Raw genomic sequence first — 144,179 nt, 5'->3', positions numbered from 1 at the left:
GGTCATTTAGGCATTTGACTCTTGATTTTGGCTCAGGTCATGATCTCAACAGTTTGTGAGCTTGAGCCCTACCTCAGCCTCTGCTCTGACAGCATGGAGCCTGCTTGGGATTCTTTCTCTACCTCCCCTACTCTCTCTCTCAAAATAAATAAATAAACTTAAAAAAAATAAGTAGAAATAAATAATTGAAATTAATTTTAGTAATATATATTTAAGTCATTATAGCCAAAATATTATTAAATATTAAATATTAACTAACAAAACTATTGAGATATTTTATGTATTTTTGTACATGAGATATTTTACACATTTTTGAAATCCAGTGAGTATTTTACCTTAGAGCACATTTTATTTTGGACTAGATATATTTCACCTACTCAGTAGTGTCATGTGACTAGGCTGCCATCCTGAATAATGCAAACCTAGAAGGATGTGCATCAAAATATTAATAATGGCTATCTATAGATGGTAGAATTATGAATTTATATTTTGCTTACTTGTATTTTCTAGTTTGTACAATAAGCATCTAATACTTTTATAATAAGTTAAAAAATCTATGTTTACTTTAAAGTGTTTCATGAATCATATTAAAAAAAAAAAGTGTTTCATGAAGTGTGGTGAAACTCCCATTTGCTTATACCCCCAAGAAGTCTTCTAGTGGAGGAAGAGGTATTCTGTGTTTTCAAGACAGCAGAAGTTTACAAATGGAGGCTCAGATCAGTACTATTGGTAGTCAGGGGCCTGTGCATGTGTGTGCATATATGTGTGTATGTGTGTGTGTGCATGTGTGTGAACGGAGATGGTTTGTGAAGAGCTTTTTGTGGATACTGGCAATTCCCGCGGTCATGGAAGCATGGTGGCCCTGAGGCATGAGTAATGTAGCCTTATACTGAGGATCATTAACCTGAAGTGATAGTCCTTGGTACCAGTCAATTCCATTTTTCTTCACTGGAGTATCCTTATATTTGTTAGCCCAGGATGACCTACTGTACTAAGCATGAAAGCTGGGCTAGATAGTTCTTGGGTTGAGTTGTCGAGGTTAAACATGAACATTTCAGAGCAGTTGGGGCCAGATTCCCATCAAAAGTAACCCCTTGGGAATTTGGAGTACTCAAGTATTAGCCAAGTTAGGGTCTAGTTCAATATTCTTCTGAAATGACACACTGGAATTATTCTGTCAGAGGGAGCTATGGAATGTACCCTGTCATGTGATCAGAAAGCCCTGAACTGTAAACAATGGAACTGTTAGAATGCCAGATGGAGTCATATGGAGATCACTGACACTTCACATGCTATCATCTTAGTGGCCTCATAACAAACACTGTATTCATTAAAACTGCACTTGGGGTACCTTGACCTATGTCAATGATGGTCTAAAATACTGGACTAAATCACTTCTAATTCATTTGGCTTTTATTATAGTAAAGTTAATCATGAAAAACTCATATGGTATTAATGCCAATGTCATAAGTTCTTTATCAAATTTCTACCCACAATTCATTATTAATTTTTCAGGAGATTGCCATATGTTCCTGGCATGGAGTTACAGCAAACATGAACTGGTTCCCCAAGGTTATGATTAGAGCAGTTTGAGCCAATCTGACAAAGCCTCATGTGCCTTTACGTATAAAGCACCTGCCAAACCACATGTACACCAGACCACTGGAATTCTTTGGCATTGTTTTTCTGAGCAGGAGGTTTGGGTAGTGGGGCACTCACCAAAGCACTCAATATTTCTTTCTTTTTGTTTTAAAAATAGAACATTCATACAAAATAAGCCTCATCTCTGGTTTCCAAACCATAAAATTTTGAAGGAGGGTCTTTCAGGAAACCACTGTATTTCTGAATGAAACTTCATGAAGTCCCATCATCCTTTTCAACTATTGCACTCTTTGCAGAGCACCCTGATGGTCTATTAATAAAACCATTTCACCTAGTGAAGATACTGATGTAGAATCAAGGAGAAAAGATACAACACCTTTATCTGGGTTACAGGAATGAATTGGTATTTTCCAGGAATCCTCCCCTTTTTGACTTAATGGCACAGTAGCTATGACACACAACTGCTCTGTTCCCTGTTTTAGAGAACAGACCAAGTGAGGAAAAATACACTTAATAACATTACATGGAATGGAAAAATTAGTCTCTCCTCTATACAAGTATAGTCTCACAGAAAACTTATAACCTATCGAGCTTATGACTTGCAAAAGATAATTCAGTGTTCCTTGTTTATAAAGATTCTGAAACTACTTCATATCAATTAGGGTAGGTCAGTTGCTTTAACAAATAGACGCCAGGGGCACCTGGGTGGCTCAGTCAGTTAAGCATCCAACTCTTGATTTCAGCTCAGGTCATGATCTCACGGTTTGAGATCATGGCTTTACCTCGGGCTCTGTGCTGATGGCATGGAGCCTGCTTGGGATTCTGTCTCCCTCTCTCTCTGCCCCTCCCCTTCCTACTCTCTTATCTCTTACATTGCTCTCAAAATAAAAAAAAATAAATTTAAAAAATTTTTTAAAAGTTAAAAAAATAAAAACATGTTGGGATGAGCACTGGGTGTTTTATGTAAGCCAATTTGACAATAAATTATATGAAAAAAAAAAAAACAAAATCAAATAGATCCCAAGTATATAATGGCTTGAATACAATACAAGTTCATTTCTTGCTCATACAAGTATCGGACAGGGGAATAGGTTGGCAATATCCCTCGTCTACAAAGTCATTCAGAAATCCAGGATAACGGAGGCCTTGCCAATTTTAGCATTTGGATGCCCCGGGGTACCCCCTAAGGGAAAAGAGCGGAGAGGAAATGCATAGGAGAATTTTATGCACCAGAAGTGGACATGGAATGTAACATTTCCACTCACTTTTCATAGGTTAGGATTCATTTATATGTTCTCACCTAACTGCAAGGGAGACTGGGAAATGTGGTTCCTGGCGGGGAATCAATTTTCAAATAATCTTTACATTATGGATGGGGAGCCATGAATTTTTGGTGGACAGTTAGCTACCACTGTTATATGCTCTGTCCTTTTCTTTTTGAGAAAATTTAGTCAGATGAAAAATTAAAGCCAGTGTTAAAAATGGTAAAAAATAACAAGAGAACAGATCATTTCTCCCAGGAATAGTCTTAATGATGGTACCTTCATTTCTATGTACACTGTCTCCATGAAACTTGTATAGAGGTGATTGAAGAAGAAACGAAATGGGAGCAAAGAAGGAGAGAAACACTGAGGAGGAGAAGGAGGAGAGGAAAAGAGAAGGGGAAAAGATGGAGAAGATAGTAAAAAATATGCTGAGGTGATAAAAATAAAATTGTACTACCCTGGATATGCTTAGGTATTAAAAAAGAGTTTCCAGCTTCTTACCTCTTTCGTTTCCCTCTCATGCCATAAAACAACTTTATGCAAGCTGGGCCCCAGGTCCCCTTCACTGCAGATATGTTCTAACAGTAGTTTAGTTGTTTTTATCATTATGCTATTGAAAAGATAGTGCATATGCAAAGGCTTTGTAAACTACATAGAATTATCTCATTGTAATTATTATAGGTTTTAGCATTAGATCTAATGCACATTTTTTAAAGGTTATATTGGTGGGCTAAATAAAGTAAGAATCACAATTTACTGATTGCAATTTTGTTTTACTAAATAGTATTATATATTGATATATAAAAATACAAATAGGTAAAGACATAAATTCTCAGTGTGCAGCTGGATGGATTTTCACAAAATGAACATCGAGAAACATAACATTACAAGCATCCAGAAAATCCTCTCATGCCTGTTCCTAATCATTATATCCTCCTTCTTCCTCAGAGATAACTTAAACTTTATATAAGTGGAATTATACAGCATGGATTTTTTTCTGTGACACTAATTTATATTGTTGCATGTGGCAGTAACTTGTTCATTTTTATTACAGTATGAGATTGAATTTATGAATATATGACCATATGTATATCTGTTTTACTCTTCAAGAGCATTTTGATTGTTTCCAGTTTTCAGATATTGTGAATAACACTGCCATGAACATTTTTGTACATGTCCTGTTGTTTGCAAATGTACACATTTCTTTTTTTTTTTAATTTTTTAAATGTTTATTTATTTTTGAGAGAGACAGAGACAGAGCTTGAGTGGGGGAGGGGCAGAGAGAGAGGGAGACACAGAATCTGAAGCAGGCTCCAGGCTCTGAGCTGTCAGCACAGAGCCCGACGCGGGGCTCGAACCCATGGACCGTGAGATCATGACCTGAGCCAAAGTTGGACGCCCAACCTACTGAGCCACCCAGGCGCCCCTTAAATGTACACATTTCTATTCAGTATTTACCTAAGAATGAGATTTTTGTGTCAATGAGTAGGCATATTCTCTCTTCCCATAGATACAGCTAAGCAGTTTTTCAGAGTGGCTGTAACGGTTCTCCTTCCCAGGAGCAGTGTGTTCAACTTCTAGTTTCTCCACATCCTAGCCAGCACTTATTACTGTTAGTCTCATTTTTGGTCACTCTGATGAATATAGAGTGATTTCAAATTTTCCTGATGATTAATGAACTTGAGAGCCCTATCATATGTTTATTAGTCATTTGGGTATCCTCCTTTGTGAAGTGCCTGCTCATGTCTTTTGTCAATTAAAAAAGGCTAATAGTCTTTTTCTTATTGCTTTGTAGGGCTATGTCATCTATTCTGGATATGAGACCTTGTATAGATAGTATACTTTTTTCCTAGGACTTTTATTGTGCCACCTTTCATGTGTAAATGTGAAAATATGTAAGTATATTATCCAATTGGAATTGATATTTAATATGGTATGAGGAAGATTTGAGATTAATATATTTTCCGTCAACTGGATAGCCAATTGACCTAGGACTGTATATTGAAAAGACCCTTCTTTTAACACTTGTAGTAGGGCAGTGGTGTCTTGCTCAGATTCCCGTTTACCAAGCCAGTGCACCCATATCCTCAGTTGCTGTGCCAACTATTAACAGTTCATGGCTGCTCCTCAGGCAATTGGGCCTCTTTTAATGGAAACCATCTACCCTTGGCAGTTACATTTCCATTGGGGATGTTCCTCAACCAGTGAATGACTAATGTAGGGGCACAAAAGGCTGGCTTTTTTCTGCCTCAGGAAGGGTTAACCTGTGGTGGGTGTATGCTTCTGAGTGTCCTCCTGTGAATTAAGCCATAGCTAGCTTTCACCCAAGACTGCATCTTTGCCTGGCTTCTTCTCCTTTCCTATTCTGCCTAATTCCCTCTCTGTAGAATTTTTTTCCTAAAGAGCATTCTCTCAATAAGTTACGTATATTACAAACCCTATTTCAGTCTCTGTTTCTAGGGAACTCAACCTAATACATTTGTTTCTAGAAGTGCTCCTAGGAAGTAGACTCTAAGAATGGGATCCCAAGTTGAATCACTTTCTATCAGTATAAAAGAATACCTCATCATTAGTTATGATAACCCATTATATGCAGTAGAATTACAGTTGTTGAGACTCTGATCTGTGGTGATGGGGATGTGTATAGTGGAAGAATTTGCACTGGTTTGTTTAATATCTCTGGCATTTGGAAGGTAGCAGAGAAAGAATACAAGAACTGTGAAGTTGAGTGGCTATTGTTGATTGCTACTGAAAAGAGAAAAGGCTTAGGACAATCTCTAATTTTAAGCAAACTGTGAAGGTTTGGGGACAGCTTAGATAGTCTTCAAATGACATCATTTTCTACTAGTGAAAGACAGAAATGAAGATCAGGCACAGGACCTCATTTTTAAGAGTGGCAGAGCTTTGGAAAAGGCTGAATTCTCAGCCTAGCCAAATCTATGCTAAAGATAAGTCCCTGATAAAGAAAGAGTGAGATGTAAGACTTGATATGAGGTTATCTTGGTAGATGAACTTGAACACACAGATTCTTTTGTGCTCTCTTTGTTTGCAGAAGTAGCACCAGCTCTCCATTGTAGGCAAAGAGTCTCCTTTCTTGAAAATTATGAGGCAGGCATCAATATTATGTTGGTTCACCTCAAGGTCTGCCCTTAATTCACCTTCCAACTATTCAACCAATACTAGGATTAAATTTTATCATGAACTATCTGGGAAAACTATGGAGAGAGTGATTATTATATTATTCAATATTTACTGGAAGTTCTAGTTAATGCAGCAGGACAACAAATAGATGATATATACACAAACAAATGAATAAATGGTTTACAGATTAGAAAGGAAAAAGTAAAACTGCCTTTGTTCACAGATGATATGATAGCCCATGCAGGAAATCCCAAAGGATTGGTAACAAATACTCTGGGAACTAATAAGTAATTAAATCAAAGTCATAGGAAAAAAGTTTATTTATTTCTTTGTTGATTTTTACAGAGTGATTTTTACAGTTTGGAGGGGATGTCAGATGGTCCAACTTTCCTTATTTATTTATTTATTTATTTATTTATTTATGGAAGACAGAAGGCATGAATGAGTGAGAATCCCATGCAGGGGGCTCAAGCTCACCCACAGCAGGGCTAGAGTTCATAGGGTTCACAGAGTTCACTCAATGTGGGGTTCGAACTCACAAACTGTGAGATAGTGACCTGAACTGAGGTGGGATGCTTAACCGATTGAGCTATCCAGGTGTCCCAAGAAACAAGTTTAATATCCAAGAATCAATTGCTTTCCTATATATCAGCAATGAACATTTGAAATTTGAAATTAAAACACAACACTATATTATAACAAAAAATGAATATTTAGGTATCAATCTGACAAAGTATATTCAAGGTTGAGGAAATCTACAAAACTCTGATGAAGTAAACCAAAGAAGTTCTAAATAAATGTAGAGATTTTATGTTCATTGATAGGAAGACACAATATTGTTAAGAAGTCAGTTCTTCTAAATTTGATCTGTAGAGTCAATGCAATTCCAATCAAGATTCCAGCAAATTATTTGTGGATCTTGAAAAACTGGTTACAAAATTTATGTGGAAGGGCAAAAGACCCAGAATAACCAACACAATATTGAAGAAGAACAAAGTCTGAAGACTGACACTACTTGATTTACAACTTACAGTAAAGGCACAGTAATTAAGATATCCACAAAAGAATGGGCAAATAGATCAATGGAACAGAATAGAGAGCCCAGAAAAAGACTCACACAAATACAGTTAACTGGTCTTTGATGAAGGATCAAAGGCAATTCAAAGGAGAAAGGATAGTTTTTTCAATAAATGGTGTTGAAACAACTGGACATTCATATGCGAAATAAGTCTAGGCACAGACCTTACACCTTTTACAAAAATGAACTCAAAATGGATCATAGACCGAAATGTAAAATGCAAAACTATTAAACTTCTAGAGGATAACAGAGAATCTGGGTGACCTTGGATTTGTGTGATGACTTTTTAGATAAATAAGCCAAAGTATGACACATAAAAAAAATTGATAAGTTGGACTACACTAAAACTAAAAACTTCTCTATGAAAGATATGGTTAAGAGAATGAGAAGACAAGCCACAGACAGAGAAAATATTTTCAGAACACATATCCGTAAAAAGACTCGAATCCAACATATACAAAGAACTCTTCAAACTCTACAAGAAGAAAACAACTCAACTTAAAAATGGACCTAATATCTGAAAGACCCCTCACCAAAGAAAATAATACAGACAGCAGTAAGTATATGAAAAGATACTTAACATCATATCATTAGGGAATTGAAAATTAAAACTGCAATGAGATACCACCATACTACTAGATATCTAGTAAAATGGTGAGCTAAACAGTCTTGCCATATGATCCAGCTTTAGACTCTTAGATATTTACCCAAGTGAACTGAAAACTTATGTACATAGAAAAACCTGCACATGAATGTTTATAGCAATTTTATTCATAATTGCCCCAAACTGAAGCCACCAAAATGTCCTTCAGTAGGTGAATAGATGAATAAAACATAGTATAACATTTTATTCAGTGATAAAGAGGAATGAACTATTAAGCTATGAAAAGACATGGATGCCTCTTAAATGCATATGGCTAAGTGAAAGAAGCCAGTCCGAGAAGGCTGCACACTCTATGGTTTGAATTATATGACTTGTGGAAAAGGTAAAACTATATAGGTGATATAGTAGTTTCCCGGAGTTTAGGGGTGAGGTCGAATAGATGAAGTATAAGGGCATTTTGTAGGGTCAATGAACTATTTTCTGTGATGCTCAGATGGTGGAAACATGACATTACATATTTGTCAAAACCCATAGAAGTTTATAGCACAAAGAGCAAAGCTTTAGCTTTGAATTTTTAATTATGAAATTAAAAAAAAATCATTTAAAAAGTGGAAGATCTCAGATGTAATACAGAATGTAACAAACCAATCTAATTGCTTTACAAATGTATGAAACAATTTTACTACAGGTGTGTGTGTGTGTGTAGGGGGGTAACAGTGCTGACCTGAGTAACTTTGGAAATAAGTGGAGTCTGCAAGTACTGAGGCACTTTACTCTAGTTGATAAAATTGTTTCTCATAGGGGTACGGGTTAACAATTCTGGAACTACTACATATGCATACTGGAATTGAACAAATAAGCAAATAGATGGCAGATGGTGGGAGCAAGGTGTATCACTGTTGAAGGTTACAGATAAACAAGAAGAGGCTGGAATGATTTGTAGGGTAATGATCAAGAGTTGGAAACATTACTGTGACCTCATGTTTAGCCTAATATAGACACAGATGGCTACATATAGAAATATTTATAGATACGTGTATCTAAACACAGGTTAGTATACACATGTATATTTTCTTGCTTTCTCAGTTGAGAGGTCCTAGAAGCAATAATGTCTCAGTAGCAACGAGCGCATCTATCACCCAGATGTTGGTTTCTAGTATCATTCTCCAGTAAAAGGAACCAGGGTGCCTTGCAGAAATGGTTGGCTTAGGACTGGAGCAAAGAATGTACAAGATAAATCTGAAGTATCTTGTAGTGCTAGAAAGTAAGGAAGTTCTCAAATATAAGAATCCCCCACAATAATAAGGGTATGTGATGTCAAAAGGACATAAGAACAAACTGAAAGAGCTCTCAGTGACAGAAGCTGGAACAATTTGGGTAAAAAAATGAAGTAGTAATGGATTATAACAAAAAGCATAACATAAATATATATGAGTCCATACTGATATAGACAAATTATTGAATAAATAAATAAATAAATGGGAGAAGAGACAAATCTCTCATGTAGAAAAATTCAAATAATTTATGTATATACTTTACTATCAAGGAGGTAGAAGATAACTTTTCAGTCCTTATGGTGGGCCGTACGTAATGACTTCCTTCCCAAAGTACAATATACAAAAGGGGAAAATAGAGTCTTTAGTTGAGAATACTGGCAAGCACTACCTTAGGCAAGTGATCAGGGTTAACATCAACAGTGAAAGTCATGTTGATAGTGCATACTATCAGTATGATATAATGAGAATGGCACTTTGCCTCTGTGGTTTTTTTCTCCCAAACCTATAATGCCCATCTGATCAGAAGAGAACATCAGACAAATCTCTGTTGACAAACATTCTACAAAATACCTTACCAGTACTCCTCAAAACTGTTAAGGTAACCAAAACCAAAAGTCTCAGAAACCATTACAGCTGAGAGGAGTCTTGGGAGACCTGATGTTTAAATATAATGTGGTATCTTAGAACGGAAAAATGGTATTTCACCATTAGGTGAAAACTAAGGAAATCTGAGTGGTTTGGACTTTAGTTGATACGTTGTTTTGTGTTGGTCTCAGCTTATTGTTAAAAAGAAGACTATAGGCCTAAGGTGGACTCCCTTGCCCCCAGAACTGTAAACCAGGACTGAATTGCAGTTCCAGCTTCTCCAGAAGTGGAATTTTAAGCCAATCAACCTGGATATTTCTGGTCAACAGTAATTAAGTAATCTGGCACACTGGCCCCTCTGTTATCTCCCAAAGGAAGATGGGGTAAAATCTGCATGATAGGACACCCTGCCTTTCCTGTTGAGAGATAATGACCTGGCCTGAAACAGTCCTTTCTTTTCTTTTGCTAATAACGTCTTGCACTACCCTCCTTCCTATAAAAATCTTCCACTTTGTACAACTCTGTTCTACTTGCTAGCTGGGATGCTGCCTGATTAATGAATTGCTTAATAAAGCCAATTAGATCTTCAAATTTACTAGGTTGAATTCTTGTTATTTAACAAAAACCAATGTTGTGGTTGGACCAGCCCTTAATGGTTCTTATTATGATTGCAAGATGCCCTTAAGCAACAATCATCAGGAAACTTTGAAAAAAAAAAAAAAAAAAGAGATTGATTACTTACAAGACCTGGAAATCACATAGCACACCTGGACCACACATTGAGGTTGTAGGTATAAAGAGAGTGCATGGGCTGGGGGTTCTGTTTTTATTGGGGTTGAGGGTGGAAGCCTAGGGTTTCCATAGCAGTCACTCTTGATTGATAAATTTAAAACATAACAGTGGGAATTTAAAGCATGGTGGGAAGAACGGCAAGTGACACAATTGTTCAGTTACTGAAATCTACCAGGGTCTCTCAAATAAAGGAGACTGGGATGGTGGGGGGAGAGGGATAGGTAGTCTGGCTCCTTCCCTAATCCTGTGGCTGGCAGTGTGTTTATTCAAGACAGACTGTTTCAAATGGATGCCTGAGCAATCAAAACTTAGGTCAGGCAATACATTACAAAAAAGAAAAACAACCATCAGGGCTTACACTATGTAATAATATATTAATATGATTCAATAATTATTACAACTGTAGCATGAAGTTGTAGGTGTTAATAATAGGAAACCCTGGGTGTGGCAAATATGAGAGCTTGCTGAACTATCTTCATAATTTTTCTTGAAATCTAAAATTCCTAAAAATAAAAGTTTTTAAAAATAAGAACCTGAAATCCCCTTGGTGAGAATTTCTTTAGTGAGATTTTAATATTGAATAAATCAAAACCTTAGTCTCCAAATGAAAATGTTAACGGACTAAACACTCCAATTAAATGGCGGATTACCAGAATGAGTTTAAAAAGCAAGTTCTATGTTCTAGAGACTCATGCACTTAAATATAAATACTAAGTAAATTGGGAAAGTAAGTGGATACAAAAAGATGTGCCATGCAAACAGTGAAAAGGTTTGAGTGACTATATTATTATCAAACAAAATAAACTGTGAAACAAGGAATATAACTAGCGTAACTGGTATAATTAGCTAATACTTTCAGTATAGTGTTAAATGGGTTTGCAGAAAGAGGACATCCTTAACTTGTTCCTGATTTTAAGAAGAAAACATCCAGTTTCTCACAAATAAGTATAAGCTTTAGTTGTTTTTTGTTTGTTTTTGGTAGGTGTTCATTATCAAATTGAGGCAGTTCCTCCTCTATTTGTGGTTTTCTGAGGGTTTTTAATTTATTTTTAATTAATTTATTTTTATTTGAGAGTGAGAGTGTGTGTGAGAGTGTGTGAGGGGGACAGGCAGAGGGAGAGAAAGAGAAAATCTTTTTTTTTTAATTTTTTAAATTATTTTTTTAAATTTTATTTTTATTTTTTAAAATTTACATCCAAATTAGTTAGCATATAGTGCAACAATGATTTCAGGAGTAGATTCCTTAGTGCCCCTTACCCATTTAGCCCATCCCCCCTCCCACAACCCCTCTAGTAACCTTCAGTTTGTTCTCCATATTTAGGAGTCTCTTGTTTTGTCCCCCTCCCTGTTTTTATATTATTTTTGTTTCCCTTCCCTTATGTTCATCTGTTTTGTCTCTTAAAGCCCTCGTATGAGTGAAGTTATATGATTTTTGTCCTTTCTGACTAATTTCACTTAGCATAATACCCTCCAGTTCCATCCATGTAGTTGCAAATGGCAAGATTTCATTCTTTTTGATTGCCAAGTAATACTCCATTGTGTGTGTGTGTGTGTGTGTGTGTGTGTGTGTGTGTGTGTGTATATATATATATATATATATATATAAACACCACATCTTCTTTATCCATTCATCCATCGATGGACATTTGGGCTCTTTCCATACTTTGGCTATTGTTGATAGTGCTGCTATAAACATGGGGGTGCATGTGTCCCTTCGAAAGAGCACACCTGTATCCCATGGATAAATGCCTAGTAGTACAATTGCTGGGTGGTAGGGTAGTTCTATTTTCAGTTTTTTGAGGAACCTCCATACTGTTTTCCAGAGTGACTGCACCAGCTTGCATTCCCAAGAAAGAGAAAATCTTAAGCAGACTCCAAGCTCAGCCTGAAGCCCGACTTGGGGCTTGATCTCATGACCCTGAGATGATGACCTGAGCTGAAATCAGGAGTCAGACACTCAACCAACTGAGGCATGCATGCACCCCTCTGAGGGTTTTTATTATGAATTTTGTCAAATCCTTTTTTTGTGGCAATTGATAGGATCATTTGTTTTTTAAATTTAGCCTATTGATGTGGCAATACATTTTTTTTTTTGAGTGTTAAATCAGTCTTGCATACTTGAAATAAATTGCACTTGATTGTGTCATATAATTCTTTTTATGTATTGTTAGATTTAATTTGGTAATATGTTTTTAAGGATTTTTATATCTATGTTCATTAAGGATATTGATCTATAGCTTTCCTTTTTTTTAATGTGTTTATTTAGTTTTGATACTAGGATAATACTGGCATTAAAGAATGAGTTAGGGAGCATTCCCTCTGCTTCTGCTTTTTGAAAGTACTTGTGAAGGATGGGTATTTCTTTCTTAAATGTTTGATAGGATTCACCAGTAAAACAATATTAGCCTGGGGTGTTTTGTTTTGTTTTGTTTTTTGAAGTTTCTTAATTATTGATTTCAGTTTAATAGATACAGGAATATTCAAGTTATCTATTTACCCTTGTGTGAGGTTTGGTGGTTTGCATCTTTACAAAATTGGGTAATTTCATCTATGTTATCAAATTTGTGGGCATAAAGTTATTTGTGGTATTCTTTCATTACCCTTTTAATATGCATGGAATTAGTAACGTGACCCTACTGTTATCTGTGTCTTTACGTTTTTGTTAGCCTGGCTGTCGATTTGCCAATTGTATTGATCTTTTCAAAGAATCAGCTTTTGGTTTCACTAATTTTCTCTACTATTTCCTTGTTTTAAATTTCATTGACTTGGGGTGCCTGGGTGGCTCAGTTGGTTAAGCGGCTGACTTCAGCTTAGGTCATGATCTTGTCGTTCGTGAGATTGAGCCCCCAGGTCCAGCTCTGTGCTAACAGTTCGGAGCCTAGAGCCTGCTTTGGATTCTATGTCTCCATCTCACTCTTTGCCCCACCCCTGCTCGTGCTCGCGCTCGCTCTCTCTCAAAAGTAAATAAACATTAAAAAATTAAAAACAAATTTCATTGACTTATGTTCCAATTTTTATAACTTCTTTTCTTTTGCTAGAGTTACGCTTAAATAGTTCTTCTTTTCTAGTTTCTTAAGGTGATGCTTAACTTACTGATTTTAGATCTTTTTCTTTTTATAGCATTTAATGCTCTAGATTTCCCTCTAAACACTGCTGTTATTATAGCCCACAAATTTTGAAAAGTTGTATTTTTGTTTCCATTTAGTTTGATATTTTAAATATTTCTTGAGATTTCTTCTTTAAGCCATGTGTTATTTAGGAGCATGTTGCCCAGTTTCCAAATATTTGGGCATGTTCCAGCCATCTTTCTGTTGTTGATTTTTACTGCATCCATTGTAGTCTGAGAACATACTTTGTATGATTTTTATTCTTTTTAACATGTTAAGGTGTATTTAATAGCTGAGAATATGATCTATCTTGGTAAACGTTGCATGCAAGTTTGAAAATAATGTGTTTGGTTCTTGTTGGATGGAGTAGTCTATAAATGTCAATTAGATCCAGCTGATTGATGATGTTGTTGCATTCAACTATGTCCTTACTGATTTTCTGCATGCTTGGTTGATCAATTACTGACAGGAGTATTAAAGTCTCCAGCTATAATAGTGGATTTGTTGGCTTTTCCTTGTTGCTTTATCAGTTTTTGCTGCATATTTTTTGACACTGTTGTTAGGTGTATACATGTTTAGGATTGTTACGTCTTTGTGTGTGTGTGTGTGTGTGTGTGTGTGTGTGTGTGTGTGTGTAATTGCTGGGTCATATGGCAATTCTATGTTTAACTTTTTGGAGAATCACCAAACTATTGTCCACAGTAGCTGTATGTCTTCTTGGAGAATTGACCCTTGTTATGTAATACCTACCTTTATCCCTAATAATTTTCCTTGTTCTGCATTCAACTTTATTTGAAGCTCTTTTAGCTATTCCAGCTTGCTTTGATTAGTGTTAGTACATATAGTTTTCTCCATCCCTTTATTTTTCACTTATCTGAGTCTATATTTGTTATAGGTTTTGTGTGACAAAATATAGTTGGATCTTGTTTTTTTGTTTAAAAATTTTTTTATGTTTATTTTTGAGAGAGAGAGAGAGAAAGAGCGTGAGCAGGGGAGGGGCAGGGAGAGAAGGAGACACAAATTCGGAAGCAGGCTCCAGGCTCTGAGTGGTCAGCATAGAGCCTGATGTGGGGCCGGAACCCACGAACTGGTGAGATCATGACCTGAGCTGAAGTCCGACGCCCAACCTACTGAGCCACCCCGGCGCCCCTAGAATTTTTTTTAAATGTTTATTTATTTTTGAGAGAGAGAGAGAGAGAGAGAGAGAGAGAGAGACACAGAATCGGAAGCAGTCTCCAGGATCTGAGCTGTCAGCACAGAGCCCTTCGTGACGCTCAAACTAATGAACCATGAGATCATGACCTGAGCCGAAGTCCAACGCTTAACAGATTGAGCCACCCAGGTGTCCCTTGTTTTTTTGTTTTAAATCTACTTTGACAATTGCAATCTTTTGATTGGTGTATTAGTATCTTTTTTTATAAATTTAAAAAAAAACATTTATTCATTTTTGAGACACAGAGACAGAGTGTGAGTGGGGGAGGGACAGAAAGAAAGGGAGGCACAGAATCTGAAGCAGGCTCCAGGCTCTGAGCTTGAATTTATGAAACATGGACCACAAGATCATGACCTGAGCTGAAGTTGGAGTCTTAACCAATTGAGCCACCCAGGCACCCCGGTATATCAGTACTGTTGTGTTTAAAGTGACTATTGATATAGGTGAATTAATATCTATTATGTTGGTGACTGTTTTCTATTTCTTGCAGTTCTTAAATTTAAACCAATTTCTGCTCTGATTTAAATTGGTCATCTTATATGATTTTCTTTTATCTCCTCTTTTAGCAAATCTATTATGCTTCTTTAAAAAAAATTTAGAGAAATTCCAAGGGTTTTAGAATCTCTGTGTCAGAAACAAGGATGAAGACCAACTACGTATGTCTTCTTAAATATTTCAATATCAGGGAGGTGGGGCCAACATGGCAGAGAAGTAGGGGGATCGGAAGTTCCCTCGTCTCTCAAACAAAGCAGTATTGAGGCCAAAGGACTTTGAACTCTAAGCTTCTGGGCAGCAAAGAGACAGAGTTGCTTCCAGGGCTTCCAGGGGCCCACTGAGACAACCTGACAGGCCATAGGTGCATGATTGCGAACTGGGAGAGAGAAAACAATTTAGTTGTTGCCTTAGACTTTGTAATATATATATTTAACCTAAGTCTACCTTCAAAGAACTTGTGTAATGTAACTTATGACTGTGTTGCCAATTCTCTCTAGTTCCTTGTGACATTGTGATCATTCATTTTACTTATCAATATGCTATAATCACCCAATAGATTATTACTATTATTTAGACAGTTACATTTCAGATTAACTAAGAATAAAAGTAACAGATTTATTTTACTTTCACTTATTCCTTCACTGATGCTCTGCTCTTCCTTATGTAATCCAACTTTCTGACCTATAAAATTCTGCCTGAAGAACTGCTTTAACATTTCTTTTAGAGAGGTGTGTTGTCAATGGATTCCCTCAGTTTTTGTTTTTTGGAAAAAGTATTTCTCTTTTACTTTTTGTACATTAAAATTAAATTTTTTTTTTATATTTTAAAGTTTTTATTTTAATTCCAGTTAACATACAGTGTTATATTAGTTTCAGGTATCTCCTTCACTTTTGAGGGATAACTTTGCTGGATATAGAATTCTACATTGGTGGTTATTTTTCTCAACACTTTAACGATTTTCCTCCACTCTCTTGTTAGCATAATTTATAATGAAAGAAAGAGTTCCACTCTTGTAGCTTCAGCTGCAGCTTGCTTTGAATCTGCTATGCACATATATAGTTCAGGGGTTAGCTAAAGACCTGGGCAGAGTTTATACACAAAATTTGGGGTGTCCCTTTTCTCAGTCTCTTCTTTCCAGGATTCAGCCTTCATTTTCCACTGGCTTTGTTTGTTTTGGCTTTATCTCCTAGCTTTTTAGACACGAAAGATAGAGGATTTTCTAAAAAAGTTTTAGCCACCCTGTAATATGCCATGACAATATGCTCTTAGAATAAAGCTACAAAAATAGAAGACTTACCCTGCTATGTTCTCTTCCAAATTTCCACACCCCTCCAGTATTTACCTGGTCTTATTAACTCTGTAGAGCCTTGAGGTAGTTGTTTTTTGTATTTGTCCAGAATTTATATTTGTTATTTTCAGATAGTTTTTTTCTGTTAGGAATGTATTCCACCAAAGTGGAAACAGAACACTCTCAGCTTCTGGCTTCTACTGCCAGAGTCTTTAGCTTGTACCATAGCCCAATGGCTTCTAATGAAAACAAAGCTGAGTTGCTGAAATTCCATTGCTTCACAAATAAAATGGAGGCTTAAATGAATTGAGACATGTAAAATTAGGCAGTAAATGTTGATTTTATTTTTCCTGTATCTCCTTCTGTTCTTTCACGGAGAGGTTCGATCCCTAATCCTGGATTGTCCATGTTCAAAGGCCAGCCTGAAACTGTTATTTCTGGCAGCATTTCTATAGAGTAGAGGTTTTATCTTTTTTGATTTTGCTCTATTTAAATGAGACCTACCCCAACACCCTCAGGTGGTAAGAATAGGAGAGGAGGAAGTTATCTTAATCTTAGTAAAGCCAATAGCTTAATAATGAATAATAAGCATTTTTTTCTTATAAGTGCTTTGGCTGACCCCAGTACTCTGCCAGTATCAGGCAATTTTGATAAGTTGTCCCTTCTACCAGGACTCTTCTGTGTTATGCTCCCTTTCCTTCAATTTTTCTTGAGATAATTCACTAACCTTCCAAAAGCATTATTCATTTCATATGCAGAGGAGTTTAATTATAATCTTGTCTCATTCCCAAATACTCCAAATGCTGTCTCCCTCAACCAAATAAAATGGCCATCAAGTATTGAATTAATTGAATACAGCTCTCCCCCAGTGAAGAATGTTGTGACCAACTCTTAAATGAGGATTTTTGTTGCTGCTGCTGTTGTTTTTAATTTTCATCGCATTCACTTTACTAGGGAATGAAAATGATGCATATAGCTTCTCAAGATCTTTTTACAATTCTGAATCCAAAAAGCTCTGAACACTGGAAATTTTTCTGCAAGTTTGTTGCAGATTTATTTGGCTGCAAAACCTAACTGCAACTAATGTGAAGCTTTTCATAGCCTTTCGTTATCAATTTAGTGTAAGCATTCATATGTGTCACTGCAGAAATATTGATGTCCTTGATTATGGGGTGCTGCTCCAGATTCCAGCATTGGTGTTTCATAATATATGGAATTACAAACTGCATTACCTATTTAAAATGTGAAAAAATCTGAATTCTAAAACACATCTTGTCCTAAAAGTGTTATTTAAAAATTTTTTTGAATATGAAATTTATTGTCAAATTGATTTCCATACAACACCCAGTGCTCACCCCAACAGGTGCCCTCCTGAATACCCATCACCCACCCTCCCCTCCTTCCCACACCCCATCAACCCTCAGTTTGTTCTCAGTTTTTAAGAGTCTCTTACGTTTTGGCTCTCTCCCTCTCTAATCTTTTTTTTTTTTTCTTCCCCTCCCCCATGGTCTTCTATAAAGTTTCTCAGGATCCACATAAGAGTGAAAACATGTATCTGTCTTTCTCTGCCTCACTTATTTCACTTAGCATAATACTCACCAGTTCCATCCATGTTGCTACAAATGGCCAGATTTCATTCTTTCTCATTACCAAGTAGTATTCCATTGTATATACATCTTCTTTATCCATTTGTCAGTTGATGGACATTTAGGCTCTTTCCATAATTTGGCTATTGTTGAGAGTGCTGCTATAAACATTGGGGTACAAGTGCCCCTATGCATCAGCACTCCTGTATCCCTTGGGTAAATTCCTAGCAGTGCTATTGCTGGGTCATAGGGTAGATCTATTTTTAATTTTTTGAGGAATCTCCACACTGTTTTCCAGAGTGGCTGCACCAATTTGCATTCCCACCGACAGTGCAAGAGGGTTCCCATTTCTCCACATCCTCGCCAGCATCTATAGTCTCCTGATTTGTTCATTTTAGCCACTCTGACTGGTGTGAGGTGGTATCTCAGTGTGGTTTTAATTTGTATTTCCCTGATGAGGAGTGACCTTGAGCATCTTTTCATGTGCCTATTGGCCATCTGGATGTCTTCCTTAGAGAAGTGTCTATTCATGTCTTCTGCCCATTTCTTCACTGGATTATTTGTTTTTTGGGTGTGGAGTTTGGTGAGTTCTTTATAGATTTTTGATACTAGCCCTTTGTCCGAGATGTCATTTGCAAATATCTTTTCCCATCCTGTCGGTTGCCTTTTGGTTTTGTTGATTGTTTCCTTTGCTGTGCAGAAGCTTTTTATCTTCATGAGGTCCCAGTAGTTCATTTTTGCTTTTAATTCCCTTGCCTTTGGAGATGTGTCAAGTAAGAAATTGCTGTGGCTGAGGTCAGAGAGGTTTTTTCCTGCTTTCTCCTCTAGGGTTTTGATGGTTTCCTGTCTCACATTCAAGTCCTCTATCCATTTTGAGTTTATTTTTGCGAATGGTGTAAGAAAGTGGTCTAGTTTCATTCTTCTGCATGTTGCTGTCCAGCTCTCCCAGCACCATTTGTTAAAGAGAGTGTCTTTTTTCCATTGGATATTGTTTCCTGCTTTGTCAAAGATTAGTTGGCCATACTTTTGTGGGTCCAATTCTGGAGTCTCTATTATATTCCATTGGTCTATGTGTCTGTTTTTGTGCCAATACCATGCTGTCTTGATGATTACAGCTTTGTAGTGGAGGCTAAAGTCTGAGATTGTGATGCCTCCCACTTTGGTCTTCTTCTTCAATATTACTTTGGTTATTTGGGGTCTTTTGTGGTTCCATACAAATTTTAGGATTGCTTGTTCTAGCTTTGAGAAGAATGCTGGTGCAATTTTTATTGGAATTGCATTGAATGTGTAGACAGCTTTGGGTAGTATTGACATTTTAACAATATTTACTCTTGCAGTCTATGAGCATGCAATGTTTTTCCATTTCTTTATATCTTCTTCAATTTCCTTCATAAGCTTTCTATACTTTTCAGCATACAGATCTTTTACATCTTTGGTTAGGTTTATTCCTAGGTATTTTATGCTTTTTGGTGCAATTGTGAATGGGATCAGTTTCTTTGTTTGTCTTTCTGTTGTTTTATTATTAGTGTATAAGAATGCAACTGATTTCTGTACATTGATTTTGTATCCTGCAACTTTGCTGAATTCATGTATCAGTTCTAGCAGACTTTTGGTGGAGTCTATTGGGTTTTCCATGTATAATATCATGTCATTTGCAAAAAGTGAAAGCTTGACTTCATCTTTGCCAGTTATGATGCCTTTGATTTCCTTTTGTTGTCTGATTGCTGATGCTAGAACTTCCAACGCTATGTTAAACAACAGTGGTGAGAGTGGACATCCCTGTTGTGTTCCTGATCTCAGGGAGAAAGCAGTCAGTTTTTCTCCATTGAGGATGATATTAGCTATGGGCTTTTCATAAATGGCTTTTATGATGTTTAAGTATGTTGCTTCTATCCTGACTTTCTCGAGGGTTTTTATTAAGAAAGGATGCTGAATTTTGTCAAATGCTTTTTCTGCATCGATTGACAGGATCATATGGTTCTTATCTTTTCTTTTATTAATGTGATGTATCACATTGATTGATTTGCGAATGTTGAACCAGCCCTGCATCCCAGGAATGAATCCCACTTGATCATGGTGAATGATCCTTTTTATATGCTGTTGAATTCGATTTGCTAGTATCTTGTTGAGAATTTTTGCATCCATATTCATCAGGGATATTGGCCTCTAGTTCTCTTTTTTTTTTTTTTTTTTTTTTTTTTTTTGCTGGGTCTCTGTCTGGTTTGGGAATCAAAGTAATGCTGGCTTCATAGAATGAATCTGGAAGTTTTCCTTCCCTTTCTATTTTTTGGAAAAGCTTGAGAAGGATAGGTACTGTCTCTGCTTTAAACGTCTGGTAGAATTCCCCAGGGAAGCCATCTGGTCCTGGACTCTTATTTGTTGGGAGATTTTTGATAACTGATTCAGTTTCTTCACTGGTTATGGGTCTGTTCAAGCATTCTATTTCTTTCTGTTTGAGTTTTGGAAGTGTGTGGGTGCTTAGGAATTTGTCCATTTCCTCCAGATTGTCCAGTTTGTTGGCATATAATTTTTCATAGTATTCCCTGATAATTGCTTGTATTTCTGAGGGATTGGTTGTAATAATTCCATTTTCATTCATGACTTTATCTATTTGGGTCATCTCCCTTTTCTTTTTGAGAAGCCTGGCTAGAGGTTTATCAGTTTTGTTTATTTTTTCAAAAAACCAACTCTTGGTTTCATTGATCTGCTCTACAAGTTTTTTTTTAGGTTCTATGTTGTTTATTTCTGCTCTGATCTTTATTATTTCTCTTCTTCTGCTGGGTTTGGGGTGTCTTTGCTGCTCTGATTCTATTTCCTTTAGGTGTGCTGTTAGATTTTGTATTTGGGATTTTTCTTGTTTCTTGAGATAGCCCTGGATTGCAATGTATTTTCCTCTCAGGACTGCCTTCGCTGCATCCCAAAGCGTTTGGATTGTTGTATTTTCATTTTCATTTGTTTCCATATGTTTTTTAATTTCTTCTCTAATTGCCTGGTTGGCCCATTCATTCTTTACTACACTGTTCTTTAACCTCCATGCTTTGGAGGTTTTCCAGACTTTTTCCTGTGGTTGATTTCAAGCTTCATAGCACTGTGGTCTGAAAGTGTGCATGGTATGATCTCAATTCTTTTATACTTATGAAAGGCTGTTTTGTGACCCAGTATGTGATCTATTTTGGAGAATGTTCCATGTGCACTCGAGAAGAAAGTATATTCTGTTGCTTTGGGATGCAGAGTTCTAAATATATCTGTCAAGTCCATCTGATCCAATGTGTCATTCAGGGCCCTTGTTTCTTTATTGATCCTGTGTCTAGATGATCTATCCATTGTTGTAAGTGGAGTGTTAAAGTTCCCTGCAATTACCACATTCTTATCAATGAGGTTGCTTATGTTTGTGATTGTTTTATATAATTGGGGGCTCCCATATTCAGTGCATAGACATTTATAATTGTTAGCTATTCCTGATGGATAGACCCTGTAATTATTATATAATGCCCTTCTTCATCTCTTGTTATAGTCTTTAATTTAAAGTCTAGTTTGTCTGATATAAGTATGGCTACTGCAGATTTATTTTGACTTACAGTAGCATGGTATATAGTTCTCCATCCCCTCACTTTCAATCTGAAGGTGTCCTACGTCTAAAATGAGTCTCTTGTAGACAGCAGATAGATGGGTCTTGTTTTTTTATCCATTCTGATACCCTATGTCTTTTGGTTGGCGCATTTAGTCCATTTACATTCAGTGTTTTTACTGAAAGATATGAGTTTAGAGTCATTGTGATGTCCGTAGGTTTCATGCTTGTAGTGATGTCTCTGGTACTTTGTGGTCCTTGCAACATTTCACTCACAGAATCCCCCTTAGGATCTCTTGTAGGGCTGGTTTAGTGGTGATGAATTCCTTTAGCTTTTGTTTGTTTGGGAACACTCTTATTTCTCCTTCTAGTCTGAATGACAGACTTGTTGGATAAAGGATTCTCGGGTACATATTTTTTCTGTTCATCACATTGAAGATTTCCTTCCATTCCTTTCTGGCCTGCCGAGTTTCAGTAGATAGGTCTTCCACTAGTCTTATGGGTCTCCCTTTATATGTTAGAGTGTGTTTATCCCTAGCTGCTTTCAGAAATTTCTCTTTATCCTTGTATTTTGCCAGTTTCACTATGATATGTCATGCAGAAGATAGTTTCAAATTACGTCTGAAGGGAGTTCTCTGTGCCTCTTGGATTTCAATGCCTTTTTCCTTCCCCAGATCAGGGAAGTTCTCAGCTATGATTTGTTCTAGTACACCTTCAGCCCCTTTCTCTCTCTCTTCCTCTTCTGGAATTCCTATTATACGGACATTGTTCTGTTTGATTGCATCACTTAGTTCTCTAATTCTCCCCTCATACTCCTGGATGTTTTTATCTCTCTTTTTCTCAGCTTGCTCTTTTTCCATAATTTTATCTTCTAGTTCACCTATTCTCTCCTCTGCCTCTCCAATCCGAGCTGTAGTCGCCTTCATTTTATTTTGCACCTCATTTATAGCATTTTTTAGCTCCTCCTATTTCTTAGTCCCTTGATCTCTGTAGCAATAGATTCTCTGCTGTCCTCTATACTTTTTTCAAGCCCAGTGATTAATTTTCTGACTATTATTCTAAATTCTTGTTCCGTTATATTGCTTAAATCGTTTTTGATCAATTCGTTAGCTGTTGCTGCTTCCTGGAGTTTTTTTTGAGGATAATTCTTCCATTTTGTCATTTTGGATAGTCCCTGGGGTGGCGCAGAACTGCAGGGCACTTCCCCTGTGCTGTCTGGAGTAACATGTGTTGGTGGGCAGGGTCTCAGTCAGACCTGCTGTCTGTCCTCAGCCCACCGCTGGGGTCACAGTCAGACTGGTGTGTACCTTATCTTCCCCTCTCCCAGGGGCAGGATCACTGTGGAGTGGTGTGGCCCCTGTCTGGGCTACTTGTACACTTCCAGGCTTGTGGTGCTGCTTTGATGGGATCTGGCGTATTAGCCGGGGTGGATCTGCAAGGTGCACAGGGTTGGGAGGGGCAGGCTTAGCTCGCTTTGCTGTCGGTGGTCCTCTGCAGGAGGTGCCCTGCAGCACCAGGAGGGAGGCAGGCAGACCCTCTTCTGTAGGCCTCTTGTCTATTTTTGGCTTGGGAGAGTCCATTATGCTAGATATTTTTGGCTCCTGAGAGTCCATTATGCTGGATATGCTAGATATCTTTTGGCAGTTTTCTGGGTTAGTTAAGCAGATATGGGTGGAATCTATGTGATCAGCAGGACAAGGTGAGCCCAGTATCATCCTATGCCGCCATCTTCCGAACCAAATCCCTAAAAATTTTAGATGAGGGACTGCAGACTATATTCTGAAAAAAATTCTTTAGAACACATTCATGTCTTATATTTTATATTGGAAAATTATATTCCATAAAAGCAGTTATTTAGAGACATATTTACTGTTGAGTCAACTGAACAACTCACAGCAAATTAAAGTCAACACGAGGAAAGGAAACTAATGTTAATTCATATTTCAATAGAAAGAAAGGCAGCAATTGAAAAACTGCAACCTACTCATCAGTAACCTTTGTTCATTACCCAAACTGCAGGAATTCTTTTGCATATCTGCATGCACAGTACAAAACTTACAACATTTCAAAAAATTGAACAATAGACTTTGTAGAAAAAAGGTCCTCAGAAAGCCATAAGCATGAGCTAATGTTAAGTATGAACATAAAACGTTAATGCTCTTTAATTAGTCATTTTACTAGTTATAATGCAATACCCCTTTTTCTTAAGGTATGTAAAAATGGAAGGCAAAAGAATTTATCTTCTTACTTAAAAACCTCTTTTTAAAATGTTTATTTATGAGAGAGAGAGCATGCGCAAGTGAGTGGGAGAGGGGCAGAGAGAGGGAGACACAGAAATCTGATGCAGGCTCCAGGCCCCAAGCTGTTATCACAGAACCTGAGGTGGGGCTCGAATAATGAACCATGAGATCATGACCTGAGCTGAAGTCGGATGCTTAACCGACTGAGTCACCCAGGAACCCCTGTCTTCTCACTTTCAATTCAGGATTTTTATTTTTAGGGTTAATTCTTGACTCATTAGTATTATCAGATAGGCCAGGAACCATACTATAAAAGTCTTTGATCTAGAATCGTGGTTATCATGTTCAAGGGGTGTGGCATTTGGTGGTGGGATTGAGGAAGGATGGTAAAAATAAATTTTTCAACATAATGCAGTCATTATAAACATCAAAGCAAGTATAATCAATGAAATGTCTATTTCGTGGACCTTCAGGGAATTAAACTTAACAAATGTCAGGGAAATGCTTGATATGGTTCTTGATATGGTTCACAAAACTCACACAACCACCTTAGTTTCCCAGTATTTTGTCACAATTACAGATGGACATTTTATGATGGCATGAGAAGGTAAGGTACATTGTAGCAGCAGAGACAGGTTAGAACTCTTGAGTTGCTTTGGGTAAATAGATCTATGGTTAGAACTTTGTGATCTTATACTATAAAATATGCCTGATAGGCCTTTTATTTTGAGGATTAAGGAGGGGAGAATTTTACCTAAATGAAAATTTCAGTGAAATTTGACCATTACCATTTAAATCATTTGACATTGAAATTGTATTGATACATCTTTGGAGCCCTGACTTAAATCACCATTTCTCTAGGTAGATGTATATATTTTCATTTTTCTTGGTTTTCTTTCTTTCTTTTCTTTCTTTCTTTCTTTCTTTCTTTCTTTCTTTCTTTCTTTCTTTCTTCTCTTTCTGTCTGCCTTTCTGTCTTTTTGTATTATTTTTTTTTCATTTTTATTTATTTATTTTGAGAGAGAGAGAGAGAGAGAGTACAAGCAGGGGAGGGCCAGACAGAGAGGGAGAGCGAGGGAAAATCCCAAGCAGGCTTTGCACTGTCAGCACAGAGCCCGATGAGAGGCTTGAACTTGAAAACTGTGAGATCATGACCTGAGCCGAAACCAAGAGTTGGATGATTAACTGACTGAGCCACTGAGACATCCCTCTTTCTTTCTTTCTTTTTTTTTTTAACTTAAATTTTAGTTAACATACAGTACAATATTGGTTTCAGCTTGCTTTCTTTTTCTTTCTTTCTTTCTTTCTTTCTTTCTTTCTTTCTTTCTTTCTTTCTTTCTTTCTTAATAACTGTATAAGGCTTGGTCTTTCATTATTTTCCTGGTTACTCTGTAGAGTTTCTTTCCTCAGATATTTATGTGGCTGGTTCCTTTTTATTCAGACCTTAATTTAAATATCACCATTACTTTCCTTCTCCTGATTCTGCCCTTGTTTTATTTTCATACCAGGACATTTCTTCATAACACTTATAAATATGTTAAATGTTTATTTCCAGTCTCTCCTCATACCACCCCCCCCCCGATGTGACACCAGTAGCAACCTTGTGTTACTCTCTACTGAACTCTACTACAGAACAGTGCCTAACACAGAACAGGTGCTTAATAAATATTTTTTGAAATGAATTAATATGTGAATGAGCAGAACAGAGTCAAAGTGCAAGAAAATTACAAGTAGTTGCAATGGGAGAAAATACCAGATCTACTGTTAGTTAATTATACCTTGGATTTTTCACATACCTAATATGCATTTATAATGGGAAGTGTTTAGGTTTTAGTTTAAAGACTTTAAAATCAGGGGTGAAATGTACTGTTCCCCAGCAATATCTCAAAAATTGCTATGAATCTTTAAAATGCTGACCTCTAAATAAGACATGCCTAAAAATGGGAGTCAGTGAATTAGCATGGCATTCAGAGACATGAAGCCTAGTTGTTCCCAAGGCTCTCAGTCTTTATTCCTTCCCTCCCTTTTCTGACTCCTTACCACAGAAGGATAAAGTTGAACTGTGTTCCTGGTGAGTCCAGCCAGGGCTGGGCTGATGTCTTGTGGGTTAGGACAAGTCATGCCAAAAGCAAAAAGTAAAATATTTTTGAGTTTAAAGGATAAATTTAAACTTCAAAGAATAAAAATGGTAGTATATTGAGTAAACAATAGAACTGAGAAGGAAATAAAACCAAGTCCAGGAATAGAGTAAGGTGCTCCAAGAAGATTGTTACAAGAGTCTGTAATTTGTTGTTTTTGCCCACTAAATTATATGATGTATGGGGAGATTGACCTGGTATGAAGTATGAAGGAACAGATTTGAATAAGGCATATAGATAGATATGTTGGAGAGAACACTAAACTTGTCTTCTAACTCTTAAGATACACAACCTGAGAAGATGATCTAACTTCTTTGAATATCAGTTATCACATCTATAAATGCAAATATACGCTTCATTGTGTGTGTAAGAGAGAGAGAAAATTAAGTAAGATAATGGACTACATTGTCTGGTATCTAGATTTGTTAAATTTATTGAAATGTCTTCACATGAATGCTAAAGCAGTATTTGAAGTATACTTACCTTTTGAAAAGCCATAAATTTGGGACATAGATGAGGTTATTGAGATAGCAATAATCTTAGGCTTCATCATTGCTTAAACTTGTATTGAACACCAATTTTTATGAAGTACCATACTAAGTGCTCATGATTCAAAGATAAAAGAAATATAATCTAATAGAGAAATTAACATGTATATAATGTTGCTATTAAAAATATGTCTTCCAGCTATAACATTGTAAATAGCTACAATTTAAAGTAGGGAGTTATTAGTATAAGAAGAGACTGTAAAAGTACCATTTATGCGTTAGAAAACAAAGAACATTCATCTGAGGCTGTGTGGAGACACTGGGAAGGCAAAATGAAGAATGGAATGTAGGTGACATTTCCTTTCCAAATCAATTTGGCACAGGTATATTCTAAATGATAGTTTTACGTGCATATTTTTTCTGTTGCTTTATTGTAACATTTCAAAATTTCAATTTTCCTATAGTTATATAATGAATATTAAAAAAACATTTTTTGCCATTTTCACAGTCTATAGTGTACCTATTAAACCTGCAATGACTAGTAAGGAGAACTGGGTGAGCCCAGAATTGTTCTAACAATAGATGAAATTTTGAGTGGCTTCAGTTCTTCTGATAGAAATTGTGAGACTGTCACACTTGAGAACTAGTTTCTCAGCAACATAAACAGTTGGCTTCGGGAACGTCTTGTTCTGAAGCAAATGCTCAAAGTATCTTGATTTAACCGAATTTATTTAGAAAGTGAGTGGGGTTGAATCTTATGCAACTGTTTGATTAAGTTTGACATTCTTGTGAGAGGGATACTTACTAAAAGATAAGGCTGCAAATCACAGAGAAGTTCCAGAGGAGGGATTGAAAAAGATGTATAGAACATGGAAACCATTTGAAAGTAAAAGTTTGTGAACTCATGGAAACTGTTAACCTTTGGAAGACAATTCTGAGCTCTCTATTCAGGAAGGTCATGTACAACTCAACTACCTCTCTGGGATTTGAATCTCAGCTTCTATTAGTTTCTTTAAGCTCCCCACAAATATTGTTTACTATCCAAAAATCTTCTTGGACTGAAAAAATATCAGAGTCCTAGATCTGACTCCCTATGACTACACTCTGTACCCTCATTTACGTGAAAAAATTATATTGTACAAAAATTGCATTACTTAGAGCAGGGGAGGTATGAATTACTGAAAAGTTCAAATGTTAGATTTAAAGAAAAGCATCATTATTTTCAAAGACATGGAATACTTTGAATCACCTGCAAGTAAAGCTTTGGCAAGGCGAGAGAAGGCCTTGTCTGTTTTGGTGACTAGATAAGATGGCACTTGAGATAACATATTAATTGTTTATATACAAATGGATGCTGTTATATAGCACTGGAAAACAGTTTGTTCTCTTAAGTAGGTCAAGCATTCTCCCCTGAAAGCTTGTTTACGTCAGAGAGATTTAACTAACATTGGTTCCTTTCTTTACAAATACTGTAAAGGAAACCCAAGTTAGATATCACAAAGTACAAATTAATGGAATTCAAACTGATGAAAGGGTGTTGACTTTTACTTCTGTATTAAAGTTCATAATATTTTTTTGCTCCTAATCAGTTGATAATCTGAATGCATCTACTGGTTGAAAATAATTTTATTGACTATTTGAGATGCGTTACTGAAAAAACTTCAGATGATATAATGTGGATGCAAGATTCTGGATTACCCCTTACCCCCACATCAACGTTTAGTTTAATTCTCCCATTTTATAAAGGCATGAACACTCAGCTGTGAAAGGTATTGGGCAGAAGTGTTGTAATAATCAAGTCACCACCATGTTCTCTTTTGGACGTCCCTGTACCACCTGTATGTCTGAGCTTATACAAATGACCAAAAATGGGAGAAACAAGCCAACATTGAAATTCCTTTATAAATAGTCTTTTATCCTAACTTCATCTCTGTGAATGACCTTAAAAATGACCCTAGGTAATGGCAGTTATGCTCTTGGCAATCTCTTTCCCTGAGGGCACCTGTCACAAAACAGGTCTGTAGTGCATGCTGTCTCCCTTGGAAATTTTCCCTTGAGTTTTTTTCTATCCTTTTCCCATCCCTCCCTGAATTCTGATGGGACAAATCCTTACTGCCAGCATCAGCAGAAACTGTAATCTCCCTTCTAGTGCAACATATGTAATAACATATTATAGCTTTGGGCCAGAACTTGAACCTTCTTGATTCATTAAAAGAAAAAAAAAGTTGACTTAAAGATGAACTAGAACTTTATTTTCAGACCAAAGAGTAAAATGAAATCAATCTCCTTGGTTTTTCTTTTTGTTACTTCTTTTTTTTTCTTTTTTGGGTGTTTTCATTATTAAATAAAACCACTTTATTAAGTGAAACAAAACCCATATACAAACGACTGAAATAAATGGACCAAGATTTATCTTCTTTCTTCCCATTTTCACCCAATGAATTGTTTTTGAGAAATCTGAAGACTTAAACAGGACTCCCTAAAATAACCAACTAGCAGTTCTGCAAAAAAGGAAACCAAAATAAATACATCTTCTTAGAAGTCAGTTATAATTTCTCCTCTGACTTTTTTTCCTCCTTTGCTTACATGCTCCTTAACCCCTATTCTTCTCTGTCCCCATTCCACCTCTTTTGGGGAAGAGCCAGGATTCAGAAAACAAGGGTTGCATGGTAAGGCTTCTGGCCTCCTCCTTCTGTGGCAGTGAACATTGCCACTTGAAATACTTCTTATGCAGATAACTTAAGGAGACCAGTGAATTAATGTTTTTAGATGACACTGATCCATAAAGATCTCTAAATAATTGCCACTAATAGGTCCAGTTTTGTGGTGGATTAAATATATTCTTAGAAATAAATTGTACCTGAATCAGAAGAGAACAAGGCTAACCTGATTTCCTTTGGTTTCTTTTCAAAGGAATGAGTAGTTGTTTTCCAAGAAAGTTTACATTTTCTTTCCTATGTATATATAACAAAATAATATGTAGAATACATAATATTATATATAATTTATAATAATATATTATATATAATATTATATATATTTTTTTTTGAGAGAGAGAGAGAGAGGAGAGAGAGAGAGAGAGAGAGAGGCAGGGGCAGAGGGAGAGAGAAAATCCTCAGCAGGCTCCACACTTAGCAAAGAGCCAGATTCAAGCTCAACATGGGACTTGATCTCATGACAGTGAGATGACCCAAGACGAAATCAACAGTCGGACACCTAACAGCCACCCAGGTGCCCTGAAAGTTTCCATTTTTCTTACATTAATGTACTTTTAGCTTATACTTGTTATAGCCATGAGGCTGTCTCTTGTGCTATGACCTCATGGCCATGTGGACAGATGAATTATCCTCTAATTGTAAATTTAGAGGGACTGATGTTTTGATAATAGAATGATCTTACTTTCTGATTTCAGATCACAGTGGATTTGGGTCTAGTGAGGCCTTTGCCTGAGACTTACAATCTTGATGAGTTTTCTATTACTCTGCCTATCTATTTCTTTCCTTGTTTCGAGACCAGGGATGTCTGATCAGGTTTCAAGTCTTGCATCTAACACCAACTTCTGACTTCAAATTAATTTTCTGCATAAATTGAATAACACACTATACCTTACTGAAGGTAGAAAAAAATGAGAAGAAATTTGCTTCTGGTCAAACCCATGTTGCTTCTCTTTCAGAGGACCTTTACAAGTAGGCTTATTTATGAGTTCAGATTTTAGATAATTAGCCTCACTAAGAGATCAATCTTTTTGTTTGTTTTTGGATGCAAAAACAAAATTTCAGAATTAAACACTTTATTCTTTCTCCTGAATCTCTTCAGTTTTCCCCTGTAACCTGCTGCTTGAAGTCTGAATCATAGTTGAGGAGGGCATTTTAAAAATAAACTTCTGATTTTAAAATAATTTCATATTTATAGAAGGGTTGCAGAAGTATTACAGAGAGTTCCCCTGTACCTAGCACCCATTTTCCCCTATTGTTAACATTACTGTGATATAATAATTACAGCTAATGAACCAATATTGGGAACATTATTATTAACTGACGTCTATACTTTATCTGGGTTTCTTTATGTTTTTCCTAATGTACATTTTTTTTTGTTCTAAGATCCCATCCAGGGTACCAGATTACACTTATCCTTCACATCTCCTTAGGCTGCTCTAGATTGTGACAGTTTCTCAGACTTTTCCTGTTTTGGATGATCTTGGCAGTTTTGAGGAATATTGGTCAGATACTTTGTAGAGTGCCCCTCAATTTGTGTTTGTCTGATGTTTCTCTTGGCTTGGTTGGAGTTATATTTTGTGTTTTTTTTTGTCATGTTTATTTATTTATTTTGAAACAGATAAAGAGTGAGCAGGGGCGGGCAGAGAGAGAGGGAGACAGAGAATTCCAAGTAGGCTGCATACTGTCAGTTTGGAGCCCGATGTGGGGCTCAAACCCATGAACTGTGGAGATCATGACCTGAGCCAAAACCAAGAGTCAGATGCTTAACCAAACTGGGCTACCCAGGTGCCCCTGGAGTTATGGGTTTTTAAAAGTTTTATTAAGTTTTTCAGTTTAATTCCAGTATAGTTAACATAGAGTGTTATATTAGTTTCAGGTGTACAATATAGTGATTCAACAATCCCATGCATCACCCCGTGCTCATAACATCAGGTGCACTCCTTAATCCCTATTTTACCCATTTTCTCACCCACATCCCCTCTGGTAACCGTCAGTTTGTTCTCTATAGTTAAGAGTCTGTTTATTGGTTTGTCTTTTCTTTCTTTTTCATTTGTTCATTTGTTTTGTTTCTTAAATTCCACATGCATAGAATCATATGGTATTTGTCTTTCTCTGACTGACTTATTTCACTTAGCATAATACCCTGTAGCCCCATCCATGTCATTGCAAATGGCAAGATTTTATTATTTTTTAATGGATGAGTGATATTCCATTATATATATATATATATATATATATATATATATATATATATATATATGCCACATCCCCTTACCCATTCATCCATCAGTGGACACTTAACATTGCTTCCATAATTCGGCTGTTGTAAATAATGATGCTGTAAACATAAGGTTGCATAGATCCTTTTGATTTAGAGTTTTTATATTCTTCAGGTAAATACTCAGTATTATGATTCCTGGATTGTAGGACAGTTCTATTTTTAGTTTTTTTTAGGAACTGGGGTTATGGGTTTTCAGGAGGAAAACCAGAGAGATAAAGTAATATTTTCAATGTATCGTATCAAGGGTACATTCTATTAAGATCACTGATCACTGATGATGTGAACTCCCATTCCCTGACTGAGGTAGTGTTTGTCAAGTTTCTCTACTGTAAAATGACTCTTTATTCCCCCCTTCAATACTGTACTGTTTTGGAGGTCGCTTCATACATCCTATACTTAAGGAGTGGGGAGTTTGCTCTACTTCCTTGAGAGTGGAATACTTATTTGAATTATTTGGAATCTTCTGCAGGGGAGATTTATCTATTCTTATTTATTTAATATTGCTGTGGACTCATGAATATTTCTTTTATACTTTCAATTTTAATCCAATATTATTGTATTTTCTTACTCAAATTGTTCCATTTTTGGACATTAGGTACTCTTTTTTAAATAATTTTTAAGAGAGAGAGAGAGAGAGAGAGAGAGAATCCTAAGCAGGCTCTCTGCTGTTGGCACAGAGCCCCATTAGGGACTCAGTCTCATGAACTGCAAGATCAAGATCGGTAGCTCAACTCGCTAAGCCATCCAGGCACCCCTGGCCATTAGGTCCTTTTTTACTTGGCTCCTATATCTCTCTGACATAGCCCCATCACTATGAGTTTTTGTTTTTGTTTTTGAGTACTTCATTACTTTCTGATGCTACAAGATGCTTCAGGCTTATTTTGTGTATTCCAACCCTATTATTAACCTTTTCTCCAAAGAGCCAATTCTTATTATGAATAATGGTATTAGAAACTATGATCTGGGTGCTAAAGTCTAGGGTGCACTTTTGACATTTTATTTCAGAAGCTGGCCCAGAAGGACTCTGGTGAGGTGGTATTGAACTACACCAGTTATTATAATTTTTATTCCCGAATAATTTGAATCCAATGTCTATTTTGGAATCTTCTGGAATTAAATTTGAAAACTCACTATCTAGGGAGGAAAGCGTCCCCATTCAAAAATTCACAACAGGTGGTGTAGCTTTTGCAAACATATAAATAGGAATTTTCAAAATATTTTAATAAGACATGTCAGTCTAAAAAATAAGCACAGAAAGTAATGAAATGGACTTCAAATCTGTCCCAATCCAGCTTAAGAAATAAGACTTTTTGGATATGATTACCTTCTTGACAAAAGTTGCCATGATTTTGAATGTTTTTGCATGTTTTTATATTTTACTAACTTTGCATGCATTCTTAAACAGTATGTAGTATTGTTTTGCATATTTTTAACTTTATGTAAATGGTCACATATCCTTTTTTCCTACTTAACTATATATTTTTGATATTTTTTTCTATGTTGCATTAGCTTATTCATTTTCATTGCTGTGATTCAATTGTGTAAGAATAGTATAATTTTTTCATTCATTCTCTTGATGGTGTTCATTAATGTTATTTATAATTTTTAAAATTAATACAACAACTGGTGTAGTGAAGACAAATAAGTTATTTTGATTAGTTTGGTTGGACGTTTTTGATTTGTAGGAATAGCTCTGCTCACTTCCTCCTCCCCACCACCTCTGTAGATATAGCTCTGACCTTCATCTACCCATGGTTGTTGTGTTCCCTAGAACAACCTTGGGGAAAAGTTCTTATTTTGAATTAATTAGCATGACAAAATATTTCTTCATTGTTGTTTTCATAAACACATGTGCAATGTTGATGCATTGCTGATTTCATGATCTCTACATTATTCTGATGTTAAGTAGCCTTGTTTAATGAGACCCTCAGTATTGATAATTTTCTTTTCAGTCATTCAGATATAGAGGTGAAATCATGGTCAAATCACAGTGCTGACATTCAAATTGCTTATTTTATTATAGAGTTTTTCTAGAAATGTTTCAAAGCTACTGATCTGTGATAGTTTTGGATGATAGAATTTAAATTTAAGTTTCCTAGGATTAAAGCTTGTGTATATCAGTGAAACTAATATAAAGGTCAACTAATTTGACATGTGTAAATTATTTAACAAAAAATATACATTGCAAACTTATTATTAAATAATAATTAATAAATTATTAAGTCTATCAACAGTCCTCAATTGGGCTAAATTTCTTTAGGATCTTTAGCAACTCAGGCAAGTACATCTTAAAACTTCTAAATTTCTAAGGTGTCAGGGTTACCTCAGGATTTCACTACAGGTCTGTTCTGCTTCAAGTCAAAGGAACATACAATTCTCCTGGGAGGGGAAGCTAGGAAGATTCTTTCCACTTGATTTCTTGTGCATGAGAACAACTCTGGGGAAGACACAATCAAGGAAAAGAGAATGGGAAGATTATATGAGCTCCATAGAGAACAGTCTACTTGATTTTGATAATTGGTAATGCACTAGGAAGGTTGTTAGTGAGTGTTTGGAGCATATCAAATGTTATTCATTTCAACACTTGGAATGACTAAAACTTAAATTATGCAAACATTCTTTGGATCTCATCATCAAATCTCATGTTCCCTTATTATATCCTCTTTAATATCCAAATACTAATTCCATTAAAAGAGGTTTTTTTTTTTGTAAACCACTATAATAGAAGGTCTAATGTCTTTAGATTGCCCTAATAAAGACTGAAAAATAATCTCTAAAACATGGAAACAAGCATGATTTGAAATTTGTATTTGATCAGTTGCATCCTCTTGCATCATCTAGACTTGCTTTATTCATAGTGTGTTCCAGCCCAGCAGTAAAGCAATGCCAAAATATTAACAATGCCAGCTTTTGAAGGCTTGTTTCATTGTATTATATTGTATCATCTTTGGCTTCATCTTTGAAGTTCAGTTTTTATGTTTCTCCTTAGGTAGAAAATTTTTTCCCTGAAGAGATGTCATTCACATTGGCTCACACTGGCCTATTCACTAATAGGTGCTAAGAGGTGCAGTAGACTCTCTCTAAATTATATTAGCCAGTTTTATTTCCCTTTCTGATGGAATTCCTGCACCTAGTGTTCTAGTGTTGATTGGTCCCTAATGGGCTTTGGCTCTTGTCTCCACTGCAATGGAGTAGTTAATCCTTTTTCATGCTGTTTTTACATTAGATTGTAGTCCACACAATCCTTGCAGGCTGGTAAAAACCAACTGAGCTTCTCTTAAAACCAATTTCCTCACTGGAAGTTTCCAAGTGATTTTCATAGACCTACACATGGGTCCCCCAAGTTCTTTGGGGAGGTAAAACTTTCTAAGTCAGTGGCCCTTATTAAAGGTTGTACATTTCAGACAGTTGCCTCTCATTCTAAAGAGAGTAAAGTGGCTAGAGTGAAGAATGATTTTGAAATTCCCATTAACTCTTCCTGTCTGGCTGCCTTGCTTACCAGATGGCTTAAATGTGTTGCTGTGTCACTCTTGAACAGTGACTCAGCTAGACTGTGACCTTAGATTTACCTCAAAACCTTTAAGCCAAAGGAAATAGTTAAGTAGGAGCTAGAGCAAACAAATAGGCCCACATGCCTTATATGTTTACTATAATCACCTGCTCAAATGGAGACACTGTTACTGCAACTAGGAATTCTTTCTGCCTTAATAAAAAAGATATTTCTGGTGGTATCTAATAGTAAAAGTAATTTTGATTAGGAACAGTGGTTGCTTCAGGCAGACAAACTAAGTGGCTAGGGTAAAGGGGAGGGAGGAATAAGGGAGATTTGTATTTCACTGAACACTCTTTTGGATTTTGTACAATATGCATGTATTGTTTATTCCAAAATAGAAAATATAAGAAAAGTAAATGTAAACAAAGACAGAGAAGGGAAAGGACATAAGTAATTTTGCCCAGTTACTTTGATTAAAAAGGAAGTGTAGGCATACTGGTTTTTGGAGAACTTTTTTTGTTGTTATTGTGGTTTGGCTTCTGACGTGTTTGCAGCTTTTCACAACCTAAGGTAAAGCTCTGGGGGAATACTTGGATGAACTTTTCTGCAGATGCAATTTAAGGCAAGAACTCTGCTTTTGCTCACATGCAGTACAAGGCATGTGCCGTTTTGGCTTTTAGGTTTCATTTGGATAGAATCAAAGTAAGAAGAGATGCTAAAGACCATCATTTAGAATTAATATATGTCTTTCTTACCCTTTTTCCAAATGAAAAAGCTGAATTGAGGGGCCACTATAAGAAACATTCAAGGTTACACAAGCCTACAAGAACTGGATATGATGCAAAGTTGGGGGCTCCTCCCCCAGTACAGTCATATCTGGTGACTTACTTAAATAGAGGAAAATCTGCATGATTTAATTGGTGAATGCAGCCATATAGAAAGGCAGAATTTGGTGTCAGTGTCAGGAAAGCCCGGATTCTTTGTGATAACATATTTTAAATAAATATAAAAGTCATAATGGAGATAATTGCATCAAGAGAGGGACAATGTAAAAATACGGTCCAACTTCATTTTCTCACTGGAGTGGAAATTTGTATGGGAAAGGGCAGATTTTAAACATCCTTAAAGTCTTGCACCTCATGTGAGAATGCTAGTTACGCTTTCTTTGTCCATGTGTGTTTGCTTTTGTGCCCCTAGAAAAGTGGGAATAGAAACAGCAAGATCTTTCCAAGAGTGTAGGCTAGATGGTCTGCTCTTCTGAGACCTCCAAGTAGCAGGCTATTAGGGAAATCTTATATTAGAATGGTATTTTAGGTGATTAAAATCCAAACGATCTTGTGAAGATAGCTCAAGAAGCATGTGAGAGAAGGAAATTGTGTTGTTCTGATGTAGATGCCAGTTAAGAAATAGGAATCCTAACAGCAAGGGGAATATGTTATTCTAAGATGGGGGTTCTTACCATTGGGGCCGTATTAGATTGTGCCCAAGCATAGGGCTGTGGTCTGGACCAGAAGTGACTCGACTGGTCAGTTTTTACTTGTATTTTGCAGGAGCCTCTGAAGTAATTTTCCTGACACTGTGCTCATGTCACTGCAACCCATCTGCATGTGGTTGACAGAATATGCTTTAGAAAATGCTCTCTGCTCTGGTTAATAGTAAATACTTTAACAGCTCCTCATTGTCTTTCGTATAAAGTTAAAATTCCTTAATAAGGCTTGAAAAACCCTTCACAAGTCAATGCATATCAACTTCTCAGCCCCATTATCCTCCATTCATCAACAAGCCTGTAAACCCCAGCTTCTGTGAACTGTTTGCAATGCTTTGAGCATTCTATGGTCTATCATATCTCTGAAACCTGGTGACCTGAAGCTGTAAGATGCTTCCCCCTCCTTTTTAAAAATCATTTCCTGGTTATGTTTTGATGTTTCAGTTCAAGCACCATTTCGTTTATTATTTATTCATCAAACATTGTGAATGGGGATTTAAAGATGAGTAAAACGCGGTCCCTGCTCTGGAGGAACTTTCAGTCTATGGGAGATAGATATATGCAAACAGTTAAGTGAGGTATATACACACCCAGGTTTCATTATGGAAGAGGGACAAACATTCTTTGACGTCTCCAGGCTGTCACAGGCTCCAGTCCAGTGCTCTCACGGTCACTGAGCCACTAAATCTGCCACATACACATACCATTTGAATCTTTTTAAAAATTTTTTTAAATGTTTTTTTTTTTTTTTATTTTTCAGAGAGAGAGAGAGAGAGAGAGGGAGAGGGAGAGAGAGAAACAGAGCGTGAGTGGGAGAGGGGCAGAGAGAGGGAGAGAAACAGAATCTGAATCAGGCTCGGTTCTGAGCTGTCAGCACAGAGTCCCAACTCACGAACTGCAAGATCATGACCTGAGCTGAAGTCTGACACTTAACCGACTGAGCCACTCAGGTGCCCCTCATTTGAATCTGTTGTTTTGTTTTTAAAAATTTTTAATGTTTGTTCATTTCTGAGAGGGGAGGGGGAGGGGCAGAGAGCACGGGAGACACAGAATCTGAAGCAGGCTCCAGGCTCTGAGCTGTCAGCACAGAGCCTGACCTGGGGCTCGAACCCATGAGCTGTGAGATCATGACCTGAGCCGCAGTTGGACGCCCAGCTGACTGAGCCACCCAGGCGCCCCATTGAATCTTAATCATTGGCTTTCTTTCTCCCGGAGTCAGAACTACTTCAATAATTTCTAAGTCTTCAACCCCTACTGCTTTACTGGCCTGTGGTAAGTATCCCAAGAATGTTTTCTTTTTAAGTGAATAAATGTAGGAGTGATTACACCCAAGAAGTATTGGAACCTTGTGTAATCCAGCTTATGGCAGGGAGCTAGACCAAAAAGGTCATGAATAATCAGACCCAGAATCTGTGGCCTAGTGGGCCAAACTAGGCCCACAAGCTCCATAAGCTCAAATAATGAAGGACAAAAATTCAAGAGTCCTGCAGTGGAGACGATTTTGCAGAGAGGATAATGGAACAGATGCCAGAAAGAAGTAGAAACAAACCCTAGGGGTGGGAAAGAAGGGGAGAGAGAGAGGTGCTGGTTCAGTCTCTGGTTCAGGAGAGCCAGTCCCATCTAACTCAGCTGAACTGCATCTCTGAGAAAGCTCTGTGCACCTAGCAAGATGTTCTGTTTCCCCTCCCTCACACCTCCACTCTCTTATTTGTTTAATTTTTAGTGGGCTCAGTGAGGTTTTTGTTTCAGGCAACCCCAAGACACCTGACCACATGTTGTTAATGTACTCAGACTTTTAGAACGAGACAGGGGAAACTAATCAGCATAGAACTCATGAATTTGTCAGAATGCTTTTCCCTCTTGACTATATTTTAATCAACTGTCACATGGTTACATTTCAAAATATTTGTGGATAAATTAAATAATTGTGAAGAGTTTATTAGTCTTATTATCTCAAAATGAAAATGACCTGGGCTATTATAGTCCAGAGAAGAGATTAAATGAATCAGTTATTTACATCATTTACCTAGTTGTCATTGTTGGTTGTTTATTTTTTGTTGTTGTTTTTTGTTTTTTGTTTTGGTTTAAATGACCTAAAAGAGTGTTCCAAAGTATTTCCTGGGAAACCTAAGCAGTCCTGAACATACAGGAGTAGGAACATCCAGATCTCTGTAATTATCTAGCCATAGTAGTAAATGGAAACATGACCCAAGAATAGTTGGTAAAGCTTTGTGTGCAAGCTATACACATAAAGCGTCCGATTATAATAACAAAGTCAGATGTATAGGGATATTAATAAAATCAAGAAATTCCCGGTATTCTTGAAAAGGAATGAGTTTTGACTGATTATCTTGGAATTTAGATTTAGAATAGAAAAACATAAATTCATCAATTATGCCAAACTTTTCTAATTATTCAAAGCTAAAAAAAATATTTGGAAGTATAAATTTCTATACATATATATAAGAAAAAGAAATCTTTCTTGGTTTTAGTGAAACACAGACCTGCATCCTATGTTTCACTGCAGAAACTTCCTATCTTATGTTCTAGTACATCCATCTCATTCTGAATTATATTCTTTTGTTCTGATGTTGGTGATTTATTATAGATGTGTCATTTGTCTTAAGCCAAACTTAAATCCTTTTAAGAAGGAATCAGAGGCTTAAATAGGGAATCAGAGAGGACATTTCCCACTCTGTGGCTGCATTGACAAACCTCTTGCAATTTGTATTTGATTGAATCAGAATCAAACTCCCTACCAGAGCCGAATTTCCCTACATATCTGGAAATCTCCATGTATGCTCAGACACTAGGCTGTTCCCAGAAGGCAGCAGACTTTTGTTGTTCCTTCTAGGTCCAAGACCTGACTTGAATTTTCCAAATTATGCGCAACCTAAAATTTTGGGCAACAAAAATGTGTGTGACTTAATTTATTATATGTAGGATATTGCTGATTACAAACATTTGTTAATAATATATGCTTTCATGTTAGTAATCTCAAGGAAGTAGTTTATATATCCCTACTTACAGAGGAGGAAAGCCAAGGCCACAAAAGAATCTTAGAACTGGGTATGTATATGTGTGTGTGTGTGTGTGTGTGTGTGTGTGTGTGTGTGTGTATTAAATATTGCTAAAAATTACATGCTCAATGTAAACATTCAAATAATACAGAGTAGGGAAGGAGAATTTCTTCATATGCTGAAAACCTCAGTCTTTGACTTTAAGGCTTTCAATTGACTGGATGAGGCCTACCCACATTATGGAGGGTTATCAACTTTATTTAAAGTCAACAGATTTCATTGTTAACCACATCTACAAAATATCTTCGCAACAACATCTAGACTGGTGTTTGACCAAACAACTGGACACCATGACTTAGCCAATGGGGAATATAGATCTAGCCATCATACTGTAGATGCAAATGTCCAAAAGAAAGCATTAAGCAATGGAACCTAATTGTTGATCAACAAGAAAGAACCTATTATGATTAAATTGGGTTTATGACAGGAAATGCCAGAATGGCTTCATATCGGAGATGGGCTTTTATTTATTTATTATTATTATTATTATTATTATTAATTTACATCCAAGTTAGTTAACATATAGTGTAATAATGATTTCAGGAATAGAATTTAGTGATTCATCACTTACTTACAACACCCAGTGCTCATCCCAACAAGTGTCTTCCTTAATGCCCCTTGCCCGTTTAGCTCATCCCACCACCCAGAATCCCTCCTGCAACCCTCAGTTCTCTGTACTTAAGAGTCTTTCATGGTTTGTCTGCCTCCCTGTTTTTATATTATTTTTGCTTCCTTTCCTTTTTGTTCATCTGTTTTGTATCTTAAATTCCATACATGAATGAAGTCATATGATATTTGTCTTTCTCTGACTTATTTTGCTTAGCATAATACATTCTAGTTCTATCCACATTATTGCAAATAGCAAGATTTCATTCTTTCTGGTCACTGAGTAATATTCTATTACACACACACACACACACACACACACACACACGGCGCATCTTCTTTATCCATTCATCAGTTTATGAACATTTGGGTTCTTTCCATACTTTGGCTGTTGTCAATAGCGCTGCTATAAACATTGGGGTGCATGTGCCGCTTCACAACAGCACAGCTGTATCCTTTGGATAAATACCTCGTAGTATATTGCTAGGTCATAGGGTAGTTCTATTTTTAATTTTTTTGAGGAACCTCCATACTGTTTTCCAGAGTGGCTGCACCAGTTTGCATTCCCACCAGCAGTGCAAAAGGGTTCTCCTTCATCTGCATCCTCGCCAATATCTGCTGTTGCCTGAGTTGTTAATTTTAGCCATTCTGACATGTGTTAGGTGGTATCTCATTGTGGTTTTGATTTGTATTTCCCTTATGATGAGTGATGTTGAGCAGTTTTTCATGTGTCGGTTGGCCATCTGGATGTTGTCTTTGGAGAAGTGTCTATTGATGTCTTTTACCCATTTCTTCACTGGATTATTTCTTTTTTGAGTGTTGAGTCTGATAAGTTCTTTATAGATTTTGGATACTAACCCTTTATCTGATAAGTCATTTGCAAATATCTTCTCCCATTCTGTCGGTTGCCTTTAAGGTTTGCTGATTGTTTCTTTTGCTGTGCAGAAGCTTTTTATCTTGATGAGGTCCCGGTAGTTCATTTTTGCTTTTGTTTCCTTTGCTTCTGGGGACATGTCAAGTAAGAAGTTGCTGTGGCCAAAGTCAAAGAGGTTGTTTATTTTCTTCTCTAGGATTTTGATGGCTTTTTGTCTTATGTTTAGGTGTTTCATCCATTTTGAGTTTATTTTTGTGTATGGTGTAAGAAGGTAGTCCACGTTCATTCTTCTGCATGTCCCTGTCCAATGTTCCCAACACCATTTGCTGAAGAGACTTTTTTTCATTGGATATTCTTTCCTGCTTTGTCAAAGATTAGTTGGCCATACATTTGTGGGTCCATTTTTGGGTTCTCTATTCTGTTCCATTGATCTATGTGTTTGTTTTTGTGCCAGTACCATACTGTCTTGATGATCACAGCTTTGTAATATGTCTTGAAGTTTGGGATTGAAACCTCCAGCTTTGGCTTTCTTTTTCAGAATTGCTTTGGCTATTTGGGGCCTTTTCTGGTTGTATACAAATTTTAGGATTATGCTAGCTCTGTGAAGAATGCTGGTGTCATTTTGATAGGGATTGCAGAGCTGGGCTTTTAAATGTTATTCTTTGGATTTCAGTTAGCCTATTGATAATCTAATCAATGCTTCCAAACTGATGTGCTTAAAATCAACTTCAAATTATAACACTTTGGTTGAAATTTACTTTGGAAACTGTGGTATGCTTCTGGATGGGATTTGAAGAAGAAAGGTGGCAGTGGTATGGGAGATCTGGGAAGAGAGCATGTGATTGACCAGCACCTCTTCTTTCTTTGGTCCTCCACACACTTTTGGTGACATGTCTGCATTCTCAAACATCTATTGGTTTGGCTTGAAGATTCTGTTTTCTGCAAAGCTCGTTGGATTCTTCTTGGTCGGTTTTAGAAGAAGATGTGCACTGCTTTTGTATGTTTTCTTCCCCCAGAAGAGACCAATACATATAGTTGTGTAAGCCCTCAACCAAGAATTACATCATTTCACATGGAGGGATGCTACCTATTCACACTGAGCTTTCTTCTGTGATCCAGGTCATATTCTGTCCATGCTGATTTACATATAAGTGCTCAAGTTGAGGAAAGAAAAAAGGCTAAAAATGTCCTAGGACTTGTACAAAAATGACTCAAAAAGAGACAATTAGACATTTTGAACATGAGCGGCTATTTGATATTATAGAGTTATTAATTGTTTTAGTCGGTATAATGAGTTTTTGGCAATTTTTAAAGCATAATTATTATATAGAAATATATGCTGAAATATTTGTAGATGAAATAATATGATGTCTGAGGTTTGCTTTGAAATAATGTGGAAGTGGGAGTAGATGGGGATATGGGTCAACTAAGATTGTGAGTTGCTCATTGTTGAAGCTGTGTTCTAGGTATATGGTAGTTCATTATTAATTCTGTCTACTTCTGTTAACACTTAAAACCTTATGAAATAAAAAGCTGAAAAATGAATCAGAGTTTTAAAATGCTCTGTAGATAATATATATTCTTCTCCCTGCTGTCAGGTCAGGTCTTGGACCTAGTAACTGGAGGGTTGAATGGAGAGAGGAACAAGACCAGGGACAAAGCTGATTATTGCAGGGTGTGATTGTGTGTATTTGTGTGGGGTTTTTCAGATTGCTTTAGATTGGTGTATTGAATTAGTGCTTATCCCTTTTATTAGTTGTGTGTAACTATATAATAGCAATTGAGGTGTGGAAAAATCTTTAGTTCTCATATTTATTAACTGTTCCATCAGCAAATTTCCAGGTAAATGTTACTATTTTTGCTTAATCACTGAAAAAAGTTTTGAAGATTGAATCACTTTCCTAACATTCATTGAGTTAGTAGCATAGGCAGAAAGTAAGACCCTATTAGTGATATTTTTAGCTCTCAGTTTACCAATCTTCATGTCATCCTAACATTCCCATGAGTTTTAGCCACAGTTTTTGTTTTTTACTATAACAAAGTCAAATACTTTAAAACTTAGGCATCATGGAACAAGTTCAGATAATGAAGTGCCAGCTGGATTTTGGCACCATTCCTTTCATATTTGTCATCAAGAGTCAAAAGTAATAGGAAAGAAATTAGGCAGATAAAAGCAGTTCGGTTTCGCAGGAACGGAATTGACGTTGTACAGTCAGTGCTGTGGAATTCTGAATTCTGCCACTACAACTACCACTACCATCCTCTCTAATCAGTTTCAGCAGATGTTGGGTTGAATGAAAATCCGGAAATCCTCTACTACAATGAAACTAAGCATTTCTGCCTAAGTCTACAATATTTAGTCATAGCTCATGTTTATTCCTTTTACGTTCTGAAACTATTATACATGGCTTGTCATTGAATTACTTTCAATTAGTATTCCCTTGTTGAGTTTTGCCAGGAAGGCTACCCGATCTTTTGACCGACTAATATGGTATTAGGAGGCATTGGAGAGAGTACTATACTTCTTTTTATGACAATGTTCCCAAAGTCAAAGTTTTAACCAGATTCTCTTTGTCTGCCTTTCTGATTTCAAGGACTTTGGTAGAAGTTGATTCTTGTTTTTTTTTTTTTTTTTTTTTTTTTTTTAATATTTACTTATTTTGAGAGAGAAAGAAAGTGTGAGCAGGGGAGGGGCAGAGAGAGAGAGGGGACAGAGAGAGAATCCTAAGCAGGCAGCACAGAGCCCACTCTGAGGCTTAAACTCATGAACCATGAGATCACAGCCTGAGCCAAAGTCAGACATTTAACCGAGCCACCTGGACACCCCAAAAGTTGATTCTATTTTAAAGTAATCTCTTCGTTATGTCTAACCACCAAGTATACCATTTTTCTTAGATTTTAGTTGGAGTAATTCTCTGTTACCCCAATTTCCTAGACATGATTAAGCAGAGCACATTTTGTAGCTATTTATGTGGACTTGGAAGGAGTTTACCATTTATATTAAGGAAGAGTTGCTACTTTGTCTAGAAAAGATGAAGTGTGTGTATTGCACTTGAGATCTCCATAGGCTAGAATGAAGAGTACCCAAATGGGTGGAAGTGTCAATAGTCATTCTCTTTCCAGGTATAGTTTATTCCTTCTATTTCTGCCTAGTTCACCCTTTCAGTGCCAAGGTGATAGAAGTTTCCATGGGAATAGTTTCTGTACCTTGGTAACCAATGCAGTTGCTCTGGAAGCCAGTTTGCTGGTAACAGCATTGTGAAAGTCATGAACAAATAGCATTTTGCCTTTACCTGAATCCATATAATTGGTTTTAAAATTGGGGAGCTTCTGCCATCTTCAAGAATGAGCCTAAAGAAAAAGGAAAGTATTAAATTAATGGTGTACTATGGTCACGTTGTTCCAATCTAGCCACTGAAGAGTACATTATAATAGTGGGGGTATTAATTCCTTTTGTCACATGGCGAAACAAAGATATAGTAATGAGGAGGATTCTGAATGGAAAATTCCATTTGAGTAAGTAAATTACTCTGCAAGCACTAACCCTTGAAGAAGCACCGAAAGTGTTAAAGCAAGAACAGAGAAAATTTAAAAATGTTTCTATGGTCATGTAGACAATTGCTTCAGAGTTTAATTATCCTCGCATTTGCCCTTTAACAGAGTGGGCCCCTCATTCAGGTGTCAGTTGGAACAACCAAGTAACAATTCCTCTGAAGCGTGGATTCAGATGACAGAGTGACCCATATCCTAGTAGTGATGTTGCTATTATAGGTCAGATCCAACCACAAAAATATACCCCAGTAGGGTATCCACAGGAAAATAAATCTAATAACTGTCCTCTTCTGTTCCAACGTTGTTCTCCTAGAAATAGTTGGATCTTTTTGACTTGGAAGGATCAATATTTTTTAGAAAATGCTCAACTTCCTGTTGAGTAATTAATTTGCTGAATGGTTGGTTCAGAAAAATCTGGGGTTGCCATCTATATAGTTTTCACCTGAATGATGAGGAATAAACCAGAATAATTTTTGCCCTAGGTCCCAAACATGGAAAATAAAAAACAAAACCCAAAGACCACTGTTTGCACAATTCTTGACCAAGCATTGGAAAGTATGATATGAAATACTTATTAAACACCTTACAGATGCTTATTAACATTCTAATTAAAATTAACCTGATCTTCGTTCAATAAACTTGTGCCACCAAGAAATATGACATCTGTGGAATGTTTAAGCTCAGTAATTGGGTCGCAAAAATACTAAACAGAGACCTAAACTCACTTGGAAATGTTTACTTTTATTTAAAAACAGAATTCTCAAGTGCCTCTCTGCTTTGTGATTTCATCCAGGACAAGAACGAAAATACTGAAATGTGGCAGTATTTCTAACAGAATGAAAGCCAAGAAACACTGAAAACACAGTCTTGAGATTTCCGGTTTAATTTCCAGGACAAAGAGATTCATTGTCGGTTTATATCATCTCTGCTACATGGATACCTGGATCAACAAAAGCTGGTGACCTCTGTGGGGTCACCCAGTGCCCCATTTTGACTCTGATTTTGTACTACTCTTCACAGTCGTGAAGTGCTGGGATGAGGCCAGCCTTTCTTTACCACACTGGCTCCTAATCATTCCCAAAGGAAGAACTGGAAAATATTTGGGATTTTTCTTCTATACTTTCACATTAGTTTATTCTCAGAGCACTTATCATTTGTGTTTTGAGCCACATGTTGAGTAAAGATGGAAGAAGCATTTAACCACTTTTGTTCCCTAAAGAGCAATATCATATTTTTGTTAGTATAGTGCTTTGTTTTGTTTTGTTTTGCTTTGACACACAGCTTCTGTAAAAATTAAAGTCTTTCTCTTTGGACTTGGTACTCAATTCAAGGGAATAAAAACAAACACCAACTCATGACTTTTTCATGTTACAAATTTAATTGCTTTTCATGATCAATCTTTTTAGGATATAATTCAACTCATTGTCTTACACCTATTACATGTAGCAAAAATGTATCAATTTTGTAGATTTTGTGACCAAATTCATTAGTACTTTGAGTTTCACTTAGCACTATTTTTCACAAGTGCCATTTCCTTTCCTTGTAATCTTATTTTGTTAACATGTTCAAATGTGGGAATAAGATGAGAAAGCAGGATTTTGGGGTACCTGGGTGCCTTAGTCGGTTGAAGGTCTGACTTTGGCTCAGGTCGTGATCTTATGGTTCATGGGTTCAAGCCCTGCATTGGCTTCGGGTCTCTGATGTCAGGGGGGCGCCTGCTTAGGAAACTGTCCTCCCCTCTCTTTGCCCCTCCCCAACTTGCACGCACTTGTGCTTTCTCTCTTTCTCAAAAATAAATAAACATAAAATAAGGGCAAGATTGTTAGCACCCAATTCTTTCACATCACCGTGTCGTATACAATTTCATGAAATAAGACAAAGAAGTAGACAAAGAACTAAAGGGAAACAGAGGTTATTAAATTTGATTAAAGGATGAAATTTGGTTCTCAGCTGTCCTGATTTGTTTTGGGCCAGAGTGCATTAAGCGGATGTTATTATTTATTTATTGCTGAATTTTGTGTATGGCTTTGTTCAGCCATATCAGTGTATCTTATGCTACTTTACTGTATCTTTCATATCCATTTCTTTTTTTACCTTCCCATAGCCACCACTCTATGGCAACTTTTAATACCTTACACTTTAGAAATCAGCCATAGCTTCCTGGCTGGAAAGGGCAAACTCAGGTGACTATCCACAAGAACAGTAGGATTAAGTTGGGAATAAATTGACCTGAGAGAGACTGGACTGAGCAGATAAAACTTTTGGAGTCAACTTACTGTTCATTAGGCTTCCATCTTGAACCACCACTGCTGAGTCACTCTATACCCATTGTCTTTTTACTACCTGCACTACTAGATTCCTCCAGTGACTCAGCTCCTGGTTTTATTCCAGTTTTATGTGTAGAACTGTTCTTTCATGTTCCACCATGACCTCTATCCCTGGTTTTTGCCCTCCATATATACTTCCCAGTCTCCTTCTGCTCTGCATCTACTTCAGACAACCAGCACTTTATAACATGGGACTTCAGGTTTCCCTAACAGTAAACAGTGAAAATTATGGAACAATTATGGCTTATCTTGATACTCAAGTATCAGTCACCAAGGGAATTGTTTTAGTGATTTGTCTTCTATGTACAATATTTGTTCTCTTTTTGGAGACACTCACCAATTACATTTTTATAAATGCAAATTGTTCTCTATTGGAAGGGAAGATGAATGGTATTAAAGAATGCTTTTTTAAAAAGTCTGGTGAATTATCAGAATGGATGAGAGGGTTTCTAGATAGATTAGAAGAATCTGTGAGGTTACATGATATGTTTTAGTGCAGTGGCTTTTTATGTTATGGTACAATTCATTTTAAAGAAGTAAAGTCAGCTCATAGCACGTCAATATTGCCATCCATTCTATGACCTTGCCTCCTTTATTTTTGTGTCTTCTGATTGATCACTGAAGGAAGCATGTTGTACGGTTTGTGGCATCTTGATCTTTGGGTCTTCGTCTTAATCTTTGGATCTTCCCTTTTCTGTGCTGGGTGTTCTACTCTGCTCTTAGTTTTATACTAATCTTTGCTCTTTTCTTCTGGTATCTTTTGATACCAAATAAACCACAGACATGTCAACTCTTTAGGCAAAAAATTGCCAGTTACCTTCCTTTGACTTTGTCCTTATTTATTTGGTCTGTAGTCCTCAACTTATCTCCCAATTTTGACCCATCTGCTGTTTTTAGACATGTCTGCTAATCTTGCTTTCCCCAGCACTGGTAACCTTTGTGGTTGAAACTGATTCCTCTGGCTCTTTTTATTTTATTATTATTATTTTTAAGAAATGTTTCTTTCTTTATTTTTGAGAGACAAAGAGCACAAGCAGGGGAGGGGCAGAGATAGAGAGGGAGACACAGAATCAGAAATAAGCTCCAGGCTCTGAGCCGTCAGCACAGGGCCTGACACGGGGCTCGAACTCATAAGCTGTGAGATCATGACCTGAGCTGTAGTTGGATGCTTACCCGACTGAGCCACCCAGGCACCCCGCTCTGGCTCTTTTTAATCTCAGTCACATGGGATAGGATTTCCTTTTGCCCTGTCCACAGCTTCTGAGATCCTAAAACTTGATAAGGTTTACTTTTCTGACCTGGAGAATCTTGATCTACTAATAAATGCCTTCTGACATGAAATGCTGATTACTCATCATTTCCGTCTCCAAATTCATCTTTACCCTTTTCTTCTCAGCTTTGTTTCTTGAAAGCCTGACCTCTTTATGGACCGTACCACCCAAGCTCTCTTGTCTTCCGGTTTCCATGTGGGTTCAGCAATGATGGAAATTAGAGATATGAGTTAGTGGAGTTTTATTCTCTCTGCTTCTCCTCACCTTGTTTGGGCAATGCCATCTTCCTTTACCTGTGGTTCCAGCTATTTTAATTAGGAGGCCCTGCTCTTACGGCTCCAGCCCTCACTGGCTAACATGATCTTCTTTTTATCTCATCTAGTATGGAGTAGGTAAAAGCCTTCCACTGAAGCTGGCCCTCGGATGTTTTACCATTCTTCACTGGTAGTCCTAATCTGGCCCACGCTTTTGTAAATAGTTACATCATTAAACGTTCTTCGATTAGTCCTTTGTACCATCTATTTCTTGCAGGATTTCTGCCTGATGGGTTTGAGAATAAGACACAAAGCATGTGCAATTGATGTTTATAGGTCTTTATACATGTGACTTCCCTTTGGGGGATGGTGATGTGAAGGTCACAATATGTCTTAGAGTTGTGTGTACACACATCTTAGGCAGATTGAAAAACAGGTATTGTGAAGAGAGGATTGCTTGAGGAACATGGACAGTTGGGATTTTCTCTTTGAGGGGATGAAATATTAGGATGGGTACCCTTGGATAGCCTTCTACTCTTCTGCTAAGTTAGTACTTTATAGAATAGGCACAGTAACAGGCAATAGAATAGGCATAGAGAAGGTTAGAGTAGAAGTTGAAGCATATGTGCATGAATCAGCCAGTCCACCCAGAGTGACGTTGGATTGCTTTTCTCCTTTGGGGGTAATTAATGTCTGCCATACTAAGTCAACTCATGAATTAAGTGTAAAACTGCATACCTGTGAGAATTGGCTTTCCCCTCTATTGAAGCAGAAAAAGACAAGTGGGCAAAGCTTGATTAGCATCTCAGATGGGGAATAGGTAAGAGGATTTTAGCTGAATAGAACTTTGAGTGTACAACAGCATCATTTCTGGTGGTGATTAGATTTTAGTGGCACTTACTTCATAAGCTGAGCAGGAAAAAGTACCTGTGGGCATGCATTTTGTGAAGAGTAATGACAAAGGATTCTGATACTTTCTGCAAGAACTGTGAGGCTATCAGAACAACAGGAGAAGTGGAACCAGTAAGAAGCTAATCATTCTGATGTGCACTCACTTTATGGGGGGCCTTCCTAGAAACATGGCAGTGTTGCCACATTCAAAGTTCAATTGAGGGTTACCAAATTATTGTCTTAATCCACTGGTCTATGGCCCTAACATGTCTCTGTACTTTTAAGGCCCATCAGACTGCAGGAAATTTGGGGTGTTTAATCACAGTGTAGAGACTCCACTATTTTTTCAAAAACGTTGAACTACACAGCCAAATTTAGCAGAGAGTTTGGGAATTATCTGGTAAATTACTTTATGCCAACAGCTAAATGGATTCATTCTGAACCCAAGATGATTTTTTTTTTTTTTTTGGCTTATTCAGTCAATCCAAATTGGCTTTGTCTATGGTAGACAAAGTTAACAGATGATGGACTGTTAGACAAAGGACTATTACTAGCAGAATGAAGTGGAATCATATTTAGGGAAATAATGAAAATCTTGTTTCAGTTGGGATTAGAAAAGAAGAGTGAAGAACTACATATGTGTAACTTTTGGGGGGAGCACTAAGTGGTGAAATACTGACTGAAAGTTAGTGTTAAAAACAGTAGTTACATGTTCTAAAATTTTAGGTCACAGAAAAAATTAATAGCAATAAATATTCATCTTTTGACCTGTGTCAATTGACATGGGTGATGAAATGGACCCAATTCACCAGATTTCTGTTCCATATTAATTGGACAGGAGTGATTTAAGACAAGTCCCTCAGTCTTTGCCCTGAATTAAATCTCTACCCTTTATGTTTCTCCAGTTCTATCCTACTCAGTAAAGAACCACACAACCCACACTCATAGTGAACAAAGCTATTATTTAATGGAATCTTTCCACTGTGAAACCAAATTATTTTAATTGGCTTAAAATATTACTAAATACTGAAAGCCAAGTACGTGACCTCCGGCCCTGCTAGTGTTTAAGATATCATACTCTTCATTCTTTCTGGTGAAAGTCCCAGGCCCATTTCTGAAGAAGGGCCAAATGTAAATAAATTCATAGTGTTTAGATCAGGGTTTTGCCAATGTATATTATGTCTCATATGAGCCTTTATTATATAACTTTCTTCTTTGGGTTTTACAGAGTTCTTGTTTGTTGACATTCAGGGTGTGTCTAGAAAGTATATTTTTGATTTATCCTACTCACCTAGGCAGAGTGCCCTGGACATTAGAAGATCTGGTTTATACTTCATGGTTTATTTTTTGTGGTTGTATATTTCCTACATTTTGTTCATGTGCCCTTGGACTTAGGAAAAGCTTGACAGCTCATTTTTATAAATCAATAAATAAGTAAGTAATACATCATGGATCAAAGGCCACAGCAGCAGCACCGTAGAGAGAATTATATTGTCCTAGGCACTTATGTACTTATAATGATGATATCCTTGGACCCAAGGCCTAATACATTTTTCGTTAGAACTATTAGATTCCATACAAGATCAACAATTACAAACACTCTAGTGGAGATAATTAAAATTCAACAGGCTTCTTTTACAGGCTTCAGAGTTTAGTATTCTCACATCCTCCTCTTTGGCCTGACTTCTTTCTGTATTTCAGAATTCCCTTGTTTGATTTCCAAAAACTACTCTGTTAATACCTCTTAAACCCAGAGGCATAATTGAAGAAGAATGAAACTTGGAATTCTCAAATCTTTAATGAGCCTCCTAGGGGCAGGTCTAGCTTAGGAATTCCATCTAAGAGCAAGCATGCCTATCAGTCTTCATGCTCCAGGTCAAACTTTAGAACCTCTAGTCTGAGAAGGGATTTTATCTTTTGTAATATCCACCAGGTTTCCTTTGGGAAGAAAAGAGCAAGCTTGAGAGGGGTAATCCTCAGAAGCTGTAATCTAGAATGTACCCTATGCATATGGGGATATTCATCTGCCTTATTGAGCACTGTCTCCCAGCTCTCAATAAAGTGCCTGGCATAGAGGAGGACTCAAACATTCTTTGTTGAGTCCATGAATGAATAAATATAATTTTTGAAGGCAGGTAGAGAAACCAACAATTTAGTAGGTAGTCTTAAATCTTTAACTGATACCTATATTTCTAAACAAAACAAAGGATAGTTTATGAATAAAAGAAAATAAAATATGGGGAGATAGAAAACAAAGGAGAGACAATGTGGAAGGAAGGGAAGAAACAAAATTATAGCACTTTGTCCTGATAATATGATTGCATATTTGGGTATGATAGTATGCTTAGTTTTCTGTTAAATTGCCTTATTTTGGCTTTTTCTTTCTGTTTTGTTGTCAATAGCACTGGGAGGACTTAAGCAAAATCATGGTCATTGAAATTTTCCCTAAAAGCATCTTCATCCTTTTCATCATTTTATTCCCAAGAATTAGAATAGTAATGTCAACATCAATAAAAATAGCTCACATGCTTAGAAACCTTACTCTGTGCCAGACATGAGCCTAAGGGTGCTATGTGCATAATTGCACTAAATCCTCATGACTACCTTATAAAGTAAATGCCATGATTTCTTGAATTCTACAGATGAGGAGACTGAGATGAGGAGATTTAAAGGAGTTAAGTTCCTTTGCCCAAGGTCACACAGCATGTATGTAGTAGATTTGGACCTAGGTAGCCTTTCCCCACGCCTTATCTGGGTGTCCAGGGTCCTTAATGCATCCTCCTGGTACCTGCAACCCCATTACAGTGTTCACTCCAGCTATGAGGCCTCAGGGGGCCTACAGTGTATCTGCATGGGCTTTCCCAATCTTACACCCTTTAAAACTTATTTGTCTTAGGTGCTTCAGAGCCCTGCACTGAGAAATAAATCCTCGCTAATGGATTAAGAGCTGATAATGAGTTAATTTGTTGCCATTCCAAGGAGATTTATTTATATATTTAACAGATGCTCCTTGAAGATTGTGCTTTGCCCAAAGGAGTGACTTCAATACTGAGAAGTTCAGACAGTTGGTAGATCTTTGGGAGAGGGACACTAATTTGGTCTAGGCTGACTTTTCAGTGCCCTTCACATCACACTAAAAAAGCAGACGTCCTTTTAGCATATGCTCTAGGAAGATGTGATGAGAGAGTAAGTGTTGCATGTTCCTTCATTATTTATAAGTAATTCTAGTCAGGCTCATTCATATGTATGTACTAATTTCCCCTTTTGGCTGTGAGAGCACCCAAGGAAGTTTTTCCTGTATCCTTTAGGGTGTCTTGGGAGATAGGGCAGTTTGACACTGGAGAAGAGAGAGTGCATTGCTTTTTTTTGATTGATATTTGTGCTGATGCAGCAAGCAAACAAACTTCTCTGTGGGTGTGTGCGTTCTGAATCAATTCAGAATTCCTATTTTAGTGGTATTGTTTGGTTGTGGCATATGTGTGTGGATGGAAAAAAGGAGAGAGAAGGTGAGAGAGGGAAGAGAGAGAAGAGACAGAAAAACTCTGGATTTAATTAGAATTGAGTTTACATCTGTGCCTTTCTCTGAGAACCCTCCCATATCCTAGCTGTGAGAACTTGGGTAAGCTAACTTACCTCTCTGGTACTCAATTAGGAGATCTTCTCAGTTTGGACATACTATAATTCTGTGATTCAATGATTCGAATATTTGCCATTTGTAAACCTTTATTTCAAGGACCTCACCAATTGTCTTAGGTTGAGTTCCCAAGAAGCTGACCTTAAGACAAACATTCCTATGCAAGTGATTTTTTAAGGAATTGTTGCAGGGAAGAACAGTAAATGGATGGGAAGGAAGACAGGAAAAGTAGGAAGCCAAGCAAAGATCCATCTTGGGCAGAGTCCTGCAGAATGTCTATCAGCCTTATCCACAAGGGAACTCTGTAGTGTTAGTTGTGCTTTGGGGTTGTCATGGCATGAGCAAGGGAGCTGGGTTTTCTACCCCTGTCCCTTGTTAAGAGCCACCTTGTCTCCCCTGATCACCTTCTCCCCAGATCCCTGAACTTCTCATTTCTCCCAGGCATGCATGCAGTCAAAGGGACTCCAGCAGCCCAAGGACAGTTCTTTTAAAAAAGAGTGGGTGCTAGCTGTTAGAAGTGAAAGCATATTCAAGAGGGAATGGTGCACAAAAATGGTGGAAGAAGATCTGAGAAGAGCTGGATGGAGCACTGTTCATCTCCATTCTACCACACATTGTGAAAATGGGTAAGTTTGTGACATAGCTGTTACTGTCAACATTCAGTTTACATAGAGCGAAAGATGGTAAGTGAGACTTAGAAATTAACCACTCTCTTTTCAGGAGTCACCAGTGAGGCCAAAAGCCATTGTCAAACAAATCAATTCTTTTTTTTTTTTTATTGATAATGCATTTTCTTTCTTTTTTAATGTTTATTTATTTTAGAGAGAGAGGCAGAGAGAGAGAGAGAGAGAGAGAGAAGCAGAGAGTGGGGGACAGAGGATGTAAAGCAGGCTCCATGCTGACTGCAGTGAGCCCAAAGTGAGACTCAAACTCACAAATTGTGAGATCATGACCTGAGCCAAAGTTGGATGCTCAACCAACTGAGCCACCCAGGTGCCCCCAAATCAAACCAATTCTTATCCTTAGATATGATTGCTAGCAAAGTTTCAGGAGACATGGGAAAGGCACCAACTACATCTGCTGCAGTGGAGAACTTTGATTCCCTCCTAGGTTAGTATAACGTTTTTCATATAAGGCAGAGATAGCCTTAGGGCAAAAGGTGTCTGCTTTTTGTGCATGATGTCCTGAAGCTTATAAATGAGAATACTCTAAAAAGTAATCACGTGAAAGGTATAAACTAAAAGGTAACTAGGGGAATCTATGCATATTCAAATATTCTTAAAAGCCAAGCTATTTATGTTCAATTTTCAGGCAATGGTTTTATTCTCTTCTCAGACATACTTATTTTTTTTAATGAGTTACTCATTTCTTTCAAAACATCTACATACTTAAAATGTTTTCCTTATGAATCAATTTTTTATTTGACAGAAGCGAAGATACTTGTGCCCATAAAAAATGCCATGTGTTTTTGAAGTGTTAGAAAAAACAGCGCTTTGGCACTAAACAAAGCTGAGGCAGGAACGTAGGAGAGCAGCTGCAGAATGACAGAAAAAATGGAAGATAACGAGACATGTGAGAGAATGTATAATTTAATGTGGGGCTCGAAGCAAATGGCGGGAGGAGGAACATAAATGAGAAAACAGTTAAAAATAGTGACTAAAATGACTTTAAATCCAATAAAACATAAAATGAATCAATTAGTGCTTAAACGTTGGAGGAGGCATGATGCTGTGAAAGAATCTGGAAAAGGCTGACAGATTTTTAGTCTATGAATTTAAATTCATAGGACCAACAATTTCTCTGCCTAGAGAGATGTATCTGCTGTTTTTTCTTCTTATACTAGTTGACAAAATGACTTCCTTTCTTTTCCACTTTCTGAGATGTGAATCAATCTGTTATAAAAGCCTCGGTTTTTAGTTTTCTGAAAACATTCCACAAGATGTATGGAAAAATGTGTTCAAGTTTTAGGAAATTCTTGGAACTCCTGCAAAACTGTGGATCACCCTGCATATGGATATTAGAGGTACTTCTTAGTTGTTGACCAGAGTTGGCTTATTGTGCTAGGTTGATGGAATTCTGGGGAATGATGGCAAGGAGCATGTGGCCCCTATGATGCCTGTTGACTTCTTAAATTCTTTTTTTAAAAAAAAGTTTATTTATTTATTTTGAGAGAGAGAGAGAGAGAATGAGAGAGAACGGGAGAGGGCAGAAAGAGAGAATCCCAAGCAGGCTCTGCATTGACAGCATAGAGTCTGATGTGGGGCTTGATTTCATAAACTGTGAGATCAGGACCTAAGTCGAAATCAAGAGTTGCACACTTAACTCACTGAGCCTTCCAAGCGCCTTTCTTCCTGATTTTTAATGATAATGTCCATGAGCCGATGTGTTAGATCCTGTGACAGTAATATCCAGAGTCTGTGCAGTAAGTGTGTATTCCATGGGAAATTATGGAAAGCTTTTAAGAACCTGAAAGCTTTTAAGAACATGCTGGCTATCTGTCTTCCTGGAATACTTTACCTGAGGCTTGTGTACATGGAAATAAAGGCCTGGATGATTTCTGGAAACCCTTCCTGTTTCTAGGAAAATTGTGTGTTCTTCATAGTAAGTACTCAGTGCTGGTTGGATACATGAAGGAATAAAATAATAGGAAAATGAGGTTCACAGCTTATGCCAACAAAATTACAAATTTTCACCTTAGAATTTGAGGACAATAAGAAATCTTTTATATTTAACTAAAGTCCAGGATAACAAACATCTGTGTCATACTTCGTTTTTTACATTTTCAAAATTCTAACTATTGATTCTTCTTATAATAGATGTGTACTTCTAATGGGTTAGTTTTCTAGTTTTTCTCCAGTTTTCCTCCAAATCAATAGTATGTGTAACAGTCAACTTAGCACTGAGGAAGCATGGAAGATAACATGTTTCTTTCTAAGAGCTTTGAAAATTTCCCCATTATCTTATTCATTATAAGAATATACTTTGTGGAGAAATCTGTATCAGAATTTTGTGACCCACTATGGTCTTCTACTCCTGTCCCTTTACATTAAGGTCATATTTCTTTTTTTTTTAAAGTTTATGTATTTATACATTCTGAGACAGAGAGAGAGAGAGAGAGAGAGAAAGAGAGAGAGAGAGAGAGAGAGAGAGAGAGAGAGAGAGAGAATTAGCAGGGGAGGGGCAGAGAGAGAGAGAATCCCAAGAATACCCCAGGTTTGCAGTGGAGAGCCTGATGCAGGGCTCCCTCATGATCCTGAGATCATAGCCTGAGCTGAAATTAAGTGTCAGACACTTAACCGACTGAGCCACCCAGGCGTCCCTTAAGGTAGTATTTCTATAAATAAATACAAGTAAGTAAGTAAGTAAGTAAGTAAGTAAATGGTCTATGAACCCACTGCCTCAGAATCATCTTGAATACTTGTAAAAATCCAGATTGCTGGACTCTAAACAAACCAATGAAATAGAATTCTAGGGCTTGGTATAAGAAATCTGCATTTTTCCAAGATCTCAAAGTAATTTTTGTGAAAAGTTGAGACTCACTGACTTAAAGCATAGAGGGTATCCCAAGTGAAACTGTGCAGGAGGCTTTGTCTTCAGAGATGTTGGCTACTCTTCCATATTCCTTCCCTGCCATCAGCACCTCTGGTTTTATGTTATTCCCCTAGATATATTTTACAATGAATTTATACTAATGTGTGTATGACTTGATTTGTTATTACCCATTCTAGATTATGTATTTAAAAAATAAGACTGCTGAATAGACACTTCTCTAAAGAAGACATCCAGATGGCCAACAGGCACATGAAAAGATGCTCAACGTCGCTCCTCATCAGGGAAACACAAATCAAAACCACACTCAGATATCACCTCACTCCAGTCAGAGTGGCCAAAATGAACAAATCAGGAGACTATAGATGCTGGAGAGGATGTGGAGAAACGGGAACCCTCTTGCACTGTTGGTGGGAATGCAAATTGGTGCAGCCACTCTGGAAAGCAGTGTGGAGGTTCCTCAGAAAATTAAAAATAGACCTACCCTATGACCCAGCAGTAGCACTGCTAGGAATTTACCCAAGGGATACAGGAGTACTGATGCATAGGGGCACTTGTACCCCAATGTTTATAGCAGCACTCTCAACAATAGCCAAATTATGGAAAGAGCCTAAATGTCCATCAACTGATGAATGGATAAAGAAATTGTGGTTTATATACACAATGGAGTACTACATGGCAATGAGAAAGAATGAAATATGGCCCTTTGTAGCAACATGGATGGAACTGGAGAGTGTGATGCTAAGTGAAATAAGCCATACAGAGAAAGACAGATACCATATGTTTTCACTCTTATGTGGATCCTGAGAAACTTAACAGAAACCCATGGAGGAGGGGAAGGAAAAAAAAAAAAGAGGTTAGAGTGGGAGAGAGCTAAAGCATAAGAGACTGTTAAAAACTGAGAACAAACTGAGGGTTGATGGGGGGTGGGAGGGAGGGGAGGGTGGGTGATGGGTATTGAGGAGGGCACCTTTTGGGATGAGCACTGGGTGTTGTATGGAAACTAATTTGACAATAAATTTCATATATTGAAAAAAAACACCAATGTTCTCAAAGCCTACCCAGCAAAAAAATAAATAAATAAATAAATAAAAAATTAGACTGCTGAGGATAGTAATCTAGTCCTAAAAATGACTGGCTCTCTATTGGTGGGTTTTTAGCCACTGTACCAAAGGAGTTATTTGGGGGGGATGGTAAACCTCCCCAGCAACCATCACATCACTAAGGCAACCTTTAACCATTCACCTACTCACCAGATGGCCCTTCTAAAGTCACTTAGTACCTGGGTGCAGGAGTCTGAATAGGGATGAGGCAAAGCCAACAGCAATCTTTTGTTTTTCACTGTTCCTTTAAAAGTATTTAATTAGGGAAAATTCTTTCCCTTTCCCAGATGAAAACTTGTGCAGTTGCAGGACATTCTGGTCCTTTAAAGTAAAAAAATGCAGTCTCAATGGAGTCATTCAGTGTCTAGTTTCATGTAATAATCAAAACTTTGAACTTGATTTAAAACTAAATCTTCCCTTTTCCCCAGCCAGGCTTTGCCTTGGGCTGTCTGCTCACAATGGCCTTTCTCCTTTTTTTCCATGTTGCATTTCTTCTCCTCTCTTAGCTTGATAACTACTATTTCTTATCCTGCCAGGATTGAATTAAGGGGACACCGGATGGGTAGGAGGGACAGGAATGTTCTTATTGGGTTGGTACTATCTCAGGATGGTTTGACATTCTGAACTACAGAACACTTCAGTCAGTTCAGAAACTGTCACTGGGCATCTCTGATTGAATGTCTTATGAAATGGATGATACATTTTTCTCAAGTTGTTCTCTCCTTAGCCGATGATACTCTTCCCTCTCTCCTTCTTTCCTTCCTGCTTTTTTTCCTCCTTCTATCTTCTCTTTTTCTGTTTTCTTTGTTGGATCACTCCACACAGATGTGCTTACCCCAAAGTGATCCTCTCAAGCAGTATTTTAAATGACTTCAAATAAAATCAAATGCTTTTTCCCTTTTGCATCAATACATGTGGCTCTTTTTCCTCAGCATGGCTCTTTCCTAATTTTCCAGGCAGATTACAGTATAGCTGCAGCCTCTCTTTTGTGTTGTACTAGCTAGCCAGCTATTTCAGATAGTTTGTTTGCTGCATAACAAACAACTGGCTTAAAATAACAATGATTTATTATTTCTAATGGTTTTTTTGAGTTGACTAGTTACTGGTTTCTTTGCCTGTTTTGGCTGGGCTTACTCATGAGCTGCATTCAGCAAGAGGATTGGCTGGGCTGGAACACCCAAGGTGGCCTCCTTCATATGTCTAACAGTTGGGGATGGTTTTACCTGGGTTGTTACTTCTTATCCCCCCAACCAGGGTCTTTCAGCAGGTGAGATTGACTTTCTAAGTGGTAGTCTTGGTATTGTGTCCCAAGAGAGAACAGTAGAAGTTGCAAAGCCTTTTAAGTCTTAGGCTTCCAAATTACATTTTGTTGGTCAAAGTAAGTCTAAACGCCAGTCCAGATTCAAGGAGTAAGGAAGTAGATGCCATGTTTTGCTGGAGGAAGTGACAAAATTACAATGCAGAAGAGCTTAAGTATTGTGATGAGAGGAATTTGTGGTCATATTTTGCAATTACCACACTGACTTTTTAGTTTTTCAGATTTCTGTCAAATACTAGTTCACTGTGTCTCTATAACTTGCAGAAGCTATATATCGAGCTCTCTGAGTGGTTCCATTGAAGATGCTCTCTAATCCTGGGCTTGAGGGCAGGCAAAGCAAGGGACAGAAGGACATATAAAATAGCTGATTCCAAAAAATCCTCGTTGTAATCAGCTCTCTAATTTGTGATACCCCCATATTTTTTTCTTTCAAATTTTTATTTAAATTGTGGTTAACATACAGTACAATATTGGTTTTAGGAATAGAATTCAGTGATTCATCACTTACACACAACACCCTGTGCTCATCATAACAAGTGCCTCCTTAGTACCCATCACCCATCTAGTCCATCTCCCATCCACCTGCCTCCATTCTGACTCTGTTCTCTCTCTTTTAGAGTTTCTTATGATTTGTTTCCCTCTCTTTTTTCTTTTTTTTCCCACTCCCATATCCTCATCTGTTTCATTTTTTAAATCCACATATGACTGAAGTCATATGATACTTGTCTTTCTCTCACTTATTTCGCTTAGCATAATACATTCTAGCTCCTTTCCACATCATTGAAAATGGCAAGATTTAATTCTTTTAGGTGGTTGAGTAATATTCCAATTGTATATATACACCATATCTTCTTTATCCATTCATCAATTGATGGACGTTTGGGCTGTCTCCATAGTTTGACTATTGGTGCTATAAACATCGAGGTGCATGTAGCCCTTCAAATCCGTATTATTGTATCCTTTGGGTACATACCCACTAGTGCAATTGCTGGATCATGGGATAGTTTTATTTTTAACTTTTTGAGGGACCTCCATACTGTTATCCAGAGTGGCTACACCAGTTTGCATCTCCACCAACAGTACAAGAGGGTTCCCCTTTCTCTGTATCCTCATCAACCATGTTGTTTCTTGTGTTGTTAATTTTAGCCATTCTGACAGGTGTGAGATGGTATCTCGTGTTTTGATTTGTATTTCCCTGATGATGAGTGATGTTGAGCATCTTATCACGTGTCTCTTAGCCATCTGGATATCTTCTTTGGAAAGGTGTCTATTCATGTCTTCTGCCTGTTTTTAAGTGGATTATTTGTTTTTTGGGTGTTGAGTTTGATAAGTTCTTTATAGATTTTGGATACTAATCCTTTATCAGGTACGTCATTTGCAAATATCTTCTCCCATTCCATCTGTTGTCTTTTAGTTTTGCTGATTGTTTCCTTCACTGTGCAGAAGCTTTCTATCTTGATGAAGTCCCAATAGTTCTTTTTTGCTTTTATTTCCCTTGCCTCTGGTGATGTATCTAGTAAGAAGTTGCTCTGGCCGAGGACAAAGAGGTTGCTGCCTGTGTTCTTCTCTAGGATTTTGATGGTTTCCTGTCTCACATTTAGGTCTTTCATCCATTTTGAATTTATTTTTGTGTTTGGTCTAAAAAAGTGGTCCAGTTTCATTCATCTTCACTCTTCTGCTGACCAGTTTTCCCAACACTATTTGTTGAAGAGACTGCCTTTTTTCCATTGGATATTCTTTCCTACTTTGTCAAAGATTAGCTTACCATATAGTTGTGGGTGCATTTCTGGGTTTTCTATTCTGTTCCATTGATCTATGTGTCTGTTCTTGTTACCAGTACCATACTGTCTTGGTGACTACAGCTTTATAATATAGCTTGAAATCCTAACTCATGATGCCTCCAGTTTTATTTTTCTTTCTCAGGATTGCTTAGCTATTTGGGGTCTTTTGTGGTTCCATACAAATTTTAGGATTGTTTTTTTCTAGCTCTGAAAAATGCTGGTGGTATTTTGATAGGGATTTCATTAAATGTGTAGATTGTGTGGGTAGTATAGACATTTTAGCAATGTTTGTTCTTCTAATCCATAAGCTTGGAATGCTTTTCCACTTCTTTGTGTCCTCTTCAGTTTCTTTTGTAAGTGTTTTATAGTTTTTGGAGTACAAATCTTTTACCTCTTTGGTTAGGTTTATTCCTAGGTACTTAATTGTTTTTGGTGCAGTTGCAAATGGGATCAATTCATTGATTTCTTTTTCTGCTACTTTGTTATTGGTGTATAGAAATGCAACAGATTTCTGTATGTTGATTTTATATCCTGTGACTTTGCCAAATTCCTGTATTAGTTCTAGCAATTTTTTGGTGGAGTCTTTCAGGTTTTCTGAAAAGTATCATATTGTTTGCAAATAGTGAAAATTTGACTTCTTCCTTGCCAATTTGGATGCCTTTTATTTCTTTTTGTTATCTGATTGTTGAGGCTAAGACTTCCAGTACTATGTAAAAGTAATGGTGAGAGTGGACATCCTTGTCTTGTTCCTGATCACAGGAGTAAGGATCTGTTTTCCTCATTGACAATGATATTAGTTGTAGGGGTTTTTTTTGTATATGGCCTTTATAATGTTGAGGTATGTTCCATCTATCCCTACTTTGTTGAGGGTTTTTATCAAGAATGGATGCTTTGTTTTGTCAAATGTTTTTTTCTGTATCTATTGAGAGGATCCTATGATTCTTATCCTTTCTTTTATTAATGTGTATGACATTGACTGATTTGCAAATTTTGAACCAGCCTTGCAGCCCGGAAATAAGTCTCACTTGATTGTGGTGAATAATTCTTTTAATGTACTTTTGAATTTGATTTGCTAGTATCTTGTTGAGAATTTTTGCATCTATGTTCATCAGGGATATTTGCCTATAATTTTCCTTTTTGGTGGGGTCTTTGACTGATTTTGGAATCAAGGTAATGCTGGTATTGTAGAATGAGATTGGAAGTTTCCTCCCATTTCTATTTTTTGAAACTGTTTGGGAAGAATAGATATTAACTGTTCTTTAAATTTCTGGTAGAATTCCCCTAGGAAGCCATCTGGCCCTGGACTTTTGTTTTTTGGGAGATTTTTGATTACTGTTTCAATTTATCTGCTGGTTATGAGTCTGTTCAAATTTTTTATTTCTTCCTGTTTCAGTTTTGGTAGTGTGCATGTTTTTAGGAATTTATCCATTTCTTCCAGATTGCCCAGTTTTTGGCTTATATTTTTCATAGTGTTCTCTTATAATTGTATTTCCATGGTGTTGGTTGTGATCTCTCCCTTTTCACTGTGACTTTATTTATTTGGGTCGTTTCTCTTTTCTTTTTGGTAAGTCTGGCTAGGGCGTTATTAATTTTATTAATTCTTTCAAAGAACCAACTCTTAATGTTATTGATCTGTTCTACTGTTTTTTTTTTTTATCAATTATTTCTGCTTTAGTCTTTATTATTTTCCTTCTTTTGCTGGTTTTAGGCTTTATTTGCTGTTCCTTTTATAGCTCCTTTAGGTATAAAGTTACGTTAAGGTTGTGTATTTGAGACTTTTCTTGCTTCTTGATGTGGGCCGTATTGCAATATACTTCCCTCTTAGGACCATCTTCGCTGCATCCCAAAAGTTTTGGACTGTTGTGTTTTCATTTTCTTTTGCTTCTGTATACTTTTTAATTTTGTCTTTAATTTCCTGGTTAGCCCATTCATTCTTTAGGAGGGTGTTCTTTAGCCTCCATGTATTTGTGGCCTTTCCAAATTTTTTCTTATGGTTGACATTAAGTTTCATACCATTGTGGTCTGAAAATATGTATGGTATTATCTCAATCTTTTTGTTCTTATCGAGGGCTGATTTGTGACAGAGTGTGTGATCTATTCTGGAGAATGTTCCATGTGCACTCGAAAAGAATGTGTATTCTGCTGTTTTAGGATGAAATGTTTTGAATATATCTGTTAAGTCCATCTGGTCCAGGGTGTGATTCAAAGCCATTGTTTCCTTGTTGATTTTCTGCTTAGATGATCTGTCCATTGGTGTAAGCGGGGTGATAAAGTCCTCTACCATTATCGTATTACTATCAATCAGTTTCTTTATGTTTGTTACTAATTGATTTATATACTTGGGTGCTTTCAAGTTGGGGCATAAATATTTATAATTGTTAGATCTTCTTTATTGATAGATACTTTTATTATGATATAATGCCCTTCTTCATCTCTTGTTATGGTCTTTGGTTTAAAATCTAATTTGTCTGATAGAAGTATGGCTGCTCCTGCTTTCTTTTGGCACCCATTAGGATGATAGATGATTCTCCATTCCCTCACTTTTAATCTGCCAATGTCTTTAGGTCTAAAATGAGTCACCTGTAGGCAACATATAGATGGGTCTTGTGTTTTTAATTCCATTTGATACTTTGTGTCTTTTGATTGGAGCTTGTAGTCAGTTTACATACAGAGTAATTATTGAAAGATATGAATTTAGTGCCATTGTGTTACCTGTAGAGTTGGTGTTTCTGGCTATGTTCTCTGTTCCTTTCTAGTCTTTGTTGCTTTTGTTTTTTTCCCACACTCTAGGAATCCCCCTTAATATTTCTTGCAGGGCTGGGTAAGTGGTCACAAATTCCTATAATTTTTGTTTGTCTGGGAAAGTCTTTATCTTTCCTTCTATTCTGAATGACAGCCTTGCTTGATACCCCCATCTTTGTATTTCATTTTTGTGGCTAGGAGTCAAGTAACCTGTTTGTAGATGACTTCTTTATAAATTTTTATGTGGCATAAAATGCAATACCTCTTTTCAAATGCAATATTTTTTGCATTTTGGTGGCTTTACCCAAACTTTATCTTAACATTTTCTTATATTTATTTGAAAGATTTCCATAGCAAGCCTCTCTAACTTCTGAGAAAATGATAACTACTAGTGTAGCTTTGGGGTCATATGGGCTATGGTTTGACTCCTAGATTTGCCACTTATTTCTTTGCCTGAACCTTACACAATCATCTCTGCAGTGAGACTAATGACATACCTCATGTGAAGCTTAAGTGAATTTTGACAATCTCATTCCTCTTTGCCAGAGATTTGTCTATAGTGCCATTTGGCCCAGTCTGGCTAATTACATGTGAGATGAAGTCTGCTTGGGTTTTCCAAGAGGGCTCTAAAAGACAAAGCTTCTTCCCTCCTTTTTTAGTCTGGATGCTATTATCCAAGGAAATGATATCTGGAGCTAGGGTAGTCATATTATGACCATTCATCTCATGACAATAGTGGAAATGTGAGACTGGAAGAAGGTCCTGGTTGAGATAATGAACTAATCAAAAGTGCCACTTCTAGAATCTTATTATGTGAGAGAAATTTTTAAAATTATTTTGTTACTGATTGCTGAGTATTTTGCTTGCAGCCCAAAAAAGCCTAATTGATATAGTGGCTACTATTGTATGTAGGGAAGGGGTGAGTACCCAACTCTTTCAGATAGATTTTAAAAAAGAATAAGTAAAATAAGGCTGAATGAGTTAAATAAATTGACTAAGCCGTGTTGTTAATCATTAGCGGTTAGGAGACTAGAGACTCTGACTTCTAACTTCCAGGATACATTTCCAGTTAGCAAATATTTTACTGAGCAACTACTAAATACAAGTCCTTAGAAGGTATCTTTCCCATCCCTGGGCTTGCGTATCAGGAGGGAGCATGATGTGGAGAAAACAAGGTGGCAAGGTGAAAAGAACAGGCATTGGATCCGTAGATAGCCCATTTCTGCCACTTAATCAGCATGTGATTTGGGGCAAGTCTCCTTCCTCTGAGCCAAGTTTCCACAGTTGTCACATGCAGTTGTGCTGATTTAGCAAGGTTGAGACAAGGATTACATGCAAAATTAAGTAAGGTAATATCTATGTGTCCTGTCTCAAGATTATGTCCAATCTTTTTAAACATCTTGGGATTTGTCCCTCAAAGGCTGGTAAAGCAGGACAGAATTCCTCTGAAAGGCAATTTGGGGTCTTTGGATCAAGAAGACAAGCCAAAGCTAGCCTATCTGGGAAATATTTATCTTAAGGGCAAACTCGGGGGCCAGAGGCCAGCTTCAGTTGATGATAAGAGTGGTAGGTGGAACTGGGGCCAGACAAGGGTGTTTGGGAACTAGTGTGAATGAAGTTCTGGGAAGGTGGCTGCAAATATCCTCAGGGTGCCTCTGGCCTGCCTCTTGCTGACCCCTAGACCCTGGATGTGTGGGTGTGTCCACCTGGTATAGTAAGCTGGCAAGGCGGATGGAGTTTTCAAGTGTGTACAAGGTGCTTTGAACAGAGAAGCTCAGCAAGCTTTCTTTTGGAACTGATCCAAATGTCAGAAAATCCTTCCTCCTCCTTCTTCCCATTGTTGGGGTGGTGAACAAGTTACACATATTGCTGGAAGAATCTGTACTGGGAAGTAGGAGTATATTTTGGGAATCAAGGAGTTTGAAATAGGCTTTACCCCCAGGTACAGAAGAGTTGTACTTTGGATGAAAGGTAACTGTGTCAGTCTGAAAAGAACTGACCCAGGAGCCTTGGGTAGGCATTTAGGTGGCAAGGATTAGTGTGAGTTTGTGTAAGATTGGGATCCCTGAAAACAGATTCTGAGTGAGAGATATGCATGTAGAGAATCATTGGGAGTGCTCTCATGAAGACTATCTATAAAGGAGCAAAGAAAGCAGGATTTGTAATAGGGAGGAGATAAATGTCAGTGGGGTGGCAACAAAGGCCTCAGCCAATCCGAGCAGAGCTCTGGAGCTGGGAGCACCCTTGTAGAAAGGGGGCCTTGCCTTAACCAAGTATTGGATGCAGCTGTCTGAAGGGATATAACCTTGGACAAGGCGGTTTCTTTTGGCTGAGCACAATTCTCAGAGAGGGACACAACTCTAAACCATTGGTAGTTAGCATTCTCTATCGCTAGAAGAATGAGTGAGCTGGTCTTGAGTGGGAAATCTGGACGTCTCATCAAGCATCCACTATAAAACCCAATTTTTGCCTCCTGCTAACCAATGTGACACAGTACAAGGCCTTCATATTTACTCTCAGCCCAGTCTGCCTTAAACCATATAAATTCAGGGGCGCCTGGGTGGCTTGGTTGGTTGAGCATCTGACTTCGGCTCAGGTCATGATCTCACGGTCTGTGGGTTCGAGCCCCACATCAGGCTCTGTGCTGACAGCTCAGAGCCTGGAGCCTGCCTGTTTCAGATTCTGTGTCTCCCTCTCTCTCTGCCCCTCCCCTGTTCATGCTCTGTCTCTCTCTGTCTCAAAAATAAAATAAACGTTAAAAAAAAAAAACATATAAATTCATATGTAGTTGTTGAATAAAAAAATGCTCACAATGTTTTTGTGTGTAAGTTCCTGAGTACTTGGCCTGTCTGTCAGTAATTAACATCTTGTTGTTTCAGGAAAGGATCGTGCTCTAGCCCTGGTCCTGAAGCACCCTACCCACCCCCAGCCAGATCCCAGCCAAAGAGAATAGCAAGAAGAATTCTGTGACAAGTAGGCCATGTGCCACACCAAGAGTTGTTTGCATCCCCAGAGCTCTCATTTAGAGGCACATGTCAGGGGCGCCTGGGTGGCTCAGTCGATTAAGCATCTGACTTCAGCTCAGGTCATGATCTCATGGTTCATGAGTTTGAGCCCTACATTGGGTTCCATGCTGACGGCTCAGAACCTGGAGCCTGCTTTGGATTCTGTGTCTCCCTCTCTCTGCCCCTCTCCCGCCTCTCAAAAGTAAATAAACATTAAAAAAAATTTAGAGGCACATGTCCATAGATATCAATTAATTATGGAGGGGATATTCAACCTCACGTTACCTATAATTAGAGAAAATTTATCACTACTTCTTAGAAGACCCCTACTCCTTATTAAAGAAACTTGGCCTTTCTGAGATCTATTACATTATTTTAAAAAGGCATATATTAAAAGCCTCAGGTCAATTTTTTTTCTTTTATTCCATCATTATAATAGTTAATGTATAATACACTTGGTTTCTAAGGTTGGTATTACCTGTTATTTTGACATTAATCCCTGAGATGAACATTTAATGAGTGGCTACTACATGTCTTTTACTAATACTTTCTATGTATTTTTTCTTTTAGTTCAGGTACAAGCTCTATCAATTAGATATAACTATACCCCCATTTCACATATGATGATACTGAAATGTAGAGGTGAGGTGATTTGCCCAAGTTCATGCAGCTAGTGGCAGAGCCCAGATAGCTGAATGTCAAAGCTTGAGAATTTTCCTTCTACAGCGCATTGATGATCACCCAGCCCTATCCCACAAGAGGCTAATGCACAAGACATGAGTAAATACTCTGATCTCTAGAAAATAGAATGCTATTCCACTTAAGAAAATAAAAACTAAGGGGGCGCCTGGGTGGCGCAGTCGGTTAAGTGTCCGACTTCAGCCAGGTCACGATCTCGCGGTCCGTGAGTTCGAGCCCCGCGTCAGGCTCTGGGCTGATGGCTCGGAGTCTGGAGCCTGTTTCCGATTCTGTGTTTCCCTCTCTCTCTGCCCCTCCCCCGTTCATGCTCTGTCTCTCTCTGTCCCAAAAATAAATTAAAAACGTTGAAAAAAAAAATTAAAAAGAAAATAAAAACTAAGAAATAAACTTAAGATTTCTTATAAAATGGATAGGATTACTATTTGAAGATCATTTATACATCAGCTGCTTTGAATTTCCAGCATAGTTTGATATCATGGATGACTGGTACAGACCTCCATCTGAAACAGACAGACAGTATCCTAACAGCAATAACCTTTAAATCAGGAAAGTTTACTCCAATGTTCCTAACATAGCCCAAAGCCAGAAAAGTTCACAGCTCTACATTAAAATGTTAGAAAAAGATCACATTGCAGCAGCTGCTTATGTGGATTACCTAGTCTAGCCATTCTGCTAAGACTTAAAAAAACCTGTCTGAGTTGTAGGAAGAAAAAAAGTAAGCCTCTAAAATATCAAGTTGGTGCTTGTTGGTAGAGCCGTGATTTCCCATTTGTTGCCCCAGAAGACTCAGGTGTATCTAAAATAAAGTCAAGATGTTTTTCCAGACTCTAAGGCAGTGGAAGGTTTCATATCTGTACTTAACCCAGTGTGCCCTATGCTGTTTCCAGAACCATAGTTTCCCTTGGAAAAAAAAGTTTTTTTAATCCTTGAAATGTTTCTCAGTAATCCAGAGCACACTAGGAAATCGCAATCCCTTCTTGCAACCATTTTATGCAATGTCTGTTTAATACTTTACAAAGAAATAAGATGAAATGGACTCTTCCCTCTAATGAATGATGTCTTCTATATAAAGGCCAGTGATTCTATTATTGTGCATGTATGTATGTGGGTGCACACACTCATACCTGGCCCTTTTGAGATTTAATGCACCTTATCCCTGATTGAGACTTTTATCTTCAAAACATCAAAGCATGGTCTATAAGACACTGTATGATTTCCATTTTACAGAAGGGGAAACTAAAGTACAGCCATGAAAAAGCTGTCACAATGAAATTAGAAACTGTGGTGGGGCTTTTCAGCTATCAAATTGTGTAACTCTTAACTGAACGCCTTACATTCCCATTTCTCTCCGTAGTGCTCTTTTCGGCAGCTTTGGTTTCTTGCCTTCCTTGTTACTGTGGTTATTGTTGGGGTTAATCACAGTAAGAAAAATGAGGAAAGTAGATCCTACAATAGAATATTTATTTGTTTGGTGATGTTAAAGACCTGACTTCTGACATCAAAAATTTATTTCCAGTGTAACCACCTAGACTTAGAGGTGGAAATGATATTCTTTTGAGAGTTCAGAGATTTGTTGAGAGGGAAGAGAGTGTTAGAATATAAAGGTTCTTGCCCCATACTACAACCTTTTTGTCACAAGGAACAAAGTAAAAGTTAAGTTGTTGATCTAGTTTGAGGATGTTTATGAAAAGTTATGAATTACCTGTAAAGTATCTATGTGAACCTGAAACAGAGAGATCATGTTTCTCATCTTGCTGCTTTTAATTTCAGGGTATTTAGGCTTCTGTTGTGAAATGTTTTCTCAACTTACAATCCCAGGGTTCCTCATGCATGGAGAAAAGTGGCATAAAAATATACACAACTGATGTCACTTCAAGAAAGGCCAATGAAATTCATCATGTTGCTCCTGGAAGATAAACAGACTATAAAGAATCCACATGGTAGATCCCTTGGTTTACCCTTTGCATTGTTTATTGGCTTAGATTTTTTCCAGCTACATGTAACCTATACTTGAACTACAGTGGCTAACCAAACAGGGGTTGAGTTTTTGGAGCGATCAAGGACTATGGAGATAATTATTCTAATGTCAGTGTTTGAGGATGTCAACAAGGAATCAGGATCATTCTTTTTCATTGTTTTTTCTGCCATTCTTAATATATGGCTTTCATTCTCATGGACTTATGTTCCATTTCTAGGTATCACATTCAGATTTCAAGCTCAGGACAAGAAGCAGAAAAAAAAAAACCCAAAAACAAAAACAAAAGAAAACAAACAAAAAAACAACAGCAAAAGGTACAGATGAGCTTTCTATACCCCTTTCAAGTAATAACAATAATTTAAAAAAAGTTTTCCAGGGGCACCTGGATAGCTCAGTTGATTAAGCGTCCAACTCTTGATGTTGGCTCAGGTCATGATGTTGGAGTTATGGGATCAAACTCTGCATCAGGCTCTGTGCTGGGTGTGGAGATTACTTGGGATTCTCTTTCTCCCTCTTCTTTGCCCCTCCTCCACTTGCTCTCATATGCATGTTCTTTTCTCTCTCTCTCTCTCAAAATAGATAACAAAAAAAAGTTTTCCAGAATCTGATAGAACAGAGTTGCTTTTATATCTCATTGTCCAGATGCAAGGGAGTTGGAGGGGGTATTTTAAAGTGATAATATAGCCACCTTGAATTTTGATTTTTGTTATTCAGGAAAAAGTAGAGAATAGGTATTGGGTGGGAAGACAGAATTAGGAATAGGATTAATCCCTGTGGGAAGGAAAGGACATACCTTTTCTTTCTCTCAAACATTATACACTTGATGCATTATATAAGTTTAAATGTTCCATTTTCCACAAAGTTTCTCTTCACTCTTCTGCTTTTTCTAGACTCCTGTGGCACTTTGTCTTTTCCTTTAGAGTATTATTGATCCTATTCTATTCAGGTTAGTTGTTTACATGCTTATTTTCCTCATTTAGATAGTGAGCTCTTCCAGGATTAGAGACCTCATCTAATTTACCATGGTAATTTCATCATTTACTATCATGTGTGGCACACTAGGAGGAAACAAAAAGGTTACTTGAATAAACATAAGGACAAGGCAAAGCATGGTAGGTCATGATCCCTAGGAAAGAGACTCTGAGATTCTGGCGTCTATCTACATGTCTCTTCCCTGCTCTTACATTCTTTCTCCTCCTAAGCACTTGACCATTTGTAACCTCATTTCCTCTCCTGTACCTCTTACCCCAAGATTTTGCATAACCCTTACCTTGGGCCGGTTTCTTTCTACACACAATGGATGCCCAGCATTACCTAAAATCCTGTTCTTTGGAAGGGTTACCTCTCACCTTGAGTAGGGTTATAGCACATCCAAGCCCAGTATTGGCTTATACCACACACCAAGTTGATTCATCAGCCAACAAAGTTTATTTGTTTTTCCACAAGGGAGATCCCCACCCCCATTGCAGCCAAAGGTGTAAACTGAGGGAGAGGCTTGGATGCATCAGTTGTGGATGACAGGGGGTTGGCTGTTTGCTCAGGCTGCTTACTTATACTTTCTGGCCCTGCTTGTGCCTGATCTTTAATGTTCTACTTCTGTCTCATGATTTTGGTTTGATTGGTCTGAAAGAACTATGGCCTGCAGGCTGAATCTGGTCTTTTTAAAATAAAGATTTATTATATCAGAGCTGCACCTATTTACTTATCTATTGTCTATGTCTATGACTGGTTTCATGCCACAACAGCAGATGTGAGTAGATGTGATAGCAACTCTATGGCTCACAAAGCCTAAAATATTTACTATCTGGCTTTTTATGGAAAAAGTTGGCTGATCTTTGGTTCAGGGAAACCTGGGAATTCAAGATTTTTGACTGAATCAACTCAGATGTTCTCATTCCAATTTTAAGGGTTCCATTCTTTCCCAATCAGGACCCTGACCTTGGTAGAACAAAAGTGCTGAGACTGAGAGAATTCAGCAATTTGGAGCTATGCTACTACAGTCATGAAGTACTGGGTTTGATGCTTAGTCTTTTCTACTCTTTGGTGGCAGAAGAGGAGATTCTTTTTATTTGACAAAATGTCTTCTGTCTCACATTTCACCTTATATTGGTGAGTAATCACCCTCTGCCTTTCTCCACTGCATCAATGGCTCCCAGTAACAGCCATCCGATTTCATAGTCCTTATGAACCCAGCAAATGCCCGAGATGTTTTATCTGCCAGTGCATTTCCTCTCACAGTACCCTGACTCAGTTCACACTCAGGGCTGGCATCATGGATTTGCAATTTGCAGAATTGCACAGGGTCTTGTGCTTAGAGTAGTCCCAGGTTTGGTTTAGTGCTATGCTATCACCATCTTGAAATTCTTTTTTTTGTAATTATTAATAATTTTATCTTTGCACTATATTTTGTAAGTGAAGTCTGATGAGGCAATGGAGTATGTGCATAGGCAGTAGAGGTAGGTGCATTATACCTGACCATCATTCTCTGCCATTCTATTAGCACAAAGCATTTGCCATGTTCCATGAACACAGAATTCTCCCAGTGGATGTGGGAGGTCAGGTAAAAGCAAGTAAAAGATAATCATTTTAAATTTGCAACTAAGAGGTGGGGACTGGGATGGTGGAAGGAAAGGGAAAGATAGGGCATAGTTTCTTTTCTTTCCAGTATTACCTTACTCATCTATAAGCCAAATGGTGTTGGTAGAATGTGCATATATCAGAAAGGGAAATGAAAGCAGCCAAGTTATTTTCGTGCGGTGTTTCCACTGTTTTGCTAAGAATGAAATACAGATTCATGTGTGAGTTAGGAAATAAAAATTGTATCGTTTCACTGACTCTGCATATGACTTAAATAATCTTATATTTGCATTTAAAAATGATTTTTCACACTATGAATAGTGAGATTCATACTAATGATTAAAAATTTTAGTTGACAACAGCAGACAGCAGATAAAGAATGAAAAGCAGATAGCAGATGAGAAGTCAGAGACTGCAGAAGAAAATGATAAACCCTTACATTTTAGCAGCACTTCCCCCAACCATTTTTTGAACAAGGGTCCCACAAATTTTAATTTTTCACTAGGTCCTGCAAATTACATAGGTGGTCCTTTCACAACTGAAGTTTTTCACAATTGCCTTGCATGCTACGGGCAATCAGTGTACTTCCTACCATTAGTCTTCATTGCCGGCCAGTTGGTGAGAAATTGAGCTCCAAAATCTTATTTCAGGGTGTGGTTCCCAGGACAGCATCTGGGAGCTGGCTTCAGTTTGGTTCCCTAGGGGAAAGGCTCTGAGCTGGAGATTTGTTCATAGGTGCACCTGTGTATGATCTCAGGCCTACCTGTGAGAGGTGAGGGAAGCAAAAAGTCAGAGGGAGAAGTTGCTTTATAATGCAATTGTCACAGGAGCTTCAGTTGATCTTATGGAGAGTTCTAGATCAGGGATGGCCCTTCAGAGTTGTTCCCGTTGAGATAAGGGGCCTGGACTTGATCAGGCATTGGGTACATGCTGTACCTAGGCAGGGAGTCATAATTTTTGGTCAGGCATTCTCTTTCAGCTGAGGGCAATTTCTAGAGAAGCTGCTAACACTCATAGCAGGTGGGGAATGAGGACCGTAGTCCTGAAGGAAATCTGGGCCTCACAGAGTTGCAGTCACTGAACAAGGTCGTGCAACAGCCAAAAACAGGAAGGCATCAACAGATTCCAAAAGAAGCAAAAGGTTTTCTCTCCATCTTCCGTTTTTAAACATTCAATGTATAGCAAACAAGAAAAGTGATGCTGTTAGATATGCCGTAAGATTATTTCAGTGGATTAACTATGATTGTTTAAATAGGGCCAAGCAATACTAGTTTTAGTACAAGAAGACTAATACTTAATTTTTTAAAAATAATTCCCTTTTACCCTCCCCCCCTTTTTTTGTTGTTGTTCCAATGTTTCAGACTCAAAGCCTATTATATCTAGACATCCAGAGGAATGTGGAAGCTAGCACACTGTCTTTAAAAAGTGTTATTCTTGGGGCGCCTGGGTGGCTCAGTCGGTTAAGCGTCTGACTTCGGCTTGGGTCATGATCTCAAGGTCCATGAGTTCGAGCCCCGCGTGGGGCTCTGTGCTGACAGCTCAGAGCCTGGAGCCCGTTTTGGATTCTGTGTCTCCCTCTCTCTCTGCCCCTCCCCTGTTCATGCGCTGTCTCTCTCTGTCTCAAAAATAAATAAACGTTAAAAAAAAAAGTGTTATTCTTGTCGCTCTATTACAATAGTAAACAAGTCAAACATATCAATTGCATAAGACAACTGTTGGGGCACACAATCTAAAGGTTACAAAACCATCTGCAGTATATAATGCAGTTTTAGGATTAAAAATAAAATACTTCCCTTATGATTGATGAGATTACACATAGGATGGGCTGAGGTGGCATGGGAATGTGTGCATGTGTGTGGGTATGTTGGTTCGGGGTAGAGTGGAGGGGACACACCTTACAAATTTGAGCTGGGCAAGCCCAGAGGAATCATGCTTGGCCTAGGTCCCATGGTACAAGTTTGTACTGAACCACGAAAGATGATGCTTGGTCCCGTGTGTGACACCTGGTGTAGAGGCTGAAAGGAAGGCATGACTTGTCAGGGATTTTCCCAGATGCTTTCTGGCTTTCTGCGCCATTATCAGTGGCTCCTTTTAAACATACAAATCATGTGTACCGTGCATTGCCAGGACACTGTTCCTTCGGGAGGAACGTGCCAGTTGTCTTTCCCATTAGTATAATCTGGGTAAAGGGGAAGATCAGCAAGAAATCAACCTTTCCCCTCCACATAATCAAGAACTCTGTATTACCTGATTTGAAGGGCAAAATTAGACTGTCTGGGCACTGGGCAGAGTATCCAAGGTTATGGTGAGAACCAGGCTGTGTCTCTCTCTGTTGGCCTAACTGTTCTGCCTAAGGAAGTAAGGCCAGAGAAGAGGTCAAATATCTAGGATGATGAAGGAAAGTGCAAAGGCTTGGCTTTGAACGGGAAAGACTGACTGGACTTCTTAGGCCTCTTTTATCTCACTTCTCCCCCTTTAGCTATGAGCAGGGAGCAGGAGGAGGGGTGCAGAATTATATCTAACCATTAATTACAATCTTGATAGAGTATTACTAATTTTAGACCTTGAGGCTGGCTGCTTTCATATAGTTGAGTATACACTGCCATTCAATGAACTTAAAAGGAGTAAAAAACATTTCATGAGATAGGGAGAGGTGCTGGTACATTATTGCTGTATTTTGAAAGACCAAACATAGACTAAAATGTATCATTATGAGCGAGCAGATTATCCATCATGGTATACAGTGGAAGACAGGACTACAGAAGCAGTGTTTACATGCATCTCCATTGCCACAGAAACAAAATTCTGACTCAAGAAATTAACAGAAATTCTCATGAAAGTGGAAAAGATCTCATAAATGCCTCCTGGATAAGGCATTCGGCCACTACACTTTTCCCTCATTGGATACTGTGCCCCCTGTTACCTTCTAGTTTTTCTGGCCCCTAGGAAATAAAATTATCATAGCATTTAAGATAACTTCTCTTCTCATAAAACAATAATCACATTGTAAACCCCCAAGAATGCTGCAGTAGGTGTCTCTCTGGTCCTTTATTAATGCTGCTGGTATTTGTCTAGCCTTAGAAAAGCTTTTGGCTCAATATCCTACTCATATTTTTGGGCTATAGCTTGCTAGAGTTGTCAGGACAAGTAAAACATTTCCCTTTCAACATTCATTACAAGAAAAAAAATCCTATTGTATTTTTTAAAAGTGGCTTATGACTCATCTCCTTTTTTGGGATGGAGTTGTAGCCTAAGATTTGGTCAATGGTATACTTTTTGGTTGTGAAAGTAATGTAAATGTTTAGAAGCTGAGAGATGTTGAAATTGGTATGAATTTTATTCATTTATCTGCCACACCTATAGGATGCTGGGGAACTGTATAGAAATGTTTTAATGAATACACCTTAAGGTTTCCTACTATAACTTCCTAACTTAAGATTGAATTCTAAATTCGAGGTGAAATTCATGTTGGAGGAAAAGAACTAATTGCCACTTTAGTGCAGACTTATTTTGACTAATATTTTTCTCATTTTTATTACTTATTTGTTTTAAATACATGTTTATTTATTTATTTTGAGAGAGCGAGTGAGCATGATCAGGGGAGGGGCAGAGGGAGAGGGAGAGAGAGAATCCCAAGCAGCCTCCATGTTGACAGTGCATGGCCCAACAGCAGGACTTGATCTCAGGAACCTTGAGATTGTGACCTGAGCCAAAATCAAGAGTTGTACGCTTAACCGACTGAGCCACCTGCACGCCCCTCATTTTTTTTTAAAAGGAAAAAATTTTATATTGTTTCTTTATAATATTAGGTAAATGTTTATATGCTTAAATTTTTTAAAAAATTGTATTTACAAGAAGAAAAAACCAGTCATGCATGCTGTCACAAACATTTCAGAAAAGACACTGACATGTAAGGAAGAAAATATAAATGTTTATAATCTCACTATTCACAGACAGTCAGCATTAAGGTAGTAGTTTATAGCCTTATAGTCTATTTTTATACGTATATACATTCAGGTATATTTTCCAGCATGGAATTGTACATGTTGGTTTGTGGCTTGCTTTTTTATAGTTTATTAACAAATGAGCCATATCATTTCTCATCTTTTTTAATGAACAGATAGATTTGTGAAATCTATCCCTCTTTAGACTGCTTGCTATGACAAAAGTGGAAACATTTCATAGCAAATGAATTGTTCATTATTTGTTAGCAATTTGATGGAAAGCCTGGGTAGGCAGGAGGAAACAACTTAAAAGTTAAATATTTTGCTTTGAACATCTTGCTTAATTACATTAAAGGAAAGTTTCTGGGGACAATGGGTTTTTGACTGTCATAGAACCAAACAAAGTGACCAAGAATTGTCAAAGGCTCTCAGGCTATTATAGTGTTGTGGGTTTCCTGGGGGATTTGCTGGGCCATCTTAGGAAATAAAAGGATGTATTTCTTCACAAACATTAGTCTGGGCCTTCTCTTTGTTAGAAAGCATATGAAATATATTTGTAATTTTTTTTTTTTTTTTTTTTGCCTGCCAAGAGTCTAACTCTAACTCTATAATATTATTTGCTCCCAGATTTTTTTCCTTTCATTTTTATTTTGGGCTGTGTATAGAACCAAGATTGAATTAAGGCCAGGGATGGGGGTGCAGAGGTTATACATATGTTATGTTTGAAACTGCTTGCCTTCTATAGACAAGGTCAAAGTTCTTTTTGGTCAAAATGTAGTTTACTTTTTTTCCCTCTTGAATCACGTGTTGTTTATGTAAACAAAAAAAGATTGCACAGTGAAACTAGAATCCAGTAAAAACTTAACCTTTTTGGGGTTTTGTAGAAAACCGCAATTGACCAAACTTGTCAAATACTGCCAAACGTGAGAAATGTAAATCGGTTGAAATTTGGCTGTGTCTCCAGAGCCTGAACTCACTTATTGTGTGAATATCCGGACTGAGTCATGACGGGAATGCTCAAGAGTGTATAGGTGTGACCGCTGAGGTGTAACTGCACATGCCCACATGCCCTTCCAAGTTGATCCAAAAGGAATGCCTCTTTGCTTTATCGTACTCACCTCCCATATTTCTGAAACGAAGCTTATAACCCAGAGAGGATAAAACTCCTGGGAAAATAGTTGAAAGACTTTGAAATTACCAGCAGTCTAGGCTTATGCTATCACATGACTCAGAAAGCCTTTTGCTGATAGAATCATAGGGCTGGAAATGTTGGAAGGAGGTCATTTAGTTTATTTTCCTGCCCAAGGAAAAACCAAAAATGCACCACTGGTGGCCTTGCTTCTTGTGAAAATGGTGTTTCTTTAACAAGAAAATACCTTTTTTTTTTTTTCCAGTAACTACTAACTTATGTTTACTTTGGTGTTAGTCACAGTAACTTTGTCTCTCTGTTGCAGAACAAAATAGAGATATTGGATACTGAGTGATTAGGTTTTTCATAGAATTAGTTTGTAACACCAATGCAATTAAATGGTCAAAATGATCTAATAGGATCATAACAAGGTAGTTAAACACACACACACACACACACACACACACACACACACACACCCTATGTCATTAGCAATAGCATATTGTCACAGACACATTTTCAAAAAACAGTAATTAGGTTAAAGTTTGGGAAAAAGTATATGAAAATCTGGAGTGTTTTACCACATCCAAAGCTTTTGCCCTATATTCAACTGTGAAAACAATCAACTTTCTACATTTTTCTCATTCATAAGAACAACCAATTCTTGAAGAAACAAATGGACGTTATAATATTTTTTGAGGCTTTCCTGAGTTGAATTCATACTGTTAAAAAAAGCCACACACACAACTTTCATGCTTTTCCTCTTCTGTTTCTGCCTCCAAGATGGATTTTGAACAAAAACTCTTGTGCAAATCAATGCCAGATTTTCTGGTCACTTGACATGAACTCTAGACCAAAATAAATTGCATGTAAGCACTACCTACAAGGAGATTACAGTTGGATTTGGGGATTAAGACATAGGTACATAAGAAGTTAAATAGCAAGTTAAAAGATAGCACAAGACTGTTGTAGATACTGCATAATGAATTACCAGATGGGTGGTAAAGACAATTGCTTGAGGTCATAGGTGGAAGAAGAAGATCAGTCATATCATCTCTATTATAAAAGAAATTCTGAATAGAGACCCTGCCAGGTAATAATTGAATGATACCCATTCAGTCAGTGTGATGCAGCGTGACTGGACTCACTGAGCTTATACTTCTTTCCTTGGAACTATGGAGAAAAACATAAAGAAAAGGCTCTTCCTTATGGAGTTTATTGTCTATACTGTTTATTGTTTATTGTCCCCCTGGGGAGACAGATGTTTAAAGATATAATATACAGAATTTATCTTGATGGTATGCTTTTATTAACAGCCAACCACAAAGCCCACATTTAGTAAAAATAAGCACAGAATTTTCAACCCCTTTTGGTGGTAGTTCTCTTGGCCCACTTATTTGCTTCTGCATTTGTGCTTCATGCCCTGTTTCATCACTGCTTACTATACCTCCCTTACTCAAACCTTTTGTATTTGTCCTACAGTTCTTGCCATGTGCTTGCCCTTGAACTTAGTAGCAATTTGGGCTTTCCTACTTAAAAAAAATGTTTATTTATTTATTTTGAGAGAAAGAGAGAGAGAATCCCAAGTGTAGAGCCTGACCTGGGATGCGATCTCATGGCCGGGAGATCATGACCTGAGCTGAAATCAAGTGTGGGACACTTAATTGACTGAACCACCCTGGGCTTCCTACTTTTAACTATGGGCAGGCTCTGGAGCACGTCTACTACTGGATTTTGGCTCTTCTGGCTGGGAACCTTCTGCTTTTCTTTGATCCTCTCCAGCCTCAGTACCTAGGAGGTCGTGTTTGGACTGTATCTTGAAAGATGAACTGAATCCACATAATATAAAATAGAAGAGCATTCTAGGCTGCCTGGGTGGCTCAGTCCGTTGAATGTCTGGCTATTTGTTTTTAAATGTTTTTAAATTTATTTTGAGAGAAAGAACATGAGTAGGGGAAGGGCAGAGAGAGAGGGAGAGAGAGAATTGCAAGCAGGCTCCATGCTGTCAGTGCAGAGCCTGACATGGGGCTTGGTCTCACAAACCATGAGATCATGACCTGAGCTGAAATCAGGAATCAGATGCTTAGCCAACTGAGCCACCCAGGTGCCCCTCAAAGGTAAAAAACAGTGGAAGAAGTTGGTATATTCACTATGCTGTGATAGTATATTTAGATATTAAATCATCTTCAGAGGGACTTGTGTGGCTCCATATGCAATTTGATGATTTGAATCTTGGCAGAACCTACAAAATGGGCTGCTACAGTTGCTCTAATGACTAGGTATCCATTGGTCGAGCTTTGGAGATGTTATCTTAGTATCATAAGTCTGTCCTTGTCACCTTTGGCACTCTGAACAAGATTACTCACTTTGAAGCTTGCTGTAAATCACCCATGATTTTTTGACATGTTATCTGGTCCACCTGACACCTTTGCCACATTTCCTCAGAGCAAGGCCTTTAATTTTCACCCTATTTCTAAAAGGCCATCTTGAGAGATCTTCAGGTTTGCATTTGCTGCTTTAACTCTACCCTTCCGTGACAATTAATGCCAGATTTTTTGGCCATTTAGAATGACTTGAAAACCCAACTAAACTCACATGCAGACACTGCCCACAAGACTATTACAGTTGTATATGGGAGATTTTCCTTTACTAAAAAATATCTCCCTATATTTGATGCCTGCTTCCAGAACCATTGATCCACCTAGTTTCTTAGAACAAAATTACAGCAAGTTAATCCATGCCAGTTGTTTAAACAATACTTTTCTTGTAGTAATAGTGCACCTCATCCCCTACTTTCATCCCAGTTGCTGAATGATCTCCAAATACCTAATACACTTTAGAGAAACCTTAACAGATCTTTCAAACCACTTTGTGTTCTTTAAAGAAGAGGTGAAAGGCCACAACCAAAATGCAGTGCATGCTAGTAGAAGTTATATGTCTACATCAGAGCAAACGCTTCAAATCCTAGAGCAAGAAATAATTGAAAGCAGTAGAGATATTATGGCTGGAGGTAGAAGGAATATGATAATTGTTTTCAAATATCTGAAAGTTGTCATATGAATGAAGGACTAGACTAATTCTCTATGTTCTCCAGGGATAGAATCAGACCTAGGGATAGAATTAAAGCCATAAGGAAACAGATTTTAGTCAGTGTAAGCAAGAAATGTCTAATAGTGTTGTAGAAACATTGAGCAAGCTAAGTTGGGAGCTCCCTGCCAATGCAATTATAGTAAATACTGGATTTAAACTAAGGGGAAGTGAAAAGGGTTAAGGGTGCATCTTTTCTTTAAAAAAATTTTTTTTAATGTTTATTTATTTTTGAGACAGAGAGAGACACAGCATGAGCAGGGAAGGGGCAGAGAGAGAGGGAGACACAGAATGTGAAGTAGGCTCCAGGCTCTGAGCTGTCAGCACAGAGCCCAACGCGGGGCTCGAACTCACAAACTGTGAGATCATGACCTGAGCTGAAGTCGGATGCTTAACCGACTGAGCCACCCAGGCGCCCCAAGGGTGCATCTTTTCTATGAGAGCATATGATTATAACAATCTGCTACAGATTTTGGGTTACTTTATTCACTCAAAACAAATATTTGAGTGTTTATTCTACTCCTGGAACAGTGTGAAATTTTAGGAATACAGAAGTGCATGAGTCATTGTTCCTGACTTAAATTTCCATCTACTGGGAGAAACACAATAATTGAGATAGACATCTAAGCAAATACAAGACAGTGTCATCAAATTGTAACTGATGTTTGATTATCTGTCTCCCCTTCTGGGTGCTAAGCTTATCAAAGCCAGATAGATATACTCTGTGTTTTGCTCACTGTTGTATCTCCAGAACTTAGAGCAGTGCCTGGCACCCAGTAGGCACAGAATAAATCTTTGCTGGCTGAATTTATTGACTAATGCAAATGTCTATTCTGATTGTGATTAATCTAGTGGAATAAGAAGGAGGGAATGTTTAAAGTTATCTGACAAGTTGGAAAGTGTTCAGAGAGGAGGTGATTTTCTTTTGTCTCTAACCTCAGAGCAGGAGTATGGTCTGGCATGAGGAGAGGTTCACAAGAAGACAGGGCATCATAGCTTGTTGAAGGGCAAGGATATGAAACTGTATTGTTCGTGCTGAGGTTATAAGCAATTTCATATTATTGGAGCATATGATTTAGGGCAGTGAGTAGTAGGAGACAAGTCTGAAAAGGCTGTAGGAGATTGAATCATGAGGTACACTTTCATCTATTAAAGACATTTAATGAATAGAGTAGCATGATCAGATTTTCCTTTCAGGAAGAAAATTCTGGCAGCAATGCAGGCGGGATGGAATGGCAAATTGGGTAAGATCAAAGTGGAGATATGGGAGGCTGTTGAAATAATCCAGGAGAGACAAAGAATGTCTACAAGAGAATAGTGGCAGTGAGGAAAAAGGGATGGAGGTAAACTTGAGAGATATTTAAGGACATAATTTATGGGACCGTGTGACTGATGGGATATGGGTATGGGTGGAGCTGGTAAGGTGGTTATGGTACAAAGTAAGAGAATAGCAACTATGGTAGTGAGTCATGCCAACATAACAAGTATATATGGAAATGTGGGAGGTGGAGGGTTTGGAAGCCTGTGGCTAATGAGCAGAGAGAGCCTAGTACTGATTTTATGGAATAAAGGTCTATGCAGGAAACATGTATTGTAAAGCATCTACACCGAACAGGGTCAAGTGAGTGTGGGTGAGGTCACCAAAGGAGAGTGTGCAAAGTAAAGTTGGAAGAGAAAGGAGGAAAGCATCTGAAGAACATAAATGTTGAGGCAGTTGAAGCTTATCATCAATTAGGATATGGCACCAATATGAGCTTCAGTGGTAAGCAGGTTTATCACTAGAATTTGGCATTGAAACATGAGATAGATAGGATATATTCACAAAACAGATAGTTTTGATTGACAATATTTGTCATTAATAATACCATCAATAAAGGTGAGGCGTAATTACAGAGTCATGTCAAGTGGACAGATGGTAACATTTTTAACAGATCCTTCATGGGGAACTTCAAAAAGCGACATTGCTAAATGTGCAAAATGGCAATAAGATCTAAGGTAGGAGTAATGAGATATTCAGGGAAAAGTTCAGATGAAGAAAATGCTAGATCATATTTTGCTACTTTTTCCAAATTCTCACATTCTGAGTTTAGTACATATGTTGGCATATTTTCTTTTCTTAGGCCATCCTTTCTCCAGAAGGTTATGTGTCCTTAAAATTTATATTCTCCCTCTAGGTTGGAGATAATGGCTGTCAGAAAGACCTTTATTAGGAAAGGTCAATTTATTTACTCAGTTTGCACAGGCAAGGAGAGGGGTTAAACTTGGGTGTGCCACTAAACTGGATATCATCCGATAATAAGATGCCTCACTGCCAAGCTTCATGAGTTTTCAAAGCTCTGTCTAGTCTACAGGGCATTCCTTGGTTGTCTCTAATTCTTGCACAAAAACAAACACACAAACAATATGGAAATACACTCATTTCTTTTTTTCCAATATACATAAGGTTTTTGGTTCTTCATTGGCAGCTAGTTGGTCTCTTAAGACATGGTACTGGACAATATACAGAAACAAGTTCAGTGCCTGATGAGGAACATTGTGAAATCAGTAAGAAATATCCTTGCTAACCCAAATGAGCAAATAGTTTTTTTGGTTGGTTGGTGCTCCAGGCAAAAATATTTAAAGGAACCTGAGAGTTCTACTTCCCAGTTGACTCAGGCTCGGTTAAATTCATTTCTGTTGAGTCTTGGATCATGATTGGATAGAACTGTTGCTCACTATAAGGCAGCTCACTCATTTCCTTTGACACATGCTCTTGTTTTGCCATGAACACTAAGTGACCTCAACACATTTTTTTCTAAAATCGTAGCAGCAAGGGACTTGAAAAAAAAAATCAAACTCATGAGACAGTTATCTCTCTTGGATCCTGAAAAAGCTGCTTCTTAACTGCCCCGAGAAAGATGAAATGATATTTCTGACCCTGTTTCTCAGGAATGATAAATGGATAGCTTCAGCAATAAATGCAAGAATAGATACTGGCTAAGAATGCTCTCAGAGTTTTATTTTTGCCTTATATGTTTATCATGGACTCAACCAATTAAAAGCTGAAACAAATTAAAGCTTAAGATATCATTTAAAAAATATTTCAAGGATTTAAAATATAAATCACTAAAGACCTCATATACACTTTGAATATCTCACCCCTCCCCCAAGTTCCATGTAAACAAAGTATGTTTCTTGCATTATACCATTAACTGTGCCAGATTATCAGTTTTTCTTCTGAACAAAGTTTGGATGCTTTCCTTCCAATTTCCTTGTAATATAATTATGATATTTTGAAGGAAATAAAAAGTTATAAGGAAATATTTTTAAAACATTACTGGCAAAGGTACAAGCTTAATTCTGGAAGGAATCAGGTTTAGAACTTAAGAGACAAAAATGATAGAACTATATGTCTTATGTGGTCATCTAGAGAGAGAAGATGTCTTTATTTTCTGCAAAAGGCAAACAAAATCTTCCATCTCTAAAAAAATCATTAAGTAAAAGTTATGTGGAGTGGTGATGGTAGAAACTTTTCAAGAATTTTTTTTAAATTTACTTATGTGTTGGTTTATACCTCACATTTTTTTCTAAAATTTTCTAAAAATGATTAAAAGTCACTAAGAGAATATGCTTGAAAGATTCAAGTGTGTTACAGAAAAGATCAAAGTATGGTACTTAGCAATTGTGGTTCTAAAGTAGATATGAACTTTTTTAATGGAATAATTTGAAGGACATTTTCCTATATCTAAGTAATTATGTTTCTATGTATCTAATTTATCATCTATCTATCTATCTATCTATCTATCATTTATCTATCTAATCTTTCTATCTACTTTGGTGTTTATTTAACAAGTCAATCAGTGTTTATTGATTCTGTTCTTTGCACAGTTTTAAGCACTGGGGACCAAAGAAAGTATAAGATTGAGACAGGCTTTTGTCCATTGTATGAGGGAGATGAGTTGGGTGGTCTTCATTTTGCTGAGAAATTGGATAAATTATTATTTATGGTCAAAGAGAAAATTGTCCTTGTACTCTTCAGATGTTTAATTGTATCCCTAGATCAGTTTCCCAAACTTGGCTAGCCATCAAATCATTGGAGACATCTGTAAAATGTTAAGATTTCCAGACTCTTCATTGGACCTTTAATCTAGTGGACTTGGGGCGGGGGGATGGTAGGGATGGGAATCTAGTTTTAATAAGGAGCCACATGATTTGTATACTTAGCAAAGTATAAACAACATGGTACAGAAGTGTGAACTCTGCCTGGGTAGGGACCACATCTTCTTTGCCTTGGCATTCAGTGCTTAGCATAGCACTGAGCACATAAGAGGTACCTAATAAATCTTTGTTAAACAGAAGAAGACACATCTGCACAAAAAGCCTTCCTGGAAGGACTCATTTATTGTTATAGTTCTAACTTCATTTCTGTCTGTGCTCTTCATCTCTTGATGCTTTCCCCACGTGGTATGAGCACTCCTCTCTGTTCACCATGTCTTGGAGTCCTCATGTCATCTGGATCAATAGCATCAGTTTGAATAGAAAATTAATGACCTAGCAGGATATTACTTAGTGTCTTTTGGCCTTCAGCTTGAGGATTGTTATATAGCAAATCAGTGTCTATAGAGCTGGGTGTAGATCAGTATTAATAATATTGTAACTCGTGTTTATGTAATATCTTTTCTCTGAAGACTGAAATCCTCCTTCAGACATTATTTAGCAAGTGCAATCTATTCATCCCTCTGTAGGTGTGTATGTTGTCTTAAGGATGCCTTACACATGAGTCTAGTTGATTGGACCACCAAGAATTTAGTGGCAGTGATTTTTCCACCTGGCTGCTGGGCCTCCGGGTGCTTGAAAAAGGTGTGTCCCAACAAGCAAAGGCATCTCCCTTTCAGACGGGCAATAGTTTGACACTTACTTTATAACTAGGTGTTACCTTAGCTGGAGGGGTGAAACAGGGCCGGGGCAGGCCAAGGGAGGGGTGTCTTGGCAAAGGGGATGTGGTCAATGGTAGAAGCTTGTGACAGACTGGCCTGAATCTCAGATGGGTGGACAGGAAGAATCTGACCCAACAGGTTAAAAATGACAAAAATGAAAGTGAAATTGAAGATTGGCATGCTGAAGAGATTTCCCTAAGGTCACTGACTGGTTGACATACCATGGATAAAACCGAACTCTGACCTAAAATCCAGTCACCAGACCACATCCTGTAGAGGGAATACTCAGTGTCCTCAAAGGTCTAATCAGTGAACTTGGCTGGGATATGATTTGACATATCTCTGTGTTGTCTGGGCAAGGTTAATTGAAAGTTTGTCCTCTGAGAAGTTTTGTTTTGTTCTTTTCCTCCCTATTGAGCCTAGACTCTAGGAGGAAAATTCCTGGGGTTATTCATCCATTGCTTCTTGGAACACATATGTGGAAGAATATCTCTTAGTTAAGATAAATTTCCATAGACAATTATCAAGCACTGAGGCTTTTCCTGACAAGGCATGTATTTCTATACTGTTGGTTCGTAACCGATACCAGCTAGCATCTGATATCACATCTAATTTCTCTTTCTTTGTATATTGACTTTTGCATATTCTGAAAAGACAAATATGAATCACAGGTATTCAGCTATCAAACAAGTTCCCAGTATTTGCCAATCACTGTAGTAACTTGAAATTTTCCTGGTTGGCTTGTAGCCAATGGGCCCTGTAGGCAATATAAGACGCTTACAGAAGCCTAGTGTGCAGATTACTTCCAGGATCTTTTAACCCCAGGGATAGTAAATGTTTTACATAGTAAAGAACACTAAAGATATGTCTAGTCTACTCCCCTACAACTTCAGCCTTCTCCCAGGTATAAATCTTACTCAGTGTCTTCATTTAGCTCATTAACTCTCTATAAAGGATGTGGTTGATGGGGTGAGAATTAGCTTTTTCAGAGAGTTGATACATAATCACTCCATCCAGAAACAAATCTGAACACAATTATTAAAGAGGGTGAGGATATTTCTAGAATGGAAAATAGAAAGTCTCATTGTCAGTACAAGGGAAGAGTCACATGTTGCATGTAGCTGAGTGACAATCCCATCTGTCATTTTTGACTCATTATGTGATACTGTATAAGCTCTTTTACTCTTCTCCCTGGTTTCTGATAAACCTTAGGAAAAGTCTGTCTTGGAGTACAGTGAAGCTACACTTGTTAACTATCTTTAAGAGGAGGGAATTTATTCCTCATCACAACTCTGTAGGATGAATATTTTCACTTCTGCTTTGCTACAAAAACTAAGCCTGAGTGAGGTTGGCTAATTTTCTACTAAGATCACACCATTATCAAGAGGCAGTACTAGGACTTGAATCCATGCCTGCCTAGCTTCAGATCCAAAGCAGCACAACTGGTAATGGGAAGTTGGGGAAATAGGTGAGTTGAAGACTGTAGTTTTTGGCTTGGTTTCATAACCAAGTGTGTGAACTTCATGGAATTTTATTCTTTCCAGTATCTGCCCCTGTCTACACACTGCCAGCTCTCATTTTATTCCACAGATAAATGTGAGAGTCCTATTGACTGCCCTGGTACTAGAGTTTCAACCACAATGAGAGACCCAACAACATCGGGGAAAACTCGCAGCAGCCATATTCAGTTGCAAAACACAGAGACTAACAGGTTTAGCACAGAGGATACTCTCCAAAAATGAATGTTTAGGTAAATGCCCAGCTCTACCTTGCATTTTTATCTCCTAACCGCCTAGCTCTGAGAGTTGTCCTGTCTCTCTAAAGCCTTTAGAGAATTTCTAGGCCTGCCCCAGTGGAGTAAAACAGTGGTTTAATGCAGTGGTTAATTGAAGGACAACCAGGGTTTCCTTTTTAAGATTTTATCTAAACTTTTAAGTGTTTTGGGACCTAGTATAAATTGCTCTAAAATTTAAAGTTTAATCTTTGAAGAAAGTGAAGGAATATATGACCTGAAAATATAAACTTTATAAAAAAGATTAGAGAAATCACTGTATAAGGTAGCTTCTCTGAATAAAAGAATATGTTTTCTTTTTCATTTTATTTAGGATGTTTTAAAATAGGGTGTAATTTTCAAAAGTGTGTTTTTCACACAGCTTCCATGGGCCATACTTGCCTTTATATAGCATCTCGCCATGGCAGTATTCTATGTAGTCTGTCAGAAGATTTATGTTTTTGTCTTGGCTCTCCTATTAATTAGCTGTGTGTCCTTGAGCCAGTTACCTAACCTTTCTGAATGTCATGGTCATTATTTGTAAATGAGAATATTAGGGTCTTTGAGATCTTATGGTCTCTGTCAATTCTTAAATTCTGTGATCTTATTTCTTTTGGTTCTGGCTAAAAAACCCCCAAAGAAACCCTAAACACGGTTTCCCTATAGAATTATATAATATATACTGTTACTACTAATTATTCCTTGTTAATTATTTTCTAGAACACTATGGTATGAATTCATTAGTCATTAGGAAGAGCTCAGGAAAGATAGCCTTACATATACATTTTTATTTAAGGGGAAAAGAATGAAGAATCAAGTGTTGTGCTTTTCTGTTCAGCTCTTTTATACACATAGAGAGATGAGGAATACATGGGCTGTGGGAAGCTGGGAGTAACTTTAATTTTATTCAGGAATGAACATTTTATTTCCCAATATTTTAATGTTGGAATTCAAATCATGTCTTTGTTCTCTTCTTCTTTCCTTTCTGGCCAAATAAGCATACATGTTGTTTTACATAGCAAGGGTGTTGATGGTGTCTGAAAGGAAAACAATCTGATTTTTGAGCAGATTGTTTTTTATGGGTCAGCACTTTTGTGACTATAACAGACCGTGACTGATTAAGACAAATGGTTGTTGGATGACTTAAAGGAAGGAGAGGTTCATTCAATGAGTGACTAGAGAGAATAATAATTCTGGGTTTTGAGAGCTGCCAGGCGTCTCTAGCCATTGAACACAAATTCTAGCTATAGACATCGAGGCTTGACAAATCAGGTCTCATTTGGAAAACTTCTTACACTGTGACATGTCTGATTCTCAGCTGAAAAGAAGGAATACTGATGATATCCTAATTAAAGACAACTTTGATATGACTAAAGAGACACAATAACTAAATGCCAGGCATGATCTTGGAGTGAATTCTGAACTGAACAAAATTTTTTATAAAGAATGTCACTGGGACAAATGGAAAAACTGAATTATTAACTATGGATTAGAAAATAAAATTATGAATATCCAGATTTTAGTTATTACACTGTGGTTATTGTCAGAGAATGCTTTTGTTCTTAGGAAGTACACAAGTATTTAGGAGGAAAAGATAATCATGTATACAACTTAAAGAGCTTATAAAAATAATATATATACACACATGTGTACATATATCAATATATATATATATACACACACACACACACACACACACACACACACACACACACATACACACACGCACACAACTTTGCTTGTGACTTTTTGTAAGTTTGAAAATAAAAAGTCACCAAAGGAAAAAAAAAAGATAGGTGACTGCCTGATTCTGCAGAACCAGGGGGAGGGGGGAGGGTATGTGAATAAGTCCATCACATTCCCTTTGGCCGGGACTGGCAAGCTGGTGAACTTCTAAACTAGAAATTCAAGGATTTAGCTGAAAATAAAAGCCTTAAGCTTATTGATACCATGAAACCATAAGCCTCACTTTCTCTCTTTACTCAACATCACAACCTGTTCTTTTGTATCATTATCCTTTGTCCTAAATCAGTCTGGGTAAGAGCTTGAGTTAATCAGTTCCACTCCTTAAGAAAGTCTTTCTAATACCTTGACCTAAGTCAGAAGAAATATGTGTAAAATCTCCCCAGGAATTGGGGGACAACTTCAGTATTTTTCAAGCTAGTGGGGCTTTTTTGTTGTAAGCTGAGGGTTGTAGATTATATTTCACTTCCCTTCTACTCTTAGTCTTCTCCCTTTTCTCACTGTAAAGGGAAAAAACCCGTATTTTGTTATTGTTGTTGTTGTTGTCATAAATTTTAGCCACTCTAATCACCAGGAACAATGCTGCACAATTAATACTGTACAGCCATCTGCTGCTTTATTTAGGGTCAAATTAAAGTTGACATATCTAATTCTGTTTTCCCTAAGATTCATCCAAGTTGTAGGGGGAAAGGCATTGATGGGCTAATAGAAGGAGGGCAACATGTTAGGGTCTTTTATTTTAATGGGAGTATTTGTTTTTATATGCGGATTTTCATTGCTTCTGGATATTAACATAATGCTGAAGATGCCAGTCTTGTATTTGCAATTCCCACCCAAAGAGCTACCTTTGATCTCATTGGGGTTCATATTCTTAGAGTCTTGTGGAATAAAAGTCTTTTCTTCCTACTTCATGGCTGTAAAAGCATGTCTGATTTGAGGGCTTCATATAAGCTGTCTATGAAGTAGAGGCTGCTTTGAAGGAGTCTGGTCAGCTGTAACATTGCTGGAGGAGCAGGATGTTCAGAGGGTGCATTTCTTCTTCTTCTTCTTTTTTTTTTTTTTGAAACAAAAATCCACATCAGAGTTGTGAGGCTGAAGGAAGTTAGAAGGATACTTTTGCCTTCAGGGCTTTCCATCTCAGCCTCCGGGTACTAGTCTGGGCAGGTAACTAGTCTGAGCAGTCTACGCTTTAGTTGACACCTTCAGGATGAACAGACAGGGAGAAACTTGTAGTCATTTTTCTTGGCAGAAGCCACAACCCAGCCCAAGTTAATTATGTCTGAGAAGAAGAATAGTGTCTGGGCACCTGCAATTTTCAATTTGGTACCTGATTTTCCAGTGCCAAGTATTATATCAAGCCATTCAGATGTATCTTCACAAAGTTTCTTTCTGGTTTCACATCAGACAATGGTAACACTGAATTTAGAAATTTCTATATAATTGTCACTATTTACTGAGAACTTCATATGTGCCAAAGATGATTAAATGCTGTACATGCTTCCTGTCATTTAATCTTCATATCAAACCCTATGAAAGAGGTATGATTACTGTTCCCACTTAGTAGTTGAGAAAACTGGGAGTTAGATAATATCTTGCTCCAAATCACATGACTAATGCAAAACTGGTGCTTGAAATCAAGCCTACCAGACTAAGAAACTCAAAGATTTGTATAAAGTTCTATCTAGGAATAAATATTTTTTCTCTTAACATTCCTATGACTTGGAAGGTGGGCATTATTGGTTCTGATTTCATAGCCAATTCTGACTTAGGATTATTTGCCCAAAACTATAGATTTGTAGAGTTTAACCCAGAATTGTTATTCTCTAAGCTATTTAAATCTATTCCTTTTCATAATAATAAACATTACTACAAGATATTGTCTTTGGAAAGATGCTGAATTAAGGATTAGGAACGGCTGAGAAAATTATATTCAAAAGTATTTAATTTGCCTCTTTACTGACTTCTCCCCCACAAACCATAAATAAGCAAGTTTCTCATCTAAAACAAAACAAAATAAAACAACACAAGAAATCAGACAATAGTTACCTGTCTTAATCCTGCATCCTCCTCTCTTCATAATCCTATTTATGTCTTTTTCTCTTTACAGTCAAGTTTCTTGGAAAAAATGCCTGCAATTATAGTTTCCTTTTTTTTTTTTTTTTTTTTTTTGGCATCCTGCTCATTCTTAAACCTACTGCAATCTGTCTCTTACACATATCTCCCCAATTCATTGAAACTTCTCTGGAAAGGTCATCAATTTACCCAATATCAATTCAATGGATCCTTCTCCCCACCAACATTATAAAATTTTCCATCATTCAGAAAAGTTGAAACAGCGATACAGCGAATACTCTTATACTTAATACCTAAAATTTACAATCAATAATTTCCTATATTTTCTTTGTCTGTCTATCCCTCTATTTATCCATCAATCCATCTAATTCAAAGTAAGTTGCTTACTTCAGTTTACTTCACTCCTAAGCACTTCAGCAAGTTTATTATTGACTAAAGTTTAATGCATTATTTTTAATATTCTTCTTTCCTGACCTTAATTTGGCATTGTACCTTATCACATCTTTATGTTGAAACTCCCAAATCCAGTCTTAACCTCTGCTGATCCTATTATCCAATTGCCTAATGAACAGTAAGATCAGAGTCTTCTTATAATTCTGTTTTCCTTGTTACTTTTTCTTCTTTACCTCTATGTTCTTTTCCCTTTCAATATATTTTGTCCCTTTTTCTTTTGCCCACTCCTTAAACATTGCTGTGTTCGGTCTCTCTGATTTTGGCTATACTCTCTTGTATCCCTGCGATTTTCTGATATCTTAGGTTTGATTTCCCAAGAAACAGATGGTAAGATGGAGGTTTACATCTAAGAAGTTTTTCTGGGAGTGCTCTTAGGGACAACACAGTGTGCAGGAAGCAGGATTCTATTATTATTGAGGTCACATCTGATTTCAAGAAGAGTTATGGAATTTGGATAGCTCTTCAGAACTCTGCCAAATCAAGGCAAGACAGTTGGACATTTTACTCTTACATCAAACAGTGATTAGAAATCCGATGTCCACCTTGGGCTTTTTTGCTGAAGCCTCTGTGGTGTTATGCTAAACTAAAACCCAGATTTTGGGAAATCACTGCTTTGAATTGTTATGTACTATGGCTTGCCTTGCTTAGAGACCGCACTATCTCTGAGTAATATTGTTTGCTCAAGAAAACCTGTGTGAGTGTGTGTGTCCATGTGTGTGTGCGCACACACACATGTGTCAATTCAAAGTTACCAGTGAGAAACTAAGGAATTCAAGAAGAATCCTGAGGACATATCTTTATTACTCACTAGCAGAAAGGTCCGAAAGTGTACCCAGACTGGGAAATGGGTATGTCACATATGGTGGTGTAGGGTGTACACTGCAGAACGCCTTTCATCCTATAACTAAACCTATTACTATCCCATTCAAATGATCTGTCTTCCCCAATTATTTTATAAGACAAGCTCAAAGTCTTGAATTTTATATGTTGCTTCCCCTCATTTTTATCCTTACTGATTTGTTGTTTAATTTTTCTATCAATTATTGAGAGTATGTTGACATCTCTGACTATATAGTTATGGATTACCTATTTCTCCTTTTAAGTTCTATTGTTTTTTGCTTCATGTATTTTCAAACATTATTTTTAAGATGCTTATATATTCATGATTATTATGTCCTTTTGACTCCTCTAGCATTACTAAATGTCCCTCTTTATCTTTATATTTGTTGTTCTGAAATTTATTGCCTGGTATTAGTATAACCAGGGAAGTTTTCTCAGGCTTAGTGTTTTCACAGTATGTGTTTTTCCGTCCTTTTAATTTTAATCTTTCTGAGCCTTTTATTTACAGTGAGTTTTTTGGAAACAGCATATCCTTGCTATATTTTCCAGTCTGATGATCTCCACCCCCTTTAATGAGAATGTTTAGGCCATTTACATTTAATGTGATTGTTGTATAGTTCTATTTAAATCTATCATCTTCCTATTTGTTTTCTACTTATCCTATGTTTCCTTTGTTCCCCTTTTTTCTTGCCTTCTTTTGGATGAATTGAGTATTTTGTATGATTATATTTTCTTTACTACTGGTTTATGGTAGTAACTCCTTGTTTCATACTTAGGCAGTTGAAGTAGGATTTATAGTACACATCTTTAATTTATCACAATTTACCTTCAGATAATATTATATTACTTCATTTTAATACAAGACTCTTACAGAAATATTTGTTCACTTTCACTTCCCATCCTTTACAGCATTTTGTATAAAAGCACCACAATACAATGTTATTATTATTGTTTTAAACAGTTATTTGATTTTTAAAAGAGATTAAAAAAACTTCTTTATATTTACTTACACATTTAGTATTCCTAGTGCTCTTTATTCCTTTGTGTAAATCCAAATTTCCATCTGGTATCATTTTCCTTCTGCCTGAAGAACTTCCTGTAGTGCAGCTCTGTTGGTGATAAATTCTCTCAGCTTTTGTTTGTCCCAACAATCTTTATTTTGCCTTTATTTTTGAAAAATATTTTCACTGGATGTAGAATTCTAGGTTGACAGTTGTTTTCTTTCATCACTTTAAAGATGTCATATCATGAAAAGCAAGCCCTGGAGTTTTGTGTTACACAGCCTGCATCACCATATGTGGCAATCCTATGTCCCAATTCAGGCACACTTCAGGGTCTCTCTGCTAGTGTGATAAAGATATGGCTTCCTCTCCCACTACCCCAATTCTTCTTGAATCTTAGTTTTCTAATGGTAGCTTTGGACACACACACCCTACGTTTTCTTGATCAAATCATAATTCTCAGAGATAACACTGTCTAATTCCCTATTAAAGCAGAGAAAGATTTTTTTTTTCAAGTCAATGCTGTCTGCCTGCAGCATTTCATGTCATCATGCAGAGAACATTCAATTCTCCCTTTCTGGTGTTTGGATTCTATACTGTGTCTTGCCTTGCATAAGATATTGGATTAAGAGTATGAATAGATAATAGGGTTATCTTCTAATGTCCTCCTTTCCTTATACAAAGAATTGGCAAGAGTTTTGGAATAATAATTTTTCCTTATACTCGGCCACTTCAAGTTTTTAATCTGCTCCTAATCGGAGGAGATGTGGCTGTGTGTATGTTTTTCATTTTCAGTTATACTTGTATGATATTGTTCCTCTTCCCTTAAATATAGAGCTGATTATTCTTTCCTTTGGGATCTCATTTTATCCTGAAGATCAATCATAACACTTGTAACACTTCATTGCATTTGTTTATTTACACATCACTTTTTTTTTTTTGAGTCAATGGAAATTTATTTATTTATTTATTTATTTTTATTTTTTAATATATGAAATTTACTGTCAAATTGGTTTCCATACAACACCCAGTGCTCATCCCAAAAGGTGCCCTCCTCAATACCCATCACCCACCCTGCCCTCCCTCCCACCCTGCCCTCCCTCCCACCCCCCCATCAACCCTCAGTTTGTTCTCAGTTTTTAACAGTCTCTTATGCTTTGGCTCTCTCCCACTCTAACCTCTTTTTTTTTTTTTTTTTTTTTTCCTTCCCCTCCCCCATGGGTTTCTGTTATGTTTCTCAGGATCCACATAAGAGTGAAACCATATGGTATCTGTCTTTCTCTGTATGGCTTATTTCACTTAGCATCACACTCTCCAGTTCCATCCATGTTGCTACAAAGGGCCAGATTTCATTCTTTCTCATTGCCACGTAGTATTCCATTGTGTATATAAACCACAATTTCTTTATCCATTCATCAGTTGATGGACATTTAGGCTCTTTCCATAATTTGGCTATTGTTGAGAGTGCCGCTATAAACATTGGGGTACAGGTGCCCCTATGCATCTCCTGTATCCCTTGGATAAATTCCTAGCAGTGCTATTGCTGGGTCATAGGGTAGGTCTATTTTTAATTTTCTGAGGAACCTCCACACTGCTTTCCAGAGCGGCTGCACCAATTTGCATTCCCACCAACAGTGCAAGAGGGTTCCTGTTTCTCCACATCCTCTCCAGCATCTATAGTCTCCTGATTTCTTCATTTTGGACACATCACTTTTTATTCTATATATCTTTAGAAGAGAAAAATGTGTTGTATTTGTTTCCAGAACATTGCATAATGCATGAGACATAATTCTCCAAGAAATATTTGTTGCTTGAATTAATGAATGAATGAAGTCCTATGCAATTATATGGGTGCTGTTGCCTGAACCCTGATATTAATCAAGGATGTATAATGGTCAATTTTGTTCAAAGCGTTTTGGTTTTAGCACTGTCGGCATGATTTTGTAACATGCATAGTCAATCTATTTTGTGAAGTCAATATGAAGATTAGTGCAAAGAGTATGATTGATAAAATAAATCTGTGATCTCAGGGAAAATATTTCAACATAATCAAAACACTTGAAGAAATCAGTTAGTAGTTTTCTGAGGATTTCTGCTGTAGAAAAAATATGAAAGATCTAGTAGAAAGTGGTTAGAGAAGTGGTTTGAAGTGGTTAAATTCTTTAAAGCATGACATCAAGACATGACATGAAAATGTACAAAAAGGGATTGGAAACATGGCAATGCTGTAGATCCTTTGAGAATTCAGGCCTGTTCATTTAGACCTCTCCAGATTGGTTCCAGAGGAGTCAGGAAATTAGGGTAAAAGAGTGTTTGCTATCTCCTCTTTTTTATTGCCTGGAGTCCAAGTGGAATGTTTTGGCAGAACCCTAGAGACTAGTAGTTTGTCTAATCTAAATATGTTGTATTGAAAGTTACCCTTAGGAATGAACAGTAGCCTACTGGTTCTTGATGCAGCCCACAGAAAATTTAATTTGTTTATTTTATAAGCTGGTCAAATATCCATCCACAATTTCCAGAGTTAACATTACAGAAGCAACTCAGTAGAACACATGTATATGAAATTATTTGGGAAAAAAGGAAATAGAACATTACTCTATGCATATTATCAATGGACTTCTGGGAGGACATTTATTGGAGGTAAACAGGGTTGTTCAAAATTTTGTGTAATTTAGTTTGGAGCTATTTGTACTAAGAGACGCTTGATGAGGATTACAAACTATGGAATCAGACTTAACTTTATTTTCAGAAAAGAGTCTTGCATGTTAAGAGGACAACAAAATTAACAGTATTCTGCCCAGTTTGGGTCACCATCTGTGCTGCAGATTTGGCTGTTAGTTGATTGGTTGCATTTTATAGTCATGGATATGGGAAAACATAGTCATGACTTATTATGATTATAAATACAGTCTATGTAAATGCACATATGTGTGTTTAAACACCAGCATAGATGCCCTTATATTCTCCTCCTGATAAACGGTGCTATAGTTCTTTTTTTTTTTTTTTTTTTTTTATAGTTCTAACATAAGCTAGATCTGGTAGGTTGCTATTTACATCTTTGTTATTTCCTCCATCAAGTGGCTGAAATTCAGAAGTCATTTGTAAACTAGTTGTAGCTAGAACCATAAACTCAGAAACTTTCAGGGTGTGTTTTAATTTCATGACCCTAATTTTTGATGTATGTGCTTTGGTTTGTTATATTTTACTTCTGTGTGCAAACAAGTCAAACTGTATTTAATATAGTTCTGGGACATGTGCCGCTGATGGACTTCTTCAGATATAATTTATAGGGCAGTAGTGGCTTTTTTAGCATGTGGGATAAGATATGAGCCTTCAACTGAGAGGTCTCAGTGATGGTTCCCAGTGTGTCCTGTCTTGGAGCCTTGCAGTTGTGCTCACATTTGTAATTATGGATCTTCAAGATGGAGCACAGCTCATGTTCAAATAGGATTTTTTTTCAATTATATTTTAAAGCATTTTAAGTCCACAAATTTTGTTCCCCTAATACCTGTTTATAAGAGACTAAATTATATGCCCTTGACCTTCTTGAAAATTTTGCATAGTGATTTAAAATGTGTTCTCTGGAGTTAGAAAGCTTGCCTTTATGAGCCTGGACTACTACTTTTAAGGTCTCTATTTTCTTATTGGTGATATGTGATTATTAATGACATCTAAATCATAAGGTTAGTTTGAGAGGCATGTGAAGTGCCTCTCATAGTACTTGGTACCTGGTAAGTACTCAGTAAACATAAGCTATCTTAATTAAGATTAAAACAATTATTATTATACTTCTATTACAAGAAGAGCTTAAGCAATATCTATCATCTATTTACTCTCTGAAAAAGTAGTCATGCTTGTTGAAGTACTGGTAAATGTCTAGCTTCATGGAAAATCAGGTAAATGTAAATTGCAGTGTTACGTGCATCACAGATACAGGGTATGAAGCCAAATATGGCCATAAATTTCACTATGGCTTTTTTTTAAAGCATAATGATATGAGAAAGTTAAGTCAAATAAAGAGCACTATGAAATCAGCAGTATTTTAATATCACATTAGCAATTACATGGGATTATCCTAGAGTGATTTCCAAATAACTTATTCTATAACCCAAACCAGTGCATTTTGTACACACATACACAAGCATGCACTTGCACGTGAACATTGATTTAGGAACAAAGACTCCCTGAGGGAGTTTCAAAAACTGCTATGTCCCAGCGTGCTAGTCTATATTTTACACCTATTTCTGAGTCAGCAGAAATATGTGTAGAATCATATTAAGTCTGATACTTCCCCTGTTAGCCCATGAAGCCATAACCACTATAGGGGTGGTATGAATTACTTATCTTATCCTAGGTCTGGTACATGTCATTATCACAAAATTCATTCCCTATGCAATCATCAGGGCTGATGGCAATATAAGAACAGTTGGGGCATGAAACCACAGTAGATTGTCAGGATTATCTAGCATGTGGTAGATCAGAAGCAGAGGTATTGACTTCAGTTCTTTGTTGGAAGCACTATTGTCCTGTAGACTGTGCAACAGGCGTTAACTTGGGAGCGTAATTCTAATTGTTTGTCACTAACCTGTGGTGTGGTTTGCAGCTAGTCGATTGGTTTCTTTGTATGTAGATGAATGAATATACACTCAGAGGTTTGTGCATATGGTTGCAAATACTCTTCAAAAAAAGCATTAAAGCAAGCTAGGGAGACTCATTCCAAAGTTTTCAGACTGTAAGGGCCAAATCAACAAACCATTCCAGTAAGGAGCAAAGATGATCCAGTCCCACTTTGCCTAGTAAATGTTGTGGGAGGATGACAATAAAACTGTTTTTCAACTCTCTTTATACCATGGAGTGTCATTCCTTCAGATTTCTGTAGTTATTATAAGTCCTATGGTCTTTTTCAGGGGCTCTCAGTTTGGTCAGGGCATTGAGGAATAATGGGAATCAGCATAATACACTGGTAGAGAAGTAGGGCTTTGGAGACTTTGGAGACAGATGGTCAGGTGTTTGAAATCTCAGTTCTGCCACATACCATTGCTTGACCTTGGGAAGGTCACTTAACCATTTTAAAACTGTTTGCTCATCTATAAAATGGGAAAAATAATGGAACCTTACTCATGGTGTGGTTATGTGGATCATAGAAAATCCTTGGTATATTGCTTAGCTTGTAGTTAGCTGTTAAAAGCGTAAGGTGATGCTATTGCATTCAAATAGATGAGGTAGTTACCATTTTAGATTATGAAACTATAGTTTATATTTTATAGGTATTAATAACAAGAAGATTCTTAGGATTATCTTCCAGGATTCCATGAGCCCAGGAAAACAGGGTGAGACTTTGAGGATAGTGATGATCAGTTAATGTCAGCATTATGAAGTGTGGGAAATCTCCAATCCTGAAAGAGTTTAATAATATTTATTCCCAAAGGTTGCTGTGAAATGTAAATAGGATAAGGAAAATAAAGGCAAGCACAGTGTTTGGTATGTAGTAAGCACTCAAAGACAACATTTTTCCTTCTTTTACTTCTTGGATATAGTTGTCTTGGACCTGCAGCTTGAGTTTTCCTCAGGGTTGCCTGGGGGCACTGAAGGATCTGGCTCTACCTCAGGGGTTCCCAGCAGGTGTCTGGGTCCAAGGTGGGTCCATCTGGAGAACTCTGGGGATATTGGATTGGTTACAAGATGGCTTCAAAAGAGAGGGACCCTATAAGAGGGAAGCAGTATGATATACAAGAAAGAGCCTAAGGAAAAGTACTCAGAAATGTTGCTTTTTAATCTTAGTTCCACCACTTATTTGCCTTGTGACCTGAATGTGTTACTAATAATCTCCTAAATTTTGTCTTTTCCTCCTTAAGGTGGAAGAAATACTGGGGCGCCTGGATGGCTCAGTAGGTTAGGCGTCTGACTTCAGCTCAGATCATGATCTCATGGTTTGTGGGTTTGAGCCCCACATCGGACTCTGTGCTGACAGCTCAGAGCCTGGTGCTTGCTTTGGATTCTGTGTCTCCCTCTCTCTCTGCCCCTCCCTTGCTCATATTGTGTCTCTCTATCTCTTTCAAAAATAAATAAACATTAAAAAAATTTTAAGATGGGAGAAATATTCTATGCCATATTATCTTTGGTGATAGTATAAATATCAAATGTGAAAGGTGACTAAATGAGGATGTTTTGAAGATGGAAAAGCATATAAATAAATGGAAGGTGGGAAGTAAATATGTTAAAATCAATCTGGAGTCCCTCAAGTAGGACAAAGTAGCTCTTGATCAGGTTGTTAAAGTGGTCATGGATGATGTCAAATTCAAGTTCTTTCCTCCTGAAACTTCCACTTGCATTTCTCATATGGGTTTAAACTTGAGAAAGTAGCTCAGCTCAAATGCTAGACTTCTCTAAAGTCTCCTTTGATCTTCTGCCCCCACCCCCTCAATGCTGGAAGTAGTTGCTTAGATTTCTAAACATCTTTAATCCCTTATCCATATTAGCAGTGTTCAATAGAAATATAATGTGAGACACATATATAATTTTACATTTTTTGGTAGCCACATTAAAATGTTAAAAAAAACAAGTTTGAGTAATTTTAATTTTACTTAGTTAAATACATTAAATGTTTTATTTAGTTTTAACATTTTATTCAAATATTTTGTTTATCTCAAATGTTATAATTTCAACATGTAATCAATATACAACATTTTAATGAAACATTTAAATTGTTTTTTTCATATTGTACTTGAAATCCAGTGTGTACTTTACATTTACTGTATAAGCCAAATTTTAAGTGCTCAATGGCCACATGTGGCTAGAGGTTACTATTAGGTCAGTACAGGTGTCTACCTTTCATGTGATATTAAGATGTGTCTTGTATTTGAAGTATGTATGTAAATGCTACAGATATGTTATTAGACTGTGTGGACTTCCTGAGGACAGGATTCCTGTATGGTTGGTCTTTGTTTCCTTCATGATGTACAACACTCATTTTGCATATAGTAGGTACTCATTCAGTGGATTGAATAAATTAACATATTAACAAAGGAACAAGTGAATGAATGAATAAAATAAACTGAAGAGCCAGCTTTTTTCTTTTAATCTGGGAAATACCACTTTAATCAATACAATCGTATGATATCTTAGTGTTGGCCTTCTACTAATCAATGCAACCAGTATTACCAAGTAGCTACTATAAGTAAGGTATGTGCTAAGTGCTACAGGGTCTATCATGTTGAATAAAAATACAGTCTTCCTCTAAATGACCTTAGTTGCCATGGTCACCTAAGTTAGGGATAAATTAGTGCTCTGTGTAGCATCTTTGAAAGGGAAAACATAATTCATCATGCTATTCAGCAATCTAGGATTTTGCATACCTAATGAGTTACATGAATTTGCCTAGAAGTTTGCCATTTTAACCATGTGAAACAACTTTTATAAAAGATGTGCTTCTCTCCCCATAGCCTGCTATTTTAGAAGCAAACAAGATGAGGGAGTGTTTTAAATTCACATTACTAACTTGCAATAAGTTATCCCTGAGGAACTTAAGAACTTAATATTATTTTGGGCTTCAGGGGGAAAAACTGACACTGAGTGCTATAAATATATCAAAATCTAATCCAGTTTAATGGGATGGGCACATATATTTCCCTGGGGGAGTTCCCAAATCCCATGTTCTGGCCCATGAATACTTGGTTTTGTCTTGGATTTTTAGTCAGTAAAAAATGTGGACTTGTTTGATGACTTTTCTGAATTGGGAGTTCTTTGAGGGTCAGGAGTATCTATCTCTCTGTCTCTCTATCTACTTACCTACCTATCTTCTAACCATTTATCTATTCAGTTATGCACCTAGAACACCCTAGCTCATCATATTGGGAGTTCAGCAAATGTCTTTGGAGTGAATAATGCAAAGTAAAATCTATGATGATTTTTATTTGTGATTCATTACATCTATCCTCTGAGATTAGTAATCTGCATTTGCCAAATGAGGAGAAAATGTGAATGACCAGGGTTGTGCCCTCTATATACTGTCTTATTCATGACTAATCATGTTCACAAATTTGTGATGTACTTTCCTATAATGTTTTTTTTTTCCTCATACCTTTTCCCCTTCATATGACTCATTTTGTTACAACTCTTACATATTAATCATTTTAAAACCACAGTACTCTGAATCATTGATGTATCCTGGGTTACAATGAAATACATCCACTAGGAAATGAGAGCCCTTCTAGGAAACATCTTGGTGCCACGTGGCTCTTTTGATAAGGTTCCAGGCTACAAAATTGAGTCTGTCTAGAGGAAAACATTGGAATTGATCTTCAGTATTCTGTAGGGAACTAAGAAGGACAAGAGTGGTTATGAATACTGGCAGTTTCTCAAGACTATTGTGTGAGTGTGAATGTACTGCTGTTTAAACTTATTTCAACCACATAATGCTTTTTATAATGGAAGGGTATAGTATATGATTGGGAAATAAGTTTTTACACAGCATCTCTGCAGTGGACATCAAACTAATTTCCTTTTCCTGCTCCAGATTCTTTTGCATGGTATTAATGCTGAACTTCTACAATTTGTTTCCAGACATAAAGCTTGATTGTCAGAGCCTCTTACACTAGAAGTCTTTAATCTTCCTATCTAACCATCTTAACATAGGTTATGTTTGTTTTCATAAACATAGTAGTAAGATTTGGGCTGCATGAGAAAGAAATATGCTGACTGAATAACTGGATTATTGGAAGGTTGTACAGTGTGTGTTTTACTGGTTGTGAAATCAAAAGCTGTATAATCTTTGTTGATGTTTAAGTGTCATGATGTGCTGCCTACAGACTGGGGAGGTTACATTACACATTGAGTCAATCTTGAATTTTAAGGCACTCTACACCCTTATATGTTATTACTCACCACTAGTATCTCAGCACTTTTATTTTTCACAGTTGAAAATTTGCTTTTAGATTTCTTTTAAGAAATGTAATATATGAGCCAGTGCTTTGGAAACATTTTCAATTTATTCTGGGATTCTAAAGCTTTATAGGATCTCAACTTTCTTTTGAGCCAATTTGGTAAAATGGCAAAATTGGGACTTATAGCTTATAATGAAAACTAACAGTATATGGGGGTACCTGGGTGGCTCAGTCAGTTAAGCGTCTGACTTTGGCTCAGGTCGTGACCTCATGGTTTGTGAGTTCGAGCCCCGTGTTGGGCTCTGTGCTGACAGCTCAGAGCCTGGAGCCTGCTTCAGATTTTGTGTCTCCATCTTTCTCTGCCCTTCTCTCTCTCTCTCTCAAAAATGAATAAACATTAAAACAACAACAACAACAACAGTATCGTTTCATGTGTTCCCATCCAAACCCATTTTGTGGGTGCAGTTCTTCACTGTCCCTGGTCCTATATTTTTCCCATTCACTCTTTGAAATATTTTTCCTTTTAGTTACAAGAGCAGTTTCATTTCAGAATGTATGTCATGCCTGCTGTAATAATTACAAGACAAACACATGTTGGGCCTCAGTCCAACTTAAAGCTTGGTATCTCCCTAGCTTAGGCCTGCTGCAACCAGCCTTCAGAGCCAAGAGAGGGCTGGTGACATTGCCAGTTCCTCTGCCTTCTTCCTCTCTTCCTCTGCTTCTATTTCTCTATGTAGTTTTGGTTCCTGCAAAGTGGAGGAAATATGGGGACAGGAGAGTCATACTTGCAGAACCTAGTGGCAGTCAGGCACTGAGTTCCTCCAGTAGAGGAACTCTGCCCTGGAGGTGCTTTGTAGGCATTTTAGAGATGTCACTGCAGGACCTCCTAATGTACCTCTCTTGACTCAGGGAGAAACTTGTTCTCAGCTGGTCATGTGATCTGTTAAATCTGTTTCTTTCCCCAGCATATGCTCCTTTAGGTGGTGGTGTGGGCTGAACTGCGTCTTCTCCAAAAGATATGTTGAAGTTCCAACTCTTTACACTTATGAATTGGACCTTATCTGTAAGTAAGATCTTTGCAAATGTTATTACTTAAGATGAGTTCATCAAGGCAGACCCTAATCCATATGACTAGTGTCCCTATAAGAGGAGGAGATAGAGACACACAGAGAGGCACTATGTGACTGCAGAAGCAGGGATTACAGTAAGGGAACTGCAAGTTAAGAAACATGAATGGTTGATGGCTGCCACCAGGAGCTGGAAGAGGCCAGGAAAGACTCTCCCCACAGGCTCAGGGGGAGCATGGTCCTCCTGACACCTTTGTTTTAGGCGTCTAGCCTCCAGAACAGGGAGAACATACATTTCTGTGTTTTAAGCATCTAGTTTATTGTATTTCGTTACAACAGCTCTAGGAAATGGATACAGATGTGATCACTTTTGATATCATGACATTCTTACTTCAGGTCTCCAGGAATTATGCATCTTTAACCTGCCATTGGCAAGAAAGCAGTAACTTTTCAGCTTTTCAACTCAAGTGTATTTTCAAGGGTGAGTCGGGTAGTAGTCCACTGTGTGTACTAGACTGCAGGGGACACACTTTCCCCCATGGAGTAGGACGAGGAACTGCCAGTGAGCCAACAGCTTTTGATTTCTAACAATTTCAGCCCTTTCAAAGCCTCTCTGCTATTGGGCTGCAGATAAGAAACTTCTATTGCAGGCTCTGCACAAGTCACTTAGCACCTCACTTTGGCGATTAGGAGTATTTGCATCTGTTCTTTTAGTTTCTGCCTTTTTGGATCCTCCACCAAAATTGAAACAAAATATCCCATTTTAACAGTCTGATTTAAGTCTAAATTAATTTCTGCTAGATCGTCAAGTTTATTGATATTAAGTTGGACAGAGGTTTTTTTTTTAAGTTTTAAAAAAATCTATATTTGCAGTTATGTTCCTTTTTGGTTCGTAGGTTGTTTATATTTTCTCTCTCTTTTACTCCTTGATCAAACTTGCTAGCCTTTATTTTATATACTGTATTAGTCTTTCTAAAGAGTCAGTTTTTTATTTTATTGATAATTCTGCTAACATATTTGTCATTGTCAACTTCATCTATTTTTTGTTTAAAATTTGTTAATTTCTATATTCTTTATTTGGTTTATTTGGTTGTTGCTTACCTTTCAGAGATGGAAGCTTGGTCACTTGTTACGAGCCATTTTTTTCCAGCAAGTGCATTTTTCCCGAAGTATCAGTGTGGCTATGTATCAGATATGCTCATTAAATGTTTATCTGCTCTGCCGTTTCCTCTTTCCCACTTCCTAAGATCTCGCATTTGCTTAGGAATCTTTCCTGCACTTAGTTACATAGGGCTGTTACATTAATTTTTTTCTAAATCATTTTAAACTTCCATTTGATTTATTCCTTAATCCAAAAGTTATTTAGAAGACTGGTTTACATGATTAAATACTTTGGAACTGCTACTGACCTTTTGTTGTTACCCTTTGGGTTGCTGACCTTTTCATATTAACTTTTAAATTTTAATTGGATTTTCTTTTATTGGATTTCAGTAGCATGTTATTGGATTACAATCAGTTAATATGGTCACATGACTTCTTTTTTTTAAGTTTATTTATTTTGAGAGAGAGAGAAAGCACAAGTGGGAGAAGGGCAAAGAGAGAGAGAGAGGGAGAGAGAGAATTCCAAGGAGACTCCACACTGTCAGTGCAGAGCTTGATGTGGGACTCAAACTGACAAATCATGAGATCATGACCTGAGCCAAAGTCAGAGGCTTAACCGACTGAGCCACCCAGGCACGCTGGTCTCATGATGTATGCTTTGGAAATTTATCAACATTTCCTTTAGTTTTTGGTACATGGTAGATTTTTATGACTGTTCCCTGTATTTGAAAAGAACAGACATTCTGTTTGTTGGGTACAAAGTTCGATAACAATTTATAGATTAAGCAATTTAATGGTATATCGCAATTTCTCTATATTCTCACTTGTGAATTAATTTTTAAATATACATGTGTTAAAAATTTTTTACTATGGTTGTGAGTACAACCACATACAATTTTTCTTTGTATTTTTTGTAGGATTTTGATTTCAAAGGCTATCAGGAGCACAAATATCTATGACCTTAATAGAGTTTTAATAGATTTTATATTTCATTAATATGAAATATCCATCTTTGTCACCTTTTAGTGATTTTTATCCTGAATTTATCTTATTTTATATTAATGTTACCATATCTGCTATTCTTTTTTTAAAAAAATTATATTATTTTGGTTAGAATAGATCTACTTAACATGAGCTGTACTCTCCTAACAAATTTTTTAGCAAAGGAAACAACAGAGTGAAAAGGCAACTTATGGAATGGGAGAAAATATTTGCAAATCATATTTGATAATGGATTCATCTCCAAAATGTACAAGCAACTCTTACAACTGAATAGCAGAAAAACTAAGAACCTGATTTAAAGGTGGGCTAAGAACTTGAACAGATATTTCTCCAAAGAAGACATACAAATGGCCAACAGTTGTATGAAAAAATGTTCAATGCACTAATCATCAGAGAAATGAAAATCAAAACCACAGTGAGATCATTTCACACCTGTATAGATGGCTATTATCAAAAAGCAAAAGATAAGTGTTGGTGAAGATATGGAGAAAATGGAACCCTTGTGCACTGTTTGTGGGAATGCAAAATGGTGCAGCCATTATGGAAAACTATATCCTGCTATCTTTTGTTAGCATCTGTTTTAAATACCTTTTTTACCTTTCTTTATTTTTAACCTCCCTGAGTTGTTTCATTATACTTGGATGTCTGAAAAAGATCGTATATAGCTGTCATGTTTCCACAGTATGAGAATCTTTGTCTTTCAATACAAAGCACATTTTTCTTTGCATTTTGTAAATTTAACCCATGGCAGTTTATCATAGTTACTGATATACTAGAATATGTTCTTGCAATTATATTTTATGGTTTTCCATTGTATGCTTTCTTGGTGTTTCTTTTTTCCTTATTGCTTTCTATGTGATTTGGTTCTCATTGTTCCTTTTTTCCTCCAAATGATTTGGAAGTAATATGTCCTAACTCTTAGTGGTTAGCCTTAAGTTTTTTTAACAAGCACACTTAAACTTATAAAGAAAATCAACAGCTAGAGGGGATCAGCATCTATATGTCTCCTCCTAGGACAGTAAGAACACCAACTCTCTTTCTGCTATCCCTCCCTGTCCTTCTTTGACACATACCCCTCACTTCTTTCACTTTCTTTTTACCCTCTGCAACCCTCCAGCATCCAGTCAGTTTCACCTTTTGTCCCTCCATGGAGTAGGGTAGATGGGTTAGGGGTGGCGTAATTTCAGGTTGAATTCTTCTGCTTTGCTGGTGGAGGTCTTAAGTGCTTAAAGTCCTTGAAACTGAAAACAACTAAGAAAAAACTTTCCCTTGATAACATTGAAAAATCTCGTATAACATAATTTTGATGAATTATTTACTCCAACACAATGGTCTGTATTTTCCATCTAACCAAAGGTTCAGTCCTATAAACCCAAGAGAAGGGAATATACAGAGAAAAGAAAGGGGAGTAGAGAAGTGCCATTCACACTGCAACATTTAAAATGTATGGGGGTGCCTGTGTGGCTCAGTCAGGTGAGCTTCCAGCTTCAGCTGAGGTCATGATCTAACAGTTCATGGATTCGAGCCCTCTGCATCAGGCTCTGTGCTGACAGCTCGGAGCCTGGAGGTTGCCTGGGAGCCTCTGTCCCTGTCTCTCTCTGCCCCTCCTCTGCTTATGCTGTCTCTCTTGAGCAATTAAACATTAAGATGTATGTATCATGGTGCACCTGAGTGGCTAAGTTGGTTGAGCATTGGAGTCTTGATTTTGGCTCAGGTCATGATTCCAGGGTCATGGGATTGAGCCCCACATCAGGCTCTGAGCTGAGGGTGGAATCTGCTTAAGATTTTCTCTCTCTCTCCCTCTCTCTCTCTGCCCCTCTCTTCTGCTTGTATGTGCTCTCTCTCTCTAAAATAAAAATAAATAAATAAATAAATAAAATATATGTATCAAAAAACTGTAAACAAAATAAAAAGAGTAAAAATATAGTCAGAAAAAGATTTGTAGCCACTAGATATAGAAACCTTAATAAGACTGCTTCTGAAAACATTAAGAAATAGAACATGATGTGAAAGATAATTTGTTGAAAATACAAATAGCTAATATGCATAAAGATGATGAGCATCATTAATAAGTAATCAAAAACAAATTCAAGCCACAATGAAATGCTCTTTTTTTTCTTATTGTATTGGCAAAAAAGTTGTAAAATCAGTGAAAATACCAAATGTTGGTGAGGATGTGGGAAAAGTATAATTCATTGCTGAAAGGACTATAGATTGATACAATCTATCTTGTAGATAGATTGGTATAAACTTTTTAAAATGCAGTTATTTCCATTAATATTATTTCTATTAATCTAAATGTAAATACATTATAACCCTGAGAGACCAGGATCTCACTGCTAAGAATTAATCCCATAGAAATAACAAACTATTTTAAGATAGCCTTTCTTCTTTCAACATGTTTTTGAAAAGTTTTATTTAAATTCTATTTAGTTAACATATAGTGTAATATTAGTTTCAGGTGTACTGTATAGTGATTCAGCACTTCCCTATAATAGCCAGTACTCACCACAAGTGCATTCCTTTTGATTGCCTGCTAAATGTCAGGCATATTTTGTGCACTTGAGATACATCGGTAAGCAAAACAAAGATCCCTACTTTTGTGGAGCATACTTCCCATGAAGAATCCTGGAATTTAAGCAATTATTTTTGAACTATTCTCTGTTTTCATCTGTAGGATGTAATATTACTTGGATAAAAAAGCATCTATAAATAGGCAAAACCAAAGATGCCAATGATGCTAATTCATTTAAATGTAAATAAAATACTTAAAAGGCTACCAGAAATAGTTAAGAAACCTTGACTAAAATCCAGAGACAAAAATCTTCCGTGATTTATTTCAGATTTAGTGTGTTTTATTTAATATGGTAGTTAAAATTTTATATCAAATCTAATCACAAAATGTTCATTCCATTTATTTAGTTATCTTCTTATTTCATCTTGTGGAATGACGAATATAATTTAATATCTTAACAACTGATATTGGGTCAAAGTAATTTTTTGGTAGTGATCACTATGAGATATTTGGCATTACTAATAATTTCATATTTTAAGTTTTCTTTACTTAGAATGACATTAAGTAGTAAATAAAAGCCCCATGACAAGTAGAGAGTGAGGTCTCAGAAGAATGGAGAATAGTATGTTACTATCGTTAGCATCATCTTTTCCCTGGTTTTGAGCAAAAGGTCTTTCATTTGCGTTTTACACTGGGCTCTGTAAATTATATGTATCTGACTCTGGTGCTCCCTTTATTTGGGAAAAGGACCAACAAATAAGCAAAACATCACCCTTTCTGGGGAGTGAAGGGGAGAAGGGGATGTAGGGGTAGACCAGGAGAGGGGTCAGAGTTCCATAGCTGTCTGGTTGTTTTCCTAGGGGCAGGGTGGTAAGTTCAATACAGCATGGTAGACCTCTTGACTCCAGGCTATGTTCTCTAGTCCAGGTGTACCAGTAACATAGTGACAGTTTGATGGCCATCTGACTTTGGTGTTGCTTTCTAAAATGGAAATAGAGAAAAATTTCAACAGAGAACTTTACTTTCTCTCTTAGATAGAACTCAAAGTCTGAGGCTATGTTTGTTGTAAAAAAATATTATTAGGAAACAATAGAATAATAACCCTAATATTTTGAAAGTACTTTTACAGTTGTCATTACGAGATTCAGGGGACAGATTTTATTTATTTACTTATTTTATTTTTTATTTTATTACTTATTTATTTTTTATTATTTTAGAAAGAGAGAAAGTGAGTGGGGAGAGGGGCAGAGGAAGAGAGGAGACAATCCCAAGCAGACTCCATGCTAAGTGCAGAGCCTGATGCAGGGCTCAATCTCACAACCCTGGGATCATGACCTGAGCTGAAATCAAGACTCAAATGCTCTACAGACTGAGTCACCCAGGTGCCCCCAGGGCATAGATTTTAGCATGAAGACAGGGAAGCTTCCTTGCTGTAATGGTTCAGTGACATTAGAGCAATATAGTGTAGTTGTTGAAATTTAATATCAGCTTATGGAATTAGCCAGAACTGAAGTGGATCCAAGCTTCTGCCCCTTCCCAGTTATATGACTAAACATCTTTTTCCTCAGGCAGGCCTATCACACAGGGGTGTTATAAGGAAGAAAAGAAGTAATACTGGGACATCCTTAGCACAGTGTATATTGTGAAAGTCCTCAATAAATAAATGTTAATTTATTATCATTGCTAAGATTTGGAAGTAATTTTACTCAGGAGAAATGATTTTTGCGTTATTTTCCACCCCCTTTCTAGACTCACCACTCCTCTCATTCCCTATATCTTTGCTCTCCCTCTCCCCTAATGCAGTCACTTATTAAGAATATAGAATCATAGGGGTGCCTGGGTGGCTCAGTAGGTTAAGTATCCAACTTCGGCTCCGGTCATGATCTCATGGTTTGTGGGTTCAGGCCCTGCTGCGGGCTCTGTGCTAACAGCTCAGAGCCTGGAGCCTGCTTCGGATTCTGTGTCTCCCTCTCTCTCTGCCCCTCCCCCGCTCACACTGTGTCTCTCAAAAATGAATAAACGTTAAAAAAATTAAAAAAAACCCATAGGATCATAGGCCATGATTGCTGATGGAAGAATGCAGAAAAATATTCAGACACATTTAGATAATGTTCTGCCTCGAAAAGATGAGTGAAAACAGTGACTCTCAGACATTCTTCCAGTTTTGTTTGATGATTATCAGTACCCTTATGTAGTATGTACTGGTTAATTCCTCCTCTCATCCATTTTTTTTTCCACAAGCATTTGCTGAGTGTTTACTTTCCAAGCACTCAAGGAAGTTGTAGTCTAATGGGTGAGCAACCACATAGTTTTAATGATGTGTCACTATATAGAAGGGGATAGTGAGTACTGGGAGAGCATGTGGGATGTCATACCTTTGCAGTCTTAGTGATTTTTGGAATGCTTCCTGGAATTGATAACAAGTTAGCTGAATTTTTTGAAGCAAGATTAGAAGTTAGCCAGGTGGGTAAAAGTGTTGCTGGTTTAAAGAAATGCAAGTGTAAAACATGGAATTCTGTGCGAATTTTGTGGGTTTAGAGACTAAAGATTGAACAGTAACCACTTACTTTCCCTTTTTTACTAAGCACATTTTCCGTTCATTGCTTTATATATCGTGATTTCCCAAAAATAAGAATTAGAGACTCTTTTGTCTCTAAACAAAATGGTTAAAATAAACTGAGATAAGAAAAGATCTCTTTGGTCTAAAATAATTTTGTTAGGTATTTCATATACTTAGAACTGGTGAAAATAGTACCCTGATATTATTGCTTCATATCTCTTTATTAAATGATTTAGTCTATATTGATTGTTTTTCTTGAGAAAACCTACTTTAGTCAGAGGTCATGCTTATGAAGCAATGGATTTATCACATAAATACTGCCATTACCTCACTGTAATGACTCATCATTCCAGACCCTGGACTTTATATCCCTTTGAATGACTTATGTTAATTATTTGTGGAAATTCCAGTGAGGTGGAATCCAATTTTTATTTTTACTTTCTATTCATGATTTTGCTATTTAGTCATACTTCCTCAACAAGTACATATTGATCATTTATTCTATTCCAGGCACTGTGCCAGACACTGGGAATTAAACCATGAACAAGAAGCCTCTGCTTCTCAGCAATTGACACTCTAATCTATGTGCTTAGCAATGGAAATGTGGATGGGGTCTGAAGCAGGAGTAGAATGAGTGGGGAGTAAAAATGAGGAGAGGTTAAAAGACTGTTGAATGCAGCTGTAATGTAGGCAATGGACGGGATGATACACAGGCTGATTTGGGGGTACACAAGAAAGAAAAATATACCAGCTAAATTAAACTAGAGAAGAAGGGAAAGAGGAAAAGATAGATTGCAAGAAACTTTAATGTTTAGATTCTATAGAGATTCACTGGTAAAAGAAGTCCCAGTGGGGTGAGTGAGGTCTGGGATTTTATAATCTCATTCAGTTCTCTAGAAAAATGAACCTAACAACAACAACAGCAAACAACAACAACAACAACAACAACAAAAAGCATTGCTATGATCAGCCCTAGTTTGCAGAATCATGAACAAATAGATGGTTGTTATTTTAGATCACCATGGTTTGGGGTGGTCTGTTACACAATAACAGATAACGTGGACACCTGGGCTATTTATCCATCTAAGCACAAGTTCCTTCACAAATCCACTCTTCCATATCATCCGTTTGGAAAATCTCTTTCACAGGCAGTGTCGATATATTATCCTCAGGGAGCTGGATCAAGAAAATTTTATCGTTATCTAACACCCCTTCTTGCTTTCCTACTCTTCCCAGTTTCAGCAAACACTCCTTGGCCTGAAATACTATGGAGTAGAGGGAGATCTTTAGGGAGTATGGGAGACTCCAATCCAAGTTATAATTTTCCTCTTGGTTTTATTTCAATGCAGTTTGTTGTATTCTAATTAAAAGGGCCACAGGCAAATAAGAATGTCCCTAAACAATTAAAATAATTGTGTTTATTGTGTGCCAACAAGAAGGCATATTTTTTAGGGTAATAAAAGACAAGACTTATTTTTTCCTTTATAGAGCAGTTAATTAGACCAGGAGTGTGAACAGCCCTTAAAATCATCTCTAGTTCCATCTGAGGTGTAAGTGGTAAATGATACCAAAGAAAGAACCAAGGTTATATGGGATGGAACAGAGAGCAGCTCCTTCAAGGATCGGTTTTTGTATTAGAAGAGGAACAACTGGGCTGTCTTAAAGAGAAAATTTTCTCTTTTTTTAACGTTTGTTTATTTTTTGAGAGACAGAGTGTGAGTGGGGGAGGGGCAGAGAGAGAAGGAGTCAGAAGCAGGCTTCAGGCTCTGAGCTGTCAGCGCAAAGCCTGATGCGGGGCTCGAACCCACAAACCGTGAGATCATGACCTGAGCTGAAGTCAGACACTCAACTGACTGAGCCACCCAGGTGCCCCTAAAGAGATAATTTTCTACATATGAATGTGATTTGACTTTTAAAAGGAACTGAAGTATAGGTAAGGGTGGATCATGGATCTATCATCTTTTTCAGGAAGATCATTTAAAAAATTCCCTTAATTATGTACCCCCAAATTATGAGTTGTCTTCAGTTATATTTTGCAATAGCAAATGGCAAATTTTGCTGAGAGAAGCAGTCTTAACTCTGACAAGGTAGTTCTCCAGAGTCTTATTACACAACACGAGATTACAGAATCAGCACTTATTCTGGAAGTTTGCAAGTTTGTGCTGAAGTGACCCTCCCTAAGCCTTGAGTATTTGGCAGAGAATGGGATATAAAAGGCAAACAAAGTTCAGCTATTTATTTCTTTATTAACTAAATGTAACCTAACCAGAATCCAAACGATGACTCCATAGCAATGAACTAAATTTGCTTTGCAAAAATTTGATGAAATATTTGATCATATGATAACATTTGCCATTACATCATTGAAACTTGAAACAAGTATGAAAGAACAGCGCTGTCTTATCACTCCTAAACACTAGTATAAGTTGTCTTTGATACTGAGTTCTATTTATATGACTTATGTAGTTAAATTTCTCTGGGAAAAAAGTTTTATTATGTACTGGACCTTATTCAGGGTGATTTCTAACTTAAAATTCTCTTGGCAGCATTCTCAATAACATGCCCTCTTGCCCTGCTGACACCCATCTATTCAGCAAACCTTTAATCAACTCAGATGTTTGCCTATGCTCCTTCAACTTGGCTGCCAAAAGAAGTGATACAATTGCACCAAATGGTGCTACTGAAAATTTGTAGACACATTTCAGTTTAGTGCCACAAGTTTTTTTCACACCCTTGTTCAGTTCTTGAACTAACTCACCAAAGGAATGATTCCAAATTATTATTATTATTATCATTTTGCTTAAGTACAGTGTATACTCCTATCTTCAGTGAAGTGAAGGTGTTGAGAATTTGGAACTTTCAAATATGGCTAATTAGCTTTAAGCTGGTACAATATTTTTTGAGGGGTATATTGGCATAAATTATCAAATTTTTAAACTCAGACTTTTACTTCTGACCATGATGAAACAATAGTGACTTCACTTCTTTTTTTTCCCTCAACATTTGGCTATTTTTATATCTTTCTTTTATATTTATAAGAGCCTTAAATATGATAGATACCATTGTTTGGTTTGTCATGTATATTGCAAGTATTTTCCATAATTTCTACTTTGTTTCATAATTTAATTTATGATGATTGGAACTAAGGTGAGGCAAGTGAGATGCCTAGTGTGAAAATGTTAAGGTTCTGACCTTGCATTTGCATGACTGCAAAAGTGAATGCCTCTTTTTTTTTTTTTTGAAGATTTTTAAAAGTAATCTCTACACCTAACATGGGGTTTGAACTTAAACCCCTCAGATCAAGAGTTGCATGCTCTCCCAACTGAGCCAGCCAGCACCCTTGTGTGAATACCTCAAGAGTAAGATGCCAGAGGCTTCACCCTGGTTCTGACCCTGTTATTTATACTTCTGCTGTAAACAGTTAGAAGTGGGCCAATATAGGAAATACCTGCTTTTAGACAGTGCAAAACTTGATGTCTAAGAAAAGGAAAACAACGTGTCTGATGCACTTTCTGTATCACTGTGTAGGGAGGAGACCCCAAAAAACAATATTTCAGTTTCACTAAGTTGAGGAAACAACGATGAGAGTTCATGGTAGTTGAGACAACAGGAAATGTGATGCCTCTGGCTTTGCTTTTTCTCAAAATTGGTTTGGTTATTCAGGGTCTCTTGTGGTTTCATACAGATTTTAAGATTGTTTTTTCCATTTTCCATTTCCAACATGCCATTGGAAGTTTGGTAGGGATTGTATCAAATCTGTAGATTGCTTTGGGTAGGTAGTATGGATATTTTAACAGTATTTATTCTTCAAGTCCATGAACATAGGGTATCATTCCATTTATTTATCTCCTTCACTTTCTTTCCTCAATGTCATATGGTTTTCAGTTTTTAGACTTCTCATCTCCTTGGTTAAATTTATTCCTAGGAATATTTTATTCTCTCTGATGCTACTGTAAATAGGATTGTTTTCTTAATTTTCTTTTTCAGATAGTTCACTGTTGGTATATAGAAATGCAACTGACTTTTGTATATTTATTTTGTATGCTGATTTTATTATTACTAATAATTTTTTGGTGGAGTCTTTAGGGTGTAAAGATCATGTCATCTGCAAATAGATGTCTAATCTTCTATGTGTAATGTAAGATCATGTCATCTGAAAATAGAGACAACTTACTTCTTCCTTTCCAATTTGAATGATGTTTACATATTTTTCTTGCCTAATTTCTCTGGCTAAGACTTCCAGTAGCATGCTGAGTAAATGGAGTGAGAGTAGGCACATTTGTCTTCTTGATTTTAGAGGAAAAGCTTTTAGTGTTTCACCATTGAGTAGGATGTTGGCTGTGAGCTTGTCATATATGGTCTTTATTATTAGTTGAGGTACATTCCTTCTATATCTAATCTGTTGGGAGTTTTTTTTTTTTTTTATCATGAATGGATGTGTTATTTTGCCAAATGCTTTTTCTGCATCTATTAAGATGGTCAGATGATTTTATCCTTCATTTTGTTAATGTGATTTATTGATCTGCATATGTGGAACCATTCTTGAAACTTAAGGATAAATCCCATTTGATTATGGTGTATGATCCTTTTAATGTACTGATGAATTTGGTTTGTTATTTTGTTGAAGATATTTTTCATCATGTTTATCAGTGATATTGGCCTGTAATTTTCTTTTCTTGTAGTGATATTATCTGGCTTTGGTATAAGGATAATGCTGGCCTTGTAAAATGAGTTTGAAAGTATTCCTTCTTCTTCAGTTTTCAGTGTTTGAGAAGAATTGACATTAATTTTTCTTTATGTGTTTGGTAGGATTCTCCAGTGAATTCTCCATTTGGTCCTGGGCTTTCTTCAATCTCTTTACTCATTACTGGTGTGTTCAGATATTCTACTTTTTCATGATTCAGTTTTGATAGGTTGTATATTTCTAGGAGTGTATCTATTTCTTCTAGGCTATCCAACTTGTTTGGAATATAATTTTTCATAGTACAATTGACCTTGAACAGAAATGGGTTTGAACTGTATGGGTCCACTTATGTGGATTTTTAACAGTACAGTACTATAAGTGTATTTTTCTTCCTTATGATTTTCTTAATAACATCTTTTCATTATAACTTTATTGTTTGGATACAATGTATCACATATACATATACAATGTATATCACAAAAGATGTTGTTAGTGATTACTAATGTTATCAGTATGGCTTCTGGTTAACAGTAAACAGTAGTTAAGCTTTTGGGTAGTCAAAAGTTGTATGTGAATGCTGTACTGTATAGGGGGGTCAGCACTTCCAACCCCTGGCCCCTTATTCAAGAGTCAACTATAGTTTCTTATGATCCTATGTATTTCTGTGATATCAGTTGTAATGTCTTCTCTTTCATTTATAATTTTATTTATTTGTGTCTTCTCTCTTTTTTCTTAGTCTAGATAAAGGTTTGCCAGTGTAATTTATTTTATTTTATTTTTTTGCAAAACTCACTCTCAGTTTCATTGATCTTTTCTATTGTCTGAGTTTCTGTTTTATTTATTTCTACTCTAATATTACTATTTTCTTCCTTTTGCTAACTTTGGATATAGTTTGTTCTTTTCCTAGTTCCTTGAAGTATAATGTTAAGTTGTTTATTTGAGATCTTTCTTTTTTCTTAATATAGGCATTTATTGCTATATGCTTTTTTTTAGAACTGCTTTTTCTGCATTTCATACATTTTTATATGCTGTGTTTGCATCTTCATTTATTTCTGGATACTTTTTGATTTCCCTTTTAATTTCTTCTTTAACCCATTGGTTGTCCAAAAGTTTGTTGTTTAATTTCCACATATTTGTGAATTTTCCAATTTTCCTGTCATTGACATCTACTTTTGTATCCATCTATTAGACTTTTATACAACACTCTGCACAACATTAGGAGATAGTTCATTATTTTCAAGTGTACTTGGAATGTTCCATAAGATAGATCATGTGCTGGAACATAAAATAGGTGTCAATAATTTTAAAATGAAAGGAATCACAGAGTATGTTTTCTGATCACAACAGAATTAAACTAGAAATCAATGATAAAATATTTCCTGGAAAATTCTTAAATATTTTGAAATTAATAAACACTTTAAAAGATAACAATTGAAAAGAAGAAATAACTAGGGAAATTAAAAATATTTTAACTTAATGAATATAAAGACACAGTATGTAAAATTTTGTTGGATGCAGCTAGAGCAATGCTGAGAGAAATTTATAGCTTAATAATGTTCACATTAAAGTGAAGAAACATTTATAATCAGTAATCTACATTTCCATCTTATGAAGCTAGAAAAATAAAAACAAATTAAAGATAATGTAGAAGAAAAGATATTAATGAAGCTAGAGTAGATATCAAGGAGAATATAGACAAAACAAATAGAGAAAATCAATGAAACCAAGAGTGGGATGCTTGAAAACATTAAGTAAAATTGATAAACCTCTAGCTAGAGTGATCAAGGAAAGAGGGAAAGAGACAACTTATAAATATTAGGAATGAAAGAGAGGATAGCACTACAGATACTACAGAAATTAAAACAACTTTTGAATGTGAATATCCCTATATATAGTAAAGAAATTGAATAAGTAAATTCCTTTCTGCAAAGAAAAGTACAGTACCAAGGGGCTTTACTGGTAAATTCTACCAAATATTCTACCAAATAATGCCAATCATACCAACTCTTTCAGAAAATAGAGTAGAAGGGAATAATTTTCAACTAATTTTATTGGCCGGCATTACCTTGATCCCAAAACCAAAGAATTACAAAAGATGAAGACTACAGACAAATATCCCTTATGAACATAGATGTAAAAATCCTTAACACAATATTAGCAAATTGAATCCAGTTATGTCTGAAAAGGGCAATACACCATGTATTGAAAAGGTCATGCATAGTTTATCTCGGAAAAATGTTGGTTTAACATTAGAAAATCAATGTGTTATTTACCATATAAATAATAAAACATAAAAACAATATAATTATTTCAATAGATACATAATAAATGTTTGATGAAGTTTAACATTCATTTATGATAAAATTATCCAGCAAAATATGAATGAAAGAGAATCCCTTAAAATGAAAAAGAAAATCTATGAAAATATAAATCATTATATTTAAAAAATGGATTCCTAAGATAGGGAATGAAGCAAGGTTGTTTGCTTCCACCACTTCTATTATCATTTTTTAAAATAATTTTTTTAAATGTTTATTTATATGAGAGAGAGAGAGAGAGAGACAGAGTGTGAGCAGGGGAGGGGCAGAGAGAGAGGGAGACACAGAATCTGAAGCAGGCTCCAGGCTCCAAGCTGTCAGCACAGAGCCTAACGTGGGGCTCAAACTCACAAACTGTGAGATCATGACCTGAGCTGAAGTTGGACGCTTAACTGACTGAGCCACCCAGGTGCCCCGCTTCTGTTACCATTTTATTGAAGAGCTTAACCAGTGCAAAAAGGCAAGAAAATAAAGGAAGAGGCATACAGAATGGAAAAGAAGTAAATTTGTTTCTAGTTTCGTATGACATGATTGCTTTTGTAGAAAATATTAAGGAATCTACACTTGCCAGACCCGAAGGAAAATTAGCAAGGTGTTTAGATACATGGTTTATTTACAAAAGTTAATTGTGTTTATATATACAAGCAATAAACACTTTTAAAGTGAAATTTCAAAAATTTGATTTTTAATACTCAAAACAGAATATTTTACTATTTAATTTAATAAAACCAGAAGCATTTTGATATAATCAGAAAAAGTTATCAAGATAAATCAAGATAGTCTGTTTTTAAACAGTTTACATTGTGTTTATTTTTATTGAGATATAATTGATTTACAATATTATATAAGTTTAAGATGCACACAGTGTGTTGATTTGATATATTTATATATTACATTTATTTTTAAGTTCTTTATTGTATAAAATTTACATAACAATATTTACCATTTTAGCTATTTTTAAGTGTATAGTTCAGTGCATTAAGTATACTTATATTATTGTGCAACCATCTATAGAACTTTTTCATGTTCTCAAGCCGAATCTATTTTTTTTAAGTGTTAATTTAATTCCAGTTAGTTAACATACAGTGTTATATTAGTTTCAGGTGTGCAATAGAGTGGTTCAACAATTCCATACATCATCTGGTGCTCATCAGGACAAGTGCCCTCCGTCACAAGTGCCCTCCTTAATCCTCTTCACCTGTTTAACCCATCGCCTCACCCTCCTCCCCTCTTGTAACCATCAGTTTGTTCTCTGTAGTTAAGAGTATGCTTCCTGGTTTGTCTCTCCCTCTTTTCTTCCCCTTTGCTTGTTTGTTTTATTTCTTAAATTCCATGTAATAGTGAAATTATATGGTATTTGTCTTTCTCTGGCTGACTTATTTCACTTAGCATTATACTCTCTAACTCCATCCACATTGTTGCAAATGGCAAGATTTCATTCTTTTTCATGGCCATATAATATTCCATTGTGTGTATATGCCACATCTGCTTTATCCATTCATCAGTCAATGGATACTTGACTGCTCCCATAATTTGGCTATTGTAAATAATGCTCCTGTAAACATAGGGGTTGATGTATTCCTTCGAATTAGTGTTTTTGCATTCTTTGGGTAAATACACAGTATTGCAATTCCTGAATTGTAGGGTAGTTCTATTTTTAACTTTTTGAGGAACCTCCATACTGTTTTCTGCAGTGGTTAACAACAGTTTGTATTCCCACCAACAGTGCAAGAGGGTTCCTTTTTTTCCACGTCCCTGCCAACACCTTTTGTTTCTTGTGTTGTTAATTTTAGTCATTCTGACAGGTGTGAAGTTATATCCCCTTGTAGTTTTTATTTTCATTTCCCTGATGGTACTTTGGTACTTACCATGAGCATCTTTTTATGTGTCTCGACCATCTGTATGTCTTCTTTGTAGACATGTCTGTTCATGTCTTCTGCCTATTTTTTAATTGGATTATTTGTTTTTTGGGTGTTCAGTTTTACAAGTTCTTTATATATTTTGGATACTGACCCTTTTTTGGGTATGTCATTTGGAAATACCTTCTCCCATTCTATAGGTTGCTTTTTAGCTTTATTGATTATTTCCTTTGCTGTGTAGAAACCTTCTATTTTTATGAGGTGCCAATAGTTTATTTTTCCTTTTGTTTCCCTCACCTCAGGAGACCTATCTAGGCAAAAGTTGCTATGTCCAGTGTCAAGGAAATTACTCCTGTGTTCTCTTCTAGGATTTTTATGGTTTCAGGTCTCACATTTAGGCCTTTAATCAATTTTGAGTTTATTTTTGTATGTGGTATAAGAAAGTTTCACTTTTTATGTTGCAGTCCAATTTTCCCAACACCATTTGTTGAAGAGACTGTGTTTTTCCCATTGGATATTCTTTCATGCTTTATTAAAGGTTATTGAACATATAATTGTGGGTTTATTTCTGTGTTTACTATTCTGTTCTATTGATCTGTGTTTCTGTTTTCATGTCAGTACCATGCTGTTTTAATTGCTACAGCTTTGTAATATAACTTGAAGTCCAGAACCGTGACACCTCCAGCTTTACCTTTCTTTTTCAAGCTTGCTTTGGCTATTTGGGGTCTTTGTGATTCCATAAAAAAAATTAGGATTATTTGTTCTAGTTCTGTGAAAAATGCTGTTGGTATTTTGATAGGGATTGCATTAAATGTGTAGATTGCTTTGGGTACTATAGATATTTTAACCATATTTGTTCTTCCAACCCATGAGCATGGAATGTTTTTCCATTTGTTTGCAGAGTCTTCAATTTCTTTCATCAGTGTTTTATACTTTTCAGAGTACAGGTCTTTTACCTCTTTGGGTAGTTTTATTCCTAAGTATCTTATTATTTTTGGTGCAATTGTAAATGGGATCGATTTATTGATGTCTCTTCCTGCTGCTTCATTATTGGTGTATAGAAATACAACAGATTTCTGTACATTGATTTTGTATACTGTGACTTTACTGAATTTGTATATGAGTTTTAGCAGTTTTTTGATGGAGTGTTTTGGGTTTTCTACCTACAGTATCATGTCATCTGCAAACAGTAAAAGTTTTACTTCTTCTTTACAAATTTGGATGCCTTGTCTGATTGCTGTGGCTAGGATATTCAGTACAATGTTGAATAAAGTAGTGACAATAGACATTATTCTCTTGTTTCTGGCCTTGGGGGAAAAGCTGTTTTTCTCCATTAAGGATGATGTTAGCTGTGGGCTTTTCATATATGGCCTTTATTATGTTGATGTATGTTCCCTGTAAACCTACTTTGTTGAGGGTTTTTATCACAAGTAGGTGTTGTACTTTGTCAAATGCTTTTTCAGCATCTGTTGAAATGATCATATGATTCTTATCCTTTCTCTTGTTGAGTGATGTATTATGTTGATTGATTTGCGAATATTGAACCACTCTTGCAACCCAGGAATAAATGCATTTTAGTTTTGTTGAATGTTTCCTTTGCTATGCAGAGGATTTTTATCTTGATGAGGTCTCCGTAGTTCATTTTTGCTTTTGTTTCCCTTGCCTCTGGAGACATGTCTAGTAAGAAGCTGCTGTGGCCAAGGTAAAAGAGGTTATTGCCTGTTTTCTTCTAGGATTTTGATGGTTTCCTGTCTTACATTTAGGTCTTTCATCTATTTTGAGTTTATTTTTGTGTATTGTATGAAAAATTGGTCCAGGGTCATTCTTTTACGTGTCGCTGTGCAGTTTTCCCAACACCGTTTGTTGAAGAAACTGACTTTTTTCTATTGGATACTCTTTTCTGCTTTGTTGATTAATTGGCCATCAAATTGTGGGTCCATTTCTGGGTTTTCTGTTCTGTTCCATTGATCTGTGTGTCTGTTTTTGTGCCAGTATCATACTGTCTTGATGATTACATCTTTGTAGTATAGCTTGAAGTCCAGAATTGTGATGCCTCCAGCTTTTTTTTTTTTTTTTTTCAATGTTACTTTGGCTATTTGGGGGTCTTCTGGTTCCATACAAATTTTAGAATTGTTTGTTCTAGCTCTGTGAAGAATGCTAGTATTATTCTGGTAGGTATTGCATTGAATGTGTAGATTGCTTTGGGTAGTAGAAACATTTTAATAATATTCTTCCAATCCATGAGCTAGGAATGTTTTCCATTTCTTTGTGTCTTCTTCAGTTTTCTTCATAAGCTTTCTATGGTTTTCAGCATATGAATCTTGTACTCCTTTGGTTAGGTTTATTCCTAGATATCTTTTGGTTTTTGGTACAATTGTAAATAGGATTGATTCCTTGATTTCTCTTTCTGTAGCTTCATTACTGGTGTGCAGAAATGCAACCAATTTCTGTACATTAATTTTATATCCTGCAACTTTGCTGAATTAATGTATCTGTTCTAGCAGTTTTTTGGTGGAGTTTTCTGGGTTTTCCACATAAAGTATTATGCATGTCATCTGCAAAGAGTGAAAGTTTGACTTCTTCTTTGCCAATTTGTATGCCTTTTATTTCTTTTTGTTGTCTGATTGCTGAGGCTAGAACTTCCAGTACTATGTTGAACAACAGTGGTGAGAGTGTATATCCCTGTCATGTTCCTGACCTTAGGGGAAAAGCTCTCAGTTTTTCCCCATAGGTTGATATTAGCTGTGGATCTTTCACATATGGTCTTTATGATGTTGAGGCATGTTCCTTTTATCTCTACTTTATTGAGTTTTTTTTTTTTTTTATCAAGAAAGGATGCTGTATTTTGTCAAATGCTTTTTTTCTGCATCTATTGAGTGGATTGTATGGTTCTTATCCTTTCTTTTATTAATGTGGTGTATCACATTGATTGATTTGCAAATTTTGAACCAGCCTGTCAGCCCAGGAATAAATTCCACTTGATCATGGGGAATAATTCTTTTAACTGCTGTTGAATTCGATTTGCTAGTATCTTGTTGATAATTTTTACATCAAGGTTCATCAGGGATATTGGCCTGTAATTCTTCTTTTTAGGGGGTCTTTGTTTGGTTTTGGAATCAAGGTAATGCTGGCTTCATAGAGTGAGTTTGGGAGCTTTCCTTCCATTTCTATTTTTTGGAACAGTTTGAGAAGAATAGGTATTAAGTCTTCTTTAAATGGTAAAATTCCTCTGGGTATTTGTCTGGCCTAGGACTCTTGTTTGTTGGGAGATATTTGATAACTGATTTAATTTCTTTGATGGTTATTGGTCTGTTCAAATTTTCTATTTCTTGTTTCAGTTTTGGTAGTGTGTGAGTTTCTAGGAATTTTTCCATTTCTTCTAGATTGCCCAGGTTTTGGCATATAATTTTTCATAATATTCTCTTGTAATTGTTTGTATTTCTTTGATGTTGGTTTTGATCTCTCCTCTTTCATTTGTGATATTTATCTATTTGGGCCCTCTCTTTTTTTCTTTTTGATAAGTCTGGCTAGGGGTTTATCAATTTTGTTTATTCTTTCAAAGAACCAGCATTTAGTTTCATTGATCTGTTCTACTGGGTTTTTGTTTGTTTGTTTGTTTCTATATCATTTATTTCTGCTCTAATCTTTATTATTTTCCTTCTTTTGCTGGCTTTAAGCTTTATTTGCTGCTCCTTTTCTAACTCCTTTAGGTGTAAGGTTATGTTGTGTGTTTATTTTCTTCTTCTTTGGATAGGACTGAATTGCAATGTACTTTCCTCTTAGGACTGCCTTTGCTATATCCCAAAGGGTTTGGACTGTCATGTTTTCATTTATCATTTGCTCTAATATTTATTATTTTCTTCCTTCTGCTGGTGTTAGGTTTTGTTTGTTGTTCTTTTTCTAACTCCCTTGGGTGTAAAGTTAGTTCATTTGAGATTTTTCTTGCTTCTTGAGGTAGACATGTAATGCTATAAACTTCTCTTTTAGGACTGCTTTTGCTGTATCCCAAAAGTTTTGGACCACTTTGTTTTAATTTTCATTTGTTTCCATGTACTTTTTAATTTCTTCTTTTATTTCCTGATTGACCCATTTACTTTTTAGTAGCATGTTATTTAACCTCCATGTATTTGTGGTCTTTCCATATTTTTTCCTGTAATTGATTTCTAGTTCCATAGCATTGTTGTCAGAAAAGGTACATGGCATGACTTCAACTTTCTTCAATTTGTTGAGGCTTGTTTTGTGGCTCAATATATGATCTATTCTGGAGAATGTTCCATGTGTCTTTGAAAAAAATGTGTATTCTGCTGTTTTAGGATGGAATGTTCTGAATATATATTTAAACCTACCTGTACCAGTGTATCATTCAAAGCCATTGTTTCCTTGTTGATTTTCTGTTTAGATGATATGTACTGATATAAGTGGGGTGTTAAAGTCCTCTAATGTTATTGTATTATTATTCTTTAGTTCCTTTATGGTTGTCATTAACTGTTTTATGTGTTTGGGTGCTTTCAAGTTGGGGGCCTAAATATTTACAATTGTTATATCTTCTTGTTGGATTCCCCCCTTTATTACTATGTAGTGTCCTTCTTTGTCTCTTGGTGTAGTCTGCTTTAAAGTCTATTGTGTCCAATATAAGTATTCCCACTCTGGATTTTTTTTTTACATCCATTTGCTTGATAGATGTTTCTCCATCCCCTTACTTTCAATCTGCAGGTGTCTTGGGTCTAAATTGAGCCTCTTGTAGGCAGCATACAAATGGGTCTTGTTTTTTCATTCATTCTGTCTTTTGATTGGAGAGTTTAGTTCATTTACAGTCAATTATTGATAGTTCTGTATTTGTTGTCATTTTGTTATTTGTTTTGTGGTTGTTTCTGAATATTTTCTCTGACTCTTGACTTTCTTTCATGGTTTGCTGATTTTAGTGATATATTTGGATTTCTTTTTCTTTACTCTTTTTATATTTATTAGTGGTTTTTGATGTATGGTTACTATTATGTTTGTATATAACCTCTTCTGCAAATAGCAGTCTATGTTAAGTTGATGGTTGTTTAAGTTTGAACCTATTCGTTACTCCTCTTCTCTCCACGTTTTAGGTATATATTGTCATATTTTACATGGTTTCATGTTGTGATTTCCTTGACTGATTCTTTTTACAGAAATATTCATTTTTACTGCTTTTGTGTTTCCTTCCTTCATACTGTCTCTTTTGGTCACTCAAAGAGGCCCCTTTAATATTTCTTGAGGGGCTGGTTTAGTGGTCATGAACTCCTTTAGTTTTTGCTTATCTGGGAAACTCTTTTTTCCCCCCTCTATTCTGAATGATAGCCTTGCTGGATAGACTATTCTTGGCTGCAGACTTTTTCCTTTCAATGCTTTGAATATATATCATGCCATTCCCTTCTGACTTGGAAAGTTTCTGCTGAAAAATCCCCTGCTAGCCTTATAGGGTTTCCCTCCTATATTACTATCTTCTTTTGTCTTGCTGCTTTAAAATTTTTTTTTCTTATCACTATATTTTCCAACTTAATTACAATATGTCTTGATGTAGATCTGATTTTGTTGATTTTGTTAGGGGTCTCTGTGCCTCTTGGGTCTGGATATCTGTTTCCTTCCCCAGATCAGGGAAGTCTTCAGCTATTATTTTGTCAAATAAATCTTCTGCCACCTTTTCCTCCTCCTCCTCCTCCTCCTCCTCCTCCTCCTCCTCCTCCTCCTCTTCCTCCTCTTCCCTTCCTCCTCCTCTTTCTTCTTCTTCTTCTTCTTCTTCTTCTTCTTCTTCTTCTTCTCCTCTTGGGACTCCTATAATATGAATGTTATTATGTTATATAAAGTCACTGAGTTCCCTGTCCTTGTTTTGCTTAATTCTTTTTTCTCTCTTTTGTTCATCTTGATTATTTTTCATTATTCTGTCTTCTAAGTCATTAATTTATTCCTCTGCTTCTTCCAGTCTGCTGTTCATTCTATCAAGCATATTTCTAAGGTTGTTTATGCACTCTTCATCTCTGATTGTTCCCTTTTTTATCTGTGTTAAGAGTTTCACTGATTTCTTCCACTCTTTCCTCAAATCCAGTGAGTATTCTTATAATCATTGCTTTAAATACTCTATCAGACATGTTGCTTATATCTGTTTCACTTGGGTCTATGGCCATGGTCTTGTCCTGTTCTTTCATTTGGGATAAATTTCTCTGTCTTCTCATCTTGTCTAAGTCTCTGTGCTTGTTTCTCTGTGTGTGGTGTGAGAAAGTGGTCCAGTTTCATTCTTTTGCATGTTGCTGTCCAGTTTTCCCAACACCATTTGCTGAACAGACTGTATTTTTTCTATTGGGAAGTCTTTTCTGCTTTGTTAAAGATTAGTTGACCATTTAGTTGTGGGCTCATTGCTGACTTTTCTATTCTGTTCCATTGATCTATGTGTCTGTTTTTGTGCCAGTACCATACTGTTTTGATTGCTACATCTTTGTAATATAACTTGAAGTCCAGAATTGCAATGCCTCCATGTTTGCTTTTCCTTTTCAAGATTGCTTTGGTAATCTTTTGTGCTTCCATACAAATTTTAGGATTATAAAACTCCAGGCTTTAAGATTTAATGGTTGCCAGAAATCACAAAATTTTGCTCTTCTTGTTTTCCAAGTGAATTGTTGTGGGGATTGTCTCCCCCCACTCCCTGCATTTCCCTGTGTTGTAGTCTGTCTCTTGCTCTTCTCCATGACTTCAGCTCCATCCCACCACAGTGGGTATATTCTACTTCTCTACCAAACTGTGTCTCTGTACATTCTACCTTCTTTGATGTTGCTTGTTCTCTGCCTTTAGTTATGGAGTTTGTTCTGTCATCCTTTAGGTGAATTTCTGAGGTATTTAGAGTGATTTGATAGTTATCTAGTTGTATTCATGGTTTGAGGTTAGCTTAAGGTCCTCCTACTCTGCTGCCATATGCCAGGTCACATAAATCTATTTGTTTTTAAGTGTGGCAGTAAGTAGGCAAATGACACACACATAGAATGTGTTAGGGAAAGTCAGCTATGTCTCCTATTCTTGAGGGTAATCACCTTATGATGAAGAGGTCGTATAATCCTCTGTAGTGTAGTGTCCCCTGTTCACCAGGGCCTGGCACTTCTGGGAGTGTCTCCAATGTGTGCTGTGTATGCTCTGCCGTTTTTTTTTTTCTCAGCCACTTTATCCTTCATGCCAGTCATCTATAGAGTCTCTCTCTGCCTGTTGTGGGCAGTGTTTTGTCTCTGGCCTGAATGTGACATGTTTTAACTAGATGTGCTCTGGTATGTTTGTGAAATGAGACCTGTTGTCACCACCACTGGAACTAAGGCATCACAAAACTCCTGGGTTGAATGAGGCAGTGTGAGCAGAGGTTTGAGCTGGTCTTCTGAGAAAGAGGGCCTGCCACTCTGGGACTGAGGCAAGTCTTACTGGGAAGGGCAGTTCCTTTAGAGCATTGGGAGATGGGGCTTGGTGTGAGCAAGTTAGGTAGCTTGTGTTGGCACTGTGCTGGTTCCTGCAGGTGGCCCCGTGGTTGTGCTGAGGGGTGGGGTAGGAAAATGGCCCTGGCCAGTTCTTTAGTTCCTGGAGGGGTCTCCCTATGAATCATACCTCTCTGGGATGCACTCCAAGTTGAAAAAGTCACCTTTCCACTCCATGCCCCAGGTGCCCTTCAGATTGCTGTGTCCATGCTATATGTCCACAGGTTTTTTACCTACCTTCTTTCCAAGAGCAGTACAATTCTCTTCATGCTCTATCCCAGCCAGGCCTATTGACCTTTAAAACTTTAGGCTGCCCCCGCCCCCAATTTTTATTTAAATCCCACTTAGTTAACATACAGTGTAATACTAGTTTCAGGTATAGCATTTGGCAATTCATCACTTACATTAAACACCCAGTGATCATCACAACAAGTGCCCTTCTTAATACCCATCACCTATTTAACCTATCCCTCCTGCCCACCCACCCCCCCCTTCCAGTAACCCTCAGCTTGTTCTTTATAGTTAAGAGTCTGTTTCCTGGTTTGCCTCCCCACCACCTCTGCCCCATGTTCATCTTCATTTTATTTCTTAAATTTCACATATGAGTGAAATCATATGGTATTTGTCTTTGACTGACTTACTTACACATGTAAAATGCCAGAATCTGATTTTTAAGGTTATCTGCTGATTCTCCAGTATCAGCTTTAATGGTGATAAGCTTACATTTGCTTTTCCTCTGTATGACCTCTGATGTCCATTTCTCAGTTGGTTTTGAATGCCTCATGGGAACTGAGGAGGTGTTATATGTTCATGTATTTGCCTCCCTAAATCCTAACAGGGCACATAGATTTACCTCTAATGTAAAATGAGTCGATATTCTCCCTCACCCCCATGCCGTAAATCCTCTTGGCTGCATATCTGCTGATAGGTTTCAGAGTTGCCACATCATTACATCATTTGTAGATGTACCACAAGAATGCTGTGAGCCATAGCCCTCTTGGCTTTTAGGATACATCACACTTAGTGAATGGGAATATACATCATCACCCTTGCTATGTGAGTTCTTTTGTGAATGTTTGTACCTGTAAAGGACATGGGCATGGCTGCCTCTCTTGGGACTTTTCTCTTTATACCCAAGAACAGATTTTCATAGCATCAGGATAGCCCTATGCTCATTTTGTAGTAGGTAGAATTGAAGTATAGAGAAAGTAAAGCTGTATGTTTGCTCACTTAGAAAAAAGTTTTCTTTCCACTTTGCCTATAAAATTGTGAATTTTTGAATAAGAGGTATGTACATTTCAGTGCAATCTTATTCAAGAATTATGTTCTTGAGTAAAATTGTTAGTATATGAATTCATCAATTTATATATAACGATGTTGCCTAATAAAAGCATTCAAAACTGAAGTCAGAATATTAAAGTACTAAATTCATGTGTAATCTATTCAGCTACTGTTTTTTTCAAATATATGAAAAGAATATTTTTTATTTCCATCTGCATTATTTTGTGCATTTGAGAAATCTTGCCAAATCTTACATACAGAAATCTTCTTTTATTAGCCCATTTTGTTTTTTTGTGTGACCTACATTCCAATAAATGTGCCCCAAAGTGTTAAAAGTGAAAACTGGTATTTCTTACATAGTCATCCAACAGAAATCAATATTAACATTAGAAAGTCAGTGGGTGGCTATTGTACATAGTAAATAGATTTAAAATGGGGAAAACAATGAAATCAACTTTAGTATTATTAGTAACTGAGATGGATATTACATGCTTTGGGAACTGTGTTTGTATTACATGTCAAATCCCATTGTAAAATATGTCATTAGAATGGAAAGGTTCATAGAAAATAACATGTCCACACCCCTGGCAATTGCCCATTTATTTCAAGCAACATTCAATAAAAAACAGAGACATTTCCACTGTCTTTGGAATTCATTAATAAAATTTGGCTTGTATTGCCATATACCTCCTGCCAAAGGATTCACATCTAGTGCACATTTTCCTGTGCATTGATCCTAGAACTGTATTCTTCATGATCCCTTTATACATTCCCTTGAATTCCCTCCCAACATTCCTGCTAGACTCTTGAACTAGACCATGGATTTTGCTGCTATTGAAATTTTCAAAATGGGTCAAAAGTATTTAAGGCAAGCCAGGAATTCTCTAACAGCTTTGCTGAGATTTAATTATTCCAGATGATAAAGCATTACCTTCCAGTACATGTTAGGATTGAGTAGCATAATCTGCTGATATCTAAGGAATGTAGCTTGGTAATCACTTTGGCCTTAGAGTTTTCAGAGTATTGATTTAGATGGGTAATAGTTCTGATGTCGAATCAGAATCCAATTTTAATGACAATTTCAGCATCTCTGGGAATAAAATGGAATAATATGTGATACAGATGTTGAATTGGACAAATTTCCAATATAAGAAGAAGCATCTAAATAATTCCTGGGAACTAAAACTTCTTTTTGAACATACTGATTTTACCTACAAAGGTTGTCACCTCATTTGTAAAGTGCCACAACTAGAATATGAGGAACTAGATCTCAAAGAGGGAAATACTGCTTGGTGTTCAGATGGTCACAAGTAAGAAAACACTTGAATGACATCAAGGAAAACACTTGAATGTCATTCAAAAAAGCTTGATTTTTAAAATATAATTTATTGTCAAGTTGGTTTCCATACAACACCCAGTGCTTATCTCAATAGGTGGCCTCCTCAATCCCCATCACCCACTTTCCCCTATCCCCCCACCCCCATTAACCCTCAATTTGTTCTCAGTTTTTAAGAGTCTCTTATGGTTTGCCTCCTTCCCTCTCTGTAACTTTTTCCCCCTTCCCCTCCCCCCTGGTCTTCTGTTAAGTTTCTCAGGATCCACATATGAGTGAAAACATATGGTATCTGTCTTTCTCTGCCTGACTTATTTCACTTAGTATAATACTCTCTAGTTCCATCCACATTGCTACAAATGGCCAGATTTCATTCTTTCTCATTGCCAAGTAGTATTCCATTGGATACATAAACCACATCTTCTTTATCCATTCATCAGTTGATGGACATTTGGGTTCTTTCCATAATTTGGCTATTGTTGAAAGTGCTGCTATAAACATTGGGATACAAGTGCCCCTATGCATCAGCACTCCTGTATCCCTTGGGTAAATTCCTAGCAGTGCTGTTGCTGGGTCATAGGGTAGATCTATTTTTAATTTTTTGAAGAACCTCTATACTGTTTTTGAGAGTGGCTGCATCAGTTTGCATTCCCACTAACAGTGCAAGAGGGTTCCCGTTTCTCCACATCCTCTCCAGCATCTATAGTCTCCTGATTTGTTCATATTAGCCACTCTGACCAGAGTGAGGTGATATCTCAGTGTGGTTTGGATTTGTATTTCCCTGATGAGGAGTGACGTTGAGCATCTTCTCATGTGCCTATTGGCCATCTGGATGTCTTCTTTAGAAAAGTGTCTATTCATATCTTCTGCCCGTTTCTTCACTGGATTATTTGTTTTTCAGGTGTGGAATTTGGTGAGTTCTTTATAGATTTTGGATACTAGCCCTGAAAGTCTTGATTTGAAAGAATAGCCAAAGCATGGATATAGATACTGCAGGACAGGAGTTGCACTTTCAACATTAACTACAGGACCTTTCTTGAATGGAGATTACTTTAAAGAGCAGCAACATTTTGGAAAAATAAAAGTATAGACTAAGTATTAATTTAGAGTTATTAATTCATTGCATCATTCTCAGCAAAACATTGAATATTTGCTTGTCAAATATGTCTAAAGACTCTTCTGGTAGTGGTATAGAAAATACAAAGGTATCTGGTAGTTCTAAGTCATTCTCATTGGGAAAAATATGGAAAACAAACAGATGCCTTTTTTGATATTGCTTTTGTGTAATAAGTATGCTTTCATACCATGTTGAGACTGTTTGAATAGATTTTCCTGGGTGGAATAATTCTTTAGCTCAATTCATTAATGTTCCAGCAGAAAAATGGATAGGAGAGCTAAGAAAGCAGTATTTCCAGGCATCCCTTTGCCCCAGTGTGACATTTTCCATTCTCTGTGGGTGCCCAAGGGTTTGCCCTTTGATTGAGTATAGCATGATTTAGTGCTCTTGATATCTACTAAAGTATTGTCCTAGTGTTCTGGTCCACCAAATTAATAGTGATTTATTGTGTCACTTCTGATATAATAGAGACATTAGGAAGTTGCAATCCTACTTACTTGTTAAAGGTCAATTCAGATGCTTAGCATGAACCTGAAAGTCAAGAATGCAAATCTAACACCCAAAGTCCTTTATTTCCTTCCCGAAGGCTTTCCAGACTGACCCTTGGCAGCTTTGACAGCTCCAAAAAGAGAGAAGGGAAATAACAGCTTCTGTCCTAAGGGTTTGTCTTTTTTTTTTCCAACAAAGATCATATCATGGAAATTCTGCTGGGTAGAGAATCATTCCTTAGTAGGCTGTTCATTTGATATTAGCATTTTCTTCTTCCAATAGCACTTAGTGTGACTTCTTTGGATATTTGCCCTACTTTTAATAATTTATTTTTTTAAGTTTATTTATTTACTTTGAGAGAGAAAGTGTGAGTGAGGGAGGGGCAGAGAGAGAGGGAGAGAGAGAATCCCAAGCATGCTCCAGGCTGTTAGTACAGAGCCCAAGAGAGGCCTTGATCTCATGAGCCATGAGATCATGACCTGAGCCGAAATCAAGAGTTGGATGCTTAACCAACTGAGCCATCCAAGCAGCCCTTCCCCACTTTGAGTTTTCTTGTTTGTAGTTTCACATCTTCCAACTTAACCACTAAACATTCAGGGCATTAGGTCATTCTCTAGATCTCTCAGAAAACTACGAGAATAACCTTTGTGCAATGTTTCATATGCCAAAGGAGGTAAATCATGTCTTACATATCATAATTTGATTACTTATTAGTGTAGAATTGTTTAGGAGTTCACTGTGAACTACAGTGAGCTATTTGTGGATAGATCTGATTTAAAAAATACTTCATTTATACACATTTATATAAATCAGATAGATCTTTGTGCTACTATTACAGATTCCAAAATAGAAATCTCAGGCAATTAAGGATGGAGCCTGTCTGTATCTGTTGCTGTGAAGAGCTGCTCTGTTTAATGCAGTAGTCATTAGATATATGAGGCTTGTTAAGTGTAAGTTAAATTAAAATAAAAAATTTAGTTCACTGGTTACACTAGCCACTTTTCAAGTTCTCAATAGCCTCATGGGTCTAGTGATTACCATGTTGTACAGTACAGATATAGAATATTAGCATCATCATGGAAAGATTATTGGATAATACTATTCTAAAGCATATAAGATTATCATATTTTTTACTTTTTTAAAAAATTTTTTTTTCAACGTTTTTTTTTTAATTTTTATTTTTGGGACAGAGAGAGACAGAGCATGAACGGGGGAGGGGCAGAGAGAGAGGGAGACACAGAATCGGAAACAGGCTCCAGGCTCCGAGCCATCAGCCCAGAGCCTGACGCGGGGCTCGAACTCAGGGACCGTGAGATCGTGACCTGGCTGAAGTCGGACACTTAACCGACTGCGCCACCCAGGCGCCCCTATTTTTTACTTTTTTATAAAATGAGGGAAGACTCACATTATAATGCTGTGTTTATGATCTCTAAGGCAAGTGATATGGGTCCCATTTCAAAAATTCTAGGCTTGTAGGTAACCAATAAGAAATCTTTACACAATCATGTAAATTTTACTCTGCATTATTTATCTTATTCTACACTTTAGGAAACACCAAGAGGTCACAGGACTTGTCCCATCATCCTCATGAGGTTATTGAGTGGCTCAAGGTAGAACGAAGGCGGACAGCCTAGACCACTTAATCTGTGGAGAATCTAGGTGCCAGACACAATAGGGATAAGCATCACAAGTGAAGAAAATCTCAAATCGGCCTCTGGAAAACCCTTCAATACACCTTGAACGTGTTCTTTGTTACAGACTAAAATAGAAGAGTGTTTATTTCATTTTCGTTTCAAATTGTCCTTGAGACTGAGAGCTTATTCACTTTGTTACCTTCAGTAGACTTGTAGTGACTATAGAATTCATCAACAAGTTATTTAATATGGAAACATTGAAATGTAGGAGATGGTTTTACATTTTTAAACTTGAATGAGGACATTCAGACACTAGGAAAAAATATTAGTTCAGATCTTAGTAACAGAATAACTGGTTTGATTAGAACTTGAAGCATTTGACATTATGGAACTGGTCTGTACTTCCTCACAAGAGCCCATTGTTAACATTTCATGAATTCTGCAAACTGGTCATTAAAAGCAGTCATTATTAAAAGTTAAATTATGTAAACTTATAATTAAATTATATTAAAAGCAAAGGTAAAAAATACTCAAGAGTAATTGTTTTGTGATTATTTTACTACATTTTACTATTACCTATGCTCTTGAGGTTATTTATGTTTACTTTGTTGGTAAAGCAGAAATACTATATCATGGTGTGCTATTGCACATTTCCTCCCAATTACCTGTAACTGAAATGGTCTGTCTACTTACAATTTCAACTCCCACTACATTTGGTGCTTTTTTTGGTCAAGGAGTCATGCTATTTAGAGATGAGGAAAAATTGGAGATGCTTTCTGAAGTCTTACATCTGCTGTTTCTTTCTGTAGGTTCTTTTTATCCCCCAATTTTTATTTAAATTCTAGTTTGCTAACATATAGTGTAATATTGACTTAAGCAGTAGGATTTAGTGATTCATCACTTATATATTACACCCAGTGCTCAACACAAGTGCCCTCCTTAATACCCATCACTCATTTCACCCATCCCCATCCCACCTCCCCTCCATCAACCCTCAGTTTGTTCTCTATAGTTTAGAGTCTGTTATGGTTTCCTTCCTTCTTTTTTTTCCCCCTTCCCCTATGTTCATCTATTTTGTTTCTTAAATTCCCCATATTAGTGAAATCATACGGTGTTTGTCTTTCTCGGACTAACTTATTTCACCTAGCATAATACACTCTACCCTCCATTCACATTGTTGCAAATAGCAAGATTTCATTCTTTTTGATGGCTGAGTAATATTCCTATATATATCATGTATTCTTTATCCACTCATCAGTCAATGGATATTTGGGCTCTTTCCATAATTTGGCTATTTTTGATAATACTGCTATAAACATTGGAGTGCATGTGCCCCTTCGAATCAGTATTTTTGTATACTTTGGGTAAATACCTAGTAGTGCAATTGCTGGATCATAGGGTAATTCTATTTTTAACTTTTTGAAGAACCTCCATACTGTTCTCCAGAGTGGCTGCACCAGTTTGCATACCCACCAACAGTGCAAAGGGTTCCCCTTTCTCCATATCCTCGCCAACCTCTGTTGTTTCTTGTATTGTTGGTTTTAGCCATTCTGACAGGTGTGAGGTAGGTATCTCATCATGGTTTTCATTTGTATTTCAATGATAATGAGTGATGTTGAACATCTTTTCATGTGTCTGTTGGCTATCTGGATGGCTTCTTTGGAAAAATGTCTATTCATGTCTTTTACCCATTTCTTCACAGGATTATTTGTTTTTTGGGTGTTGAGTTTGATAAGTTCTTTATAGATTTTGGATACTAACTCTTTATCAGATATGTTATTTGTAAATATCTTCTCCCATTCTGTAGGCTGCCTTTTAGTTTTGTTGATTGTTTCCTTTGCTGTGCAGAAACTTTTTATGTTGATGAAGTCCCATGGCTCATTTTTGTTTTTGTTTCCCTTGTCTCTGGAGACATGTCTAATAAGTTGCCATGGCTGAAGTCAAAGAGGTTTCTGTAAGTTCTTAGAAAGCAATGTGAACATTTGAATTGAGTCTCCAAGCATAGAGATGATTCTTGGAGTCAGAAAAAGGGTTAAAGGATGATATTCCATATTGAGGAAATAGAATGGTCATAAAAGTAGAGGAGGAGAAACATGGAACATGTGCAATGTTCAAAAATATTTCTGTAACTCAGATGTCACTTAGATCTTTCCAGCCCCTTTTATAAAATGGACTAAACACCCTAGTCCATGTCTTATAGATGTCCAACAACCTACTTCAATAAGTCTCTGAGGGTTACAGTATCATGGAGATCCAGAATCTGAGCTCTTATTTCTTTTAAATTAGCTGAGTTTAGGGATTTCTCTTTCCAACCTGTGCAAGTTACTCCCTACTTCACAATATGTCATCCAGATGTGGTGCTTAGCCCCTACTCAACAATTCTGCCACAAATAACAACAGTCACTCACATCAAACCTCTGTATGTTCATGTGCATGTGTGTATTTGTTAGGTCCTTGCTATGTGAAGTGTGGCCCACAGACTAGCAGAATCAGCCTTGCCTGGGAGTTTGTTAAAAATGTAATATCTCAGGCTTCCACTCAAGCCTAAAGAATTAGAATTTAATTAAATGTACATTAAAGTTTGAGAGCCACTAAAGGTAAATGGTTGTAAGAAGTGGTATGTGTGTATATATATCTATCTTGAAAGGGCTGGGAAGATCTAGATGACATCTGGGTTGCAAAGATCTTTTTGAATATTACACATGTTCTATGTTTCTTTCTCTACTTGTATAACCATGCTGTTTTCTCAATCTGAGATACCATCCTTTAACCCTTTCTCTGACTCCTGGAATTGTCCATATTTTTGAAGTTTCAATTCAAATGTTCACTTTGCTCTCTTAAGAACTTACAGAAAGAAATGGCATATATAGGACTCCAGAAAGCATTTCTAATGTTTCCTCATCTCTGTATAGCATGACTCTTTGAAAAAAAAAAAACAACACACCAGATATAGTGGAGGTTGAAATAGCAAATAGACCATTTCAGTTACAGGTAGTTGTATGTGTCCTAATTTAAAAATAAGTTTGCTAAGTGTATTTACATACATAGCTCTGAGTATGGACAATCTTCGAGAAAAGTGAGATAAGTGATAATTGACATTGATATCTCCATTTCATTTTTAAACAAGATGGCCATACCATTAGTCTAAAATATCCTTATGTAGAGAGACAACTTCCCTTTAGTCCCTTTCTCTGAAGTTACTTTAGTAAATTATTCATAGATATAATGATAAGTAGCCAGGGAGAACATTTGTGTGCATAGCTTTGACCTTGTTTGAATACCAAACCTTGTAAGACTAGGTTGCAGACAGAATTGTTCTAGCTGTGAACAGAGAGCAATCCCATGTCAGGGGATGTGAGAATAGGGAAGGGGGATGAGTAGAAGCAGCACTGGCTACACAGTGAGAAAGGTCAGAATCTAGTACTAGTTCCAGCACTAGATTGCTAGGAGACTTTGCTTCTCTTCCCTGGGTTGCATCCCCTTTTTCAGTCTCTTTTGTGATCAGAGGACTACAGAATTTCCCAGTTCACTAAGAGCCCTCAAGATTACTTGGGGACCTAATGGGATAGCCAGAACTGCTACAGCTCCTCCAAGCTCACACAATATTGAATCCAGCAAATTTTTGTAACTTAGAGGACAATGATTTTGCTCATCATGCCATTTTCTTAAAACTCTTTCCCCTGAGTACCTACAATACTTTTGTCTGCGCTCAGTTTTATTAGCACTTCTATTCTGTAGACTTCTATTCCATTTATTGGAATAGAGTGGATACATTAGTTGCCTGGATTGGAAACAAATCCTAAATAAAGAGGTTTTTTTTTTCTTTTCTCAGTGGTGCTATAACCTGGAATAACCTACTTTCTCTCTTGATAACACTGTTATAGGAAAACTAAGAGTAATTATCAGAGATCAGGAATAATTCTTACTTTTCACAGTAAACTGAAGTTCTTCCTGGGTCTAACCTACCAAAAGTCAAATCCAAGTAAATTATTGTAAGAAAATTTGGTGAAGTTTGTTTTTACTTCCTTCCACCTTCCCACCGGGATATGTCTAATGGTGAACCTTTATCAAATATGTGGTTTCCTCATGTTACCTTTTGCTTTTGTAGTTCTTCTTCAAGGGTCTGACATCCTAAAGTTATTGCCTTGCCTCAAACTTCCCTCTTTCCTCCCCATTTCTCTCTGTATTTTTGTGCTAATACTGGTCCAGTTAGAAAGACTTGACAACAGAATTCACAATAAAATGTTGATGAGTGTGATCCTGTTGAGAAAGTTTACATTTCAGGGTTCTTTGATTTAGCCAAAATAAATGAAGATTTATGTTAGAATAATCAAGAGACTGGTTAGCATTCCTGAAATTCAAACCAAACCTCCATTCCTCCTACATCTAGGGGTAGTTCTTGTCCCAAATGAAAATTAAGGACAGCCAGTGTTCAATAGGACAGATGATCAGGAAGGCATGAATCAGAGCACCAAGGAGACTGCTGTTAAGTTTAAGCAGCATTATTTTCCCAACATATTTAGGCTACTGGCACCCACCCAGATCCCATTTACCATGCTAGCATACCCATCCCTCATCTGTGAGTGCCAGCTCCTAAAGACTTATAGTAGCCTCCCTCTCCAGACAGTTTCTCACAAACTAATGGGAAGTACTTCATCCTGGCTGCTATGCCTCTGGGGATAGGAGAGGAGTTGAAGAGAGCAGTGCAGAGACTCCTTGCCTCAAGGTAGGAATAAATCTGTGATATATTTATGCTTCAGAATTCCTATATAAATGAGGCAAAGCTGATCTGCAGCTGAGACTACATCCTTATTTAGTTTTACCATGGCATATCCTGTTTTCTTTACTCCTTTTCTCCTGAAAGTAATCTCTCCATAAATTACTCATACAAGACTTTTCATCTCAGGCTCTGCTTCTAGGGTATTTGGCACTAAGAATAGTCCTAAGAAGTGAACTCTTCAAATAGGATTCTGGAGTTGGGTTAGTCATTGGCCAGGTGGCACTGAAAACCCCAGCCTGGATAGGTGGAGCCTTGGTAGTTCCTGGCATGCTGCAAAAGTACACTTGCTAAGATGCTCGCCTATGGTGAACTGACAGGATACAGATGGAAGGAGGTATACTAACTGATACAGTTTCTGGAATTTGAAAGGCACAAGAAAAAGAGTAGCTCTATGGACTGTAGAATGGTTTGCTTTTGCTAAATGGCATTTATATATTGAAGGGAGATCATGATAAATTTCCATCTATTAATCAGTAGTTTAAAGCGAAATATGAGTCAGAAATCCTCTAATTTCTGTAGATTGAGGGCAGACAAAGCTGATGGCTTGGAACAGGACATAATTGTAAGTGGCAGAAGACTTTAGAGAAAGGTGAATTCTCAGCTTTAAGAAGGTCTCCTAATCCAAAGTCAGAGATCTGATAAGAAAGTGGGAGCCTGAGATGGAAATATCTAAGTAGATGCACTTGGGTACCTTGAAATCTTAGACTTCCCTGAACTCTCTGATTTTTCAGAATTGACCATTATCTTTTAGTGGAAGATAAAGTTCCCTCTCCCCTGCTTAAAGACCATGCAGAAGTCTCAAAGGAGAAAGGCATCTTTGGGAAAATCTTCCTCAGGAGCGGTTCCTATTTCTTCTCCTGCCTACAAGACCCATAACTTCAGTCAAATTTCAACAAAGTTAGACTGGGGAAGTATTAGCCTGCTAAAAAAGAGGTATTGAGTACTAAAAAATCTGCTGGCCTTAGTTAAATGTGTATTGGCAGGATCTAAGAAGAGATGCCTATAAACAGATCCCGAAGCTACTGGGAAGGAATATAAAGCTGGATTAGAGATCATGTATTGATATGAGGCACTTTTCTGCAACACAAGATTTAACATTCTGGCAGTGGTCTGAAGAGACAGTTTTAATGCTCTACTGGGATGGTTCTTAGAAGATTGGAAAAAGCAATGCCATATATCAAATGTCAGCAAACCTTTACTGTAATGGGCCAGATAGCAAGTATTTTAGAATTTGAGAGTAATATAACCAATATATAAACAAATGGGTGTGGCCAATAAATTGGGTATTCCAATAAAAATTTACTTACAAAAAAAGGAAGGAGCTGGATCTGGCTCAAGGGCCATAGCTTGCCAACTGCTGCTCTACATTTAATGAGATAGAGGTGCCAACATTTCTGTGGCAGACTATGAAGGAAAGTATTAAGAGGCTCAGAAAGTGGGCATGTTAGAATGGGCTATTACTTAAGACTGGAAAAGCCACCATGTGATTGTATTCCTTGGGAGGTCCTGGAGAAGACTTTACTCATTACAGTAAGAAGTGTGCCAGTAAGGGAGAATTTTTAAGAAGCACGAGGTGGCTGTGCTCTACACTAGAGCAGAATAGAAGATACTGTTGCAGAACTGAGAATGATAGGATCTGGGAGTAGCCAGGTGGTAGTACTAAACTGACAGAGTAAGGTGGGCATAGTTATCATAATAGGCAGAAGCTTGGAATGGCAGCCAGGGAGGCATTATCCACAGAGATCTATGGAGATTGCTAATATAGCATCATGCTCCTAGGGGCAAGATTTATTGTTTAATATATGTAGCAATCAACACAGATAATAAACATGAGATCAGAAAGCTGAAGGCAACTGCCAGAACATCACAGTTCTTTGCCCAGTTTACATACTGAGGAGATTCTTAGGCATAGAGCCCATCAACTGAAGGAGTAACCAGAAATCCATATAAAAGGGCTTAGCAACACCATGAGTATACAGAGCAGTGAGACACCCAGTCCTTCCCTCAAAGACCCTACTGCCACTTATTTGGGTAACTGTATACTTTGGAGAGGGATATACCCTAACATTTCAAGAACTAATGATCTGGGTCTTTGTTGATCCTGGTACCTAGGGATGCGGAGTCCCTCAATCGTCTCTTGTTAGAGTAGAAGCATATGGGATCAGGTTAAAAAAAAATGAAGTCTTTGTCTATGTCTATTTCAGTGTGTTCACCAGGGTTAGAGATTCACCTAGTGGTCATTACCTCTGTTTTTGAATGCATAATCAGAAGAACATACTTTGTAATCAGCACAACTTTCACATTAATTCCTTGACCTTTAGGGTAAAAGCTATTGTAGTCAGAGAAGCCAGGTAGTTTTTGAAACTGCGTCCACCCTGTCCACCTTGTCATAGTACATAAAAACAATATCATTTTTTAAGAGGTCGGTAGATTAAAATTTTAAGGAATGTAGGGGTGGTAATCTTTATCATATCCCCAATTAATTCACCAGTCTGTTTCTTACAAAAACTGGATGGCTCATGGGAGGATGACAGTGGACTAATTGCAAATTTAACTAACCGCAGCTGCTCTGCCAAATCTGGTATCTTTATGAGATCAGAATAACACAGCCTCTTTATGTGGTATAAAACTATTGAGGTGGCAAGTACATTATTTCAATATCCATAAAGAATGAGAGTCAGAAGCAGTTCCTATTCACATGGGATGGACAACAATATATATTTGTGGTCTTATCCCAGGGCTATGTTCATTTTCCTCTCCTTGTCACAATGTAAACTAAAGAGAGCTGGATCATTTGGATATTCTGTAGATTGGTCCACTTTGTTGATGATATCTTGCTAATTAGATCTGACGAACAAAAAGTAGTAAGTGTATGTCTTGGTAAGACACATGTGCTCGTGAGGGGAAGAGATGAATTCTAAAAAGATTCGGGAGTCTGTCACATTAGTGACATTTTTATAGTTTCCAGTGTTGTGAGACATGCTGGAACATTTTCATTGAATGTAAAGGACGAATTATTGCACCATACACCGTAACACTAGGAAAGAAGCATATACCTTGGTAGGTCTGTTTGGGTTTTGGAGGCAGCATATTCTTTAGTTGGGAGTATTGCTTTGACCCATTTTTTTTTTTTAATTTTTTTTCAACTTTTTTTTTTTTTTTTAATTTATTTTTGGGACAGAGAGAGACAGAGCATGAACGGGGGAGGGGCAGAGAGAGAGGGAGACACAGAATCGGAAACAGGCTCCAGGCTCCGAGCCATCAGCCCAGAGCCTGACGCGGGGCTCGAACTCACGCACCGCGAGATCGTGACCTGGCCGAAGTCGGACGCTTAACCGACTGCGCCACCCAGGCGCCCCTGCTTTGACCCATTTTTTGAGAAGGTGAAGGCTGTTTGGAGTGGATCTCAGAGCAATAAAGGACTCTGCAGCAAGTCCAGGCTATGGAACAAGCAGTCCTACCCTTGAGCAATATGGTTTGGCAGACCCTCTGGTGCTAGAGGTATCTCTCCTAGAAAAAAGCACGATCTGGAGCCTCTAGAAAGTCCTAGTAAGGGAATTTAAGCACAGAGTTCTGGAGCAAGGCCATCCATAACAGAATTACCTGCCATTTGAAAATACCTGGATTGCTATTAGGCTCCAGTAGAAGTTGAGCATCTAATCATGCGATATCAAGTGACCATTCAGAAATAACTTCCCTTTATGAGCGGGATACTGTCAGCCCATCCAGCAATAAGTTTGGGCCCAACAGCAATCCACTGAAAAATGGAAGTGGTAGATCCCATCCCAAGGCTGGGGCTTGAGCAATTCCAAGGAACAAAAGTAAGCTGCATGACACTTACACTCAAGTCACATATCAGTGTTTCACCAGTGCCTCTCCCTCAGCTCACATCTACAGCCTTTGGGGCTTTCTTACAAATGGCTGATGAGAGGCAAAATCCTGAGTTTGGTTCCCAGATCATTCAACTTGATATGTGGCTGTAAACTAAAAATGAACTGTTGCTCTACTGCATTCACATGCAAGGGTGGGACTGAATGATTGTAGTGAGAGGAAATCCTTCAAATGGGCAGTTATTCAGTGAGTTTAGTGATTTGGCTCAGTCACTTTGTTGGAGTGGAAGCTGGCCTGAGACAAGATATCCCCATACTCATGAGTGATGGGGGGTGGCTTAATGGGTTGGAAATACATAAACTCATGGGCAGTGGTGAATGGTTAGTTGACTTCTCAGGAGCTTGATAGGAGCAAGATTGGAAGCTCAGTGGTAATAATGTCTGGGCAAGAGGCATATGGTTGGAACTTTAGAAAAGGGCACAAAATGTAAGTAACCTTATGTTGCACCTTAATGCAGAAGAGGTGCTAAACAACTAAGTAGACAAGATAGATGTCAGCCTCCTCTGTCCTCAGTCACTTCAGGGATTGTGCAGTGGGCTTCTGAATGGAGTGTCCATAGTTGGAGGCCATAGGAATGGAGGCTTTGAATGGGCCCAACAACATGAGTTCTGCCTCATTCACAAAGGCTGATCAAACTACTGCTATTTCTAATATCCAGTCTATCAGCCACCAAGACCAATGCTGGGTCCCTATTAAAGTGCCATTTCTCAAGGAGACCAAGCAGCTACTTGGGGGAAAGTTTTCATTCTGATATCCCTTTTACCCTAAAAGGGACAATGATGTATTTTGATAGGATTGTCTTGTATTCCAGGGTGGATTGATCTTTTCTGCCTTGGCTAACATCACAACCCAAGTGTTGACAAAGTATCTAATCTATTGACATAAGATCTCATATAATATTTCTTTGGACAAAGGAACCAAGTTTATGGCAGTGCAGATGAGATGGTATTCACATGACCATAGGATACATCAGTCCTGCCACAACATCCCCAAATTGGATGGCCTGGTAGTGCAGTGGAATTGCCTCTTCTCAGTTGAGGTATCAACTTGAGAGTGACATCCAGTGTAGATGGGGTACCATCCTTCATGATGTGGTGTTCACATTAAACCAGTGGCTATCACATGCTGTTTTATGTGTCTGAGAACCAATGGGTAGAAGTAGAAGTGGCTGTATTCACCATCACTTGTATTGGCCCATTTGGGGAATTTGTGCTTCTCATTCTGAAACTATAAGCCCTGTGGATCTGGTGGTCCTGGTTTTCAGAGGGAGAACTCTTTCTCAAGAAGACATAGTAAAAATCCCTATAAACATTTGTTGAATGGTCATTTGGGGCTTTTCATGCCAGTGGACCAGCAGGCTAAGATTATAGTTACACAATGGTAGGATAATTGACTCTAGTTATCATGAGGAGGTAGGATCACGGAGAACACTTTTGTCACTAAGTCAATCCATTTTAGCATCTTTTGATTTTATCATATTTGGTTTTAAGTGTAAATGCAACCATAACACCCCCAGCCTGATAAGGAGATGGTCACTAGGACTTAGATTCTTAGGGATGAGGGCCCACCAAGCAAACTACCTAGCTCAGCACAGATACGGGCTATGAAGGAAGAAATCTGCAATGTGTGGCAGAAGAGGGAGATGAAGAGTATAAGTTACAACCTTGAAATCAACTGCAGCAGTCAGTTGATTGTAGTTTGATCTATTAAACTACATTTGCAGTCTTCCCTGAATTTGTAAGTGCTCTAAATCTTGGAGAAGCTGTGCCTGGAAAGAGTAAACTTAATATGAGAATCAAGTGGCTCTGAGCAGTATAAGGGGTAGACTAGTAAATCTTGTTGGTATCCTTAACTTAAGATGTTGTTGGTGCACTTAACTACTAGCTGCTGGGAATTTTGGCTACCTAGTGGCTCATAGCGGCCTCCTTCTCTGGAGATTTGCCCTTGACCAAATGGGAACCCTCGTTCATGGGAGATGATTTTCTTCTCCAGAGAACTGACCCAGGGTACAGAAATATGGCTTCCTTGCCTTAAGATTGGACCAATTCTATGGTGCAATTCTTGCTTAGCACTCCCTGTGGGATCAGGCTGAAGTTAGTCACCAGCTGAAACTATGCCTTTTTTTTCTTACTTCCTCCCCACTTTCCCACAACTTTTGCAATGAGAGCCGTTACACTGATACAATGACTTATAAATCGCTGAAATGAAAGAAGAAATGAGATCATTGCTCTACCTTGCATGGCTTATTTTCCTTCTCCTGATATTTTCTCAATAAATTGTTGCACAAGAATCCTCATCACAGGATCTCTTTCCAGGGAAACTGACCTAAGATAAAGTATAAAGCAATTTCCAAGAATCTTGGTTGTTACCAATTCTGAACCTAATCAGTTATAACCAAAGGATTTCTCAGTAGGGAAAGGTTTGAGCCAAGAGATATCCAAGAGCCAAGAGATATCCCAAAGATATGTATACACACATTCATAGATGCATATGTGTGGGTGCATAAATTACAGATATTTTATATGTTTCATTGGGTAAGTAAGTCAAATTCTTACTCCCCAAAATGGTTTGGGACTCTTTACCTTTTAGTAGCCAGGAAAAGTAAAGTTCAAGTTCTAAGTGGTGGGCATGCCTGTTTCAGTGACATGTGGGCACATGTATCTTCTTCTTGGAAAGGAATGTAGGCTGTATGCCTGCATGGGAGTGCCTGGGATGAATGCATGACTCAATCGCATGTCTTGGAAAAGAACCAGTAGGCTCATAGCCTGCTGACTAGAGCACAGGTGAAGTAGTTTTGATTTACAAATGTACTTAGGGAAGATTTTATATTAGGCAATAATTAAGACTTTCAAACTGTGCCTGGGTCTAATTCTTTGAACTTGGATGTAAGTGGACTTTTGCAGTTAGAGATATTACATTAATATAATAATTCTTGAACAGCTGAAATGAAAAGGAGAGATAAGATCACCTGCCCTGTAGACAGAGATGCATGTATACTTTTAAAGTTTTGATGAGAGAAGATACCCAGTGACTTGCAAAACTTAACATCTCAGCAGGAACAAACATGATAGATCAGAAGATCTGAATCTGAAAACTGTCCAAAATAAAAAACCACTTTATTTGCATGCTGCAAGCTTTACTGAAGCCACATGTGTGGTTATTGAAATATTCGATAAATGTCAAAGTGGTTCTGGCCCAACATTTTAGTACATTTGGTTTAGTTTCATTAACTATATAATTTTGAAGTTGGCCTTGTCAGCAGTCTTTCATATGCCAAGAGTACCAAAAGAAAACTTAGACAATTGATTTTATCTGATAATAAAAGTTGCTCAGGCCCTTTTCTATGAAGGCAGGGATGCTTCAAATCCTTTGGGGGATTTAGCCATCAATTTGCTTAGGGTGAGAATAAATGACATTATTATGTCAAAGAAGGGCTGATAAGGAGCATAGAAAAGAGGGCTTCACAGAATAGGAGAAAGAAGCCAAGAGCTTGAAGTCTGAACATTTGCTCTAGGCAGGTGAAGTCTGCAGCGCAAATACGGAGTTGTGGGT

This window comes from Panthera pardus, unplaced genomic scaffold (genome assembly GCF_024362965.1).
Source record: "Panthera pardus isolate Hobbes unplaced genomic scaffold, ASM2436296v1 HiC_scaffold_2, whole genome shotgun sequence".
NCBI lineage: Eukaryota > Metazoa > Chordata > Mammalia > Carnivora > Felidae > Panthera > Panthera pardus.
This window is presented reverse-complemented; position numbering follows the sequence as displayed.